The sequence below is a fragment of the Narcine bancroftii genome, chromosome 5, assembly GCF_036971445.1.
Source record: "Narcine bancroftii isolate sNarBan1 chromosome 5, sNarBan1.hap1, whole genome shotgun sequence".
Classification (NCBI taxonomy): domain Eukaryota; kingdom Metazoa; phylum Chordata; class Chondrichthyes; order Torpediniformes; family Narcinidae; genus Narcine; species Narcine bancroftii.
In genome coordinates, this window is record NC_091473.1 from 198,874,235 (window position 1) to 199,018,413 (window position 144,179).

At 44.7% G+C, this 144,179-nt stretch overlaps 5 protein-coding genes and 1 long non-coding RNA gene across 8 annotated transcripts; 3 read left to right on the forward strand and 3 right to left on the reverse strand.

The window, feature by feature from the left end:
• Nucleotides 1-7,133: 7,133 nt before the first annotated feature.
• On the forward strand, nucleotides 7,134-7,742 carry LOC138765448 (zinc finger protein 623-like). The gene has a single exon (XM_069942488.1). It carries the CDS (start codon nucleotides 7,134-7,136, stop codon nucleotides 7,740-7,742), a length of 609 nt encoding a protein of 202 aa, XP_069798589.1.
• A 5,471-nt stretch (nucleotides 7,743-13,213) lies between these two features.
• On the reverse strand, nucleotides 13,214-17,367 carry LOC138764543 (uncharacterized). The gene is made up of 2 exons (XR_011358181.1): nucleotides 17,228-17,367; nucleotides 13,214-15,578 (listed from the first exon to the last, which is right to left on the reverse strand). It is a non-coding gene; the product is annotated as an uncharacterized lncRNA (long non-coding RNA).
• Nucleotides 17,368-18,150: 783 nt separating this feature from the next.
• LOC138764538 (zinc finger protein 585A-like) lies at nucleotides 18,151-21,231 on the forward strand. Its single transcript, XM_069940626.1, has one exon. It carries the CDS (start codon nucleotides 18,493-18,495, stop codon nucleotides 20,302-20,304), a length of 1,812 nt encoding a protein of 603 aa, XP_069796727.1. The 5' UTR covers nucleotides 18,151-18,492; the 3' UTR covers nucleotides 20,305-21,231.
• A 6,914-nt stretch (nucleotides 21,232-28,145) lies between these two features.
• Nucleotides 28,146-104,241, reverse strand: LOC138764540 (zinc finger protein 420-like). Of its 3 annotated transcripts, XM_069940630.1 has the most exons (5): nucleotides 103,998-104,241; nucleotides 102,017-102,149; nucleotides 67,809-67,885; nucleotides 61,019-62,499; nucleotides 28,146-31,938 (listed from the first exon to the last, which is right to left on the reverse strand). In XM_069940630.1, the coding sequence occupies exons 4-5, from the start codon at nucleotides 61,940-61,942 to the stop codon at nucleotides 30,562-30,564; spliced, it is 2,301 nt and encodes a 766-aa protein (XP_069796731.1). In that variant the 5' UTR covers nucleotides 61,943-62,499; nucleotides 67,809-67,885; nucleotides 102,017-102,149; nucleotides 103,998-104,241; the 3' UTR covers nucleotides 28,146-30,561. The 3 variants fall into 3 exon arrangements, with proteins under 3 accessions (XP_069796731.1, XP_069796729.1, XP_069796730.1); XM_069940628.1 differs by lacking the exons at nucleotides 61,019-62,499; nucleotides 67,809-67,885; nucleotides 102,017-102,149; nucleotides 103,998-104,241 and adding an exon at nucleotides 34,873-34,950 and having other exon boundaries at nucleotides 28,146-32,659; XM_069940629.1 differs by lacking the exons at nucleotides 61,019-62,499; nucleotides 67,809-67,885; nucleotides 102,017-102,149; nucleotides 103,998-104,241 and adding an exon at nucleotides 34,416-34,522 and having other exon boundaries at nucleotides 28,146-32,659.
• A 1,337-nt stretch (nucleotides 104,242-105,578) lies between these two features.
• Nucleotides 105,579-108,560, forward strand: LOC138764541 (zinc finger protein 271-like). The gene has a single exon (XM_069940631.1). The coding sequence runs from the start codon at nucleotides 106,085-106,087 to the stop codon at nucleotides 107,390-107,392; it is 1,308 nt and encodes a 435-aa protein (XP_069796732.1). The 5' UTR covers nucleotides 105,579-106,084; the 3' UTR covers nucleotides 107,393-108,560.
• Nucleotides 108,561-127,632: 19,072 nt separating this feature from the next.
• On the reverse strand, nucleotides 127,633-128,226 carry LOC138765449 (gastrula zinc finger protein XlCGF8.2DB-like). Its single transcript, XM_069942489.1, has 3 exons — nucleotides 128,206-128,226; nucleotides 127,946-128,086; nucleotides 127,633-127,887 (listed from the first exon to the last, which is right to left on the reverse strand). Exons 1-3 carry the CDS (start codon nucleotides 128,224-128,226, stop codon nucleotides 127,633-127,635), a joined length of 417 nt encoding a protein of 138 aa, XP_069798590.1.
• Between the last annotated feature and the right edge of the window lie 15,953 nt (nucleotides 128,227-144,179).

A 144,179-nucleotide genomic window follows, 5' to 3' on the forward strand; every position in this document is an offset into this window, starting at 1 on the left:
GATAGGAAAAAGAGTGGAAAATATGGAAGAACGAGAAATAATTGTAGAAATGGAAGTAGAGGACTTAAAAGAGAAATTAGAAGAATCTAATAAAAATGTTAAAGAGGCACATGAGCTGTTAGCTCAGAAGATAGATATAATTGAAAACTATAATAGAAGAAATAATATAAAGATAGTGGGCCTTAAGGAAGATGAAGAAGGCAAGAATATGAATTTATAAAAGATTGGATCCCCAGGGTCCTAGGAAGACCAGAATTACAGGAAGAAATGGAATAGAGAGGGCACATAGAACATTAGCCCCGAAACCACAACCGCAGCAAAAACCAAGATCCATTTTAGTAAAATTCTTAAGATATACAACAAGAGAAAATATATTGGAGAAAGCAATGAAGAAAATAAGAGAAGACAAAAAGCCACTGGAATATAAAGGTCAAAAAATTTTTTTCTATCCAGAAATAAGTTTTGAACTCCTGAAGAAGAGGAAGGAGTTCAATACAGCAAAAAACGATCTTATGGAAAAAAAAGGATATAAATTTATGTTAAATTACCCAGCGGTACTTAAAATAGTTATTCCAGGGCAGCACAACAGACTATTCTCGGATCCAGAGGAAGCAAGAAAATTTGCAGAACAACTACAAAACAAGCAGAGAGATGAAGACATGTAATAAGAGTAAAATTGACCACGAACTATATGTATGTGTGTAAAGGGGTATATGTGTATATATATATATATATATATATATATATATATAGTGTGTATTTAGAGGAAAATATATAGAGTATAGATAAGAATTAATAAGGGAGGGAAAGGGAATAGAGGGAATAAGGAGGGAATTAAAAGAGTGACCTTTGTTACATATGAAAATTGAAATCTTTTCCGGGGGGGGCTGGGTGGGGAGGAGTTACTGTCACTGCAAAATCAGTTTGCGAGTGAATTCGCTAATCCAAATGGAGAGGGGAGATGTGGTTGCCCGACAAGGGATAAAGGGCAACTCAGGATGGGGAGGGGAGAATGGGGTTAAAGAAGTTTTAAATAGGAGAATAAGGAAAATGTTTGATGTTTCAGAAATGTTGTCTTATAAAGTGTTCAAAACAAGAAAGCAGAAATGGATAAGAAGGAAAGGTGATGATGGAGAAACTGAAAGGGAAGATAAACAAAGTATGAAATGGCTACGCTGAACTATACGATTTTAAATATTAACGGAATACATAACCAAATCAAAAGGAAGAAACTGCTAAATTTACTGAAAAAATAAAAAATTGATATAGCATTTGTGCAAGAAACACATTTAACTGAATTGGAGCACAAGAAATTAAAGAGAGATTGGGTAGGACATGTAACAGCAGCGTCATATAATTCAAAAGCAAGAGGAGTAGCTATATTAATTAGTAAAAATGTGCCATTTAAAATAGAAGAGGAAATAATAGATCCAGCAGGGAGATATGTAATGATAAAATGTCAGATATATTCAGAGTTTTGGAATCTACTCAATGTATATTCACCTAACGAAGAAGATCAAAAGTTTATGCAAGATATTTTTTTGAAGATAGCAGATATGCAAGGGAACAAATTAATAGGAGGGGATTTCAACCTTCATTTGGATTCAAATATGGACAAAACTTGGAAAAAAATTAACAGAAAGAACAAAGTAACCAAATTTATAATTAAATCGATGGAAGAAATGCAACTTTACACAAAGCTTCATGTAAAACAGCAATAATTACAGTAATACTAAAACAAGGGAAAGATCCACTCGCACCAGTGTCATATAGACCAATATCATTACTTAACACAGATTATAAGATAATAGCTAAACTATTAGCAAACAAATTAGCAGAGTATGTACCTAAAATGGTAAATCTAGACCAAACTGGATTTATTAAAAAAAGACGCACAACAGACAATATTTGTAAATTTATTAACTTAATTCATGCAGTAGAAGGGAGTAAAGCGCCAACAGTAGCAGTTGCTTTAGATGCAGAGAAGGCCTTTGACAGAGTAGAATGGAATTATTTATTCAAAGTATTGCAAAAATTCAGTTTACCAGAGAAATATATTAATTGGATTAAAGCATTATATAAGGGGCCATTGGCGAAAGTGACAGTAAATCGAAGCAATTTAACTTAAGCAGATCAACAAGGCAGGGATGCCCACTATCACCCTTATTGTTCACATTAGCTATAGAACCACTAGCAGAATTGATAAGAACAGAAAATAATATAAAAGGGATAAAAATAAAAGACAAGGAATATAAAATCAGTTTATTTGCGGATGATGTTATAGTGTACTTAACAGAACCAAAACTATCAATAAAAGAATTATATAAGAAATTGAAGGAATATGGAGAAGTGTCGCGTTACAAGTTTAACGTAAATAAAAGTGAAGCAATGCCAATGAATAATGCGGATTTCTCAAAATTTAAGAAGGAATCACCATTCAGATGGCAAATGCAAGCAATAAGATATCTAGGTATACAAATAAATAAAAATCTCGGCCATCTATATAAACTCAATTATTATCCACTAATGAAAAAATTACAGGGCGATTTAGAGCACTGGAAAGATTTACCATTAACACTAATAGGAAGGATAAACTGTATTAAAATGAACATTTTCCCAAGGATATTATACCTATTTCAGGCATTGCCAATACACTTGACAGAGAAATTCTTCAAGGAGTTAAAGAAAATAATAAGGAAATTTTTATGGAAAGGGGGGAAACCGAGGATAGCACTAGATAAATTAACAGAATGGTATAAACAAGGAGGCTTACAACTGCCAAACTTTAAAAATTATTATAGAGCCGCACAATTAAGATACCTATCAGATTTTAACCAAACAAGGGAAAAGCCAGATTGGACTAGATTAGAACTAGATAAAATAGGGGAAAAGATACCTGAACAAATATTATATAAATGGGATGAAAAATTAGTACAACGTAGAAATTCTCCAGTATTACATCATCTGCTCAATATTTGGAAGAAGATTCATGTAGAAAGGAATAAAACAAATTACCAATTACCAAAACTAATATTGACGCAAAATCAGTTATTCCCTTTTACAATAGATAACCTTTCCTTTAGAGAATGGGAGAAAAAAGGGATCAAAAGAATAGAAAATTGTTTTTCAGGAAATAGATTATTATCCTTTGAACAAATGAAAGATAAATACAATATAACTCAAGATACAGTGCTGGCATATTACCAATTGAGATCCTACTTGAAGGACAAATTAGGAAGCAGTCTGAGGTTACCAGAGGGAAGTATCTTTGAATATGTGATTACAGATACAATGATAATCAAAAGATTTATAACAAATATGTATATTAAACTGCAAGAAAAGGAGAATGAGGAAACAAATGGTAAAACTAAACAAAAATGGGAACAATATTTAAATATAAAGATAAAAAAGGAAACATGGGAGAAATTATGTTCTGGAACGATGAGAAATACAATAAATACGAGGTTACGTATGATACAATATAACTGGATACACAGGCTATACATTACACCTCAAAAGTTAAATAAATGGGACCCAACACATATCTGACAATGTTTTCATTGTAAAAAAGAAATGGAAACAACAATTCATGCAATCTGGACATGTGAGAAAGTAGAAAAATTTTGGGAAGATCTAAACCAGATATTAAATAAAATTACAGAAAACAATATACCAAAAATCCCAGAGATCTTCCTCCTAAGTAACATAAAAAACAAATAATTTGGAATTGATTTGGATGGTGCACAAAAAAGATTTAAGATAGCTCTAGCCGTAGCAAAAAAATGTATTATGTCAACCTGGAAATTGGAAGATAATTTGAAAATACAACAATGGTATATAGAAATGAATAAATGTAATCCATTAGAAAAAATAACATATAGTTTAAGAAATAAAATTGAAATATTTGAACAAATATGGGAGCCTTACATGAAACACAATAGAGAAAACCTACCGGGGACATTCACTACCTAAATTAACGAAAGGAGAAGGAAATGAAAAGAATTGACTCAGTGGAATTTCTTGTTTATTTTTATTGAATGACAACATTGTTTGACTGGTTTAATGTATCTTAGATTTTGTACTTTAAATGGATGGGGGGGGAAGGTAGGGAGGGTGGGATGGGAGGAGGGAGAGAAAATGACACTGTATTTATTTGAAAAGTTAAATGTATGCATCATGGTCAATGTGGTTTATGGTGTGAAAAATAAAAAATTTAAAAAAAACAATTCTCCATCAAAGTCTGAAACCTTCTTCATCGTAACTAGTGAGACACAGGACTGGTGACGGTGGCTGCTGGGGTACATAATGGGGGTGGTCTTGCCCACAAGGAATCTTTTGATTCCTCATCGTTCTGCTAGAATAGGATGGCCGTGCCTGACATCAGGTCCCGGGGTTTTCTTCTCTCACCTTCTGTTTGTTCACCATTTGGTGCCCGACTTCTTTACTCCCACATTCAGCCTGCAGGACCCATTGGGCTCTTCTCTCTCTCTCAGGAGGGAGTGTGGGTGGGAGATTATAAACTGTCCCCACCTGTTTTTTCCCCACATTATAAATTGTGCACTACCATTTTAATAGTAAACATCATTTCTTTAAACATCACATTTAATTGTTATTTCAATATTGATCACAATTGATGAGCACCTTCTACTGCTCATCCAAATAACTTTGTTGGGCTCGTTTCTGTAAGTCCTGGAGAAAAGTTTCATTTCAGTCTTCAAAAAATATCCTGCACAGACAGGGCAGGAGCCATGATCATTATTAACTTTACTCTGATGACTAAGCAAGGTCAGGGTCGATGTGCCAGACGTGATTGGGATCCCCAAGGTTTCCTCCCCTGTGACTCCCATTTTCTCTCCAGCTCTTACTCAATTTTACTCCCACTTCCTGTGGGCCTCCTCTTTCCACTCTCGAATTGTTATTCCATTTATTTGATGCACCTTTTCCCCCCACAGTAGTTGTTCTGCCTCGGCTCTGTTACTATTTTCTAAGTTTTTCCTCCTGCTGGCCCCGCTTCATTTGTTCAAGTCACACTTAACATTTTTCAATTCTTTCCATCTCCCGAGTACAAATCACACATTCCCTTCCCCAGAGATCCTTTTCACCTCTGTCCCACACTCTCCATAAATTTCCCCGACCAGCCCTTTTTTGGCCTCCCGCTCAATTCCTACCTTTTTCTGAGTTGCACAACTCACTGTCCATTTTAGTTCCTACTCTTCATGTTTACCTCACTTCAGATACAACATTTGCTGTCCCAGGGTCCCCATGTCCGTCATTTCTGATATTTTACCCAAAGGAGTGTTTACTCCTGAATTATCACACACTTGTTCCATGTTGTCCTTTTGTTCCTCTGCGCTCACTTCAGGGTCCTGACCTTTGTGTGGGGCATTTCCCCTCTATCAACCAGTCTAAGGCAGAGCATTGGAACTAGGACAACATTTTTATCCCTTCCCTGAGAAGATCTTCAAGCCCTTCTTTTCCCCGAGCAAATCCTCAATCCCTTCCTTCTGCGTGTCTGGGATGTAGCACTCTTGGTTCATCTGGAGCCCGTCAGAGTCATGCTATCGGAGGAGGGGATCAGCTGGACTGATGCCTTGAAAAGAAAACCAGGAAAGTGTCCTGTGGACACATTCTCTCGCCTTTGGGTGCCAGCTCAGTCAGTCACTTACACCATCCAGTGAGCACTTCTCATTTGGGCTCCTGACTGGCTCGCCAAATGTGGTTCTGGTTTCCGTTGCTCCTGATGCAATCAAGCTCACAGAAATCTCTTAGTTAACTCTTTATTAGGTAGCAGCTATCTGGGAGAGACCTCTCCTGCTGTCACACCTGAAGCAGTTGAGTCTCCATCCAACAAAGGGATGTATCATTGATACATTCAAGCAAGTTAGAAAAAGGTTATATCAGTCACCAACTCACATGATCTCAAAATAAAGCATTACGCGTAGGGACGCAGGCACTACCCTCTCCTACCACCCCCCACCCCAGCCTGTGGCCTCGTAACACAAGGTTAAAAAAAAAACGTTTTCAGAACAAAAGTTTATAATGCTTCAAGCTCTGTGAAAATACATCTTTCTTATCTCTCTTTCCATTCCTGTATCATCTGCTTTGGCTCCATCCCCAGGTCACTCAAGCTTGTTCCAGTCAGCACCCATCTGTGAGAGGCACTAACACACAGTCCTGCTTTTAACATTTCACCTCTCCCCAAAACACTGAATTCCAAGAAGCTCCGAAAGGTTTTAATATTCTCAGAGCTTTAATATTTATTTTCATACATTATTATTTCATCTAGATGAACTAAATGACCTTTTTTCTGAGCTGTTCAACAGCAAAAAGACCAACTAAACTCCTCGCTGTTCAACAGACAACACGTCAGATTTTCAAGGTCCAGGTCATTTATTTGACATGTGCCAAGTACATTATTGTAGCTGCAGAAGAGTTACAGGGGCTGTTACGATCAGCTGAACGGAACGGGACAGTGGACATGGTCCAACCCTGGTTAGAATGCCAGGGGTGTGGGGTCAGATCAGCAACAGAATCCGGCTCTCTTGCGGACCCGCAGGTGCTTCTGCAGGTGGGAGGATTGGGTGAAGCCTTTGCCACGCTCAGGGCAGATAATGACCATGAGTGTGGTCATTCCTTTCCTGTTCCTCAGCTCCACTCCCCCTGGTCTGTTCTGCCTGAGCCCTGCTGTGATATTTTCCCTGACGAGCAATACCACTCCTCCCCCTTTCATTCCCCCCCTATAGACTGAGCTCCTACACCACCCCCCCCCAACCCGGACAGAGTCCCCACACTCCCCCCTCCACTGACAGAGCACCCCCTACCCCGGACAGAATACCCGTTCCCCCCCCCGACAGAGCACCCACCCCCCACACACCCTGGACATAGCCCCACCCCCCAACACCTCACGAGCAGAGTCCCAAACCTCCTCCAGACAGAGCCTCAATACACTTCACTAGAGGGTGCCCCCATACCCCTCCTCATCAGAGCCCCCACCCCTCCCAGACAGCACCCGCCTCATGACACCTTTTTCATGTGCTCTCCTGGAACCCCCATCGGGCTGAACACGTGCTGTGTGCCCCATGACAGAACTGCATTGATTTATCCCCTGGTCACACACTCTCATCCCCAAAGCGATGAACCGGTTTCTGTGGTCCATCTGCAGGAAGAACTTTAAAAGGTCGAGTGAGTTAATGAAACACCAGTGGATCCACACCAGGAAGAGGGCCTTCACCTGCCCTGAGTGTGGTAAGTACTTCATCCAAACCTCCAGCCTGCTGAGATACCAGCAGGTCCACACAGGGGAGAGGCCTGTCATTTTCTCTGAGTGCAGCAAGGACTTTACCCATATCTCCATCTTACTGAGACACCTGCAGGTTCACACCAGGGAGAGGTCTTTTGTCTGCTCTGATTGTGGAAAGGCCTTCACCCAGACTTCCGACCTGCTGAACCACCAGCAGGTCCACACCGGGGACAGGCTGTTCATCTGCTCTGAGTGCGGCGAGGGCTTCACCCGGACTTGCCACCTCCTGAAGCACCAGCAAGTCCACACCAGTGAGAGGCCCTTCACCTGCTCAGAGTGCAGGAAGGGCTTCACCCATGCATCCAGCCTGCTGATACACCAGCGGGTTCACACCGAGGAGAAGCCTGTCATTTTCTCTGAGTGCAGACAGGACAGGAGACAGAAGTATGTGAAAGGGAAAATTTTGGGTCCAGTGATCATAATGTCATTAATTTCAATTTAATTATGGAGAATAAGTCTGGGCCTCAGGATGAGAATCTAAATTGGGGAAAGGTCCATTTTAAAGAAATGAAAAAGGATTTAGATTGGATTGGGATGTTGCTTTTAGGCAAAGATGTGTGAGGGAAGTGGAAGTGCTTTAAAGGTGACATTTTGAGAGCAGAGTTTGTATGTTCCTGTCAGGATTAAACACAGGGTTAGCAGGCACAGGGAACCTTGGATTTCGAGGGATATTGTGGATCTGGTTCGGACGTAGAGAGCAGTGTATAGCAGTGTAGTCAACGTGGAGCAAATGGGGTACTTGAGGAGTATAAAAAATGCAAGAGAAGCTTCAAGAAAAAAAATCAAGGTTAAAAGAAGATATGAGGTGACTTTAACAGAAAATGTGAAGGAAAATCCTAAGTGTTTCTGCAGTTATATTAAGAGCAAAAGGATAGTACAGGACAAAATTGTTCCTCTTGATGATCAGAGTGGTCAGCTTTGTATGGAGACAAAAGAGACGAGTGATTATCATAAATGTTTTTTTTTAAACCATCAGTATTCACTCAGGAAACGGGCTCAGAGTCATGGGAAGTTAGGAAAATAAGCAGTGTGGTCATGAAACCCCTAATTATACCGAGAAAATTTCCAATGGCCCGAGGATTTAGGGGAGCCCCTGGCAACCATTTTGTCCCAACTATGCAAGGACCTTGGCACCCTGGCCCCTGCTAAACCAGACCCCACGGCCAACCCTGCCCTTGTGTCCCAAAAAACTTTACTGACTGTAAATAAGTTTGTTCGGTGCGGGGCTCACCAGCCACCTCTACAGCACCCTTTTGAGGGGCAATACATCACACAACAGCTCCACCTGTGTTTTGAACATTGGTGGCAGGGGAGAGACTTTCAAACTTGATTGGTTGAAACCAGCCTACTTGGACTTTTACCAGACCATCACTTACCCAACCCCATGGCGCAGGGGTTGGCCTCCTCAAAACAGTGCCCAAATCGCCGATTCTGGGAGGGGGGGTAGTGTAGCGGCCCGCACATCAGTCCGACACAGGAATGGCCATTGAATGCGGCACCAGCAAAGCACTGTGCAGGCTGAAACGCCTGCTTCCATAGGCTGCCAGCAGAGTGGTGAAACTGACCAATCACCACCGGATGATCACAGGGACCCCAATGAGGGCCCAGACATCTCAAGTAACTAATCAGCAGCCGACTCGCTCAAGATGCGGCCTAGCTGACTATAAAAGGCAGAGCTGCTACTGAATAAACTCTACTGGTGTGTGTGTGTGTGTGTGTGTGTGTGTGTGTGTGTGTGTGTGTGTGTGTGTGTGTGTGTGTGTGTGTGTGTGTGTGTGTGGAAACCAATGGATGATTGCTTCTCAGACTAGTATGTGTCTCAGGGACCATTGTTGTTTGTCATCTATATTAATGATCTGGATGATAAAGTGGTAAATTGGACCAGCAAGTTTTCAGATAACACAAAGATTAGAGGTACTGTGGACAGCGAAGAAGGTTTTCAAAGCTTGCGAAGGGATCTGGACCAGCTGGAAAAATGGCCGATTGAATTTAATGCAGAGAATGAGATGATGCATTTTAGAAGGACAAACCAAGAAAGGACATAGACAGTAAATGATAGGGCACTGAGGAGTACGGGGACACAGAGGGCTCTGGGAATACAGATGCATAATTCCCTGAAAGTGACATCTCAGTGGTTAGGTTTGTAAAGAGAGCTTTTGGCATATAGGCCTTCATAATTCAAAGTATTGAGTTTAGGAGTTGGGATGTTATGGTAAATTTGGTGAGGCCTAATTTGGAGAATTGTGTGCTGTTTTGGTCACCTAACTGCAGGAAAGATATCAATAAGGGAGAAAGAGAAACCCTCCACTGAGGGTTGGTGAGATCCAACTAGAGAATATATGTGAAAAATGAAAGGGGGAAAGTTTAGGGTGAACACGAGGGTGAACATCACACCCAAGGTGGAAGGGTTTGGAACGAGCTGCCAGCTGAAGTGGTAAATATGGGCTCAATTTTAACATTTAAGAAGAATTTGGACAGGAACATGGATGGGAGAGTTCTGGAGGGCTATGGACTAGGTGCAGGTCAGTGGGACTAGGCACAAAAAAATGATTTGGTACAGTCTAGAAGGGCCGAAGCGGCCTGTTTTCTGTGCTGTAATGTTCTCTGGCTCCCCCTGTCCAGATGCCTCTGAAATTTTGCCATTTTTCCTGCCTCCACCACCTCCTATGGCAGCTCATTCCAGACACCAGCTCCTGTGTGTATTAAACATTTACACCTCAGATCCCCTTTAAACTTCCTTCTCACCTTCAACCTTTCCCTCCAGTTTTACACACTCCTACCGTGGGACACAGACCCTGTCCATCAACCCTATCTGTGTTTGATTTAATGTTCTGACCCCCTCTCATATTACCCCTCAGCCTCCTTCACTCGAGGGAAACCAGGAAACAGCCGATCCAATCTCTCCTTGTAAGTACTGACAGGAGTGAGATCGATCATTGGTGGAGTGGAGTCACATCAACAACCTTGCACTCAATATTTGTAGAACTAAGGAATTGATTACGGACTTCAGGAAGGGGAAGGTAGGAGAACACAAACCAGTCCTTATCGAGGGGTCAGCAGTAAAAGAACTTCAAATTCCTGGCTGTCAACATCTCTGAAGACCTATCCTGGGGCCATCATGTGGATACAATCATGTAGATGGCTTGTCGATGTCTATACATCGTGAGGTGTTTAAGAAGGTTTGGTCTGTCACCAAAGACTCCAGACAATTTCTTCAGGAGTTCTGTGGAGAGCATTCTGACAGGTTGCATCACTGTCTGACAAGGACAAGGCTGCAAAGGGTTGTGAACTCGACCGACGACATCATGAGCATTAGTCTTCACTCCATTAAGGGCATCTTAAAGAGGTGGTGTCTCAGGAGTCACCTTGATCATCATTGACCCTCACTACCCAGGCCATGCCCTTTTCTCACTGTTACAATCAGGAACGACGCACACCCAACAGGACAAAAACAGCTTCTTCCCCTCCGCCATCAGATTTCTGAACAGACAATGAAGACAGTACCTCACTTTTCCTCTCTTTTGTACTGATTATTTATTTTTAATGAGTCCATAGGTTGAGATTATAAATTGGAGAAAAGATCATTTTGAGGAAATGAGAAAGGATCTAGAAATTGGGTTAAGTTGCTTTCTTGTAAAGATGTGTTCGGTCAGTGGAAGGCCTACAAAGGCAACATTTTGAGAGTACAAAGGCAAAGTTAACAGATATAGGGAACCTTGGTTTTCGAGGGATATTGGGGACGAATAAGACGAGAGGCATATCGCAGGAATAGGCAATAAGGAGCAAATGAGGTACTTGTAGAGTATAAACCAGGCAAAACAAGGGAAAATCAGGAGTGAGAAAAGACACGAGGTTGCTTTGGCAGATACTGAAGGAAACTTCTCAGGGTTTCTCCAGATGTATTAAGAGCAAACACACAAGTAAAATTGGTCCCTTTGAAGATCAGCGTGATCAGCAATACATGAAGCCAGAAGAGTTGGGGAGATCTTGACTGTTCTTTATTGCATCAGTATTTACTCAGGAACCTGGCACAGAGACTTGGGATGTAAGGAAAACAAGCAGTGAGGTTCTGGAACTAATACAGATAAAAGAGGAGGAGATGCTTACGTTCTTCAAAGCAAATGAGGGCGGATAAATTATACCTTCTTGTCAAGACCTGACAAGAAGATATTCCTTCACACCTGAAGGACGTTACTGTAGAAATTGTAGGGGTCCTGTCCTTCGCCACAGGTGAGGTGCCAGAGGATTGGGGGGGGGGGGGGGGTAGCTCATGTTGTTCCATTGTTTTAAAAAGACTCCAATAGTAACCAAGGAAATTATAGGCTGGTGAGCCTGACATCAGTAGAAGGTAAATTATTGGAAGGTGTTCTAAGAGATCAGATATACAAGTAAGTGGATGGTCAGGGATCAGGATAGACTTTGTACATAGTAGGTCTGTTTAACCAAGAGTTTTTTGAAGTTAACAAGAATTTTTAAGGAATGGCTATGGATGTTGTCTAGTTGAATTTTGACAAAATTCCTAGATGCAAGGTTATTCAGGAGGGTTCAGATGCTTGGTATTCATGGTGAGGGAGTAAACTGCATTCGACATTGGCAAGAAGGGAGAAGCCAGAGAGTGGGAGTGGATGATTGCTTCTCAGACTGGAGGCCTGTAACTGGTGGGGTGTCTCAGGGATCAGTGCTGGGACCATTGTTGTTGGTCAACTCTATCAGTGATCTGGATGGTAATGTGGTAAATTGCACAAGGATTGGAAGCATTGGAGAGTGACTAAGATTTTCAAAGTTTTCAAGGGGAACTGGGCCAGCTGGAAAAATGGACTGAAAAGTGGCAGATGGATTTCATGCAGACAAGTGTGAGGTATTGCATTTGAAATGACCAACCAAGTTAGGACATACATAGTAAATGGTAGGGCACTGAGGAATGTGGTAGAACACAGGGATCTTGGATTATCAATGTTCCTAGGACCTCAGAAACTAAATTACAGGATAAGGGTAAACAGGTTGGGACTATTCCTTGGAGTGTAGAAGAATGAGGGGAGATTTGAAAGAGGTATAAAAAATTATGAAAGGTATAGACAAGAGTAAATGCAAGGATGCTTTTTCCACTGAGGTGGGATGAGATACAAACCAGAGGACATGGGTGCAAAGGGAAAAATTGAGGGGGAACATTAAAGCAAATGTCAATCAAAGAGTAGTGGGAGTTCAGAGCAAGCTGCCACCTAGTCCCACTGACCCACATTTGGCCCATAATCCTCCACTCCTCTCCCATCCATAACCTTTCCTTGAATATTAACATCAATCTCACTTCTACCACCACTGCCGGAAGTTCATTCCACTCCCCCATCACCCTCTGCGTGAAGAAAATCCCCCTCATGTTTTCCCTAAACCTTTCCCCTTTTACTTTCAATCCATGCTCTCTTCTTTGAATCTCCCCCACTCTCAGTGGAAAAAGCCTATCCATATCGACTCTATCCATCCCCCTTATAATTTTGAATACCTCCATCAAATCACCCCTCAATCATCTACACTCTAGGTAATAAACTCCTAGCCTGTTCAACCTTTCCCTGTAACTCAAACCCTGAAACCCCGGCAACATTCTCATAACATCCTCTGCATTCTCTCTATACTGTTTGTCTCCTTCCTGTAATTCAGCACACAATATTCCAGATTTGGCCTCACCAATGCCTTATACAATTTCAACATAACATCCCAACTCCTGTGTTCTACACTCTGATTTATGAAACCCAACATACTAAACACCTTCTTCTCGTGATTCACCTTTCAGAGAATTGTATACTGTGTTCCACTGCACTCCTCAATTGTCTTCCATTTAATATGTCCTTGTGACAGAGAAATGTTGAGCCCAAAGGGCCCCAAAACCCACCAGCAATAGATATTCATCACAACAAATAATTACTTAAACAAAAGTTGTTTTTAATTATCTTTAAACATGAAAACAGAATCAAATTTTAGCTTATCACTATTAACTTAACTAACCCAACTTAACCCCCTTCTAATTCTAAGCGCATGTGTGTGTAAATTTAAGAAAAGTTCTTTGGTTCACAGTTCAATCTCACTTCTCATTCTTCCAACTTCACTGGTTGCAGGCACAAAATTTAACGTACAAAGTTCATCAGGCTTTGGTGCTCGATAGGTAAATGGTAACCACTCAGGAAAGTTCTCGTAGGTTTGCAGAGATGTGTGGTTCCAGGATTTCCACAACTGAGGTACCACCATTAATCACTTCAATGTCTTGCTGATGAAACTGACCCATCAGGGTTCTCCAGATAACCTCTTTCTTTCAGGCTATCACAGAGTTCCTTTCTGTTCCTCTTATTCCAAGAGAAACATCAGACAGACAGCACTTCCACCCATCTGCCACTCTGGAGCTTCTCAGTTCCAACAAGCTTCTCTTGGCTTTGTTACAGCTTTCTGTGTCACACACAGTCCAAGACTCCCTTCTGTCTGTCTCTCTCTCTCTCTCTGAGACTTAAACTGCCAGAAAGCCTGTCTGACTCTCTCGCAAAAAACACCTGACCTTCTCCAGCCAGTGCAGTCTGTCCCTTCTGTACAGGTCAGACTTTCCCCAGAAGAGATCCCAATGATCCAGAAATCTAAACCCTTGCCCCCTGCACCAGCTCCTGAGCCATACATTCATCCTCCACAATTTCCTAATTCTACCCTCAATAGCACATGGCACAAGCAGCAATCCTGAGATTGCCATCCTTGAGGTCCTATTTTTCTATTTCTTCCCTAACTCTATGAAATCCCTTTTCAGGACCTCATCCCCACTTCTGACCATGTGGACCAAGACTTCTGGCTGCTCGCTCTCCCCCTTCAGAATGCTGTGGACTCGATCAGACATCCCTGACACTGGCACCTGGGAGGTAACATACTAAACAGGATCCCCGATCTTGTCCAGCAAACTCCAGTCTGCTCCCCTAACCAGCGAGTCCCCAACTACAAGAGCCCTATTCTTTCCCCCCTTCCCTTCTGTGCCAAGGGACCAGTCCCTGTGCCAGAGACCCAACCTCCATGACTTGTCCCCTGTTGATCGCCACCCCTAACAGCATCCAAAGCAGTATACTTGTTGTTGAGGGAGAACTGACAGAGGTACTCTGCACTGCCTGTCTCCCCCCTTTCCTCACAGTTACCCAGTTCCCTGACTCCTGACTGTTGGGGGTTACTGCCTCTCCATAACTCCCATCTATCACCACCTCTGCCTCCCTTATGATCTGCAGTTCAACCAGCTGCAACTCCAGTTCCCTAACCTGGTCTTCCAGGAGTTGCAAATGGATGGACCTTTTGCAGGTGTTGTCATCAGGAACATCTGTGCTGTCCCAGACTTCCCACTTCCTGCAATCTGAGCACTCAACTGCTCTAACTTCCTCCATCACCCACTCTTCAATTTAGAGTAATTTAGATTAATTTAAAAAAATAATGACCAAACCTTACCCAACTGAGAGCTCTTCCTCAGTCTCGAGCCAAAGCCTTGAAGTCCCACTCCTTCATTTGGCCATTCACTCACTAGACCAGTCCTTTAGCAAAGCCTCCTTTTTATTGATTCCTGCTAATTTTCTTAATTACCCAATTAATCCCTCCCACCAGCAAGTACCAGCAGTCACCAGACTCCTGATTGATGGCTCCTCACCAAATGAACAGCAAGGTAAGCTGTCCTTCCCTTTTAAAGTTCTACCACATGATCAACATCACGCACCTGTGTGGATGGGAGTGGAAATGAGGGATATGGACTGGGTACAGGTCGGTGAAATTGGGCTGATTATAGTTTGGTACAGATTAGATGGGCCAAACACCCTATTTTCTGTGCTCTATGTTCTACGGTTTGTTGGTTCCAATATTATATTTACATAACCCAAATTTATAGGAATTTTACACCTGGAATGCATAATATTGCTCCACAATACAACAAATTTTGTGACACATGCTCAATAAACCTGATTCTGACAGACATTCACTGATCACTGCCCACCAGGTGGGAAGAGAAGACACCAAGGTCCACAGTGGACAAACAGTCAGACCCACAAATCAGGTCACAGACCAACAGAACCAGCTCATTTGATGTAATCACTGCCTTCTCCATCTGCACATCCACCTGAAAACCACAAGAGAAGCCGATCAGATCACCTCCCATCCTTCTCATCTCCAGCAAGTACAGACCGACCCCACTTCAGTTCAGGCCTTGACCTTATGCTCCAATTTTCAGAAATCCCAAATAAAGACAGAAACTGCTGGAAATCTTCAGTCGCTCAGGCAATGTCTGTGGAGAGAGAAGCAGAAGATTAAGAAATAGGAGCAAGAGTAGGCCATGCAGCCTGTCGCGACTCTTCCACCATTCAACAAGATCATGGCTGATCAGCTCATCTGCACTGACCTGCCTTTTTCCCATGTCCCTTAATTCCACTAGTCCAGTCAAGTTCCAAAAATCTGGATAAAATCCAGACCATTCCAAAATCCGGACCTCAAAAACACTCAGCTTTTGCGTGCATGCTTAAGTGCCAGAGCCCAGTGGCAACAAGTCTCCATGCAGAAGTCACGGAAATGCAAGACAAAAATATTGATATTTTTTGTACTTTGTATTTTATACAAAAACTGTTTTTTAATAAACTATTAAAATTTACTTGTTTCTTCTCCTTAAATTTGAGTTTTACAAGTACTGCCCGAGAAGACAGACCCAATCCCTGAGCAGTCTTGTATGTAAACATTGATCCAACCTTCTCTTAACTATATTTACTGAGGTCACCTCCACTGTTTCAATAGGCAGAAAATTCAATAGATTAACCACCCTCTGGGAAAACCAGTTCCTCATCTCCATCCACAATCTACTACCCTGAATATTGAGGCTCTATCCCCTAGTTCTAGTTTCCCCACCAATGAAAATAATTTTCATGATGGTTTTCATAATTTTATGTTTCTTGAAGATCCCCCCTCATTCTTCTAAATCCTAGCAATCTCTCCTCAGACGAACCCCCTTATCTCTAGAATCAACTGATAAACCTTCAGTGCAGCATCTCCAAACCCAGTAAATCCTTCAAGTCAGGAGACAAGAACTGCACACAGTACCTTGCAATTGGGGCAGATACACCTGTATCTGTTCAGTTGCGGCATAACATCCTTGCTCTTAAATTCAATTCCTCTAGCAATGAAGGGCAACATTTATCTTCTTGATAGCACCTGCAAACCCACCTTTTGCAATTCATGCACAAGCACCTCTGACATTCTGTATGGCAGCTTGCTGCAATCACTTGCCATCTAAATAATAACCTGATCTTCTATTTTCCTTCCAAAGTGGATCACCTCACATTTACCAACATTGTACTCCATCTACCAGGCCCTTGCCAATCTATATCTCTCTGCAGCCTCTCCGATTCCTCTGTACAACTTGCTTTACTACTCCATTTAGTATAAATCACACTTGTCCCCTCTTCCAGTTGCAGGCCCAGCACCGACCCCTACCTTGCCTCTGCCTTTCCTGTCCATTCACTCTGCGTCCTTTAATCTGTTTATCAGCCACAGTTTTCCCATCTGCAAGACGACTGTTTTGGGTCGAACCCCTAGCCAGACCAGCCCCAGCACATCTCCCTGACGTGATCTGGGGGCTCCTCCATTTCAGGCCCATCTGTCCCCACCCTGCACCAGATCCTCAGCCACAGAATCAACTTCATTGTTTTTCAATTCCTTGCTGCTCCGAGGCACGTAGAGTAAACCTCAGATCGGAAAACTCAAGGGCTTTCAACTTGCTACCCAAGGCTCGGATTTTTCATCGTTGGTTCGAAGGACCTCAATGACCTGCCCCTATCCCGCCTACTGTGGAAGAGAGCCCCTGGTCCATATATCTGACTGCAGGTGCACCAGCTCCTTCCCTTCGCAAACCGGCCCCGACAGGACCTTGATGCCGTTAGCCCTCACCCCTCGACAGCACCGCTTCCAACAAAGGCCTGCCACACCCCTCTCACTCCGCTCCCCCGGGCCCAGGCCGAGGCTTCATCCGTGGACACGCCCGTTGCTGCGGAAACGACGCTCAGGGACACTCGCGGGCCCGGTAACGTCAGCGCGCATACGCCTGGGACGCCCGCAGCCTGGGAGGTTGAGGGAGCTGTCAATCAGGTGGAATATGCCCCCCGGGGAAGTTTTCATTGAAAGCGGAAACAAAGGGGAATAAAGCAGCGACGGGTGAGGGGAATAAATAAAGAAGGGAAACGGAAGTGTGGGATAAAACTGGCCCGAAATGGGGAGAATAGACGGACAGAGTTCATGTTGAGGCTTTTCACAGGAAAACGGTGCCGAAAGTGAGCGGTGAAGCTGCGCTCAGTGAGTGTCGGGCGGGCGGGCTCTGGGCTCAGTGATGGACAATAAGGAGAGAGCAGATTGAGAAAGAGGGTTTAGCATCATCCTGCTCAAACGTTGGTTCGGACACAGCTGGAGATGTTGGCGATGGAATCCGATTTCCGCGCTCCCTCCCTTCCTCCCTCCATGTTCCCGCGGCTTCAGTGGACCGGCTCCCTTTCAAACGGACCCGCGTCTCCTCTCCCCGACCCGGGGAGCCCCACCTTCCGCCCAGGCCAGAGGGGAGCATTAATCTCCAGTGTGGAAGCAATAAATGGGAACCTTTCCAACAGCCCTAACTCCACATTGGATGAGAACTCAGATCAATGACGGATCTTCACTCACATGGTTCCAATTCTGTTCAATGAGAAAGCTCATGTTCACCAAGTCCAGGCAGATGACGGAGCTCCGCCCCTTTAAATAAGGCGGGACAAGGATATCCCACTGGGTGACGTCATCTCGCTCGCCAGCCCGATGACGGATCTCCGCCCATTTAAGGAAGCCAGGACAGGGTCGTCCCACGGGATGACGCAAACTGATGGCCATAAACTCCTTCACAGACATGCGCAGTGCGCGTCTTCCCGACAGGCGGCGGGTGTTCCTGGGACGGGCGTTTGTCGGGGACCGAAGGCGATTCAGCGCCGGGAGCAGAGCGCATCACTGGGTCTCGGAACGGGGGGGGCTCCAGTGGTTCCGGGGCTTGCAACGCCCGGCGAGAAGTCGCTTCTCCCCGGATTCCGACCTTAGTCCCAGCCGCGGCCCAGCTCTCCGGTATCCTCCATCGGGCTGAGCCCGGGGCAGGACTGCATTTATTTATCCCCTGGTCACATCCTCTGGACCCCACAGCGATGAACCCGTTTCAGTGCCCCGACTGTGGGAAGAACTTTAAAAGTCTGCGTGACTTAAATAATCATCAGCGGGTCCACACTGGGGAGAGGCCCTTCACCTGCCCAGATTGTGGGAAGGGGTTTGCCCAGATCTCAAACCTGCGGACCCACCAGCGGGTCCACACCGGGGAAAAACCGTTCGCCTGCCTTGAATGCGCGAAGCCCTTCGCCACTTTGTTCAATCTTGAGAGACACCGGCGGGTCCACACCAGGGAGAGACCCTTCACCTGCCCTGAATGCGGGAAGGAGTTTGCTCAGAACACTGAACTGCAGACCCACCAGCAGGTCCACACTGGGGAAAAGCCGTTCGCCTGCCCCAATTGCAAGAAAGCCTTTAACAGGTTGTCTAACCTTGAGAGACACTTGCGGGTCCACACCGGGGAGAGGCCCTTCACCTGCCTGGATTGTGGGAAGAGGTTTGCCCAGAGCAACGACCTGCGGACCCACCAGCGGGTCCACACCAGAGAAAAGCCATTCGCCTGCCACAATTGCAAGAAAGCCTTCAGCAATAGATCCAACCTTGAGGCTCACCATCGGGTTCACACCGGGGAGAGGCCATTCACCTGCCACGATTGCGAGAAGGCCTTCACCAAGAGATCCAACCTTGAGGCACACCAGCGGGTCCACACTGGGGAGAGGCCATTCTCCTGCCCCGATTGCAAGAAGGCCTTCATCAGATTGTCCAGCCTTGAAATACATCGGAGGGTCCACACTGGGGAGAAGCCCTTCACCTGCCCTGATTGCGGGAAGGGCTTCAGCTGGCGATCAAACATGACTACCCACCAAAAGATTCACAACAATGTCAGGCAATTTGTTTGCTCCAAGTGCGGGAAGGGCTTCACCCAGACCTGCGACCTGCGGAGACACCAGCGGGCCCACACTGGGGAGAAGCCCTTCACTTGCCCTAATTGTGGGAAGGGATTTGCCCAGATGTGCAACCTGCGGACCCACCAGCGGGTCCACACAGGGGAAAAGCCGTTCTCCTGCCCCAAGTGCGAGAAGACTTTCACCAAGAGATGCGGCCTTGAGGTACACCAATGGGTACACACTGCGGAGAGGCCCTTCACCTGCCCTGAGTGCAAGAAGGGCTACACTACTTTATCCAACCTTGAGAAACACCAGCGGGTTCACACTGGTGAGAGGCCCTTCACCTGCCCCAATTGTGGGAAGGGGTTTGCCCAGATCACTGCTCTGCGGACCCACCAGCGGATCCTCACCGGAGAAAAGCCGTTCGCTTGCCCTGAGTGCGAGAAGGCTTTCACCAATAGATCCAACCTTAAGGCACACCTGCGGGTCCACACTGGGGAGAGGCCTTTCACCTGCCCCGATTGTGGGAAGGCATTTGCCCAGAGCACCAACCTGCGGACCCATCAGTGGATCCACACCGGGGAAAAGCCATTCACCTGCCCCGAGTGCATGAAGACCTTCATCAATAGATCCAACCTTGAGGCACACCGGCGGGTCCACACCGGCGAGAAGCCCTTTACCTGCTTCGAGTGTGGCAAAGGCTTCACCTACACCTCCGGCCTGAAGAGCCACCAGCGGGTCCACACCAGGGAAAAGCTGTTCACCTGCCCCAAGTGCGGCAAGGGATTTGCCCGGTCCGGCAGCCTCCGGTCACATCAGCGGGTCCATACGGGAGAAAAGCTGTTCTTCTGTCTCGAGTGTGCTAAGAGCTTCACTCAGATTTCCAACCTGCGGACCCACCAGAAGATTCACAGGAGCGACAGGCTGAGTGCAGAAAGGACTTCATCCACTCATCCCATTTGCTGACCCACCAATGTGTCCATATCAAGGTGAGGCTGTTTGTCTTTCCCCAGTGTGGAAATGAGTTTGCCTGGTCCTCCCACCTGCTGGACCACCAGTGGGTCCACTCTGGGGACAGTCCATTCACCTGCTCCGAGTGTGCGAAGGACTTCACACCAAAACAGCCTGGTGAAACATCACTGCATTCACACATAAAGTTTGCAAAGTGGAATATTTAAACATCACTCACTCAAACACCAGGGAGGACTGGAGTCTTGTGGTTATTGAGGCAACAAATCAAAACAGGTCTTGGTTTTGTTGTCAATTTGAAATATGTTTTCAGGTTCAAGTTTATTGTCACGTGTATAAAGGTGCAGTGAGAAAGTTTGTTTTGGAGTAGTCCCACCGGACATCCCGTACATAATCCAGCAAGTAAGTCACGGTACAGGAGAGCAACTTCCAGGTTGGTACAAGGCAAAAGTAGCATTATTTTACAAGTATGAGGATCATTCGAAAGTCTGATAATATGGGGAAGGAACTGTCATTGAATCTGGTGGGGTGTGATCTCACACTGGGGAATCTTCTCCATGGGGAGGAGGGGAGAGGGAGTGTGTCTGGGGAGGGGTGAGTCTTTTAATATGTTGGTTGCTTTTCCAAGGCAGTGGGAAGTGGAGATGGAATGGATTCTCTCCATCAATATTAGTGAATCCGATTTAATATTTTAAAAAATTAACAATGCAGCATGGTTGAAGGCTCTCCGGCCCATGAAACCAGTGCTGCCCAATTAACTTACCAATCACGGGGGGGATTGTACAGAGTCCTTACAGACAAAACTGGATTTGAACCTGGGTCGTTGGTGCTGTAATGATGTTTCGTTATCATGTCACCCAATTATTGGAATTGAGTTTTATTTTCTGGATCTAAACTAAATAAAGCAGCTGTGTTTGAAAACTGTGTCTCGTCTACTTGTATCTCTGTAATACACTCAATGTAGAGAACAAAGACAAGTCCTTTCATTCCATCTGGTCCCACACTGGGAGCATCCTGGTATCTCCCCTCCTGTGCTCCACGCCAGACCCCACCCTCCTCACCCTGCTGGGATTCTCTTCTGTTCCCTTCTCTCTGTGTTCACTGAGCTTCCACTTCTAGACAACTGCGCTGTTCACCTCAAGGTAAGAAACAGGACCAGCAGTCAGCCATCTGGCCTCTTGAGCCTGCTCTGCCAGTCAATAAGATCATGGCTGATCTGGCCGTGGACTGAACTCCACTTACCCACCTGTTCCGTAAAACCTTAATTCCCCAATCCATTAAAAATCCACCCATCTGTACCTTAAGCACTTTCAACAAGGCTCCACTTCAGGAGGAAGTCAGGAGAACACAATCCAATCCTTGTCGAGGGCTAAGTCGTGGAGAGGGTCAGGAACTTCAAATTCCTGGGTGTCACCATCTCTGAAGATCTGTCCTGGAGCCTCCATGTTGATGCCATCATGAAGAAGACTTGCCAGTGGCGAAACGTTGTGAGGTGTTTAAGGAGATTCAGTTTGTCACTGAAGTCTTGAACACTTCTACAGGTGAAGTGTGGAGAGCTTTCCGGTTGGTTCATCAGTGTCTGATACAGAGATGCCAATGCTCAGGACAAGAAAAAAATTCCAGAGGGTTGTTGTTTTCTTTTTAAAATATTTATATTTATATTGATTTTAATTGAGTTTATAACAATAATGAGATACAATGAGATGATATGAATAGTTCCATAAAATTAATAAAAATATCAAAACCAAATTGTAAAACATTCATAATTCACAATCCAGATCATATTTTTAAAAAGAAAAACTAATAAAAAGGGATAAAAGAAAAGATAGGAAAAATTATGAAAAGAAATCAAACCAAAACACACAAGTCAGACAATTCAATGATATTGGAGTGAAATTAGAAAGTCAGAAAGTGAGTCGTCGTAAATGGAGATTCTGTACAATGCAAGAGAGTCATCGAGTTCAGGTGGCCAGATGCTGGAATAAAATATTTGGGTATTTGTGTGGAACCAGAGTTTAAAAACGCATTTCAATTATATAACTCACTATTACTAAAGAAAATAAGAGAAGATTTGGAAAGATAGAACACACCATCTGTCACTTTAATAGGTGGAATAAATTGGGTTAAGATTAATGTTTTTCCTTGAATACTTTATCTTTTTCAATTGATTCCAATTGCAAATCCTCAAAAATTTGTTCAGGAATTAAATGCTTGTGTGATGAAATGTTTTATTGAAAGGAAAACTGGCCCCGGTGCAGCGTTCACACTACGCGAACATGGAGAAGAACAACACACACAACAAATCCTTGGATTTGGCCATCACACTTTTATGTGTCCCAGGTGCTGATGTCAGGGCCCCACGTCATAGGAACACTGGCCTGGGATTGGCCAGCATACCAGCCACAGTTCCCCGTCTTCCTGTCATGCAGGAGGTCAACTGAGACAATGGCTGGAGACATCCCCAGCCACATTCATCACCCATTTTGTAGGCTGATCCACGTCTCTGTGTGTGGGTTGCTACACGACCACCATCCCCCCCCCCCAGAACAAGCGATTGGGCCATTGTCCGCCGACTTGGGCAGTCTGCTCTTGTGTCACGGGGAGGAGTGGAGACCAGGTGGTCAAAGTCCAAATATGCTGGTTTCAGTCAATGTTGAGGACAAAAGTGGAGCCATTGACCCTGATGATCCTGTAGGGCCCCTTGTGAGGACATTGTAGCGGTGGCCAGTGTGCGCCCCTTCTCACAAATAAATACTGATGATATGCCTTGGACTGGCTGTGTGGTGGGAGTTGCCGTAGGTTCAGGGACCCCAGTTTTCATTGCACGTTTTTGAGGGTAACTGATGGATATTCCAGGTGTTTATCGGGTCCAGGAACTCCCCAGAATGATTATGGGTGGGTCGTAGTCCATCTCCGGTGCCAAGGTGTTGAAGTCTTCCTTTAGTGCAGTGCAAATCTCCAGCAGGACCCAAGGCAGTTCGTCCACTCAGTTTGGACCCTTGAGCCAGGCCATAAAGGCTGCCTTGAGTTATCTGTGAATCTGCTCCACCAACCCATTGGCCTGTGGGTGATATGCCATGGTGTAGTGGGGCTGTGTCCCCAGGAAATTTGCCAGCGCTGCCCAGAGCTCAGGGGTAAATTGTGCCCCTCTGTCCAAGGTTAGGTGGCCTGGGACTCCAAATCTGGACATCCATGTGTCGATGAGTACCCTAGCTCAGGTTTATGTGGTGGTATCAGCCAGCGGGACCACCTCAGGCCACCTCGTGGAACAGTCAACCATGGTCAAGAGGTTTGAAGAACCGGCAGCTTATGCAGGTTTTGGCCCACTGGCTGACCTGCTTACAGAGGCCGTGCCAGACAAACCTGCCAGTCGCCATCTTGATCGTGGCTTGGATTGTGGGATGCACCAGGTTGTGGATGATATCAAACACCCTCCATATGGCCAGATTGATGGGATGAGGCTGCTGGTAGAGACGTCACACAGCAGTGTCAGGTTACCTGGGTCGATGGGGACATCTTTCACCCTGAGACCAGAGATGACTGACTTACACACAGGGATTTCAGGGTCTTTCTGCCGGGCTTTGGTGAGGGCCACGTAGTCAACTCCATAGGACAAGACATGTACCAACTTGATCATGGAGCCTGACAGAACGTAGGTTGCAATGTTGCTTTTCCCCACTATCTGCTACATGTCTGTGGTAAATTCAGACAAATAGGACAAATGTCTCTGTTGTTGGGCCGACCACAGGTCCGATACCTTATGGAAGGAGAAGGTCAGTGGTTTGTGATCAGTGAAGACCTTGAATTGTCGACCTTCCAAAAGTAACAGAAATGTCTTATCGCCAGGTCCAGCGCCAATTGCTCTTGGTCAAAAGTGCTGTAATTGAACTCGGGGGTTGGAGGTGCTCACTGATAAGGGCCAGGGGTTGCCACTGGCCTTCAATGAGCTGTTCCAGTACATGTCCTACCACTGTGCTGGAGGTGCCTCCGGGCGGGGGTGTACAGGAGGGTGGTGTTGACCAGCATGTCTTTGGCTTTCTGTAAAACCATTGTCCCAGGTAATGTCCTTTGACTTTCCCACGGGTGCTGCTGATATGAACCTGTGGTAAAGGTTCATCATACCAGCAAATTCCTGTAGCCCTTTTACTGAACGTGGTTTGGTGAAATGCCGACCACCTTGACCTTCTTGGGGAGGGGTGTTGCCCCTTGTCCGTTTATCCTGTGCCCCAGGAAGTCAATAGTGTCCAGACTTGACAATTTGTGGGGTTAATTGTCAGCTCGAACTCCCTCAACCGAGTGCACAGTTGTGTCATGAGGGGGCCGTGGTCCTTGCAGCTGTGGCAGGAGAATATCGTCCATATAGATGAACACAAGTGGGAGGCTCCAGCCCACTCTGTTCATCAGCCGCTGGAAAGTTTGTGCCGCATTTTCACATCAAAACCTTGAAGTCGAGACTCGTTTATTACACTGGCCATCACATTTATATGGACTCCAGGTGCTGATGTCAGAGCCCCACATCATTCGAGTGCTGGCCTGGGATTGGCTGGCATTCCCACCATAGTTCCCATTTTCTTGCCTTTCAGGAGGTCACCTGGGATGATGGCCAGTGCCATCCCTAGGTCTATGAATTTGCCGCATACATTTGCCATTTTGTGGGCTGGTCCTCATCCCCATGTGTGGGCCACTACACTCTTATATTAAATTTGAGATCAGTTCCCAAACATGGGAATCAGAATTTCAACTAACATTATCTCCCGAAACATGGGAAATAATCACTCAACTAGATCCTACTTCTTCACTATGTGCACGTCATTCGTTAATACAGTTTAAAATAGTTCATAAAGCATCTACGTCTAAAGATAAACTAGCACACATCTTGCCTCATACGAGCTTTACTTGTGACAGATGCAGTCCTGAGGTATCTTCATTAACTCATGTGTTTTGGTCCTGTCCCTTGTTAGAAAAATGTTGGAAAGATATTTTTTAAATTCTATCAATGATGCTGGTTATTGAATGACAACCTTACCCCTTAACTTGTCTTTTTGGAATTACAGATGTAGGTTGTTGACCTACTTCTGCAAATCGAGTTATAGCTGTTTCTACATATAACCACTTACAACACAGAACAGGCCAGTTCAGCCCTACTAGCCCATGCCATAACAAATTCCCACCCTCCTAGTCCCACTGACCAGCACCCAGTCCATACCCCTCCAGTCCTCTCCTCTCCATGTAACTATCTAATCTATCCTTAAATGTAACCAATGATCCCGCCTCAACCACGTCTGCCGGAAGGTTAATTGGGCGGCACTTGTTGCATGGGCCGGAAAACCTTCAACCGTGTTGTATTGCTAATTTGTAAAAATATTTAATCGGAGTCACTAACATTGACGGAGAGAATCCATTCCACCTCCACTTCCCGCTGCCTTGGAAAAACAACCAACTCACCCCTCTCCAGACACACTCCCTCTCCCCTCCTCCCATGGAGAAGAAGATTCCCCAGTGTGAGATCACACCCCACCACATTCAAGGACAGTTCCTTCCCCGTGTTATCAGACTCTTGAATGATCCTCATACTTGTAAAATAATTATGCTTTTGCCTTGTACCCACTGATCGGTCCCTGGAACTTGCACTCCTGCACTGTGACTTATTTGCTGAACTATGTACAGGATGTCCAGCTGGACTGCTCCAAAACAAACTTCCACCTTGCACCTTTGTACACGTGACAATAAACTACAACCTGAAAACAAATTGCAAATTGACAACCTGTTTTGATTTGTTTCCACAATAACCACAAGACTCCAGTCCCTCCTGGTGTTTGAGTGAGTGATGTTCTTTCTTTTTAAATTTTTTTATTGATTTTAATAAAGAAATTATACAAACAAAAATGGCACAATTCAATATGAACAATTACATAAACTAAATAAAATATTCCATACATCACTAACAGACATAAATTATAAATCAGATCCATAATTCACATCATAAATAGTATAAACCTTATTTTCTTTTTTAAAATATCTTGTTATGTTTCCATTCTTCACAATTGAACAGGACAATTATATATTGTATTGTCAAATTCAAGAAAAGTGAAAAACAGAAACCCTTCCAATACAGAACCCGTTCCACTGAGCAAGGTTCAAATCTGATAATGTAGGAGTCATGTGACAACAACCTGGAGATGAACAGCACAGTGTTATATTTTATATTGTATATAGATATGTTTTTGGAAGATAAATTGTAGGGATTCTGGTTAGGTCACACACAGATACAAACACTTTCCAAATTGTGCTGATATTCTGAAACAATGTCTGATTATCAGATTATCAGTTAGTTTATAGGAAGAGGATAAAAAAGACCTGAGAATTGCCAACAAAGAAATATCTTTAGTAAACTTCAATTCCATTTCTACCCATTAAAGGTGGTCAATTAGATTATCAAAATGGAACAAAAGAATCAAATTCTCTATATTGACGCCCAATAATAAAATCTAAAATTAGGACTCGCCAGTCCACCATTCCTTTTAGCTTTCTGAAGATGAGATTTATTTCAGTGAGGGCATTTTCCTTGCCATATGTAGGAAGAGATGAGTGAATCAAGTGAGTAAAAAAAAGGATTTAGGAATGAAAATTGGTAAAGATTGGAAAAGATACAAAAACTTAGGTAAAATGCTCATTTTAATAGAATTGATGCAACCAATGATGGAAATAGATAAAGGCGACCATCTTGTTAGCAGTCATTTGATCTAATTAAATAAAGTAGAAATATATTCCTTAAAAATGTTTATAACTCCTAGTAATTGTAATGCCGATAGTTAAATTGATCCCCCTTCACAATCTTAAAAGGAAAATTAGAGTAACTTGGTATAGAATCATTTAAAGGTAAATGTTCACTTTTATGCAGATTCAACTTGTACCCAGGAAACAGACTAATTTGAGAAAACAAAGCTAATTCGCTTGGTAAAGAAACATCTGGATTAGATACAAAAATCAAACGATCATCTGCATATAAAGAAACCTTGTGTTCAATACCGTTCCTATGAATCCCTATAAAATCTCCTCTTTCACAAAGAGCAATTGCTAAAGGTTCTAATACCAAGTCAAAAAGTAATGGACTTAAAGGACAACCTTAACCAGTACCCTGTTGAAGATTAAAAGTTTTAGACTGCTATAAATGAGTAAGAATTGAGTTAGAAGGCCATAAATGTAATAATTTAATCCATTTAATAAAACATGGTCCAAAATTACATTTTTCTGGAATAGAAAATAGATAATCTACTCCCCCCCCCCAATCAAAAGCCTTTTCTGCATCAAAAGAGAGAACACGTTCAGACACAGGAGTGGGAGGTAAATATAAAATATTCAATAAACAATGTAGATTAAATTAAGTATAATGATTTTTAATAAAAATGATTTGATCCTCAGAACCGATTAATGGTAAAATATTCTCCAATCTCTGAGCCAATATTCTAGACAAAAATCTATGTTAAGTAAAGAAATACACCTATAAGAAGCACATTCAAGTGGATCCTTCCCCTTTTCAGAATGAGAAATATAAGCTTCATTAAAAGATGATGGAAGATTCTCTTTTTTAAATGCATCATTAAGCACACAATTTAATTTGGGTAGAAGCAATTTGGGAAAGGATTTATAACATTACACAGGGTGCCCATCAGATCCTGGAGATTATAAAGAGGAAAGTGCAAAAAGTATTTTCTCTTGAAAAATAGGCACTTCCAGACTCATGATTATTCTGAGAAACCGTAAGCAAATTAAGGCGATCCAGAAAATCCAACATTGAAGTACTATCATTATTAGATTCAGAAGTATACAATCTGGAATAAAATTCTCAAAAAGTATCATTTATTTCAGAATGGTCTGTAGTGACTGTACCATCTTCCATCTGAATCTTACTAATTTGTCTCACAGCTTTCAATTGCTTTCAATTGGTTGGACAAAAGTTTACCAGATTTCTCAGCATGGATGTAGAACTGACTCTTACTCTTCAAAAGTTGCTGTTCAATGGGATAAGTAGAAAGAAGATCAAATTTAGTTTTAAGTTCAATCCTGATTTATGTAAATCAGGGTTTTTTAACTTGTGCACATTGTAAATCAATTTGTTTAATCTGATTGATTAAATCTAATCTTTCCTTATTAGTCGTCTTCTTTATATTAACTATAAAAGAAATAATTTGCCCTCTTAGATATGTTTTCATAGTGTCCCAGACAATCAGGTTAGAAATTGTTGGAGAAGAATTTGTAGTAAAGAAAAACTGGATTTACTCTTCCATAAAATAAAAACTATCCTTTTCTGAGCATCAGGTAGAATTAAAACACCAACATCTCTTTGTGAAAGGAATGTCGGGAAAATTCCAAGACAAGATAACAGGAGATAATCAGATATCACTATTCCTTGATATTCACATGATTTAGTCAGTGAAATCGGTTGATTATTTATTAAAAAATAATAAATCTGAGTATAGGGATGATGTACATTTGGAAAAGAATATTCTCTGTTGTTAGGATATAAAAAAACCAAACATCTGAAATACCAAATTTGTTAAAAAAGCCTTAAACCAAAATAATATCAAATCAGTAGTAATTAAAAAGGAGGCCCCTTAAACTATAAAAATCTATATTTAACTTTCCAAACTCAGTAACATGAACACTAGAACTTGTATTTGCTTATTATAAAATGTTTCCCCACCTAATCTAGATGAAGCGCATAACCATTATTTCAATGCTGACCGTAGTTTTCCTCAGCCATAGAATAAACAAACCGCATAAATCTACTTTCCCACCGTTGAATAATAAACTGCATACATTATATCACTTGCGGTGTTAACAAATGAATAAGCAATATAGGCAAATACTGTCAACATTAATAAATTTAGATTAATACAATCTATTAAATCTTTAAGATCAAAGAAAAACAAAATAAACAAACAAAATTAAAATAAAAACCACATCAATTAACCCTTCAATTGGTCAGACTTCCCCCACTTAAAAAAGACCCTCCTTCAAGATAGAAACTTCAGACATAAACTATTAGTTCATATTAAACTTGCAGTTGGAACAGAATCAACCAAAACTTTTCAAGCTTCATCCACCGAATTTAAAAATTTCTTGTGGCCTTTTTCCAAGGTGATTCACAGATGAACTGGATACAACAAAGCAGGTCTAAATCCTTTCTTCTACAGCTTAGTCATAACCTCTCTGTATTCTTTCCGTATTTCCACAACCTCATGGCAAAAATCTTCCACAAATCTAATTTTTTGACCCTGATCATTCAAATTTCTGATCGGACAAGCTTCACAAATAAGACAATCCTTTTCTTGGCAATAATGAAAATGAAGAATTACCAAACATGAACGATGTTCCAAGGTTGCCTTGGGAACCAGAGACCAACATGCTCTGTCGAGCTCGGGCTTAGTAGCAAAAATCTCTCTTCCAAACCCTTCCATTAGTAGATTTGAGAAGTCAGTTAAATGACCTTTTTCAGTCTCTTCCTTTCAGCCAAGGATCTGAATTTTTTTGGCGTCTGCTCCTGCTCTCCAAATCAACCACCTTCCAAGCTACCTTGTTTATCTATTCCAGGGCTCCCTAAACCTTCTAGACCCTCCATCCCTTCAAGGATTACGTGGTCCCTCATTGACCCCCAGGCATGGAATCCTGGTTTTGGACTGGGGAAGGGGAGGGGACAGGGGTGATGGATGGAATGGGAGGCTGGATGGGCGAAGGGAGCTGGGTAGGGTGGCCAGACGTCCAGTTTTAGGTCACCTCAAGCAGATATTAATTTGTCTGAAATAAAGGACACTTACTTGTTAAAGGCAACATCCCAGGGTCCAGCTGGTACATGCATAATGAGGGGGAAATGTGATGGCGATGCTCGAAATGTATGTGGGACGAGGGAGAAACGCAATGGCAGTGCACAAGAAGAAGGTCAGCCTCTTCCTTTCCCCCACTGCAAATCAAGGGGGGGGGGGGGGGAAGGAAGGAGGCATGTGGGGGTGCTATTTTAAATTGTTCCTCCCGCATTTTCAACCCTGTGGCATTTATCGACCATCTGGATGGTCCCATTGCCACCTCTCTCCACAGACTTGAAAGCATCCTACACAGTTTCCAAACACTCTTTAATTGCTGAAATCACTTGGAAAAACTTCTCAAGTCTAGAATTAATCTCTCATTGACCTTCTTTCACTGTTGTGGTTATTTCCCGTGATTGTTTTTTCAACATGTCTAAGACAGAGTCTTCAGTCAAAGGGGCTGTATCTTCTTTACCATTTTTGGCTGCTTTAGCTTCTCTGGACCCGCTGGTGGGCCAGAGCTGAGAGGACTAGATGAAGACCTTTCCACACTCAGGGTAGACGAACAGCCTCTCCTGCAGTGGACCCGCTGGTGGGCCAACAGCTCGTATGACTGGATAAAGTCCTTCTCGCACTTGGGGCAGGTGAAGGGCCTTTTGCCAGTGTGGACACGCTGGTGTCTCCTCAACTTGCTGGAGTCACTGAACTTCTCACCGCATTCAAAGCAGGCAAAGGGCATCTCCCCCTTGTGCATCCGTCGGTGTGTCTCAAGGGTGGATAACCTGGTGAAGGCATTCTCACATTCAGGGCAGGCGAAGGGCTTTTCCCCAGTGTGGCTCCGCTCATGTCTCTGCAGGCTGGAGATCTGGGTGAAGCCCTTGCCACACTCGGGACAGGTGAAGGGCCTCTCCCCGGTGTGGACCCGCCGGTGAATCCGCAGGTTGGAGGACCTGGCAAACCCCTTGCTGCACTCGGGGCAGGTGAACGGCTTTTCCCCGGTGTGAACCCGCTGGTGGTTCTGCAGGGTGGAAGAGAAGGTGAAGCCTTTGCCACACTCGGGACAGGTGAAGGGCCTCTCCCCGGTGTGGACCTGCTGGTGTACCGCAAGGTTGGAACTGTTGGTGAAGGTCTTCTCACACTCAGGGCAAGAGAATGGCTTTTCCCCAGTGTGGACGCGCTGGTGCATCCGCAGGCTGGATATCTGGATGAATCCCTTGCCACACTCAGGGCAGGTGAAGGGCCTCTCCCCGGTGTGGACCCGTCGGTGTATCTCAAGGCTAGACAACGTGGTGAAGGCCTTCTTGCACTCAGGGCAGGTAAATGGCTTTTCCCCGGTGTGGATCCGCTGATGGGTCAGCAGGTTGGTGATCTGGGTGAACCCCTTGCCGCACTCAGAGCAGGAGAACGGCCTCTCCCCAGTGTGGACCCTTCGGTGTGTTTCAAGGCTTGACAACCTGTTGAAGGCCTTCTCACATTCAGGGCAGGAGAAGGGCCTCTCCCCGGTGTGGAATCGCTGGTGGGTCAGAAGGTTTGTGATCTGTGCAAACCCCTTGCCACACTCGGGGCAGGTGAAGGGCTTCTCCCCGGTGTGGACCCGCTGGTGGGTCACCAAGGTGGAGGACTGGGCGAATCCCTTCCCACACTTGGGGCAAGTGAAGGGTCTCTCCCCAGTGTGGACCCGTCGGTGTATCTCAAGGCTGGACAACTTTGTGAAGCCCTTTTTGCACTCAGGGCAGATGAAGGGCCTCTCCCCAGTGTGGACCTGCTGGTGTCTTGTTAACTGACTCACCCTTTTAAAGTTTTTCCCACAGACAGGGCACAGAAATGGGTTCATCGCTGTGGGGACGAGAGGATGTGACCAGGGTATAAATCAATGCAATCCTACCCCAGGGCACACATGCATGCTCAGCCTGGTAGACGATCCCAGAGTTGAACACCGAGGCTGGGACGAGGGAGAGGACCGGGGAGAAGTGTCCTCAAGCTGGGCGTTGCAAGCCCCAAATCCACGGAGCCCTCGATCCAGAATTAGGTGCTGCTCTTGAAGAGAGGGGAGGGGATGAAGGGGACAAGGGGGGAAGAGGACAAAGGGGGGAACCCTAACTTATAATTCCCTAATTTATATGAATTCTAGACCTGGAATGCACACAACTGCTCCATATAACAACAAATTTCTTGACACATGCTCATGACAATAAACTTGATTCTGACACTCACTGTTCCCTGCCCACTAGGCAGGAAGAGAAGACACAATGGATGAAAAGTCAGGCCCACAATTCAGGTCACAGACCCACATGGGAATTGCAGAGAGCAAGGACCAGCTCGTTTAATTCAGTCACCTTCTCCATCTCCACATCAAACTGCAAAGCACAAGAGAAGCCGATCAGATCACCTCCCATCCTTCTCAACTCCAGCAAGTACAGGCTGACCCCACTTCAGTTCAGGCCTTGACCTCAGGCTCCAATTTTCAGATGCAAAGAAAACAATGCAGATGGTGGAAACCCCAAATAAAGACAGAAACTGCTGGAAATCTTCAGTCGCTCAGGCAGTGTCTGTGGAGAGAGAAGCAGGAGAAGAAATAGGAGCAAGAGTAGACCCATCGAGCCTCCTCCACCATTCAACAAGATCATGGCTGATCTGATGATTGGCTCATCTGCACCAACCTGCCTTTTCCCCCCATGTCCCTTAATTCCACTAGTCCATTCAAGGTCCTAAAGTCCAGACTTCTTGGCAACTCTTGGCTGAAATCTGGACCATTCAAGAATCTGGATCTCGAAAATACCCTCTTTTGCGTGCATCCATGCATAAGTGGCACAGAGGCCCAGCGGCAACAAGTGACCATGCAGAAATCGCGGAAATGCAAGACAAAATATTTATTCTTTTTGTACTTCCTATTTTATATGCAAATGGTTTCCTTAATAAACTATTAAAATTTAACTGTTTATTCTCCTTAAATTTGAGTTTTACAAGAAATGCCCGAGAATCGGGAAAATCTGAAAATCCAGCTTGACCTAATCCCTGAGCAGTCTGGATTTTCGGACTTTTACTGCATGTAAACATCGATTCAACCTTGTCTTAAATATATTTATGAGTTCACCTCTACTTCTTCAATGGGCATAGAATTCCATAGATTAACCACCCTCTGGGAAAACCAGTTCCTCATCTCTATCTGGAATCTACTACCCTGAAAGTCCCTTAGTTCTAGTTTCCCCACCAATGGAAATAACTTACCCACCTCAATCTTATCTATGCCTTTCACAATTATATACGTTTCTAGAAGATCCCCTCGCATTATTCTAATTCCCAGCAATCTCTCCTCATAGGCTAACCCCTTCATCTCTAGAATCAACTGGTGAACAATCTCTGCAAAATCAGCAAAGCTCGTCAGATCAGTACCTTGTTCAGTGGCAGCATAATCTCCCTGTTCTTAAATTCAATCCCTCTACCAATCAAGGCCAACTTTTGTCTCTTGATCGCCTGCTGCATCTGCAAACCAACCTTTTGCATTCGTGCATGAGCACTCCCAAGTCCCTCTGCTCGGCAGCTTGCTGCAATCATTTTCCATTTAAATAATAATCTGATCTATTTTTCCTTCAAAAGTGGATGACCTCACATTTACCAACATTGTACCCCATCTGCCAGACCCTTACCCACTCACTAAACCAATCTATATCTCTCTGCAGCCTATCCAGTTCCTCTGCACAATTGGCTTTTCCACTCAATTTAGCATAATCAGCGAACTTCAATACACTACGCACTGTCCCCTCTTCCAGATCATTTATGAATACTGTGAACAGTTGCAGGCCCAGCACTGACCCCTAACTTGCCTCCTCCCATCTGCAAGATTATTGTGTTGTGTCAACACCCTTCCAGATCAGCCCCAGCACATTTCTCTGACATGATAAGGACACTCGTCCACTTCAGGCCCACCTGCCCCAGTTCCTCAGCTACAGAATCAACTTCACCATCTTTCAATTACTTGCCGCTCCGTAGCACGTGGAGTAAACCTCAGAGGGCTTTTAACTTGCTACGGAATTCTCCACTTTTTCTTTGAAGAAACTCATCTTGTTTATGTTGCTGATGTCGTGGGTACAAAGGACCACACTGATCTGCTCATATTGTACCCATCCCACCAACTGTGGAAGAGAGCACCTGGTCCATGTATGTGAAGCCATCACATCAGCACCAGCTCCTTAGTCACATGTTTGACTGGAAGGTTTTCCAATTTCTCTCCTCACTACATCACTGGTTCAGGGCATCTTGAGATGACAACAATGCATTTCTAATTTTGGATGCTGCAAACTCTACCTGCAAGATCTCATCTCTCTTCCTCCCAATGTCATCAGTACCACCAACTCCGGCTGCTCCTTCTCCCTGTCCAGGATACTGGACCCTGAACCTGTTGGGGAACAACCGTGACCCTGGCACCAAGGATCCCCCCGCCCCCCTCACACGTACGTTTCTGTGCCCCGGACCCCAGTCCCTGGGCACCGGGACTGAGCGCCACCCGGCTTCACAGCAGCCCCAGTGGTGGGGCCACGGATCCGGCTGGTGCTGCTGTTTCCCCGGAGAAGGGATCTCCCCCCAACAGGATGCCCCGGGTGTCCGTGTGTGAGACGGGGACGGTGACAGGGGCATCCTGCCCCTCCCCCAGTGAGCCGGCCCGCCCTGTGGTGGGGATCCCGTCCCTGCCCTCCTGTGTAGGCGCCCGGCCCGCCCAACCCATCCCCAGCGGCTCCATCCATCCACACGGGGCAGGTCTCACCTCACCCCCAGGCTGCGGCCTCCTCCAAGGACCGGCCCGTTGCTGAGGGAACGGCACTCATGGTTTGGACGTCAATGCGCACACGCCGGGAAACGACGTGATGGAGCGTGTTGCAGCGCAAGAGGAGGAGCGAAAGCGCCCAGGCCATCCTTGCGCATGCGCACAGGTTCTTCCCGGTCCCTTTCCAGGTGGAATTTGCATCCGGAAAGAGAAGTTTTCATTGGAAGGGGAAACAAGGGGGAATAAAGCAGTGAAGGGGGATAAATAAAGAAGGGAAACGGGAGTGTGGGATGAAACTGGCCCGAAATGGGGAAATAGACGGTCAGAGTTCATGTTGAGGGTTTTCACAGGCAAACGGTGCCGAAAGTGAGCGGTGAAGCTGCGCTCAGTGAGTGTCGGGCGGGCGGGCTCTGGGCTCAGTGATGGACAATAAGGAGAGAGCAGATTGAGAAAGAGGGTTTAGCATCATCCTGCTCAAACGTTGGTTCGGACACAGCTGGAGATGTTGGCGATGGAATCCGATTTCCGCGCTCCCTCCCTCCCTCCCTCCATCATGTTCCCGCGGCTTCAGTGGACGAGGCTCCCTTTCAAACGGACCCGCGTATCCTCTCCCGATCCGGTTGAGCTCCCTGTCGCCCCACTTTCCGCGCAGCTTCTCCATTTCCCGCGTTTCTTTAACAATGTTGTTGGTCCTTTCCCACCCCGTCCAAATTCCCCGGGTTTGCTGCCAAAATGTTTCTGTTAAAGTCATAGAATTTGACGTTTTCATTTTAATGCAAAAGTGGTCAGAAAAAAAGTGCTGCTTCGGCAGCATCAAAATTGTTGCATCTCAGTTCTGAACAGCGAACGGGGGGGGCTCCCGTGGTTCCGGGACTTGCAACGCTCGGCTAGAGGTCGCTTCTTCCCCCGGTCCCGGCCCTAGTCCCAGCCTCGGTGTTGATTTAACTCGTGGCCCAGTTCTCCGGGACCTCCATCGGGCTGAGCCCGCGCTGTGGCGCTGGGACAGGCCTGCAATTATTTATTTCCTGGTCACATCCTCACAGCGATGAACCCGGACTGCGGGAAAAACGGCAGGTCCACACTGGGGAGAGGCCCCTTCACCTGCCCGGGCTTGACCTGTGGATGCACCAGTGGGGCCATACAAGCGAGAAGCCGTTCATTTGCCCTGTGCGGGAACAGCTTCACCCAGTCCTCCCACCAGCGGATCCACCATGGAGAGAGGCCTTTCAATGTTTATAGTGTGAAAAATTAAAAAAAATTATAAAGAGAGAGAGGCCTTTCACCTGCTTCCACAGCGATGATGGAAGGTTGTTTTGAAGAAGGACAGTTTCTTTTAATCGACAGAGAAAAATTTGGAATATTAGTTAATTCTTTATTTGTACATTATCAGATTCAAGCTTTGGTAAGGGATAATTATGGAAGAGAAATGAAATTACCTGAATTAGCAAAGTTCGAGTTTCTGATTTCACATACGTCAAAAAAAGTTTTTATTTCTGATATGTATGCTTTGTTGCAGGACGGTATGGGTAAACCAAATTTAAATAAATCTAGAAATAAATGGAAAGGTGATTTATCTTATGATAGACATCAAGAGGACTGGGAAGTGATGTGCCAAGACGGGGTGACTAAATTACTTAATGTAAGATATAGTTTGGTTAATTATAATTTTTTACATCAGTTGTATTTTACCCCTGAGAAATTGAAAAAATATGGATTCAGTAATTCGGATTTATGTTTTAGATGTGGTCTACATACTGGAACATTTTTACATGCAGTTTGGCATTGTGATAAAGTCCAAACATTTTGAGGAAAAAATTAAGAGAATTTTTGAAAAGTTATTTAGTTATTTTAGTTAAAGTTATTTATTGCCATTAGATCCAGAATTTTTTTTGCTGGGTTATATTGTTTCGCTGACTAGTTTGGGGTTGGACAAGTTTCCGATAGCTTTTGTTCTCCTAGCATTCATTAGCAGTCGCACGGAAATGTATTGCAATTACTTGGAAAGATGATGTAGAAGTAAATATGAACCGTTGGCACAATGAATTGAGATCTTGTATTTACATGGGGAAAAAAAACATAATTTGCATGATAATTATTTTTTGTTCAAATGTGGTCACCTTATTTGGAATATATGGGTTTAGAAATATCTTAAGACATTATCTAGTTTATGTTTGTAGTTGATTGATATATGGGTTTTATTTTGCTCCCCTTGTGGGGTAGGCTGAGGGTGGGAAGGAGGTTGGGGTGGGTTTAAATTGTTTTAATTTAGTTTATTTTGTTATTATTTATGTATTGTTTTTATGTAATTTAAAAATCTTAAATAAAGTTTTTTTTTAAAAAAGTCATGGGACTCTTTACAGACACGTGGGATTCGAACCCTGGTTCTGATCACAGGTGCAGTAAAGGAGTTGCACCAACCATGCCAGTGAATGGTGGCGAGGTTGTTCAGCCACCAGGTGCTATTTGAGAGTGTAATGTGTGCACTTTCGAACGAGATGAAATTTGGGAGGGAACTATCCAGGGATTTGCTGGATTGAGTATGACAGGCCGAGATGGGACCAAGACTATTCCACACCTCCCTGCAACCTGTACCCTCCAGTGCCAGAATCCCCTCTGCGCTTTCATCTTATTGACGTCCTTCCACTCGCTCGCAACCAAAACTTTGCACAACATCCTAAGTGAATTCATGCCAGAAGCTGTATCGGGGTTTCCAATCTTTTTGCTTAACACCCTGTCCAACAAAGGTCCATATTTCCAAATGCCTGCTTCACCGCCCTGTCGACCAGAGTGGCCACTTTCAAGGAACTATTCCCCTGGCCGCCTGGGTCTCTGTGTTCTGCATCACTCTCCAGGACTGTGCCATTCACCGTGTCAATCAGGCCCCGGATCGATTACCAAAAAGCAACACTTCAAACTTAACATCACAGGCCCTTCAGCCCACGCTGTTGTGCTGACCTATAGAAACCTACTGAACAAACTAAACCTTCCCTACCTCACACCTATAACCTTGTAGCGGCTACTACAGTAGAGCTAACTAAAGAAATACAAACACACATCAAGGTAATCAACAAGACTGGTTTATTGAAGCTTCACAGCCAGCTTTTATTCCCTGCTTGTCCCGGGCTCCACGGGACAAGGTGGGACCTTGTTAAAGGACAGCTGCTGGTCCATGAGACCAGCAGGTTTAAATTGAGACTTGTTAACTCCCGTGCTTTTGAGCAGGGGACGTTAAAGTCCCATCCCTCGGCACTAGGTTCCGCTAGCATGCCAGCCCTTAGTGCACTGCACTGACGGTGGCGATTCGCATTACCGCGCTGAGCACCCGCTCGGCCCGCTACACAGCTGCTACAACCTGAGATTTTCTTTGCATCCACATGTCTGTCTGAAAGTCTTTTAAATGTCCCTATTGTACCAATCCTGGAAATGCATTCCAGACCCACAACACTCTGTTTAAAAAAACTTACCTCTGACGTCTCCGCTGAACGTCTCCCCCTCACCTTGTACAGGCGTCCTCTGGAGTTTGCTAGTCTCACCCCATGAAAAAGGCGTTGGCTGTTCACCCGAGCTATGCCTCATAATCTTGAGGGCCTTGATCATCCCCCTCTGCTCCAAAAACAGAGGAGGGATTTTTTTTTTTGGCTCTGACAACCTTGCCTCAAAAGACATGTCCTCCAATCTGTGCAACATCCTGGAAATTCCACTCTGCACCCTCTCCACAGCTTCCTTGTAATGAGATGACGAGAAGTGAACACAATATTCCAAGTGTGGTCTAACCAGGATTTTACAGATACTTGAAATCCTGGACTCCATGCTATCTTGAGTGATGTATAGGTTTGGACCCTAAGGTCCCTCTGTTCTTCCACACTTTTAGGAATCCTGCCATTAACCATGTTCTCTCCCTTTAAGTTTCACCTTTCCAAATGCATCTGGATTAAACTCCATCAGTCACTTTTCCACCCAACTCTCCCCACTGTCCATATACCGTTGGAAATCATGACAACGTTGTACACTATCCACAACACCCCCAGACTTGTGTCAAGAGTGAAATTCAATTTGCTAGTTTTGGCCTATCTTCCCCACTTACCTGCGTGCATCCTGCTGTAAACTGAGATACCCTCTTCTGTGACGGCTTTGACTCTTCATTCTTAGGCTCTTCCATGTGGCCAAAATCCCCCGATGTAAAGCCGCACAATATGCCCATATGTGGCTGTTGGGAGGCCACTTGAAAGCGCAGGAGAAGGTGCATGTGACGCGAACTTTGTAACCCTCCTCCGGGAGGGATAATCCCCGGAGCACTGAGGTCAGCAGGTCCCGTCCCGTCCCCCATTCCCCCCGACACAGACAATGGTGGGTCTTTAGGCTAGAGGAGTGAATGAAGCCATTGCCACACTCGGGGCAAGTGAAGGGCCTCTCGCTAGTGTGGATACGCTGGGTTAGCAAGTCTGACAACTGACTGAAGCGCTTGGCTCACCCAAGGCAGGTGAAGGGCTTCTTGCTGGTGTGTTCCTGCCGGTGGTTCAGCAAGTCCAATGACTGAATGAACCCCTTACCACACTAAGGGCAGGTGTAGGGCTTTTCACCAGTGTGGACCCGATAGTGTGTCAACAGGTGGGAGGACTGAATGAAGCCCTTCCCGCACTCTTGAGCAGGTGAACGGCCGCTCTCTGGTGTGGGCTCACTGGTAGGCACTCATTTCAGAAGGCAGAGTGGACGCCTTCGCTCACAGCAGCTGAGTGACCAGGCTTCGATTAGGATGCACCAAATCATGGGTGAAAAGAACACGGCGTTTGCTGCAGGTTCACTCAACTATTTCCAGGTAAAGTCATCTCTTCTCAGAAATAAAACACGCAAACATCTCTTCGCTGACGTGACTGGCATTAATCATGCCATTGGTCCCCATACACAACTCCTCTGCTTTTATCACCCTGCAAAACAAGTGCATCCATATCATTATTCAGAGAAAGGTGGACATGTAGAACAGGTCACTTTGATCTCTGTGGTCAGCTCTGGTCCCCCTAATCCCCTCAACACTGCTCTCCCCCTCAGTACCACCCACTCCCCTTTCAATGCTGGTCTAATCACAGCTGGCCCCTTCGCCCCAATTACCCTCCCCCACAGACGCTGTCCGACCCGGTCCCTCTCTCCACAGACGCTGTCCGACCCGGTCCCTCTCTCCACAGACGCTGTCCGACCCGGTCCCTCTCTCCACAGACGCTGTCCGACCCGGTCCCTCTCTCCACAGACGCTGTCCGACCCGGTCCCTCTCTCCACAGACGCTGTCCGACCCGGTCCCTCTCACCACAGACGCTGTCTGACCCGGACGCTCTCCTGGGGTACAAGACGTTGCAGAACGGCCACCACGTGCGGAATGTAAAGATTGTTTTGAATAAAATATCGCTGTTGTCAGTCTGCAATCGCTAAAATCGATCGGCCAACAAATAACTCCCAGGATAAAGGAAAACTGGATTTAATCCATGCAGACAACAATCCCGTAAAGAGTTCTGTTATGTGTTAACGGTCACATGACTTAATTTGTTGTAGGACGCAGAATATTGCAGAACAACTGTGGTGGGTGCGCTCCAGTGCGACAAACACTTCCCCAGTGGGCTCCCTAGTCTCGCCCATGCACGGGTGCACCATTTAACACAGTGTCCCAAGGTAAGCCTCTACTGTCTCACCAGGCTACTGTAGCCTGATGAGAAGCAGGTATCTGGAGTAAAGTGCATTCGCTGGGGGCTGGTAGATGCTTTCCAGAATGGCCATTGCCGGTTCGTACTCGGTGCAGTCATGGGTCGCCTGGAACACGAACGGGCCCATGAGTTTCTTCTGGTCTGAGCTCATGACCTCAGCCCGATTGTGGATGATTGTCCCGATCGCATGCTTCCAAATCTCAAAGTGTGCTGGAGTTTCCGGGCGTTGAGGGGGTGGTCGATATCCAGCTTTTCTACGCTGAAAAACTTCTCCATGGTTCTTTAAGCTAATTAAATTGTGATGCACTGCAGGGCAAACAAACAGGTACAACTAAGACTGTACTACAAGCTTTAATTAGGTTAAAACTTGCACACAAGATTCTATATCCTTTTTGGCTCCGGGAGCTCTGCTCCTGCCCAAGGGCCAGTGTGAGCTTTTATGTGGGGCTGGTGATTGGCAATGAGTAGGAGGAGCCAATCTCCCAGGTGACCTCCCTGCAGATACAAGGGGTTGCCGCCTGCAGTCGGAGAGGAGCAGGCAGTCATCACAATCCAGTGTTGTATCACCACATTTATTCCCTTCTCAAAATAAGTGAGGTGTTTTCGTCCATGCCATGCATCATGTCATTGGCAATATCCTTTCTGATGCAGGCAAAGGCAACTTGCGGGGAGAGGGAAGGTGGTGGCGTGGGCGGACCTTATCTGAGAACAGGGAACCCACTGGGAATATTAATAAAATTCCCCATGGCACCTGCGCAGGGCCTTGAGCGTATGGGGGAGTGGAAGTTCCATCAGGGGACGCATGCTTAAAGCGATGAGTCCTGAAATGCTGGAGACGTTGGGATTCAGGTACAAGAGACGGCAAATTCTACAATCTAAAGCAAAACCCAATCTGTAGGAGGAAGTTAACGCCTCGAGGGGCTTCAGAGAGAGGAAATAAATTGTCAACATATGGAATCCAAGACCTTACACCAGTGGTTCTCAACCTTTTTTCCCCCACTCACAAACCACTTGAAGCACAGAGCACCTGTAGCATCCTGCGTAAGGGATTAGGAAGGGACGACTTAAAATGGTATGTGATGGAAAGAACAAGGTTGAGAACCATTGCCTTAGATGCTGCCTGAATGTTCCAGTGTTTTCTGCTTTTATTATATATTTCAGGGAATACTTCAGGGAAGGCAGCGCCGGCCCCGGTCCAGGCAGAGGGTAGGCGGCAGAGGCCCCGATCCGGGCAAAAGCGAGGGGGAGGCGGCGGGTCCGGCAGAGTGAAGCAGGAGGAGGCCCCAGTCAGGGCAGAAGCGAGGGGGAGGCAGTGGCCCCGGCCTCGGCAGAGGCCCCGAGAAGCAGGCGGAAGCCAACAGGTTGGATTGCGACCAGGTATGGTCCGACCTAGGAGGGGAGGCAGGCCCCTCCAGCCCGGGAGAGAAACCTGCATAGAGAAGGCCACTCCGATATAAAACCTATGACCCAAGGACCTCGCTGCCATGTCCCAGCTTGCTTGGCCACGGCACACGAACCATGGGTGTAAGGGTGGGGCCAGTACTGCGCACACTGCACTCCACCTAAAAGCTCCTTTGCGCAGGCCCGAGGACATGTCCACGTACACCCCCTCCATGTCCTCCCCCTCCACATCCTCCCCCTCCACGTCCTCCCCCTCAAAAGATGCTCACAAACTCAAGCTAGCATGCTGGAACATCAGAACCATGCTAGACAAGGCTGACAGCCGACCTGAACGTCGGTCTACCCTCATCACACATGAACTCCTCAGACTTGACATCGACATAGCCACTCTCAGTGAAGTCCGCCTTGCAGATGTAGGCAGCCTCCAAGAACGCGGCGCGGGCTACACACTCTACTGGTCTGGCAAGCCTATGGATGAACGAGCCTATCTGGTGTAGGCTTCATGGTCAAGAACTCCATTGCCTCCAAACTCAAAAATCTCCCGACAGGCCACTCGGACCGGATCATGTCCATGTGACTCCCCCTTCGAAACAAGCGTTGCATCACCCTCATCAGTGTCTATGCTCCAACCCTCCAGGTGGAACCAGCAGAAAAGGACAAGTTCTACACTGATCTGTGCAACCTCATTCAACTCACCCCTACAGCCAACAAGGTTGTCATCCTTGGCGACTTCAACGCTCGCGTCAGCAAAGACTCAGAAACCTGGCCAGGAATCCTTGTCAAGCATGGTGTCGGCAAGTGCAACGACAACAGGCACCTCCTGTTAGAGCTCTGCGCAGAACAGCGGCTTGGCATTACAAACACCCTTATTCAGCAGAGGGACAGCCTGAAGACTACCTGGATGCATCCCCGATCCAAATGAGAAAGAGACAAACGAGATGTGCTCCACACCAGGGTCATGCCCAGCGCAGAATGCCACACTGACCACCGACTTGTTCGCTGCAAGCTCAAACTTCACTTCAAGCCAAAGTCTAGGAACAGTAAAGCCCCCAGAAAGAGGTTCAATGTTGGAAACTTACAGTCAGATGAAGTGAGAGGAAACTTCCAGGCAAACCTCAAAGCAAAGCTCGAGGATCCAATCCGCCTCACGGACTCGTCCCCTGAAACCCTCTGGGATCAGCTGAAGATTGCCATACTGGAATCCACTGAAGAGGTACTGGGCTTCTCCTCCAGGAAAAACAAGAACTGGTTCGACGAAAACAACCAGGAAATCCAGGGGCTGCTGGCAAAGAAGCAAGCTGCCCACCAGGCTCACCTTGCAAAGGCGTCCTGGCCAGTGAAGAAACGAGCCTTCCGTCGTGCATGCAGCCATCTTCAGTGCAAACTCCAGGAGATCCAAAATGAGTGGTGGACTAGCCTCGCCAAATGAACCCAGCTCAGCGCAGACATTGGCGACTTCAGGAGTTTATACAAGGCTCTAAAGGCTGTGTACGGCCCCTCATCCCAAGTCCAAAGCCCGCTGCACAGCTCAGATGGCAAAGTCCTCCTCAGCGAAAAGATCTCCATCCTCAACCGATGGTCAGAACACTTCCAATCTCTTTTCAGTGCCAACCGCTCAGTCCAAGAATCCGCCCTGCTCCAGCTCACTCAACAGCCCTTAAGGCTAGAGCTGGATGAGGTCCTCACCCGGGAAGAGACATATAAGGCAATCGAACAACTGAAAAGTGGCAAAGCAGCAGGTATGGATGGAATCCCCCCCAGAGGTCTGGAAGGCTGGCGGCAAAACTCTGCATGCCAAACTGCATGAGTTTTTCAAGCTCTGCTGGGACCAAGGAAAGCTGCCTCAGGACCTTCATGATGCCATCATTATCACTCTGTACAAAAACAAAGGCGAGAAATCAGACTGCTCAAACTACAGGGGAATCACGCTGCTCTCCATTGCAGGCAAAACCTTCGCTAGGATTCTCCTAAATAGAATAATACCTAGTGTCGCCGAAAATGTTCTCCCAGAATCACAGTGTGGCTTTCGCGCAGAGGAACTACTGACATGGTCTTTGCCCTCAGACAGCTCCAAGAAAACTGCAATGAACAAAACAAAGGACTCTACATCACCTTTGTTGACCTCAACAAAGCCTCCGACACTGTGAGTAGGAAAGGGCTTTGGCAAATGCTAGAGCACCTCGGATGCCCCCCAAAATTCCTCAACATGGTTATTCAACTGCACGAAAACCAACAAGGTCGGGTCAGATACAGCAATGAGCTCTCTGAACCCTTCTCCATTAACAATGGTGTGAAGGGGGAGTCACGTGATGGAGTAGTGGCCGGACGGTGAACTCCAGCCCTCTCCAGAAAAGTCCGAAAAAACAAAGGAAAACACAAAGGCACAAAAATAAAAATTAAAGAAAAGTGAGTATAAAGGTGGAAAGAAGATGGCGACGAAAAATGAAAAATCGAAATCAACGGTAAGAAGAGAGGAAGAGAAGACAACGGAAGAAGAAGAAGGCCTTACTTGTTCGAAGACGCCCGCGTGGAGAGAGAAACCCGCTCCCTCAGGTCGGTAGAAAGTGGACTACAAAAATGGCTCGCTGAGCCGAGTAAAAGTGCGCAACCGCGCATGCGCATGCAAAATAACACACCGACGGGAGGGGTGACCAGCTGGGGAGTCGATCTCCACAGCCGGCAATGACAGCTGCAGAACACCTGCAGCAAGAGGAGAACATAGAAGACAACGAAAACAAGAAAGAAGAGAAGAAAAGGGCAACAAAGAAACAACAGATGGCCAACCCAGAGGAAGAAGAAGAGGAAGAGTACAGTGAAATAGAAGAAGAAGGGAAAGGCAAGATAAAGGATATACTTTCTCTTATTAAAGAATACATGGAGTCATTTAAAGAATGGCAAGCGCAAGAATTTAATGATTTAAGAAGAAAAATAAACAATGCAGAAGAGAAAATGAATAAAATAGATATGACCTTAACAAAAATGGGAAAGAGAATGGACAAGATGGAAGAGTGGGAAGCAGCAGTAGAAATGGAGGTAGAGGACTTAAAAAAGAAATTAGAGGAATCTAATAAAAAAGTTATAGAGACACAAGATCTGTTAGCTCAGAAAATAGATATAATGGAAAATTATAACAGAAGAAATAACATAAAGATAGTGGGCCTTAAGGAAGATGAAGAAGGCAAGAATATGAGAGAGTTTATAAAAGACTGGATCCCCAGGATCCTCGGATGTCCAGAACTACAGCAAGAAATGGAAATAGAAAGGGCACATAGAGCAGTGGCCTTTAAACCACAACCACAACAAAAGCCAAGATCTATTTTAGTAAAATTCCTAAGATATACTACAAGAGAAAAGGTACTGGAGAAGACAATGGAAAAAGTAAGAGAGGGCAACAAGCCACTGGAGAACAAAGGGCAAAAAATCTTCATTTATCCAGATATAAGCTTTGAACTCCTGAAGAAGAGAAAGGAGTTCAATACAGCAAAGGCGATTTTATGGAAGAAAGGGTATAAATTTATACTAAAGCATCCAGCAGTATTGAAAATATTTATTCCAGGACAACAAAACAGACTATTCTCGGATCCAGAGGAAGCACGAAAATTTGCAGAACAATTACAAAATAGACTGAGGGATGAAGACGTGTAACGAGAGTACAAAAGACTGCGAACTAAAAAGACACATAAGTTTTGAACTCCTGAAGAAGAGAAAGGAGTTCAATACATCGAAAACGATCTTATGGAAAAAAAACTATTCTCGGATCCAGAGGAAGCAAGGAAATTTGCAGAACAACTACAAAACAACCAGAGAGATGAAGATATGTAATAAGAGTAAAAATGACCACGATTTATATGTATGTGGGTAAAGAGGTATATGTGTGTATATGTATAATGTGCATACATGAATGTATCCGTATTTAGAGGAAAATATAGATAGTATAGACAAGAATTAATAAGGGAAGGAAATGGAATAGAGGGAATAAGGAGGGAACTAAAAGAGTGACCTTTGTTACATATGAAAAGTGAAATCTTTTCTGGGGGGGCTGGGTGGGGAGGAGTTGCGGTCACTGCAAAATCAGCTGACACTTGCGAGTGAATTCGCAAATCCAAATGGAGAGGGGAGATGTGGTTGTCCGACAAGGGATAAAGGACAACTCAGGAGGGGAAGGGGAGATTGGGGCTAAAGAAGTTTTAAATAGGAGAATAAGGAAAATGTTTGATGTTTTAGGAATGTTGTCTTATAAAGGGTTTAAAACAAGAAAACAGAAATGGATAAGGAGGAAAGGTAATGATGGAGAAACGGAAAGGGAAGATAAACAAAGTATAAAATGGCTACGTTGAACTATATGACTTTAAATATTAATGGAATACATAACCAAATTAAAAGGAAGAAACTGCTAAATTTACTGAAAAAAGAAAAAATTGATATAGCATTTGTGCAAGAAACACACTTCACTGAATTGGAGCACAAGAAATTAAAGAGAGATTGGGTAGGACACGTAACAGCAGCATCGTATAATTCAAAAGCAAGAGGAGTAGCTATATAAATTAGTAAAAATGTGCCATTTAAAATAGAAGAGGAAATAATAGATCCAGCAGGGAGATATGTAATGATAAAATGTCAGATATACTCGGAGTTTTGGAATCTACTCAATGTATATTCACCTAACGAAGAAGATCAAAAGTTTATGCAAGATATCTTTTTGAAGGTAGCAGATACGCAAGGGAACATATTAATAGGAGGGGATTTCAACCTGAATTTGGATTCAAATATGGATAAAACTGGGAAAAAAATTAACAGAAAGAACAAAGTAACCAAATTTATAATTAAATCAATGCAAGAAATGCAACTTTTGGATATATGGAGGAAACAACACCCAAAAGAAAAGGAATATTCATATTACTCGGTAGAAATAAAACATACTCAAGAATAGACCTATTTTTGTTATCAGCTCGTATGCAAGATAGAGTAAGAAAAACAGAATATAAAGCTAGAATACTATCGGACCATTCACCCTTAATATTGACAGTAAAGTTCGAGGACATCCCTCCAAGAATGTATAGATGGAGATTAAACCCTATGTTACTTAAAAGGCAGGATTTTAGAGAATTTATTGAAAAACAAATAAAAATGTATTTTGAAATAAATACGGAATCAGTGGAAGATAAGTTTATACTATGGGATGCAATGAAAGCATTCATTAGAGGGCAAATAATAAGTTATGTAACCAAGATGAAGAAGGATTATAATCAGGAAACAGCAGTTGGAAAGGGAAATAGTAAATGTAGAAAAAGAATTAGCAATGAAGGAAGATACAACTGAAAGAAGAGAATTGGTGGATAAAAAAATAAAATATGAAACACTACAAACATATAAGGTGGAGAAGAATATAATGAAGACAAAACAGAAATATTATGAACTAGGTGAAAAAACGCACAAAATCCTAGCATGGCAGCTTAAGACAGAACAAGCTAAGAAAATGGTATTGGCATCTAGGAAAAAAGACAAACAAATTACATATAATCCAAAAGAAATTAAGGAAAACTTTAGAGAATTCTATGAACAATTATACCAAACTGAAAATGAAGGGAAAATAGATGAATTTCTGACTAAAATTGAACTACCAAAACTACAAATAGAGGTACAAAATAAATTAACAGAGCTATTTGGAATAGTAGAAATACAAGAGATAATAAAAAAATTACCAAATAATAAGACACCAGGAGAGGATGGATTCCCAATAGAATTCTACAAAACATTTCAAGACTTATTAATTCTGCCCCTCCTGGAAGTAATCAACCAGATTGATAAAACACAAAGCTTACCAGATTCATGTACAACAGCAATAATTACAGTAATACTAAAGCAAGGGAAAGATCCACTCACACCAGCGTCATATAGACCAATATCTTTACTTAACACAGATTATAAGATAATAGCTAAACTATTAGCAAACAGATTAGCAGAGTATGTACCGAAAATGGTAAATTTAGACCAAACTGGATTTATCAAAAAAAGACGCACAACAGACAATATTTGTAAATTTATTAACTTAATTCATGCAGTAGAAGGGAATAAAGCACCTACAGTAGCAGTTGCTTTAGACGCAGAGAAGGCCTTTGACAGAGTAGAATGGAATTATTTGTTCAAAGTATTGCAAAAATTCAGTTTACCGGAGAAGTATATTAATTGGTTTAAAGCATTATATAAGGGACCATTAGCGAAAGTGACAGTAAATGGACATGTATCAAAGCAATTTAACTTAAGCAGATCAACACGGCAGGGATGCCCACTATCACCTTTATTGTTTGCGTTAGCTATAGAACCACTAGCAGAATTGATAAGAACAGAAAATAATATAAAAGGAATAAAAATAAAAGACAAGGAATATAAAATCAGTTTATTTGCGGATGATGTTATTGTGTACTTAACAGAACCAGAACTATCAATAAAAGAATTATATAAGAAATTGAAGGAATATGGAGAAGTGTCGGGTTACAAGATAAACGTAAATAAAAGTGAAGCAATGCCTATGAATAATGCAGATTTCTCAAAATTTAAGAAGGAATCACCATTTAGATGGCAAATGCAAGCAATAAGATACCTAGGTGTACAAATAAACTAAAATCTCGGCCAACAATATAAACTCAATTATTATCCACTAATGAAAAAATTACAAGTCGATTTAGAGCATTGGAAAGATTTACCACTAACACTAATAGGAACGATAAACTGTATTAAAATTAACATTTTTCCAAGGATATTATACTTATTTCAGGCATTGCCAATACAACTGACAGAGAAATTCTTCAAGGAGTTAAAGAAAATAATAAGGAAATTTTTATGAAGAGGGGAGAAACCGAGGATAGCACTAGATAAATTAACAGAATGGTATAAACAAGGAGGCTTTCAACTACCAAACTTTAAAGATTATATAGAGCCGCACAATTAAGATACCTATCAGATTTTTATCAAACAAGGGAAAAGCCAGATTGGACGAGATTAGAATTAGATAAAATAGGGGAAAAGATACCTGAACACATATTATATAAATGGGATGAAAAATTGGTACAACATAGAAGTTCTCCAGTATTACATCATATCCTCAATATTTGGAAGAAGATTCATGTAGAAAGAAATAAAACAAATTATCAATTACCAAAACTAATATTGACGCAAAACAAGTTACTCCCTTTTACAATAGATAACCTTTCCTTTAGAGAATGGGAAAAAAAGGGATTAAAAGAATAGAAAATTGTTTTTCAGGAAATAGATTCTTATCCTTTGAACAAATCAAAGATAAATACAATATAACTCAAGATACAGCCCTGGCATATTACCAATTGAGATCCTACTTGAAGGATAAATTAGGAAGCAGTTTGAGTTTGCCAGAGGCAAGTAACCTTGAATATGTGATTACAGATACAATGATAATCAAAAGATTTATAACAAATATGTATATTAAACTGCAAGAAAAGGAGAATGAGGAAACAAATGGTAAAACTAAACAAAAATGGGAACAATATTTAAATATAAAGATAAAAAAGGAAACATGGGAGAAGTTATGCTCCGGAACGATGAGAAATACAATAAATACGAGGTTACGTATGATACAATATAACTGGATACACAGGCTATACATTACACCTCAAAAGTTAAATAAATGGGACCCAACAGTATCTGATAGATGTTTTCGATGTAAAAAAGAAATGGGAACAACAATTCATGCAATCTGGACATGTGAGAAAATAGAAAAATTTTGGGAAGATCTAAATCAGATATTAAATAAAATAACAGAAAACAATATACTAAAGAATCCAGAGATCTTCCTCCTAAGTAACATAAAAAACAAAGAATTTGGAATTGATTTGGAGGATGCACAAAAAAGATTTGTTAAGATAGCTCTAGCCGTTGCAAAAAGATAATTTGAAAATACAACAATGGTATATAGAAATGAATAAATGTATTCCATTAGAAAAAATAACATATAGTTTAAGAAATAATATTGAAATATTCGAACAAATATGGGAGCCTTACATTAAATACAATAGCGAAAACCTACCGGGGACAATCATTACCTAAGTTAACGGAAGGAAAAGGAAATGAAAAGAATGGACTCAGTAGAATTTCTGGTGTATTTTTATTGAATGACAACATTGTCTGACTGGTTTAATGTATCCTAGATTTTATACCTTAAATGGACGGGAGGAGGGAGGTAGGGAGGGTGGGATGGGAGGAGGGAGGGGGGGGGAGAAAATGGCACTGTATATGTGTGAAAAGGAAAAAGTGTGTACCATGGTTAATGTGATTTATGGTGTGAAAAATAAAAAATAAAAATAAAAAAACAATGGTGTGAAGCAAGGCTGCGTTCTCGCACCAACCCTCTTTGCAATCTTCTTCAGCATGATGCTGAAACAAGCCATGAAAGACCTCAACAATGAAGACGCTGTTTACATCCGGTACCACACGGGTGGCTGTCTCTTCAATCTGAGGCGCCTGCAAGCTCACACCAAGACACAAGAGCAACTTGTCCGTGAACTACTCTTTGCAGACGATGCCGCTTTAGTTGCCCATTTAGAGCCAGCTCTTCAGCACTTGACGTCCTGTTTTGCAGAAACTGCCAAAATGTTTGGTCTGGAAGTCAGCCTGAAGAAAACTGAGGTCCTCCATCAGCCAGCTCCCCGCCATGACTACCAGCCCCCAAATCTCCATCGGGCACACAAAACTCAAAATGGTCAACCAGTTTACCTATCTCGGCTCCACCATTTCATCGGATGCAAGGATTGACAACAAGATAGACAACAGACTCGCCAAGGCAAATAGCGGATCCACACCGGTTAGAGGCCCTTCGCTTGCCCCAAGTGCGGAAAGGTTTTCATCCATTTTTCCAGACTGAGGACCCACCAGCAGGTCCACACTGGTGAGAGGCTATTCACCTGCTTCCCCTGTGGCAAGAGCTTCACCAAGTCATCCAGTCTGTTGAAGCATCAGCAGGTCCATAAGTGAGCCAATTCTTTTTCTGAACTGACCCTACACCCCTGTCATTTTAACCAGGGTTGGACCGTTTCCACCATCCTATCCCCGTCCAGCTGATCTTAACAGTCCCTGTAACTGTCCTGCAGTGTAATGTACTTGGTACATGCCAAATAAATGACCTGGACTCTGAACATCTGGTGTGTTGTCTGTTGAATAATGAGGGCTAGACTTGGACTTTAGTTCAGATTATTTGAATGTTCTTTCTGCTGTTGAACTACAGAACAGAAACAGGTCATTTGGCCCATCTATTCTGTCCAGTCCCATTGACCGAAAGGCAACTGATAGCTTCTCCCTCCTCTCCAAATTCTGGTGATGGAGGGGCTGGGGTGAGTTGGGATTAGGGAGCCTGGCTATTTGGGGAGCAGTACCTGAGGTTGGGTTGGGGTAAGAGTCTGTAAGCCAGTGGTTCGCAACCTTTTTGCCCTAGGCACCACTTTAATTTAAAAAAAAGAACAGATGCTCCACCATTGGTGGAAAAATGTTATATATTCAAAAGAATTTTAATTAAATCATTTACTGAAAGTGTATTTCAATGCAATTAAGGTTGAGAATACACTGGAGCACATATTTCATATTCAACTACTATTTCAATATGTCAACCATCTCAAACACACATTCAACAACTTCGTCACTTCAGTGGAACCTTGCACCTGAAGCTGGCTGCAGATTTTTTTTTGATTCGAGGGACTAATTTTGTTAGTTTCAACCTTAAAACTCCACATTTTGTAATTTCCAGTTGGTTTCACTTAGCTTGTAGCAAATCACTAACAGTTTCTTCTTTGGCTTGGCTTCACGGACGAAGATTTATGGAGGAGTATGTCCACGTCTGCTGTAGGCTCGTTGGTAACTGACAAGTCCGATGTGGGACAGGCAGGCACGGTTGCAGCGGTTGCAAGGGAAAATTGGTTGGTTGGGGTTGGGTGTTGGGTTTTTCCTCCTTTGTCTAACAGCACTGAAGCCACATTCTACTAAATAAGATGATGGAAAATGTATCAATAGTTCCCTTGCTAATATAATTGAGTTTTGGTATTTCTTTTTGATCTTGTTAGAGAGCGACATCATGGGTCCTTTCATTTAGAACAGTTTTCACACATTCATCATGTTGCATCATTCATCAGATAATTCCTCTTGGTATTGCACTGGAACTTCAGATAAGTCCACCAGCAATGGCTGAGTCAACCAAGAGGGAAAATCCATTGCTTTTAAATCACAAAATCTATCATTGAAGTCGGTAACCAATGTTTTCAAATGGTCAACAATGGCATTTGTGGCCTGGAAGTCAACCTAAAGAAAACTGAGGTCCTCCATCAGCCAGCTCCCCACCATGACTACCAGCCCCCCTACATCTCCATCGGGCACACAAAACTCAAAACGGTCAATTAGTTTACCTATCTCGGCTGCACCATTTCATCAGATGCAAGGATCAACAACGAGATAGACAACAGACTCACCAAGGCAAATAGCACCTTTGGAAGACTACACAAAAGAGTCTGGAAAAACAACCAACTGAAAAACCTCACAAAGATTAGCATATACAGAGCCGTTGTCATACCCACACTCCTGTTTGGCTCTGAATCATGGGTCCTTTACCAGCATCACCTACGGCTCCTAGAATGCTTCCACCAGTGTTGTCTCCACTCCATCCTCAACATTCATTGGAGCGACTTCATCTCCAACATCGAAGTACTCGAGATGGCAGAGGCCGACAGCATCGAATCCATGCTGCTGAAGATCCAACTGCGCTGGGTTGGTCACGTCTCCAGAATGGAGGACCATCGCCTTCCCAAGATCGTGTTATATGGCGAGCTCTCCACTGGCCACCGAGACAGAGTTGCACCAAAGAAGAGGTACAAGGACTTCCTAAAGAAAGCTCTTGGTGCCTGCCACATTTGACCATCACCAGTGGGCTGATATCGCCTCAAACCGTGCATCTTGGCGCCTCACAGTTCGGCGGGCAGCAACCTCCTTCGAAGAAGACCGCAGAGCCCACCTCACTGTCAAAAGACAAAGGAGGAAAAACCCAACACCCAACCCCAACCAACCAATTTTCCCTTGCAACTGCTGCAACCGTGTCTGCCTGTCAGATCGGACTTGTCAGCCACAAACGAGCCTGCAGCTGACGTGGACGTTACCCCTCCATAAATCTTCGTCCGCGAAGCCAAGCCAAAGAAAAAAGAAAAGTTGCCTCACACTTATTCAACCAACAGAATTGGCTGAAATTTCTTGTAGAAATATTCCTTTGACATAATTCTAGAAGTGTCATTAATCTAACTATCTTTGTTTTTGCATCAATGAGCATCATATTTGCTACTTGGAGTTGCTTGTTCAATGAACTTAGTTTCTCAAAAATGTCTGTCAATTATTTCACATAAGCTTTGCCATCTGTTGTTAGCAAGAGCTTCATTTATGGTTTGTCCTTCAAAAACTCGCTGAGGAGATCAAACAGTTCCATAAACCTTTTGAAACAGTTTCCCTTTGACAATCACCTTACCTCAGTGCGAAGCAACAATCTCACATGTTCTGCATTTTTATCGACACAAAACTGCTTAAAAGGACATTCACATTTGGCATTAGCTTTGATGGCATTGATACACTTGATCACAGAATGCAGTATCTCATGTAGAACAGGGGAAACCTTGTTTGCAGTACTGGTTGTTTCTAATGATTCACAAAACAAACATCCCTTCTTGCAATTCTTCAAGATCAAAGTATCTCACGTATGCCAATAACAGAGCCTCACTCACCCGTGTGGTAGATTCATCCAGTTACATTGAGAATTTTCGTGATTTCAACTTCTCAATAAGCTGTTTTTCAACATCTTGACCCATGTCATCTATTCTGTTGCAGACAGTATTCTTTAGCATTGCTTTGTCATCCTTTCGCAGAAAAGTTTTGAGAAGCAATGATATTGCCGGTTTAATCAGTTCCCATTCATATGATTCGTCCCATGTTTTACTATCAGCAGATAAGTTTCATAGCTAGCTTCAAGGGAACGATTCAGGGCTGTAGTTTGCGTAGAGAATAATGAAGGGATTTTTGATGTATTTTCAAACTTCAGTAATTTAAATATTCCATTTTCAAATTGTCATGGTTAGGATGTTTTACCCTCAATTAAACTTGCAAAATGACGCAGAGGTGGCTCCATGGGATGGTCGCTGACCGGGGCTGTCTCCAGCAGTCCCAGAAGATACTTCAGAGGCCAGCTTCGCATTTTTGTTTTGGTGTAATCTTAAGGTATATTTATTTTGCACAGTGGCATTGTTCTCTTGTCAACAGTAACTTTAGATGATCTTTAAAATAGTTCTGATGACTTAAACTTTACTAAATTAGCACTTTTTTTTGATGATACCTCCAGGAGATGGGAGGTTGTGCTGCGTCCTCTATGCCATCACGTAACCTCCACCCCCACCCGAGGTGCCAGGTTTTCGATGCCATCCATAATGGCACATCATGGTCAAGAAGGTGGCAAACTCCATAATCAGATCATCCAGTGGGCCAAAACCTGCATGAACTGCTAGTCCTCCTAAGTGCAGATTTACATGAGGGCGAGCTACACAGGTTCAGCCACATACATATTGACATAGTGGGACCACTACCAGTTTCCCGTGGGGTGAGATACCTCTTGACCATGATTGACCACTCCATGAGGTGGGCTGAGGTTGTCCCACCATAGAAACCTGAGCTAGGGCACTGACCAACACACGGGTGTCTGGATTCGGAGTCCCAGAGCACCTTACCTCGAACGGGGAGGGGGGGGGGGCACAATTCACTTCTGGGCTCTAGGCAGAACTGGTTAACTTCCTGAGGACACAGCTCCACCACACCATGGCATATCACCTCAGGGCAATGGGTTGATGGAGCAGATTCACAGGTAACACAAAGCAGCCTTGATGGCCTGGCTCAAGGGTCCCGAGTAGTCGAACTACCTTGGTTCCTGCTAGGGATTCGCACTGAAGGAAGACTTCATTGCCTCGGCAGCGGAGCCCACCTTTAATCATTCTGGGGAGTTCCTAGCCCCCAATAAATACCCAGAAGACCCCATGGCAACCCTCAAGAACTTGCGGTGAAAACTGGGATCCCTGGTCTTGCAGCAACTCCCACCAAATGGCCAGCTCAAGCATAACATCTCCAGGAACTTAAAGTCTTGACAGTATGAAGGGACACTCACCGGCTGCCCCTCCAACAACCCTACAAGGTGCTTGTAACCCTACAGGGTTATCATGGACAATGGTTCAATTTTTGTCCTCAACATCAGTAATAAGGAGGAGACTTTTACCATCAACCACCTGAAACCGGCATATCTGAACTGCAACCAGTGGATCTCAACTCCTCCCCAGTGTTGCAGGGACAGACTGCCCAAGTTTGCAGTCTGGGGGTATCCTGTAGCGGCCCACACATGCAGACACAGACCGGCTTACGAATGTGACAGCCGCGCAAACATGGGGGTGACACTGGCCATCGTCTCAGGTGACCTCCCATATGGCAGGAAGACAGGGAACTGTGACAGGAATGCTGGCCAAATCCCAGGCCGGCGCTCCAATGATGCAGGGCCCTGACGTCAGTGCCTGGGATCCATAAAAGCGTGACGGCCTGAGCAATAGACCAGTCTCGATTCCAAGGATTTGTTGTGTGTGTCATTCTTCTCCTCGCTCGCATAGTGTGAACGCTTCACCGGGGCCAGTTTTCCTTTCCATAAAAAATTTTCTCACACAAGCATTTAATTCCTGAACAAATTTTTGAAGAATTGCAATTGGAATCGATTGAAAAATATGAAGTATTCTAGGAAAAACAGTCATCTTAACACAATTTACTCCACCTATTAAAGTGATAGGTAACGTATTCTATCTTTCCAAATCTTCTCTTGTTTTCTTTAATAAGAGTGAGTAATTGAATTTAAATAGGTTTTTAAACTCTGGTTCCACACGAATACCCAAATATTTTATTCCAGCATCTGTCCACCTGAACTCAATGACTCTCTTGCATTGTGCAGAATCTCCATTTATGACAACTCACTTTCTGACATTATAATTTCACTCCAATGTCACTGACCTGTGTCTTTCCATGTGTTTTTATATATTTTTCCCTTTTTTTTATTTTAACGCTAATCATATGTAGCACATGGCAACATGATTAGGGAGGGGATGGAGTTTTCTTTCTTTTCATACTTTTTTCATTCTTTTTTTCCCCTTTTTTATTAGTTTTTCTATTTTTAAAAACATATGATCTGGATTGTGAATTATGAATGTTCTGTGGCGGCTCATCACAAGGCAGGTGAACCGGTAGTCAAGTTTGGTCGTTCGCTGAAGCCCTTGTCGCACCAAGGGCAGGTGAAGGGCCTCTCCCTAGTGTGGACCTACTGGTGCCTCCTCAACTTGTGAGACTTGCGGAATCTCTCACTACATTCAAAGCAGGCGAAGGGCATCTCCTACTTGTGCATCTGCTGGGGTCCCTGAAGGCCTTCTCACACACAGGGCAGGCGAATGGCTTTTCCCCAGTGTGGACCCACGTTGGAGGTCTGGGTGAAGGGCATCCCCTGGTATGGACCCACCAGTGTTTAGTTAACTCATTGACCTTTTAAAATAGTGGTTCTCAACCTATTTTCACTCACATACCACTTTAAGTATTCCCTATGCCATCGGTGCTCTGTGAGTAGTAAGGGATTGCTTAAGGTGGATGGAAAGAAAAAGGTTGAGTAACATTGCTTTAAAACCTGTCCTGCAGTTGAAGCACTGAAACAGGTTCACCACTGTGGGGCTGAGAGGATGTGACCAAGGGATAAATCAATGCAGCCCTGCCCCGGGGCACGCAGCGAATGGTCAGCTTCATTGAAACTCCCAGAGAGCTGGGCAATGGATTAAATCAACACGGATGTGGGATGAAGAGTCCTCTAGCCAGAAGTTGAAAGCCCCAGAACCACAGGACTGCGTGATGCACTCTGGTCCTGGCACCCAGCATCCAGTGCTGAATCACCTTTGGTCCCCAACAAGCACCTTGCCTGGGATACATTGCCAGCTTCCCCGGAAGATGCATACATGGTGCTCAGAATGGTGGCTGCCAAGCATTGTGGTCAGAGAAGCCGCCTTTGATTGCACACTTAGTGGGTGGTAAGCAAACCTCCACTTGGAAATGCAATTGGGGAGAGTGATGGCCAGGTGATAGGAACTGGGGTTGCCTCTGACATAAGGGCAGATTTAATGTCCACATTTCCCAATGCTGCAAAGTTCATGGATGTTGCTAACTGTAATACCATAAGATCATAAGTGGGTTAGGCCATTCATCCCATCAAATTTGTCCTGCCATTCCATCATGGCTGATTTATTATCCTTTTCAACCCCATTCTCCTGCATCCTTCCGCCAATCCTTGATTCCCTTCCTAGCACCACCTTAAATATCCACAGCTGTTCCTGGCCACAAATTCCAGAAATTGACCATAAAGAAATCCCTGCTTTCTGTTCTAAAGGGACGTTTTGTATTCCAAGGCTGTGCTTCAGGTCACAAATTCCCCCACTACAGGGAACATCGTCTCCTCATCCACAAAATCCAGGCCTTTCAGTATTCCATGGGTTTCAACCCATGGGTTTGAACCCAGCCTTCATTCTTGCAACCCCAGAGTCTTTGAATTCTATGTAAATCCGTCATTCCAGGGGTCATCTTTGTAAACCTCCTCTGGGCCCTCTCCAATGCCAACACACCCTTCCTTTGATATGGAGCCCAAAGCAGTGCTCTCACCAATGCTTCATAAAGCCTCGTTACATCCCTGCTTTGAGTTAGACATACAGCCCACGAGTCTGTGCTGCCCAATTACACCCAATGAACCTGAAACCCCTGGTACACTATGAATGATGGAAGGAAACTGGAATATCTAGGGGAAATCCATGCAGCCACGGGGAGAAAGTACAAACTCCTTATAGACAATGCAGGATTTGAACACCATTCCCGTTCGCTGGTGCTGTAAGTGTTGCATTCACTGCTACACTTACTGTGCCACCCAATATTCTACAGATTATATAGGATTATATTCTATTGAGGGATATTCTCTCCCTCTTGAAAATACAAGCATTCCATTTGCCTTGATTGGAGGAGGAAACTGCTTGGACCAAGAGAGGTCAGGTGACCCGAGGAGCAGCAGCAGTTAGAATTTAAAAAGGGCTGAGGCAGCAGCAAGAAGTTGTTTGGAGGAAGAGCTGAGTATCCCTATAAAAGTGAGGGACAGTGTAGGTCATCATCAGAGTGGAAAGGCTTTTGTTCAACAGGCTTCAGTCCAAAGCAAGGGATAGTAGGAGTTGAAGTAAGAAAAGGCAACCCTATTCAAGGAACAAAGAGTATTCATTCACCAGGTAGGCACAGGTAAGGGCAGGTTTCAGAAATCACCTATTTTCTTCCTCCAGCATAAACAGTGGGAATGACAGCCGAGGCAAGGGAATGCTCTCTTGCAGAATGTGGGTCATCAGGGAAGCCAGCAGTATCCATGACAACTTCATCAGTGAGAAGTGCATCCAGCTGCAGCTCCTGCCAAACCAAGTTAAGGAGTTGGATGAACTCCAGATCATTTGGGAGGCAAAGGGGGTGATCAGGATAATACAAGGCCTGTCTTTCCAGGTCAATATTCAGATCTTCTATCTTCAATTTTCTTCCATGAGTAGTCAGAATGTGGTCTCCCTTTTGAAAGCCACTTTATTAGGAGTAATACATATTCCAATTACTGCAATTCAACCCTGTCACAAAGGCCCAAGACCTGTGCGTGTCTCCCAGGGTCTTTACTTCTGAACTGATTCAAAATGAATTAATTTGCCAAGATATTTCTCAAAATCATGTGACGTTATATCATCAATGAGACAATCTTAATTCTTGGAAACCATGTATTGGAATCTTTAACAGTTTAGTTTCATTTCTGCCAAACATCTTGCCTCCTCCAAAACCATAATAACCTCTGACCGCACCTGTTTCAAGAGGCTTAAGTGGTTTGGTTTGTTGAAAACAGATGGTCTCCTTCAGCAGTTCTTATTGAGTACTAAGATACTTCAGTTTTTACTAGAGCAAACACCTCATTGTTCTTGAATCAATTAAAATCCACCTCAGTTCCATCAGCTGTCTTTCTAGATGCTGCGACTCCAAAGATCACCTCACTTCTGATTGTATGGGTGTGTGCAGCCCTGTACCAGCCCTCAATTTCCTCTAGAAACACATTTAATTTACATTACAGACTTTTATGAAATATAGTTTAACATTAACCTAAATATTAATAGATCCATGACATCATGCACTCCATCTGCAATTTCCTTGCCCAATCTTCCAACTGATCTAAACCCTTTTGCAGACTTCCTCAACATTACCACCCCTACCCCACCCCCCGCCCCCCCCCCCCCCCAACATCAACACTTCAGGTTGGGCATTTCTCGAAGAGGTTCCACAGTGAAGCAGCTGAATGGAGTTAAACAAGAAAGTCTGCAGATACTGGTTGAGAGCAGAGGATTACAGAGGGTGATCAGTGAGGGGGGGCTCTCACAGAACTCCCTTCAAAGGGAGAGTTGTTAGTTCTTGCGTATGTATCTTGACCGCCAGTTTCCCCCTCTTATCCACTGACGTGAACAGTGATGGGAAAGAACTGGTTGTGGAGTTTGTTAAGATCAGCCAAAACCGACGAGTCTGGAGGGACTACATTGTGAAGAGAGTATTGCATTCAGTTCTGGTTGCCTCGTTACTGGAGAGATGTAGATGCTTTGGAGTGGGTGAAACAGCGCAAGTGGTTTGAACAAGGGTTCAAATCCCACTGTAAGAAGTTTGTGTGTTTCTCCCCATGTCTGTGTGGGTTTTCACCAAGGGGCTCCTGTTTCCTCCCACCTTTCAAAACATAGGTCAATTAGATGTAATTGGTCGGCATGGGCTGAGAGATTTACCAATATATTGCCTGGATTGGAGGACATGTCTTATGAAGCAAGGTTGACAGGGCTTTTCTCCTTGGAGCAACAGGGTGGAGTCAGCACCCTTTTTCCCTAGGGTGACTTCAGCAGAGGACATACAGTATATCTCAGGCCAGTGCAGAAGCATTTAGAGAAGACAGGGGAGGTAAGATTTTTACTCAGGGTGGTGGGAGACTGGAATACATTGATGGTAATGGTGGTGAAGCCGGACACTTAGATCAATGTGACAAAATAGTGGGATGAGAGGAGAGGTGGGGAAATTAGATTGTTATGGGGTAGGTTTACATAAGTCAGCACAACATCGTGGGTTGAAGGACGTGGACTATGCTCCAATGTACTCGGTTTAATAAATCACAAGTGATAGTGAACTTGACCCCTCCCAGGCTCCTGCCACTGCTGCCTCGAGTGGACACAAGACTCATCTGGGTCTCCACCCCCTCCCCATCTATTCACAGCTCTGTTTTGCTGGCAGCGTTTGGGAATAAAATGTTAATATTCCATTCAGACTCATAGTCCTGGCCCCAGAGACACAGAATGTTTGGGAGCAAGACCCTAGCATCCCTCCACTTCTCCCACAGGCCACAAAGACTAGTGTAGGGAATTCAGGGGGAAAATGCAGAGTGGGGACAAGGTGGAATCCCTCCCCTCAGGGGAGGAAGTGGAACTGAACAACATGGGGAACCTTGCATAGAGAGAGATCCAAGGTCAGTTCCACAAGGTGAGAGGAGGCTGGCATGAAGCAGAAAAACTAGAAGAGACCCACTGGGCTGAATGGCCTCTCTCCTTTGCATTGTGAATATTGCAGACACAAGTATATGAGATATGGGAGGTTTATTTGTCCCAGGCCTAGAATCTCAGACTCCAGCCCAGTCACAGGAGTTGCCAACACTGGCAATCACATTGTGAACCTGCTGGTATTTCAGTGGATAAATTGTCAATGTAAAACACACTGAAGGTTTCTCCCCACTGTGAATCTCCCCATCTCAGTGACTGCCAGTTTATTATACATCACTGTTAAACCTTCAATGCGAATGTGCCAGTGTCTCAGGGTTCCAGCAGCAACATTTAACCATTTAACATGCCGTTCAGTTAAACCATCATCCTGGTGTGGACCTGCTGGTGTCTCAGCAGGTTGGAGGAGCGAGTGAACTCCTTCCCGCACTGAGAGCAGGGGAATGGCCTCTCCCCGGTGTGAGTTTGTTGGTGTGTGTGCAGGTGGGATGAATTGGTGAACCTCTTCCCGCACTCGACGCAGGTGAAGGGCCGCTCCCCGGAGTGGGCCCGCTGGTGGATCAGCAGGTCGGAAGAATATATGAAGCCCTTGCCACACTCCGAGCAGATGAAGGGCCTCTCCCCGGTGTGGACTCGCTGGTGTTTCACCAGGCTGGACAACAAAGTGAAACCTTTGCCACACTCTGAGCAGGTGAATGGCCTCTCTCCGGTGTGGACCCGCTGGTGGCCCATCAAGTCAGTTGACTGAGAAAATCCCTTCCCACACTTGGAGCAGGGGAATGGCATCTCCCCGGTGTGAATTCGTCGGTGCCTGAGCAGGTGGGACGAGTAGTTGAACCCCTTCCCGCACTCGACGCAGGTGAAGGGCCGCTCCCCGGAGTGGGCCCGCTGGTGGGCCAGCAGGTTGGAAGACCACGTGAAGCCCTTGCCGCACTCTGAGCACGTGAAGGGCCTCTCGCCGGTGTGGACTCGCCGGTGGGTCAGCAGGTCACATGAATGAGCAAATCCCTTCCCACACTCTGAGCAGGGGAATGGCATCTCCCTGGAGTGGACCCGCTGGTGCCTCTTCAGGCTACTGGACTGACTGAAGCCCTTGTTGCAGTGGGGACACATGAAGGGCTTTTCGCCGGTGTGGACCAGCTGATGACTCAGCAGGTGGCAGGACCGGACGAACCCCTTCCCACATTCGGAGCAGGTGAAGGGTCTCTCCCCGGTGTGGATCTGCTGGTGTCTCGTTAACTTACTCAAACTTTTAAAGTTCTTCCCACAGATGGAGCACTGGAGGGGATTCATTGCTGTGGGGATGAGAGTGTGTGACCAGGTGATAAATCAATGCAATCCTGCCCTGGGGCGCAGAGCACGTGCTCAGCCCGATGGAGAATCCTGGAGAGTTGGGCCGTGGGTTAAATCAACACCGAGGCAATGACTAGGGCCGTGACCTGGTGAGAAGTGTCGTCTACTGGGCGATCCAAGCCCCAGAACCACGGGAGACCTCTGTTTCAGGACCTGGTGCTGCGCTCTGCTCCCAGCACTTGGTGCTGAATCGCCTTCGGTCCCTGATAAACACCTTACCCAGGATGGATTCCTAACTCCCCTGAAAGGTGCATGCACAGTGCTCAGAACGGTGGCTGTGGAACCCTTTGCTGAGCACAGGGTATTGTGGTCAGAGAATCCTCCATTGATCAGGTGCTTCGTGGGTGGTGAGCAAACCGCTTTCTTGGAAATGTAGAGAGAGTGATGGCCGGGCACTAGAAGCTGGGGTTGCCTCTGACACAGGCGCTGATTTTAAATCCAGGTGAGGAAACCTCTTCTGATGTTGCGAAGTTCATGGACGTGATGTCTGTTGCTGACTGTAATATAATAAGATCATCTGCAGGTTAGGTCATTCGGCCCATCTAACTCACCCCACTATTGCTGATTTTCTATCCTTTCCACCCCATTCTACTGCTTTCTCCTCAAATCCTTGATTCCCCTCCTACCATCACCTTAAATGTCTACAGCCATTTGTTGTTCACAACAACAAATTCCCCAAATTCACGACCGTCTGTGAAAAGAAATTCCTCCCCTCTGTTCTAAAGGGACTTTTTGTATCACAAGGCTGTCCCCTCTGGTCACAGATTTCCTCCACTAGAGGAAACATCCTTTCCATGTCCACAAAGTCCAAGCCTTTCAGTATTCCATGGGTTTCCCTCATTCTTCTCAACCCCAACCCTGGCAAGTACAATCCCAGAACCTTCAAATTCTCCTTGCATGAAAATCTGAAGCTTCAGGGGTCATATAACCATATAACCACTTACAGCACAGAACAGGCTAGTTCGGCCCTACTAGTCCATGCCATAACAAATTCCCACCCTCCAGTCCTCTCCTCTCCATGTAGCTATCCAGTCTATCCTTAAATGTAACCAATGATCCCGCCTCAACCACGTCTGCCAGAAGCTCATTCCACATCCCTACCACCCTTTGTGTAAAGAAATTTCCCCTCATGTTCCCCTTATAATTTTCCCTCTTCAATCTTAAACCATGCCCTCTAGTTTGAATCTCCCCCACTCTTAATTGAAAAAGCCTATCCACATTTACTCAGTCCCTTTTAAAATCTTAAACACCTCTATCAAGTCCCCCCCAATCTTCTAGGCTCCAGAGAAAAAAGCCCTAGTCTGCACAACCTTTCCCTGTAACTCAAACCTTGAAATCCTGTCAACATTCTCGTGAACCTTCTCTGCACTCTCTCTATTTTGTTTATATCTTTCCTATAATTTGATGACCAAAACTGTACACAGTACTCCAAATTTAGCTTCACCAATGCCTTGTACAATTTCATCATAACCTCCCTACTCTTGAATTCAATACTTCTATTTATGAAGGCCAACATTTCAAATGCCTTCTTCACCACACTATCTACCTGAGTATCAGCCTTGAGGGTACTATTTACCATCACTCCTAAATCCCTTTGTTGCTCTGCACATCTCAATAGCCAACCATTTAATGCATATGATCTATTTAGATTTGCCTTTCCAAAATGTAACACCTCACACTTATCTGTATTAAATTCCATCAGCCCACACCTCCAGGCCTTCCTAAATCACCTTTTAATCTATGGTAATCTTCCTCACTGTCCACAACACCACCAATCTTTGTATCATCCGCAAACTTGCTTATCCAATTCTCCACCCCTACTTCCAGATCGTTAATATATATAACAAAAATTAGTGGATCCAGGACCGATCCCTGAGGAACCCCACTAGTCACTGGCCTCCAATTTGACAAACAATTTTCTACCAGTACTCTCTGACACCTCCCATCCAACCATTGCTGAATCCATTTCACTACCTCCTTATTTATACCTAATGCCTCCACCTTTTTTTCCTAACCTCCTGTGGGGAACTTTGTCAAAAGCTTTACTAAAGTCTAAATAGACAACATCCACAGCTTTCCCTTTTTTGTAACCCCCTCGAAAAACTCAATCAGGTTTGTCAAACATGATCTACCCCTAACAAAACCATGCTGATTACTCCCTAGCAATCCCTGTACCTCCAAATATTTGTAAATACCATCCCTCTGAACACTTTCCATCAACTTACCCACCACAGACATCAGACTCATGGGCCTATAATTCCCAGGTTTACATTTGGACCCTTTCTTAAACACCGGAACCACACGCGCCACCCTCCAATCCCTTGGCACTTCCCCCATGACCAGTGACATCCTAAATATCTCTGTTAATGGCACCACTATCTGTCCACAAGCCTCTCTGAGTATCCTTGGGAATATTTTGTCCGGTCCCGGAGATTTATCCACCTTTATCTTTTTCAACACAGCCATCACTATCTCCTCAGTTATCCTTATATGCTTCATGACCTCCCCACTATTTTTCTTTACTTCAACTGGTTCAATATTTTTTTTTCTAGTGAATACCGAGGCAAAGAAATCATTCAAAATTTTCCCCATTTCCTCTGACTTCTCACTCAGCCTACCTTCGCTATCTACAAGGGGTCCAATTTTATCCCTCACTAATCTTTTACTTTTAATGTACCCATAGATACCCTTTGGATTTATTCTTACTCTGTCTGCCAAAGCCTCTTCATGCCTTTTTTTGGCCTTTCTAATTTCTTTCTTAAGATTCCTTCTACACTCCCTGCAGTCCTCCTTCAAACTCTCAGCTCCCTGCTCGTTATATCTCTTGTACACCTCCCTTTTTCTCCTAACCAAATTTCCAATATTCCTCGAAAACCAAGCCTCCCTATGACTTCCAGCCTTTCCTTTGATCCTCACTGGGACATATCTACTCTGTACCCTCAAAATTTCTTTTTTGAATATCCTCCATTTTTCATTTACATCCTTACCTGAAAATATCCTGTCCCACTCAATACTCCCCAAATCCCTTCTTATTCCTTCAAAATTTGCTCTTCTCCAGTCCAGAACCTCAACTTTAGGCCCCTCCTTGCTCTTCCCTAAAACTACCCGAAAACTAACAAAGTTAGTTTGTAAACCCCCTCTGGGCTCCACTCTAATGTGAACACACCCTTCTTTTGATATGGAGTCCAAAACTGTGCTCTCCCCAATGCATCATAGAGTTTCCTGCCTTCACATTCTATCCCTCTGGAACTGAATTCCAACATTCCATTTGCCTTCTTCACCACTGACCCAACGTGCAAGTTCACCTTTAAGGAGTCTTGCACAAAAACTCCCAAATCCCTCCATGCCTGATTTCTGAACGTCCACGTCTTTATTCCTTCCAGCAAAGTGCATGATCATACTCTTCTCTTCACTCCATCTGCCATTTCCTTGCCCAATCCACCAGCCTAAGTCCTTCTGCAGACTTCCTCGACCCTACCTTCCCCTCATGATCCCACCACTAGGCACTCCTCCCCTCACCACATTCCACAGGGACCACTCCCTCTATGACTCCCTTGTCCATTCACCCACCCACAAATCTTCTGCTTGGGACTTATCCTTATGACTGTAGGAGATGCTCCACTTGTGCCCACACCTTCTCCCTCACCACCATTCAGGGCCCCAAACCGTCCTTCCATGTGAAGCAACATTTCACTTGTGAATCTGCCAGGGTTATTTACTGCATCCGGTGCTCCTGCTGTAGTCTCCTCTACATCATAGCGTGGCCATCCATTTCAATTCCCCATCCCATTCCCTTGCTGGCATGTCTGTCCATGGTCTTGTGCACTGCCAGCCTGAGACCACCCGCAAATTGAAGAAACAGCACTTCATTTTCCCTCTGGACACCCTCCAACTGGATGGCATTAATATCAAGTTCTCTGGTTTTCATTAAACCCCCTTGCCTCGTGGCCTTTCCTTATTCCCGTCTCTACATTCCCTGTCTCCTTTCACACAAATATGATCAATTATCTCCCTGACCTTTTTCATATCCAATTAACACCTTTAGTCGGTCTGGATTCCTCCCCTTTTGTTTGAATTTGGAGACTTTCTGAGACTTCCTTGAAGAAAGGCTCTGGTAATTATCTTTGTCTTCTATGGACACTGAAAAGACCGGCCTTGTTTCTTTGGCATTTCGGTGTGTTTTTATCTACCTGCCCATCCTCCCATCTTTGTATCATCTGTAAAGGAAAACCGCTCCAGGGTGGCCATTCCTCGGAGAGGTTCCGCAGTGGAGCAGCTCAATGGAGTTAAACAAGGAAATCTGTAGATGCTGGTTGAGAGCAGAGGATTACAGAGGGGGAACAGTAAGAGAGACTCTCACAGAACTCCCTTCAAAGGAAGACTTGTATATTAGTTCTTGTGCATGTATCTCGATCGACAAGTTTCCCCTCAGCCACTGATGGAAAAGTAAAAATATAAAATGCTGGAGAAACTCAGCAGGTCAAACAGTGCCAAGATCGTGCCATTTATGTACCAAAGGTATAATTGACTTTTCAGGCTTGAGCCCTTCATCATGGTATGAGAAAATGCTGGGAGGCTGCAGCAAATGTAAAGATACACGACCAATGTTTCGGGCTTGAGAAATGGTCATGGAGTTGGTTAAGATCGCCCAATACTGAAGAGTCTGGAGGGGTGAAGAGAGTATTTCATTCAGTCCTGGTTGCCTTATTACAGGAGAGATGTAGATGCTTTGGAGTGGGTGAAGAGACTGGGGTGGCTTGGATAGCAAAACATTGTTTTGGGGCCAGCGATTTGGACCAGGGTTCAAACCCGCGCTGTCTGTAAGGAGTTTGACATTTTCCCTGTGTCTGCGTGGGTTTTCTCTGGGGGCTCTGGATTCTACCCACCATTCAAAATGTACTGGGAGTTATAGGTCAGCACAGGCTTTTGGGCCAAAAGGACCTGTTCCTGTGCTGTATATCTAAAAAAAATTTAACCCCTACAAACCCTGCACATTTTTGAGACAGGAGGAAACTGGAGCACCAAGAGGAAACACAAGCAGACATGGGGAGAACATAGAAACTCCTTCCAGTCAGCACCGAATTGTACCAGTGTTGTTGGTACAATAATAGCCACGAACTGTGCCATCATTGGGAGTGGGATCTTTCACAGGAATTGTTCAGCATATCTTTGGATATTTTGGAGATGAATTGGGGATTTATCCCAGAATAATTCATGGGATGAGGTCTTTCCATTACCTGGTTTGACTGAGGAAAAGCTGGTCACCTCAGAATAGAGGAAGTTGTGATGAGTTTTCTAAATAGAGAGAAAGGCAGAAGAGAAACTTGTTTCCACAGTTATTCAGAATCTTGAATTAAAGAATCTTAATTGTTCTTTCAGGCTTAAATTCAACTTCTTATTTCTGGAAAGTAAAATTCTGCAGATGATGGAAATCTAATTAGGACAAAAGCAGGAAAGAGTTTACGTTTTAGTTCCCGGGTTCAAGAGATGGCAAATTCTAGAATCTGAAGCAAAACCCAATCTGCAGGAGGAAGTCAACGGCTCGAGGAGCTTCATTGAGAGGAAAAGAAATGTCAACATACGGAGTCCGACCCCTTAGACCAGAGGTTCTCAACAACTGAGCACAGAGCACCTGTGGCATTCAGCGTAAGGGATTAGAAAGGGATGACTTCAAGTGGATTGTGAGTGGAAATAAAAAGGTTGAGAACCACTGCCTTAGACGCTGCCTGAAGGTTCAAGTGTTTTCTGCTTTTATTATATTTCTTATTTGTGCTTTGTTTCAGTTCCAACGGTCGCCATTACCTACCAGGGTTTGGATCTTGGCAAGGTTTTGCAGAACTGAACAGCCACAGTTCGCCTGTCCCACTTCCCAGACTCCGTCTACTAGCAAAAGAAAAAGAAAGTGATGGGCACAGCTGGATCAATGGCCATCTTCATTTCCCATAATCTCCCAGGCATCTAGAACAGCTCTGCCAGTGACAGCACCAGAATAATGCGCATGCCTGTTGCCCGCAATGCATCACGGCAAGGTTGACAATACAAAGCAGAAGAAATCTCCGGGGGGCGCGGGGGTCGGGTAAGGAGCATAGGGTGGGAATAGTTCATGCAGCAGCCCGTGACATCACATCCACCCTGCGGTACCGAGAGCCAGTCAACCTGGCCTGTTTCTGCGCTGCCTTCCTCCCTGCCATCAGTTGGGCAGGTACACACTACACATGGCTATGAACTCCCTTCCAGCATCAATATCTGGTCTCAGAGCATGTGCCCTAATCTCCTTCAGGACCTCTTAGGCATCCACAGAGTCCCAGCGCTGTCTGAGATGTACACTCCACAGAGCATGTCCAAGGGTTTCTATGAATCCCATTAGTGGTAGACGGTGATAAACAGTCCCAGGATCTAGACTTTCTTCTTTCTCTACACTGCAATTCCAGTTCAGTTCATTATCATCTGTCTGTACATATCCAACCAGACATTACAGAGTTCCTCCAGACCACGGGGGATGCGCGCATGCACGCACGCACGCACACACACACACACACACACACACAATACACAGTTCACAATAATCACAGATACAAAAAATATATGAAGTAAAAATACAGAGATATTCTGCAATAATGGTACATTATGTACTGTTTTTTTCCATTACTGATAAGTGGTAATTCTGCCTGGCCAACAAGAAAAAGGATCTCAGGGTTGTATGTAACGTCACGTATATACTCTTACAAAAAATCTGAATCTAAAATTTAATTCTCTCCTTTTATTTATGAGACCCCAAAGGTTAGAGGACACTGTTCACTAATCTCACAGTGTGTGGGAAGCAGCTTTTTCCCCATTATGGATGTTCTGATTTTGAGAAAGGTAAAAACTGACTGAAACACTGGAGGAACTCAGCCTGTCTTTTCAGTGTCTATAAATTTTGATGCCCCAGTACCTCCTGTAAAAATGCTCATGCCCTGGAGAGATTCGTATAACAGAGAGACTTGGGAACAGAGTACCCTGAAAAGTGGTGACTCAGGTGGACAGGGTGGTAAAGAAGGGACTTAGCACTGGGCAGGGCACCAAGTTCCTTGGAGTTCACTTAACTAGTGACCTATCATGGGCTCTCAACATCTCCTCACTTGCAAGGAAGGAGCAACAGCATTTCCTGAGAAGTGGGCAAGGCTAACAGCCACCATTATATCAACTTTCTACAAGAAAGAACACCCTGGCCCAGCTGCATCACTGTGTGGTACTGTTGTTGCAGAGAAATGGACTGGAGGTCAATCTACAGGACCATAAGAGTGACAAAGGGGATCACTGAAGTCTCCCTTCTCTCTATCTCCCCCCACCCCCACAATCGACATGATCTAGCAGGATCGCTGTCTGAAGAGGGTGCGCAAAATCATTTAGGACCCCTAAACCCCTGCACACAGCATCTTCCAGCTGTTCCTGTTGGGGAAAAGATACAGGAATCCTGAACGACCAAAGGAACAGCTCACACTAACCATCCAAGATACTTATTTGTACAAAACCGTATGTATTTATTTGTGTGGAAGCATATCCTCACCTGTCCTGCATATGTACTATTTGTCTGTATGTGTGTGTGTATGTGTGTGTTATGTCTGGTTGTGTGTCTCTATGTTTTGCACCAAGAACCGGAGAACATTGTTTCATCAGGTTGTCCTTGTACAATCAGATGACAATAAACTTGGCTCGGGGGAGGAAAAAAAGCAAAGACACGAGAGAGTGATGGAGTGTGGAGCTAAACACCATCTACTGAATGGTCAACATTTTGAGCCAAACCACTTCACTGAGTCTCGATGAGCGGTTCTGGCCTGAAACGCTCAGAAATATTTTTCTCCCACTGATAATGCCTGAACTACTGAGTTTCTCCAGCTCCCGGCATCCTTGACCCACTTCCATCAGGAAGATGATATCAGAGCATCAAAATCAGGGCTGTCAGGCTGGGAAATAGCGTCTTCCTGCAGGCTCTGAGATTAATGAGCAGTTACTGAACAAATCATTCAAAAATATCTATATGTAAATATTCATATATGGACAGCACAGTTAGCGAAGCGGTTAGTGCAATGTTACAGCACCAGCAATCGGGACCGGGTTCGAATCCCATGGTGTCTGTCAGGAGTTTGTTCGCTTTTCCCTGGGGCTCTGGTTTACTCCCACCCTCCGAAATATACTGGGGGTTGTAGGTTAATTGGTCGGCAAGGGCTCATGGGCCGAAAGGGCCTCTTACCGTGCTGTAGATCTAAATTTAAATAAATAATTTGATCCAGAGAAACCCTGTTTGTTCTGGTTGTATCGGTCAGATGATAATAAACTTGAACCTGTGGAACGAGAGGGTTAATGACGAATTTTTGTTTAAAATGAAGTTGTCCACTCACAGTCCTCAAAATGAGCAACCTGTTAACTGGGAAGATCAGCAAGTGAAGGTCCTGATTTATGGGGTCCATTAGGCCTTGAAACCTGCTTTGTGAGAAGTTGAACTAGATGAACAAAGTAAGGTCTGTCCTTCACTATTGGTTTTGAGAGTTATGGCCAAGTAGAGGGTGTAAATGAGGAACGAACCACAGACTCTCCAATTATATCAGGGTGAGTGGTGCGCAAGTTCTTTCAACTTCTCACCAGAATCACAATTGATGTCAGTTCCTGAGACTCTCCAAGCCAGCCATCCCAAACAGAGTCCATGACAAGAAGGGCATTTGATTTCATGTAACTTACTGCACTTTACCTTACTTTTACACCCTGGAAATGTTATTTCCCCCTCATTAATCTGAATCCATGAAAATCTGCTGATTTTACTACATTACAACTTGAAATGTAAGATTTGGTCAAGGTCCTGAGCTGCTACTTTACAATCCTTCAGATTTTTTTTCGACATACGTTTTGGCAGATGCCCCCAATCATACCCAATGGATCTACAAACCCCGATGCTTAATGATCTGGCGAGTTTCTCCTGCACTTTTGTGTTCCGCCATCTGGGTGGAATTGGAAATTGGCTTCTCAGAGTGGTGGATCTGTGCAATTCCCTGCCCAATTAAGCAGTGGAGATTGCCTTGTTGAAAGCCCTGTCCTCCCCATCCCTCCATCTGCTGCCCCCACCCATCCGTGCGGCTGGGGTGGTGGGGTCAGGAGCAGCAGCCCACGGCGTTGTCAGGGACCCTTCTCCCTAATGTATTGATAGATTTTTAATGGATTGGGGAATTAAGGGTGGTAGGGAATGAGCAGGTAAGGGGATCTGAGTCCACAGCCAGATCAGCTACACTCTTATTAAAATAGAAGAGTAAGCTCGATGGGCCAGGAGGCTGACTCCTGCTCCTGTTTCTTACCTTGAGGTGAACAGTGCAGCTGTCCAGAAGTGGAATCTTAGTGAGGAGAAAAAAACTGAAGAGAATTGCAGCAGGGTGAGGAGGTGGGGGCTGAATATAGAGCAAAAATACTGACAGGAGGGGAGATACCCAGACACTCTCAGTGTGACCCCAGTTGGATTGAATAGCCTGTCTTTCTTCTCTGCATTGAGCATATTACAGAGATACAATGGGATGAGACATAGTTTTCAAACACAGCTGCTTTATTTTGTCTCGAAATTAAATTTATGTAATTGTGTGGAATGGTAACGAAACACTATTACAGCAGCAATGACCCAGGTTCAAATCCAATCCAGTCTGTCCAATCCCCCCCGATTGGTAGGTTAATTGGGCGCCATGGGTTTCATGGACCAGAGAGCCTTCAACCGTGCTGCATTGTTAATTTTTTAAAATATTTGGTCGCAGTTACTAAAATTGACAGAGAGAATCCATTCCACCTCCACTTCCCGCCTTGGAAAAGCGACCAACATATTAAAACACTCACCCCTTCCCAGACACACTCCCTCTACCCTCCTCCACACCCCACCAGATTCTTCCTTCCCCATGTCATCAGACTTTTGAATGATCCCCACCCTTGTAAAATAATGCTGCTTTTGCCTTGTACCCACTGATCTGACCCTGGAACTTGCACTCCTGCACTGTGACTTATTTGCTGGACAATCTACAGGATGTCCAGCTGGACTGCTCCAAAACAAACTTCCCCACTGCACCTTTGTACAATAAACTTGAACCTGAAAAAAAATTACAGTTGACAACAAAACCAGGACCTGTTTTGATTTGTTTCCTCAATAACCACAAGACTCCAGTCCCTCTTGGTGTTTGAGGGAGTGATGTTTAAATATTCTACACCCTGCAAACTTTCTGTATGAAATCCTTCCAGCACCAGGTGAACGGCCTCTCCCCGGTGGGACCCCGTCCCTGCCCCTCCTGTGTGGGACCCTGTCTGCCCCCTGTCCCTCTCCCCCCCTCAGTCCGACTGCTGGCCCCACCAATCCGTGAGGCCATTGGGACAGGGGCTGCAGCCGGACACACTCGCCGCCCACGGCATCGTCACGGACCCATCCCCGCTCCTTCCCTTCCCTCCCCTCCCCGGCCCGACTGTGGGAGGACGAGGCCCCGGCCGGACCTTGGTGCCGCTCGCCCTCACCCGCCAGCAGCACCGGCTCCAACAAGGTCCGGGCCCCGAACACTCCTCCACACCCCAGCCGCTCCCCGGGGCAAGTATCACCTCCGCGGCCTCCTCCGTGCACCGACCCGTTCCTGAGGAGAGCGCTGTACGATTGCACGCGAGCACCTGGCCCGGAACACGCCGTCACGTGACGGGCGAAGGGAGCTGTCAATCAGAGGAGCGGTGAAGCTGCGCTCAGTGAGTGTCGGGCGGGCGGGCTCTGGGCTCAGTGATGGACAATAAGGAGAGAGCAGATTGAGAAAGAGGGTTTAGCATCATCCTGCTCAAACGTTGGTTCGGACACAGCTGGAGATGTCGGCGATGGAATCCGATTTCCGCGCTCCCTCCCTCCCTCCCTCCCTCCCTCATGTTCCCGCGGCTTCAGTGGACGAGGCTCCCTTTCAAACGGACCCGCGTCTCCTCTCCCGATCCGGTTGAGCTCCCTGTCGCCCCACTTTCCGCGCAGCTTCTCCATTTCCCGCGTTTCTTTAACAATGCTGTTGGTCTTTTCCCACCCCGTCCAAATTCCCCAGGTTTGCTGCCAAAATGTTCCTGTTAACGTTACAAAATTTGACGTTCTAATTTTAATGCAAAAGTGGTCAGAAAAAAACTGCTGATTCGGCAGCATCAAGATTGTTGCATCTCAGTTCTGAACAGCGAATGGTTCATTACTCAGTCAATCAGCGGAGAAATTGTGTCTGCATCAGTGTTCACTGTTTACTCTCAACAGCCGGCGAGAGCGAAGGATAACCGCTTTCGGCAGGTGGTCGCTCACTTCTTGCGGGGAAACCATCTCGATATATTGATTTGGACCCAAATTATTTTCGTTGTGTCTCGGGTTCCAGGAGTCCAACATTAACCTTTCCTAATGACTTGATTTCTCCCTCCCCTCCCTCTATTTTCCAACCTCTGTTTGCATGCATTTCCACACATCTTTTCCCTTTGTTCCCCTGGAACTTGCATCGTGGTATCTCATGGCCCTGCATTGCTGAATCCTCCCATCATTGTAAATTCGGCCCATTGGCCTGAGATACACGAAGTCCCACTCTCCTCCCTCCCCAACCACTCCAGACTCTTCGCTTTCTTTCTTTCTTTTCATATCCTCCCTCCATCCCTCTACTCTTCGCTGCCCAACTCACCCGCCTCCCTCCGCTTCCCCTCCTACCTACAACCCCTTTCCCTCCGCCCCTTACCAACCCTTCTCACCTTTCCCACCCTCCTCTCTCATCTCCCCATTTTCTCCCTCTGCCAACTCATTCCCTCCACCCCTACCCCTTATCCGTCTATCATCCCACTGTTTCTTCCCCATCTCCCACTGTCTGGACCACTTCGGCTCGGAACTTGGTGTTGGTCAAGAGGAGGGTTCGGAGTCGGGACTCCGAGTCGGAAATTCTGTCAGGGAAATATATACCTGAGCTCCAGCACCTGTCATCCATTTACAGCTAATGCATTTCTGATCGACTGGGTTAGATTCAGCTGACAGAATCGGGCAGCAGTGAAATGACCCTCCAGAGGGGGCATGTCCATTTGGATGAAATGCGGGGCAAAATTACAACTTTGACCGAGTGGGTCGGCACTGAGGTGGCCCATTTCACTCCGTCTGCCCCACCTCCTCCTCATTGGCCGAGGAGGGTGCCCAGAGGACAGTTTCCAATGCCCCCACGTGTTACACCATAAGCGATTCATCAGCACGAGGTGGTAACAAGACTCTGGCTGGTTAAAGCCAAACGAAACTCTGGCGATGGCTAATTATGCAAAATCTGTGGCAGTTCCACACTTATAAACATTTGGTCTCTTTTTAAAACACACATTCATGCACATTTTAAAGCATCGCGTGATTGAAGAAATACCCCGGCCAGTAACTTTTGGCGGGAGGGGTCGTTTCGGATCTGGGAGGGAAATCTCCCGCCCGGTTTCCGAGCAAGACCTTGCAAAAAGGAAAATACATCGCATGAACAACACAGGCAACATGCTGCAGATGCCCAACCCGTGAGAGAGCTCTTCCCTTACCTGTTACTGGAGAAAGTTAACAGCTCAAGGGGCTTCAGTGAGAGGAAAAGAATTGTCAACATGTGGAGTCCAAGCCCTTACACCAGTGGTTCTCAACCTTCATTTCCCCCAACTCACAAACCACTTGAAGTCATCCCTTACTAAGCACAGAGCACCTGTGGCATCCTGCGTAAGGGATGACTTAAAATGGTATGTGAGTAGAAAGAAAAAGGTTGTGAACAACTGCCTTAGAGACTGCCTGACACTACCTATTTTCTGCGTTTATTATATATTTGTGCTTTGTGCCAGTTTTAACTGTTGGCATTACAAACCAGGGTTTGGATCCCGGCAAGGTCTGCAGAACCAAATGGCCACAGTTTCCCCCCAGACAGCTAGAACTGCTCTGGCAGTGCCAGCACCAGGGAAACGCGCATGCCTGTCACCCATAATGCATCACGGCAAGGTTGACGACACAGGAGAAATCCCTCTGCCTGCTAATCTTGCCTTTGATTCTGACAGAAACATCCAAACTCTGTACTCTCAAAAATTCACCTTTGAAGAACCTCCACTTACCTCGCACATCCTTGCCTGAAAACAATTTATCCCAGTCCATGCATTCTGCATCTTTTCTAATTTCTTCAAAATTGTCCTTTCTCCAATTTGGAATCTCACTGCGAATCAAGTCAAGTCTGTCCACCCAGACCAGCTCTGCACAGCTCTGGGCATGAAGATCTCTGACAACCTCATGTTGCTCAGGGTTAACATTGCCCACAGTGTGCAGATGGGGGGTGGTGTGTGGATCCTTCTCTATCATTAACTGGAAACTTACGGCATTATGATCACTGGACCCAAAATGTTCCCCTACTTCTGTCCCCTGTCCTGTCTTGTTCCCTGCTAGAGATTCAGTATTGATCTCTCTCTAGTTGAACAAATTTGACAAACTCCAAGCCATCCAGCCCTTTTATAGTCAATATGTGGAAAGTTAAAATCTCCCACTATCACAAACTGATGTTTCCTGAAGTTGTCTGCTATCTCCCTACAGATTTGCCCCTCCAATTCTCGCTAACTATTGGGCGGTCTATAATACCTTTCCTGTTCCTCCGCTCCACCCATAAGGCCTCAGTAGACGAGCCCTCTAGTCATTCCTGCCTGAGCACAGCTGTGATATTTTCCGCGATGAGCAATGCCATTCCACCCCAACATCCCCCCACTTTCTATCGCGTCCAAAGCAACAGAAGCCAGAACACTGAGCTCCCAGTCCTGCCCCTCCTGCAACCAAGTTTCACTAATGGACACAATGTCATAATTCCATGTGCCAATTCACGCTCTAAGCTTGTCTCCCTTTCCTACAACACTCAGCACATTTCAAGAGATGACCGGAGAACATTTCCACCACATTCAACCCATTGACTTCAAACAGTGCATGAAACTTTCATATCGTCTTTTCCCTCCTCCACCCTTCTATCTGCTCTACTAGCATCTGGTTCCCCTCCCCCTGCAAATCTAGTTTACCCGCCAGAGCAGCACTAGCAAACCTTCCTGCAAGGATATGTCCATTTCCAGTTCAGATGCAAACAGTCCTGTCGCAATAGGCCCCACCTTCAGTGGAAGAGAGTCCAATGATCCAGGAACCTGAAGCACGCCCCCCCCCCACCCCCTACCGCACCATTCATTAGCCACATGTTGAGCTGCTTTATTCTCCTATTTCTAACCTCACCAGCACATGGCTGAGTAGCAATCCTGAGATCACTACTACCATGGAGATCCTGTCCTTCATCCCAGCGCCCAACTTTCCTTGCAGGACCTCTCTACCTTTCCTATCCACATCGTTGGTCCCTAATGGACCATGACATCTGGCTGCTCACCCTCCCTCCTGAGAATACCGTGAACTCGATTTGATACATCTCGGACCCTGGCACCAGGGAGACAACATACCATCCGGGATACTCGATCTCCTCCACAGAACCTCTTATCTGTCCCCCTAACTATGGAATCCCATATCTCTACAGCTCATCTCTTCTACTCCCTTCCCTTCTTAGCTACAGGACCAGATTCCTTGCCAGAGATCTGATCTCTGTGGCTTGTCCCTGGAAGGTCGTCCCCCACAACAGTATCCAAAATGGTATACTTGTTAATGAGGGGGGACAGCCACAGGGGTGCCCTGCACTGCCTGCCTGGTCCCTTTCCCTCTCCCATCTACCCTTCTCTTGACCTCTAGATGTGATAGTGTCCCTATAGCTCTTGTCTATCACCCCTTCTGCCTCCCGAATGATCCCGAGTTCAACTAATTACAAATCCAATTCCTTAACTTACCGAAGCCTGTTGAGCTTCTCACAGCCTCAATGTGGAAAGGCCTGCTTGCATTTCTCTGAAATTCCAGGTGCTCGTCCTAACCAATTTAATCTTTCTCTGTAGCTCAGTTCCTCAAGTCTTGGAAACACCCTTGTAAATCTTTTCTGCACTCCTTCAATTTAACTGATACCTTTCCTGTAGTTGGGCGACCAAACTGCACACAATAATCCACACTTGGCCTCACCAACTTCAGCAAAACATCCCAATTCCTATTACTCAATACTTTGATTTCTGAAGACTAATGTGCCAAAAACTTTCTTGACAACCCTATCCCTTTCAGGGAATTATGTACCTGTATCCCGATGTTCGTCCGCACACCTCAGTGCCCTACCATTTAGTGTACATCCTACTAAAGTTAATCCTTCCAAAGGTGAACACCTCACACTTGTCTGCATTAAGTTCTATCAGTCATTTTGCAGCCCACTTTTGCGGCTGGTCCAGATCCCACTGCAAGCTTTCAGAACCTTCCTCACTGCCCACTGTACTCTTAATTTGTGCGTCATCTGCACACAGGAGGACAGAGATGGCAGAACTAGGAAACCTGTCGCTTCGTTCTTGGTGACGAGGGGGAGGGACAGTAATGACAAGGTTTTGGAGCAGAAGTAGGCCCATTGGCCCATCGATTCTGCTCTGCCGTTCAAATCATCGGCTGATCCATCCTCCCACTCATCCCCACTCCCTGGCCTCCCCATAACCCTTGAGGCCATGACTAATCAAATACCTGTCAATCTCTTCCTTAAATGCAGTCAAAGAACTGGCTTCCACAGCCGCCTGTGGCAACAAGTTCTAAAGACGCACAACCCTTTGACTAAAGATATTTTTCCACATCTGTTTTAAACTGTCACCCTCTTATCCTGAAGTTATGCCCTCTGGTCCTCGACTCCCCAACCATGGAAAACATCCTAGCCACATCTACTCTGTCCAGGTCTTTCCACATTCATAATGTCTCTATGAGTTCCCCACTCGTCTTTCTGTACACTAACGAGTACAGTCCGAAAACCGACAAACATTCCTCATATTCCTGGTACCATTCTGGTAAATCTTCTGTGAACCCTGTCCAACTCCAGTACATCTTTTCTCAAATAAGGTTCTCCAAGTGAGGCGTGACAGAATATATCGAGGTGTTTGGGAGATAAATTTGGAAAAGTTTGTTAGAGCAGGTCACACATAAATACTTTAAAACAGAATTTTTGCAGGAGCTTTTGCAAAAGGCAACAAATGTAACAACAGGCAGCAGCAGCTGTCTGGAAAAGAGCATTTACTGTCTGGAAGGTCATGTGATCTTTGCAGGCAGAGAGCAGAAAAAAAAGAGGCTTTGATCTCAGAGATGGAGGGAGTGAGAAGCTGCTTTTAGGTGCACGGACGCAGATAATGCACCGGCAGACGTGGCTGGGGGAGTGCAGCTGTGATGTTCAGGTGGCCATGGAGAAGATACCTTCCTGTCACCTGAATGTGCTGGCAGAAAGAGAGCCATGCCAGAGCGAACGCCGGCTCCTGTGGACTGTGGCCTAATCCCACCCACGCTGCCTTGGCGTCATTTGCAGCGCGTTGAGGCTGAAGCTGCAAGGAACACAGGATCAGGAACATGGAGGAGAGAAGAGAAAGGTTTATGGGGATGTTGGCAGCCAGTAATAATTTACTCAACATTTATATGCAATGTTGCTCTGAAGGTCCTGAGTACGATAGTTGTAAGGTTGAGACAAGTATCCAATTTAATTGTTGCGCTACCAGTTGAAGCATAGAAAGAAATCTTTCCTGTTTTAATCTTAATGAGATATTTCACATCCAATCTTTCCAGGTGGCATTCTAACAATTTTCCATTCTAACAATTTGACATTCTTCATGTAAAAAGATAAAAGAGAGGGGGTGGCTGGAGATGCTGAAGCCCCTCCGAGTCCCGAACGTGTCGTTTGCCTATAAACTGTGATCAGCCACACCAGGAATGGAGATCGGAGAATTCAAAGTGTGGGATATTTGAAACTTTGCTATCGCAATATCCTCCCCCCTCCATCTGTACTGGGAGTAAGGAGGTGTGTGTGTGTGTGTGTGTGTGTATGAAAAACTGTTCATAATTGGTGGAATTTTCACCTTCAAGTTTGTATAATGGGGGGGAGTCAAGTGATGGAGTAGTGGCCGGTCAGGGAATTCCAGCCCTCTCCCGAAAAGTTAAAAAAAAGATTTTAACCTATTTTAGTTAACCTGTTTTTTCTTAATTTCCAGTTCTTGGTTCTGTAGAGCTGAGAAACCTTTTTTTAAAAACTTGCAGCTTTGGATTCTGCAAGGCTGATAACCTAATTGTTTTTAGACTCAGCAGACATAAGCAAAATTCCACTGAGGGGCCAGAGATGCTGTTATCTGTGTACCGAGAACATTTAATCTTCCTGCTTGTTTTGGTCACAGACTGTCAGAGCCTAGCCTTGATGTAGAATAAACCATTGTATTAAAAGTGATAAGCTGAAAATTATGTAACTAGTTAGAAACCTAGTATGCTAGCTTGCTTGCTTATCTTTCTTGCTGTGCTGGGAATAGGTGCTTGGGTAAGCAGTTTTTGGGTAATATAAGGCAAGGTCCCGCTGCTGAAGAGAGAGACTCTCCGAGAGGTGGCAACATCTCTCAGCAAGAAGAAGAACTTCTAGGGTCCAGCCAACGTCCCGGTCAGGGTAGGTGGAGAAACTGCTACCGGCACCCTGACAACCTACTACAAGTGTGCAGTCGTTGCCTCGCTTTGGCAGTTGGGACCAGTCCAAGCGTTGATAAGTATAGTTGGGAAGGGCTTGCATATTGTAGTGTGAAATCAACTTTTGAATTTGTAATAAACATTTGTATAATCTGAACTGCTCTCGGTGTGTGTGTCTATTTTATTTCGGTAGCTCAAACACTGTGACCAATCTAAAACGAACAAAGTGAGAGGTACAAGTTTACCCAAGACACTCCCGAAAAGTTTAAAAAAAAAACACAAACCACAAAGGTACAAGATTAAAATTTATAATAAAGTAAAAATAAAGGTGAGAAGAAAATGGCAGCGAAGAGAGAAAAGTCGAAAACAACGGGAAGAAAAGAGGAAGAAAGAATGTTGGAAGAAGAAGGTGAAGGCCTTACCTGTCCGAAGAGGCCCGCCGCGGAGAGAGAAGCCCGCTCCCTCAGGTCAGTTACATATGAAAATTGAAATCTTTTCTGGGGGGGGCTGGGTGGGGAGGAGTTACAGTCACTACAAAATCAGTTGACTTTTGCGAGTGAATTCGCAAATCCAAATGGAGAGGGGAGATGTGGTTGCCCGACAAGGGATAAAGGGCAACTCAGGAGGGGGAGGGGAGAATGGGGTTAAAGAAGTTTTAAATAGGAGAATAAGGAAAATGTTTGATGTTTTAGAAATGTTGTCTTATAAAGTGTTCAAAACAAGAAAGCAGAAATGGATAAGAAGGAAAGGTGATGATGGAGAAATGGAAAGGGAAGATAAACAAAGTATGAAATGGCTACGCTGAACTATATGACTTTAAATATTAACGGAATATATAACCAAATTAAAAGTAAGAAACTGCTAAATTTACTGAAAAAATAAAAAATTGATATAGCATTTGTGCAAGAAACACATTAAACTGAATTGGAGCACAAGAAATTAAAGAGAGATTGGGTAGGACACGTAACAGCAGCGTCGTATAATTCAAAAGCAAGAGGAGTAGCTATATTAATTAGTAAAAATGTGCCAATTAAACTAGAAGAGGAAATAATAGATCCAACAGGGAGATATGTAATGATAAAATGTCAGATATATTCGGAGTTTTGGAATCTACTCAATGTATATTCACCTAACGAAGAAGATCAAAAGTTTATGCAAGATATTTTTTTTTGAACATATTAATAGGAGGGGATTTCAACCTGAATTTGGATTCAAATATGGACAAAACTGAGAAAAATAATTAACAGAAAGAACAAAGTAACCAAATTTATAATTAGATCGATGGAAGAAATGCAACTTTTGGATATATGGAGGAAGCAACACCCAAATGAAAAGGAATATTCATATTACTCGGGTAGACATAAAACATACTCAAGAATAGACCTATTTTTGTTATCAGCTCGTATGCAAGATAGAGTAAGAAAAACAGAATATAAAGCTAGAATATTATCGGACCATTCACCCTTGATATTGACAATAGAGTTACAGGACATCCCTCCAAGAATGTTTCGATGGAGATTAAACTCCATGCTACTTAAAAGGCAGGATTTTAGAGAATTAATTGAAAGACAAATTAAAATGTACCTTGAAATAAATACGGAATCAGTATAGTTTATACTATGGGATGCAATGAAAGCGTTCATTAGAGGGCAAATAATAAGTTATGTAACCAAGATGAAGAAGGACTATAATCAGGAAACAGAGCAGTTGGAAAGGGAAATAGGAAATATAGAAAAAGAATTAGCAATGAAGGAAGATACAACTAAAAGAAGAGAATTGGCAGATAAAAAAATAAAATATGAAACACTACAAACATATAAGGTGGAGAAGAACATGATGAAGACAAAACAGAAATATTATGAATTAGGGGAAAAAACGCACAAAATTCTAGCATGGCAGCTTAAGACAGAACAAGCTAAGAAAATGGTATTGGCATCAAGGAAAAAAGACAAACAAATCACATATTGAAAACTTTAGAGAATTCTATGAACAATTATACCAAACTGAAAACGAAGGGAAAGAAGGGAAAATAGATGAATTTTTAACTAAAATTGAACTACCAAAATTACAAATAGAGGAACAAAATAAATTAACAAAACCATTTGAAATAATAGAAATACAAGAGATAATTTTAAAAAATTACCAAATAATAAAACACCAGGAGAGGATGGATTCCCAATAGAATTCTACAAAACATTTAAAGATTTATTAATTCCTCCCCTCCTGGAAGTAATCAACCAGACTGATAAAACACAAAGCTTACCAGATTCAAGTAAAACAGCAATATTTGCAGTAATACTAAAGCAATCCACTCGCACCAGCGTCATATAGACCAATATCATTACTTAATAAAGATTATAAGATAATAGCTAAACTATTAGCAAACAGATTAGCAGAGTATGTACCTAAAATGGTAAATCTAGACCAAACTGGATTTATTAAAAAAAGATGCACAACAGACAATATTTGTAAATGTATTAACTTAATTCATGCAGTAGAAAGGAGTAAAGCGCCAACAGTAGCAGTTGCTTTAGACGCAGAGAAGGCCTTTGACAGAGTAGAATGGAATTATTTATTCAAAGTATTGCAAAAATTCAGTTTACCAGAGAAGTATATTAATTGGATTAAAGCATTATATAAGGGGCCATTGGCGAAAGTGACAGTAAATGGATATATATCAAAGCAATTTAACTTAAGTAGGTCAACACGGCAGGGATGCACACGATCACCCTTTTGTTTGCGTTAGCTATAGAACCACTAGCAGAATTGATAAGAACAGAAAACAATATAAAAGGGATAAAAATAAAAGACAAGGAATATAAAATCAGTTTATTTGCGGATGATGTTATAGTATACTTAACAGAACCAGAACTATCAATAAAAGAATTATTTAAGAAATTGAAGGAATATGGAGAAGTGTCGGGTTACAAGATTAACGTAAATAAAAGTGAAGCAATGCCAATGAATAATGCGGATTTCTCAAAATTTAAGAAGGAATCACCATTCAGATGGCAAATGCAAGCAATAAGATTCCTAGGTATACAAATAAATAAAAATCTCGGCCATCTATATAAACTCAATTATTATCCACTAATGAAAAAATTACAGGACGATTTAGAGCATTGGAAAGATTTACCATTAACACTAATAGGAAGGATAAACTGTATTAAAATGGACATTTTCCCAAGGATACAATACCTATTTCAGGCATTGCCAATACACTTGACAGAGAAATTCTTCAAGGAGTTAAAGAAAATAATAAGGAAATTTTTATGGAAAGGGGGGAAACCAAGGATAGCACTAGATAAATTAACAGAATGGTATAAACAAGGAGGCTTACAACTGCCAAACTTTAAAAATTATTATAGAGCCGCACAATTAAGATACCTATCAGATTTTTATCAAACAAGGGAAAAGCTAGATTGGACTAGATTAGAATTAGATAAAATAGGGGAAAAGATACCTGAACACATATTATATAAATGGGATGAAAAATTGGTACAACGTAGGAGTTCTCCAGTATTACATCATCTACTCAATATTTGGAAAAAGATTCATGTAGAAAGGAATAAAACAAATTACCAATTACCAAAACTAATATTGACGCAAAATCAGTTATTCCCTTTTACAATAGATAACCTTTCCTTTAGAGAATGGGAGAAAAAAAGGATCAAAAGAATAGAAAATTGTTTTTCAGGAAATAGATTATTATCCTTTGAACAAATGAAAGATAAATACAATATAACTCAAGATACAGTGCTGGCATATTACCAATTGAGATCCTACTTGAAGGACAAATTAGGAAGCAGTCTGAGGTTACCAGAGGGAAGTGGTCATGTGGTCATGAATGAATATGTGATTACAGATACAATGATAATCAAAAGATTTATAACAAATATGTATATTAAACTGCAAGAAAAGGAGAATGAGGAAACAAATGGTAAAACTAAACAAAAATGGGAAATATATAAATATAAAGATAAAATATAAAGATAAAATATAAAGATAAAAAAGGAAACATGGGAGAAATTATGTTCTGGAACGATGAGAAATACAATAAATACGAGGTTACGTATGATACAATATAACTGGATACACATTACACCTCAAAAGTTAAATAAATGGGACCCAACAGTATCTGATAGATGTTTTCGATGTAAAAAAGAAATGGGAACAACAATTCATGCAATCTGGACATGTGAGAAAGTAGAAAAATTTTGGGAAGATCTACATCAGATATTAAATAAAATTACAGAAAACAATATACCAAAAAATCCAGAGATCTTCCTCCTAAGTAACATAAAAAACAAAGAATTTGGAATTGATTTTGATGGTGCACAAAAAAGATTTGTTAAGATAGCTCTAGCCGTAGCAAAAAAATGTATTATGTCAACCTGGAAATTGGAAGATAATTTGAAAATACAACAATGGTATATGGAAATGAATACATGTATTCCATTAGAAAAAATAACATATAGTTTAAGAAATAATATTGAAATATTTGAACAAATATGGGAGCCTTACATGAAACACAATAGAGAAAACCTACCGGGGACATTCACTACCTAAATTAACGAAAGGAGAAGGAAATGAAAAGAATTGACTCAGTGGAATTTCTTGTTTATTTTTATTGAATGACAACATTGTTTGACTGGTTTAATGTATCTTAGATTTTGAACTTTAAATGGATGGGGGGGGGAGGTAAGGAGGGTGAGATGGGAGGAGGGAGGGGGGAGAAAATGACACTGTATATATTTGAAAAGGAAAATGTATTTATCATGGTCAATGTGGTTTATGGTGTGAAAAATAAAAAATTTTTAGAAAAAGTTTGTATAATCAAAGAAACATTCAAACATCAGACAATAAATGACCAAAAATCTAATTCCCACAATATAATTCTAAATAATTGAAATAATAACCAGGCGTTTAATTACGTCACGGTGGTGCGTTTAAGGCGAGGGGGCAGTTAAAGGATGGTGTGCGGGAAAAATATTTCATGCAGGGAGTGATTAGTGCCTGGAACGGGCTGCCAGAAGTAATGTTAGAAGCAGATACAATAGTGGGGTTCAAGAGACTGATAGATAGATATATTCAAAATGAAGTGGGTGGAGGGATATCTACCAAGAGCAAGCAGCAGAATTTTAGACTGATTTGCAGTACATAAAAGGGCAGCCAACAATTCAGATGTGAACACTTCGTCGGGCGGACCATCATATTCGGCACAGACACGTGGGTCAAAGAGCCTGTTCTGATGTAAACATAACAATCCTTACATTTTAAAAAACGCAGACACAGTTCTAAAAGTTCGGAAACTCCCATGGGAAAGTGGGTGAAATTTGGAATGTTTTAATAGGGCGAACTGGTAAACGGAGCACATGCCGTGAATCCCCGCAATTTGTATGTGGTCATGAATGAAATTATTGTTTTCACGGCTCGACAAGAGTTCAGTGGGAGAGCTGAGAGCAAATGTTGGACAACTTTAGTGGCACAATCAAAGGCTTTGGATCCCGCCCCAATCTCATGGATCTCTCGGGTTCACTGTTGTATAATACAGGCCATAGTCAATGGCTAACGATGTCACCGCGATGTCATCAGCCCACCCCCTGCAGGTGCTACAGGGGATTCTTGGAGTCGGAGGATATACCTACAGGAGCAGGGTTGGGTAAGTGCTCCTCCTGCCCAGGTTCTCCACTTTCAGGTGGCCACCTGACAGCCGCATTGGAGTCTTTATAGTTGGGTATTGTGGCCACCTGAAAGTGGGGGGGGGGGAAAGAGAGAGAGAGAGAGAGAGAGAGAGAGAGAGAGAGAGAGAGAGAGAGAGAGAGAGAGAGAGAGAGAGAGAGAGAGAGAGAGAGAGAGAGAGAGAGAGAGCTATTGGTTCCAGAGGGACAAGCTGGCAAGCTTTGAAAGATGGCTTGGTGAAATAGAATAGGGAAAACAGAAAGAAACTCTGTGGTGACCTGAAAGAAAGAGGTTATTGTCATGATAATGAATATGTATGAGATGTACCTGAAGTCACGTGGTAGGAGAGAGAGAGATAAGAACACAAGCAGGAGAACAAAGGAAACCGGAGAATAAAAAGACACTAAGAAGTTTACCTGATAAACTTGTGTTTAATGTTTTATTAACTTCACATTTCGGGCCACAAATGTGACATTGGCGACGAGGATGAAAGAAGCTTGAAGAAAATTTTAAACAAGATTACAGAGGTTTACAGACAACTTCAAGGTGATAAAGAATTTTCTCTTTCACTCAGTACTTTTGGGGCTTGAATATTTCCTCATGGCTGGTGCAAACGGTGACTTTCTAACACATAGTGGAATTGCTCATTTTGACCCAACGGGTGATGCAAGTACTGTACGTGTGAAGTGGAAGGCATGGCTGGAAGAATTTGAATCCTACGCCGACAGTCGTGGCCTATTTCTACATACCGGTACAGTTGAACAAAAAGCACAAAGAAGGGCGTTACTTCTTTTCATTGCTGGACCCTCAGTTCGGGAAACATTTAAGACACTTTTAAATATTGGAAGAAAGGATGAGTACCGGAAAGCGGTAGATGCATTAAATGCACACTATGTAGTGACACCGAATGCTACATTTCAACGCCATTTGTTTCGGAGAACGAGACAAGAAGATGGCCAGACAATTGCTCAGTACGTGACGAGACTACGCCAGCTAGCTGTTGGATGCAATTACATGCCAGCTGATTTGGACAACCAATTATTGGATCAAGTCGTACAGCACTGCAGATCAGATAAACTCAGAAGACGTCTACTGGAAGGAGGGAGTGAGTTGGAACTCACTGATGCTTTAACCATTGCTGCTGCATTAGAGGCTGTTGAAGGGCAATTTCATACCATGACCCTGAAAGACAACTCAAGCCAGCAAATTAAGAGGCTCTCACATCGCCATAATCAGCCAAGATATACGTTGACACAGGACGTGGAGTGTTATCGATGTGGAAACCGAGGTCACTTTGGAAAAGACCCATATTGCCCGGTCAAAGGCAAAGTTTGCAGAAAGTGTGGAGGTAAGGACCACTTTGCAAAGAAGTGCAAAAGCAAGTCCAATGCAGACCAGAAGAGGAAGAGTACAACTTCCAAAGGCAAAGCCTGACAGATGAAAAAACTCTTGGATATTACGATCCGGCGGCATCAACCAAAGTCATAGCGGATGCCAGCCCAGTTGGTTTAGGAGCCGTGTTGGTCCAGATGCATGATGGAGGACCACGAATCATTGCCTATGCCAGCAGATCATTATCAGATGTGGAAAGAAGATACTCTCAGACAGAGAAAGAAGCACTCGGACTTGTATGGGCCTATGAGAGGTTCCATGCATATTTATACGGCATTGAATTTGAACTCATCACAGATCATAAGCCATTAGAGGTGATCTATGCACCTAGATCCAAACCATGTGCCAGAATAGAGAGATGGGTACTCAGACTACAACCCTACAAATATAAAGTAATCCACATTGCAGGGAAAGCAAACATTGCTGATCCGCTGTCCAGATTGGTGAAGGATGGATGTCCACAATCCAAGTCAGAATTGGGAACAGAAACAGAGAGCTTTGTACGCTTCGTAGCTATTCAGGCGACACCGAAAGCTGTGACTACGAAGGAAGTCGAGAGAGAATCCGAACGTGATCCAGAACTCAGGGAAGTAAGAGAATGCATACAGAGTGGACAATGGGACAAGTGTACTCACAAGGCTTACATTCCCATTAGAGACGAACTTTGTTGCATCGGACAGTGTGTATTGAGAGGTTGCAGATTGGTGATACCACAAAGATTGAGACCGAAGATCGTATCCTTAGCGCATGAAGGACACCTAGGCATTATTGGTACCAAGCAAAACCTCAGGACCAAGGTATGGTGGCCAGGTTGTGATAAAGGCGCCGAGAAATTTGTTAAAACTTGTCACGGATGTCAAATCACAAGTAGGAGTAATCCGCCAGAACCGATCCGGAGTACGCAACTTCCGATAGGACCATGGATCGACGTAGCTGTTGATTTTCTTGGACCTTTACCGACCTTTATCAATTATGGTAGTGATAGATTACTACAGCAGATACTATGAGTATGTGGTGTTGAAGTCCACAACCACTGAAAAAACAATACAAGCGTTAGCAGAGATATTTGCAAGATATGGATTACCTGTTACATTATACTCTGACAATGGTCCACAATTCATTTCAGAGACATTTGCGGAATACATGAGGACCACAGGTATCCACCATCATAAAGTAACTCCGAAATGGCCGCAAGCCAATGGAGAAGTAGAGAGACAAAATCAATCCATTGAAAAACGATTGAGGATTGCACACGCAGAAGGACAAAATTGGCGAGAAGCATTGCTATCTTATGTGGCTGTCTATCGAGCAACGCCTCATGCAACCACTGGAAAAAGTCCTGCAGAAGCATTTTTTGGGAGAAAAATCTGCACAAAAATGCCAGAAATAAAGGAAATCCGAGACGACCAGGAGATGAGGGACCACGATGCTGAAAAGAAAGGTGCAGCAAAGCTGTACACAGATTCGAAACGTGGAGCCAAGTACTCAGACATCATGCCAGGAGATAATGTTCTAGTGAGGCATGAAACTGGTGGTAAGCTAGACACACCTTATTACCATCAACCCTATACTGTCGTATCCAGAAGTGGCAGTATGGTGACAGTCAAGTCTCCGACTGGAGTCCTGTATAAGAGAAATGTATCAGGTGTAAAAAGGTACCAGTCCAGAGATACATCGAGCGAAGAGGTTGAAAGGCCAATACGAGATGCTGAAACTGAGAGACCTGATGATGTTCCAGAGGCAGTTACCAGCACTCCTGATGAAGTGACTAGAGCGCCAGAAACACCCGAAGCCGAGGCGAGCAGTATTTCCGACACTGAGAGTGAACAACCGAGAAGCGACGACAATATCGCAGGCAGGCCGAAACGAAACCGGAAAGTGCCCAAACGATACGAAGACTTTGTGCCATAGTTTTAATAAGAACTTTGGGACAGTATTTTAATTTTATATCATAAAGTGCATGTATGAGTGCTGTAGGAAGTAAACTTTATGTAGTTGAGTTATAGTATTACCATTAGTTACGATGTTTGTATGTTTCCGAGACATATTGGTAAGTGAAGGTAAAGTTTATTTCTGATTAAAGGAGGGATGTCATGATAATGAATATGTATGAGATGTACCGGAAGTCACGTGGTAGGAGAGAGAGAGATAAGAACACAAGCAGGAGAACAAAGGAAACCGGAGAATAAAAAGACACTAAGAAGTTTACCTGATAAACTTGTGTTTAATGTTTTATTAACTTCACATTTCGGGCCACAAATGTGACAGTTATCATCTGGAGAACCCTGAAGGGGGCAAGTTTCATCAACAAGACACTGAAGTGGTTGATTAAAAAGGAATCAGTTGTGGATGTCCTAGAACAAGAGAAACTCTCTCTCTGAAAACCAACAAGAACCTTTCTGAGTGGTAACCATTTACCTATTAAACACCAAAGTCTGGTGAACTTTAATCATATTAACTTCTGTGCACAGTTCAAGAATTGCCTGGAACCAGTAAGATTGGACTGTGAATCAAAGAACTTTGCTGAACTTACACACACATTACACACACATGCACTTAGAATTAGAAGTAGGATAAGTGAGTCAATAGAGTTAAGTTAAAGTTTGATTCTATTTTCACGTTCAAAGATAATTAAAATAAACTTTTGTTTAAGTCGCCCTTTGTTGTGGTGCATATCTATTGCTGCTGGGTTTGGGGTCCTCTGGGCTCGTAACAACTGTGCTAGAAATGAATGCCAGCACTGCATTCACCTTCTTCACTTCCATCTCAACCTGGAGGTTAACCTTTCGGGTATCCTGCACGAGGAACCCTTTTGCACCTTGGAACTTTTTGACCAACTATTTCTTCTCCCAAGGTGCATGACCGTACACGTTCCAATATTATATTTCATCTGCCACCTCTTTGCCCATTCTCCTCATCTATCCGTCTCTCAGCAGCCTTTCCATATCCTCAGCACCACTCGCTCTACCACCTATTTTGGTATCATCTGCAAAATTAGTCAAAAAGCCATCTATTCCAGAATCCAAATCACAGATATACAAGGTAAATAAAAGTGGTCCCAATGCCGACCCCTGCAGAACCCCACTGGTAACCAGTGGCCAACCTGAATGGGATCCCTTTCTTCCTACTCTCCGTTTCCTGCCGACGAGCCATTGCTCTACCCATGCCACTTCCTTCCTGTAATTCCATGGGCTCCCATCTTGTTTCACAAGCTCGTGTGCGGCACCTTGTTAAAAGCCTTTTCAAAGACCAAATAAATAATAACCACTTAATCTCCCTTGTCGACCCTACTTGTGATCTCTTTGTAACGATTTACCACAAATAAAGAATACACTCACTTCAGCCTCGAGCCATGCAAGGAGGCGACTGATCCTCTGACCCTGGCTCCGATGCAAAACATGGACAAACTGACGATGGAAACCGTGTCAACTGAGTGATACCTGTATTGTAAGGGAAAAGGAGAATGTTGTAATGTATTGGGATTCTGATTGGAAGAAGGTAAGTGATGTTGAACGCAGGACTGGACAAAGGAGTGATGATTCTAAACGACCGATGTTTCTCCAGACCAGAGACACCTGATTCTGCAGACTCGAAATAAAGCTGAAACTGTTCTCCAAGAATTTGTCTCCAGAGTAGTGATTGTGAACACTTCATATTTCACATCAGGAAGGTTCAGAAGTTAGGAATTCATGGTGAAGTAGTAAAGTGGATTTGACTATGGCTGGATGGGAGAAGCCAGAGAGTAGTGATGGATGATGTTTCTCAGACTGGAGGCCTGAGACTAGTGATGTGTCTCATGGACTATTGTTGTTTGTCATCTACATTAATGATCTGGATGATAATGTGATAAATTGGATCAGCAGGTTTGCAGATGACACTAAGATTATGGACAGTGAAGGTTTTCAAAACTTAGAGGGATCTGGATCAGCTAGAAAAATGGTCTAAAAAATGACAGATGAAATTTAATGTAGACAAGTGTGAGATTTTGGATTTTGGAAGGACAAAGCAAGAGAGGACATACACGGTAAATGATAGGGGACTGAGGAGTGCGGGAACAGAGAGGGTTCTGGGAATACAGATACACAATTCCCTGAAAGTGACATCTCAGCTGGACGGGGTTGGAATGAAAGCTTTAAGCATATAGGCCTTCATCAATCAAAGTTTTGAGTATAAGAGTTAAGATGTTATGCTAAAGTTGTACAAGACATGGTAAATTTGGAGTATTGTGTGTAGTTTTGATCACCGAAGTACAGGAAAGATATCAATAAGGTAGAAATAGTGAACGTAAATAGGCTTTTTCCACTGAGGGTTGGTGAGATCCAAATGCGTGAAAAGTGAAAGGGAAAAGATTAGGGGGAAGACAGTGAGTGGAGGGGTGCGGAATGAGCTACCAACTGAAGTGGGGTATGTGGGCTCAATTTTAACATTTAAGAATTTGGACAGGTACATGGATGGGAGAGGTCTGGAGGGCTATGGACAAGATACAGGTCAGTGGGATGGAGCAAAAAAAAATCTGGCACAAACTAGAAGGGATGAAGGGGCCTGTTTCTGTGCTGTAACGTTCTCTGATTTTGTGGCTCCACCCATCCAGGTGCCTCTGAAATTTTGTGACTGTTCCTGCCTCCACCACCTCCTCTGACAGCTCATTCCAGACACCTGCTCTTGAGTGTGTGAAACATTTACACCTCAGATCCCCTTTAAACCTCTTCCCTCTCACCTTCCCTCCAGTTTTACGCACTCCTACTGTGGGACACAGACCCTGTCCATCAACCCTATCTGTGTCTGATCTAATGTTCTGTCACCTTCTCATGTTTCCCCTCAGCCTCCTTCACTCGAGGGAAACCAGGAAACAGCCGATCCAATCTCTCCTTGTAACTCAGACCCTTCAATCCTGGCACCATCTTGTGAATCTTTCCTACACGTGGCCCAGTTTAATCACATCCTTCCTGTAGTGTGACGACCAGAACCGCACATCACATTCTGGGTTTGAACCAACCAGCACCATGTCCAAGTGGATCATCACTTCCCAACTTCTGCACTCAATGCCTCGGCTGATGAAGGCAAGCAAGTATCCACCTTCTTCCCCACCCCGTCTACCCGTCAGACAGTCTACCACTGTCAGAGAACTATGTACTTGTACCCCAGGTCTCTCTGCTCCACAAAACTCCTGCCCTGGTTTCACTTCCCAAAATGCATCACATCACATTTGTCCGAGTTAAATGGGATCTGTCGTTCCTTTGTCCACCTTCCCAGTTGATCTCTCTCCTGTTGTAACCTGACACAAACTTCTTCACCATTCACTCGACCACATGTTGTGACGTCCTCCTCAAACTTACTGATCCTGCCAACTAAATTCTTATGGAAATCATTAATATATCTGACAAGCAACAGAGGATCCAGCACCCATCCCTGCAGCACCCAACTGGTCACAGGCTTCATTCTGAAAAGATGCAGGGATGCAAAACAGGGTCATAGATGGGGGAGGAGAGATTTTAGAGGATGACAGAACTGGGGGAGGTCACAGAGAGAATGAGGAGGCGAGGGCTAAGGATGGGACTGAACATGGGAATGCTAAATCTGAGGCAGGGGCTGGGGGAGTGAAGCACTGACAGGAAAACTTAAGAGGGAAATTGGGAGTGATAAAAGGTTCATTTGGCAGACAATGCGGAGGAAATTCCTCAGAGTTTCTACAGGTATATTAAGAGTAAAAGTATAGTTAGGGACCGTTTTGAGTTTTGTGTGCCCGATGGAGATGTGGGGGGGCTGGTAGTCATGGTGGGGAGCTGGCTGATGGAGGACCTCAGTTTTCTTCAGGCTGACTTCCAGGCCAAACATTTTGGCAGTTTCCGCAAAACAGAAGATCAAGCGCTGAAGAGCTGGCTCTGAATGGGCAACTAAAGCAGCATTGTCTGCAAAGAGTAGTTCACGGACAAGCTGCACCACTTCATCGGATGCAAGGATCAACAACGAGATAGACAACAGACTCACCAAGGAAGACTACTCAAAAGAGTCTGGAAAAACAACCAACTGAAAAACCTCACAAAGATTAGCGTATACAGAGCCATTGTCATACCCACACTCCTATTCGGCTCCGAATCATGGGTCCTCTACCGGCATCACCTACGGCTCCTAGAACGCTTCCACCAGCGTTGTCTCCGCTCCATCCTCAACATTCATTGGAGCGACTTAATCTCCAACATCGAAGTACTCGAGATGGCAGAGGCCGACAGCATCGAATCCACGCTGCTGAAGATCAAACTGCGCTGGGTAGGTCATGTCTCCAGAATGAAGGACCATCGCCTTCCCAAGATCGTGTTATATGGCGACCTCTCCACTGGCCACCAAGACAGAGGTGCACCAAAGAAGAGGTACAAGGACTGCCTAAAGAAATCTCTTGGTGCCTGCCACATTGACCACCGCCAGTGGGCTGATATCGCCTCAAACCACGCTTCTTGGCACCTCACAGTTCGGCGGGCAGCAACCTCCTTTGAAGAAGGAGCCCACCTCAGTGACAAAAGACAAAGGAGGAAAAACCCAACACCCAACCCCAACCAACCAATTTTCCCTTGCAACCGCTGCAACCGTGTCTGCCTGTCCCGAATCGGACTTGTCAGCCACAAACGAGCCTGCAGCTGACGTGGAGATTACCTCTCCATAAATCTTCGTCCACGAAGACAAGCCAAAGATAGTTAGGGACAAAAATGGTCCCTTTGAAGATTGTTTCGAGCCCAGAGGACCCATAAACCCATCAGCAATAGATATTCACCAAGGAAAATGGTTATTTAAACAAATGTTACTTTCAATTATCTTTAAACATGAAAACAGAATTAAACTTTAACTTATCTCTATTGAATTACTTAACCTAGCTTAACCCCCTTCTAATTCCAAGCGCCCGTGTGTGTTAGTTCACTAAAGTTCTTTGGTTCACAGTCCAATCTCACTTCTCATTCCTCAAAGTTTACTGGTTGTAGGCAATTCTTATTCTGTGCACAGAATTTAACGTTTATAAAGTTCGGCAGGCTTTGGTGCTTGAAAGGTAAATGGATACCGCTCAGGAAGGTTCTTGTCGGTTTTCAGAGAGAGATTTGTTGCTCCAGGACATCCACACTGATGTACTTCCATCAGCCACTCCAGTGTCTTGCTGACGAAACTTGCCCTTTCAGGGTTCTCCAGATGATAACCTCTTTCTTTCAGGTCACACAGAGTTCCTTTTTGTTTCACTTATTCCAAGTGAAACATTAGTCAGCCAGTCCTCTCCTCTTGCATGAATCACAAGGGCTTTGACCAGGCCGTCTTCCAAATGAGCTTGCCAGCTTGTCCTGTTCTAGTCACAGCTACTTCTGCTGGGTGTAACACTGTACAAGTGATCTCTCTCAAGTCTGTTTGACTCTCTCTCTGCTTTCAAAACCACAGGAAAACATCCTCTTTCATCTGTTGCCTTTTGTAAACAACAATCCATTAGTGAAGTCTCTTGAGTACTCTTCAGAGCTCTTGCAAAAGCTCTGGAGCTGATACATCTACCATGGAGCAGAGCAGAGCTCCAGTATTTTAAATAAGATCTGTTTTAAAGTGTTTGTATGTGATCTACTCTAACAAACCTTTCCCAATTTATCTCTCAAAAACATACTGATATATCTCTATATACTTTGTCACAAGATGAAAGTGGTCAGAGATGCATGAAGCTAGAAGAGATGGAGGAGATCTTAAATGGTTTTAATTGCATCAGTATTTACTCAGGAACCTACCCTAGAGACTTGGGATGTACGAAAATAAGCAGTGAAGTCATGGAACTAATACAGATTAAAAACGAGGAGGTGCTTGTGTTTTTAAAAGCAAATGAAGGTGGATAAATCCCCAAGGCTTGACAAGAAGATATTCCCTCGCACCTTCAGGGTCGTTAGTGTAGAAATTGCATGGCCCTGTCCTTTGCCACAGGTGAGGTGCCAGAGGATTGGGGGGTACCTCATCTTGTTCTGTTTTTTAAAAAAGGCTCCAATACTAACCCAGGAAATTGTGGGCCAGTGAGTTTGACGTCAGTAGAAGGTAAATTATTGGAAGATGTTCTAAGAGATCAGATATGCAAGTATGTGGATTGCCAGGGAATGATCATGGATAGTCCACATGGCTTTGTGCATACAATTTGTCCAATCAATTTTATAGATTTTTTCAAGGAGGTTACCAAGAATGTTGAAGGAAAGGCTGTGGATGTTGTCTATATGAACTTTAGTAAGGACTTTGACAATGAACTACATGGGACGTTTGTCAGGATATTTCAGGTATTCATGCTGAGGAAGTAAACTGCATTCGACATTGGCAATATAGAAGTCAAAGAGTGGGAGTGATGATTACTCCTCAGACTGGAGGCCTGTGACTAGTGCTGTGCCTTAGGGATCAGTGCTGGGACCATTGCTGTTTGTCGTCTCTATCAGTGATCTGGATGGTAATGTGGTAAATTGCACAAGGATTGGAGGTGTTGGGGGACTGATCACGTGATGGAGTAGTGGCCGGTCGGGGAACTCCTGCCCTCTCCGGAAAATTTTTAAAAAAACAGAAAACACAAAGGCACAAACACAAAAATTAAAATAAAGTGAAAATAAAGGTGGGAAGAAAATGGCAGCGAAGAAAGAAAAGTCGAAAGCAACGGGAAGAAGAGAAGAAGAAAAGACATCGGAAGAAGAAGGTGAAGGCCTTACCTGTCCGAGGAGGCCCGCCATGGAGAGAGAAGCCCGCTCCCTCAGGTCAGTCGAAGTCCCGAGCTCGGGACTACAAAAATGGCTCGCGGAGCCAAGTAAAAGTGCGCAACCGCGCATGCGTGAGGAGTCGCGCATGCGCGATGCGCAAGACAAAAAAAACACTGACGGGAGGGGGGACCAGCTGAGGAGTCGATCTCCACAGCTGAGAATGACAGCCACAGAACAGCAGCAAGAAGAGAACATAGAAAACAACGAGAATAAGAAAGAAGAGAGTAAAAAGAAATCAAGGAAACAACAGATGACCAACCCATAGGAAGAAGAAGAAGAAGAAGAAGTAGAAGAACACAGAGAAATAGAAGAAGAAGGGAAAGGCAAGACAATGGATATTTTTTTTTAAAGAATATATGGAATCAGTAAAAGAATGGCAATCACAAGAATTTAGTGAAATAAAAAGAAGAGTAAAAGATACAGAAGAAAAAATGAATAGATTAGAGATGGTCATGTCAGATATAGGAAAAAGAGTGGACAAGGTGGAAGAATGAGAAACAGCCGTAGAAATGGAAGTAGACGACTTAAAAGAGAAATTAGAAGAATCTAATAAAAAAGTTAAAGAGACACAAGAGCTGTTAGCTCAGAAGATAGACATAATGGAAAACTATAATAGAAGAAATAATATAAAGATAGTGGGACTTAAGGAAGATGAAGAAGGCAAGAATATGAGAGAATTTATAAAAGATTGGATCCCCAGGGTCCTAGGAAGACCAGAATTACAGGAAGAAATGGAAATAGAAAGGGCACATAGAACATTAGCCCCTAAACCACAGCCATAACAAAAACCAAGATCCATTTTAGTAAAATTCCTAAGATAGACAACAAGAGAAAATATATTGGAGAAAGCAATGAAGAAAATAAGAGAAGACAAAAGCCACTGGAATACAAAGGTCAAAAAAATTTTTTCTATACAGACATAAGTTTTGAACTCCTGAAGAAGGGAAAGGAGTTTAATACAGCAAAAGCAATCCTATGGAAAAAAGGATATAAATTTATGCTAAAGTACCCAGCGGTACTTAAAATAGTTATTCCAGGGCAGCAAAACAGACTATTCTCAGATCCGGAGGAAGCACGAAAATTTGCAGAACAACTACAAAACAGGCAGAGAGATGAAGACATGTAACGAGAGCAAAAATGACCACGAACTATATATATGGGTATATATATATATATATATATACACACACACATATATATATATATACACACATATATATATATACACACACATATATATATATACACATATATATATATATACACATATATATATATACACACATATATATATACACACATATATATATACACACATATATATATACACACATATATATATACACACATATATATATACACATATATATACACATATATACATATATACATATATATATACACATATATACATATGTATACATATATACATATATATATACATATATATATACATATACATATTAATATACATATATATATACATATATATATATTAATATACATATATATATGTGTGTGTGTGTGTGTGTGTGTCTGTGTGTGTATGTATATATGTGTGTACATGAGTGTATCCGTATTTAAAGGAAAATATATAGAGTATAGATAAGAATTAATAAGGGAAAGAAAGGGAAGAGAGGAAGTAAGGAGGGAATTAAGAGAGTGACCTTTGTTATATATGAAAATTAAAATCTTTTCTAGGGGGGCTGGGTGGGGAGGAGTTACGGTCACTGCGAAATCAGTTGACGCTTGCGAGTGAATTCGCAAATCCAAATGGAGAGGGGAGATGTGGTTGCCCGACAAGGGATAAAGGGCAACTCAGGAAGGGGAGGGGATAGTGGGGTTAAAGAAATTTTAGATAGGGGAATAAGGGAAATGTTTGATGTTTTAGAAATGTTGTCTTATAAAGTGTTCAAAACAAGAAAGCTGAAATGGATAAGAAGGAAGGGTGATGATGAGGAAACGGAAAGGAAAGATAAACAAAGTATGAAATGGCTATGTTGAACTATATGACTTTAAATATTAACGGAATACCTAACCAAATCAAAAGGAAGAAACTGCTAAATTTACTGAAAAAAGAAAAAATTGAGATAGCATTCGTGCAAGAAACTCACTTAACTGAAATGGAGCACAAGAAATTAAAGAAAGATTGGATAGGACATGTAACAGCAGCGTCATATAACTCAAAAGCTAGAGGAGTAGCTATATTAATTAGTAAAAATGTACCAATTAAAATAGAAGAGGAAATAATAGATCCAGCAGGGAGATATGTAATGATAAAATGTCAGATATATTCGGAGTTTTGGAATTTACTCAATGTATATTCACCTAACGAAGAAGATCAAAAATTTATGCAAGATTTTTTTAGAAGATAGCAGACACGCAAGGGAACATACTAATAGGAGGGGATTTCAACCTTAATTTGGATTCAAACATGGATAAAACTGGGAAAAAAAATTAACAGAAAGAACAAAGTAACCAAATTTATAATTAAATCAATGCAAGAAATGCAACTTTTGGATATATGGAGGAAACAACACCCAAAGGAAAAGGAATATTCATATTATTCGGGTAGACATAAAACATACTCAAGAATAGACCTATTCCTGTTATCAGCTCGCATGCAAGACAGAGTAAGAAAAACAGAATATAAAGCTAGAATATTATGGGACCATTCACCCTTGATATTGACAATAGAGTTACAGGACATCCCTCCAAGAATGTATAGATGGAGATTAAACTCCATGCTACTTAAAAGGCAGGATTTTAGAGAATTCATTGAAAGACAAATTAAAATGTATTTTGAAATAAATACGGAATCAGTGAAAGATAAGTTTATACTGTGGGTTGCAATGAAAGCGTTCATTAGAGGGCAAATAATAAGTTATGTAACCAAGATGAAGAAGGACTATAATCAGGAAACAGAGCAGTTGGAAAGGGAAATAGTAAATATAGAAAAAGAATTAGCAATGAAGGAAGATACAACTAAAAGAGAATTGGCAGATAAAAAAATAAAATATGAAACACTACAAACATATAAGGTGGAGAAGAACATGATGAAGACAGAACAGAAATATTATGAACTAGGAAAAAAAACACACAAAATTCTAGCATGGCAGCTTAAGACAGAACAAACTAAGAGAATGGTATTGGCATCAAGGAAAAAAGACAAACAAATCACATATAATCCAACAGAGATTAATGAAAACTTCAGAGAATTCTACGAACAATTATACCAAACTGAAAATAGATGAAAATAGAAGTCAAAATAGATGAATTTTTAACTAAAATTGAACTACCGAAATTACAAATAGAGGAATAAAATAAATTAACAGAACCATTTGAAATAGTAGAAATACAAGAGATAATAAAAAAAACTACCGAATAATAAAACACCAGGAGAGGATGGATTCCCAATAGAATTCTATTAAACATTTAAAGATTTATTAATTCCTCCCCTCCTGGAAGTAATCAACCAGATTGATAAAACACAAAGCTTACCAGATTCATGCAAAACAGCAATAATTACAGTAATATCAAAGACAAGGAAAGATCCACTCACACCAGCTTCATATAGACCAATATCTTTACTTAACACAGATTATAAGATAATAGCTAAACTATTAGCAAACAGATTAGCCGACTATGTACCAAAAAGAGTAAATCTAGACCAAATTGGATTTATTAAAAAAAAGACGAACAACAGACAATATTTGTAAATTTATTAACTTAATTCATGCAGTAGAAGGAAATAAAGCTCCAACAGTAGCGGTGGCTTTAGACGCAGAGAAGGCCTTTGACAGAGTAGAATGGAATTATTTATTCAAAGTACTACAAAAATTCAGTTTACCAGAGAAATATATTAATTGGATTAAAGCATTATATAAGGGGCCATTGGCGAAAGTGACAGTAAATGGATATATATCAAAACAATTTAAATTAAGCAGATCAACAAGGCAGGGATGCTCACTATCACCCTTATTGTTCGCGTTAGCCATAGAACCACTAGCAGAACTGATAAGAACAGAAAATAAAATAAAAGGGATAAAAATAAAAGACAAGGAATATAAAATCAGTTTATTTGCAGATGACGTTATAGTATACTTAACAGAACCAGAAATATCAATAAAAGAATTACATAAGAAATTGAAGGAATATGGAGAAGTGTCGGGATACAAGATTAACGCAAATAAAAGTGAAGCAATGCCAATGAATAATGCGGATTTCTCAAAATTTAAGAAAGAATCACCATTCAGATGGCAAATGCAAGCAATATGATACCTAGGTATACAAATAAATAAAAACCTCGGCCATCTATATAAACTCAATTATTATCTACTAATGAAAAAATTACAGGACGACTTAGAGCATTGGAAAGACTTACCACTAACACTAATAGGAAGGATAAACTGTATTAAAATGAACATTTTCCCAAGGATACAATACCTATTTCAGGCATTGCCTATTGGCACTTGACGGAGAAATTCTTCAAGGAGTTAAAGAAAATAATAAGGAAATTTTTATGGAAAGGGGGGAAACCGAGGATAGCACTAGATAAATTAACAGAATGGTATAAACAAGGAGGCTTACAACTGCCAAACTTTAAAAATTATTATAGAGCCGCACAATTAAGATACCTATCAGATTTTTATCAAACAAGGGAAAAGCCAGATTGGACTAGATTAGAACTAGATAAAATAGGGGAGAAGATACCCGAACATATATTATATAAATGGGATGAAAAATTGGTACAACGTAGGAATTCTCCAGTATTACATCATCTGCTCAATATTTGGAAGAAGATTCATGTAGAAAGGAATAAAACAAACTACCAACTACCAAAAGTAATACTGACGCAAAATCAGCTAATCACTTTTACAATAGATAACCTTTCCTTTAGAGAATGGGAGAAAAAAGGGATCAAAAGAATAGAAAATTGCTTTTCAGGAAATAAATTATTATCCTTTGAACAAATGAAGGATAAATATAATATAACTCACGATACAGTGTTGGCATACTACCAACTGAAATCCTACTTGAAGGACAAATTGGGAAGCAGTCTGAGGTTACCAGAGGGAAGTAATTTTGAATATGTGATTACAGACACAATGATAATCAAAAAATTTATAACAAACATGTATATTAAACTACAAGAAAAGGAGAACGAGGAAACAAATGGTAAAACTAAACAAAAATGGGAACAAGATCTAAACATAAAGATAAAGAAGGAAACATGGGAGAAGTTATGCTCGGGAACTATGAGAAATACAATAAATATGAGGTTATGTATGATACAATATAACTAGATACACAGGCTATATATTACACCTCAAAAGTTAAATAAATGGGACCCAACAGTATCTGACAGATGTTTTCGCTGTAAAAAGGAAATGGGAACAACAATTTATGCAATCTGGACATGTGAGAAAGTGTAAAAATTTTGGGAAGATCTAAACCAGATATTAAATAAAATTACAAAAAGTAATATACCAAAAAACCCAGAGATCTTCCTCCTAGGTAACATAAAAAACAACGAATTTGGACTTGATTTGGATGGTGCACAAAAAAGATTTGTTAGGATAGCCCTAGCTGTAGCAAAAAAATGTATTATGTCAGCCTGGAAATTCGAAGATAACTTGAGAATACAACAATGGTATATAGAAATGTATTCCATTAGAAAAATATAACATATCATTTAAGAAATAATATTACAATATTTGAACAAATATGGGAGCCATACATGAAACACAATAGAGAAAACCTACCGGGGACATCTACCACCTAAAATGACAGAAGGAGAAGGGAATGAAAAGAATTGACTCAGTGGAAATTCTTGTTTGTTTTTATTGAGTGACAACATTGTTTGACAGGTTTAATGTATCTTAGATTCTGAACTTTAAATGAATGGGAGGGGAGGAAGGGAGGGTGGGATGGGAAGAGGGAGGGGGGGGAGAAAACGACACTGTATATATTTGAAAAGGAAAATGTATGTATCTTGATCAATGTATCTTGATCAGTGTGAAAAATAAAAAATTTAAAAAAAGGATTGGAGGTGTTGTGGAGAGTGACTAAGGTTTTCAATGTTACTGGGACCTCAGAAACTTGAGTTACAGGGGAAAGAAAGTTAAACAGGTTGGGACTATTCCCTGGAGTATAGAAGAATGAGGGGAGATTTGATAGAGGTATTGAAAATTATGAAAGGTATAGACAGAATAAATGCAAGTATGCTTTTTACACTGAGGTGGGGTGAAAACAAACCAGAGGACATGGGTTAAGGGTGAAAAGGGAAAACTTTTGAGGGAAACCTGTCCACACGTAGGAGTTTAGAACGAGGTACCAGCTGAAGTGACGAATGTGGGCTTATTGAAATTAATAAGAAAAATTTGGACATGTTTGGGAAAGGAATGGAGGGATATGGACTGGGTGCAGATCAGTGAAACTGGGCTGATTATAGTTTGGCAAAGACTAGATGGGCCAAACACCCTATCTTATGTGCTGTATGTTCTATGGTTCTAACAGTATATTTAATGAACCCCAATTTAAAGGAATTTTGCACCTGGAATGTGCAATGCTGCTCCGCATAACAACAAATTACATAACACTTGCTCATGACAATAAACGTGATTCTGATACTGACAAGACACTCACTGTTCACTGCCCACCAGGAAGGAAGAGAAGACACCGAGGTCCACAATGGATGAACAGTCAGGCCCACAATGGCAGAGAGCAAAGACCAGCTTGTTTGATGCAATTATTGCCTTCTCCATCTCTCCACTTCAATCTGCAAACCACAAGAGAAGGCAATCAGATCATCTCTCATTCATCTCAACTCCAGCAAGTACAAATCGACCCCACTTCAATTCAGGCCTTGACCTCAGGCTCCAATTTTCAGATGGAAAGAAAAAACTGTAGATGCTGGAAATCCCAAATAAAGACAGAAACTGTCTTCAGTAGTTCAGACAGTGTCTGTGGAGAGAAAAGCAGGAGAAGGTAAGAAATAGTCGGCTATGTGGCTCATCGAGCCTACTCCACCATTCAACAAAATCATGGCTCATCTGCACCAATCTGTCTTTTTCCCACGTCCCTTAATCCCACTAGCTCAGTCAAAGTCCAAAGATCCGGACTTCTTGGAATCTCTTGGCTGAAATCCAGACCATTTGAGATTCTGGTCTTTTTGAAAACACTCAGTGATTGTGTGCGTGAATGTGTAAGCGTCACAGAGGCCCAGCGGCAACAAGTAACCACGAAGAAGTTGCAGAAAAGCAAGACAAAATATCAAATTTTTTGTACTTTGAATTTGATATAAAAACTGCTTCGTTAATAAACTTTTTAAGTTCACCCATTTATTCTCCTTAAATTTGAGTTTAACAAGTCCTGCCCAAGAATCAAGAAAATCCAGACTGATCCAATCCTGAGCAGTCCAGATTTTAGGACTTTTACTATATGTGAACATCGATCCAAGCTTGTATTTACTGAGGTAAATACCTTGTGTATATATATATATATATAAATATATATTTACTGAGGTCACCTCTACTGCTTCAATGGGCAGAGAATTCCATAGCTTAATCACCCTCTGGGAAAACCAGTTCCTCCTCATCTCTATCCAAATTCGACTACCCTGAATATTGAGGTGATGTCTCCTCGTTCTAGTCTCCCCCACCTCAATCATATTTAATTTTAAATTACTTTCATAATTTTTTACACATTTCTATTAGATCCCCTCTCATTCTTCTAAATTCCAGCAATATCTCCTGAGACTAACCCCCTCATCTCTAGAATCTCTAGAACCTCGTCTGCAACACCTCCAAAGCCAGTACATCTTCCTCAAGTCAGGAGACCAGAACTGCACACAGTATTGCAGATGCGTCCTCACCAGTGCCTTGTTCAGTTGCAGCATAACCTCCCAGTTTCTAAAGTCCGGCAACATTTGTTTTCTTTATAGCCTGCTACACCTGCAAACCAGCCTTTTGGAATTCATTTACAAACACTCCCAAGTCCTTCTCAAGGCAGCATGCTGCAATCACTTTCCATTTAAATAATCCAATCTTCCAATTTTGCTTCCAAAGTGGATTATACTCTATCTACCAGATGTTTGCCCATTCACTTAACCGATCTATATCTCTCTGCAGCTTCTCCAATTCCTCTGCACAATTTGCTTTCCCATTCAATTTAGCATAATCAGCAAACTTCAATACACGACGCTCTGTCCCCTCTTCCAGATCATTTATGTGAACAATTACAGGCCCAACACTGACCCCTAACTTTCCTCCTAATTCCTTTAATCTGTTTATCAGCCATAGCTTTCCCATCTGAACAATTGCTGTTTCCACTCAATTTCCCACTTGCTACTGAAGTCTCGAATTTCTCTTTGAAGAACTTCATCTTGTTTATGTTGCCAACATCGATGTTACAAAGGACCACACTGATCTGCCCATATTGAACACATCCCACCTACTGTGGAAGAGAGCCCCGTGGTCAATATATTGAAACCATCACACCTGCACCAGCTCATTAGTCACATGTTTGACTGGAAGGTTTTTCAATTTCTCCCCTCACTACATCATTGGTTCAGGACATCCTGAGATGACAACATTGCATTTCTAATTTTGGATGCTGTAAACTTTACCTGCAAGATCTCATCTTTCTTCCTGCCAATGTCATCAGTACCACGATGAACCACCAACTCTGGCTGCTCCTTTTCCACGTCCAGGAGACTGGACCCTGAACCTGCTGTGACCCTGGCACCAAGGAGGCAACTCCCCGTCCTGGATCACCCCCCACACAAGTACATGTCTGTGCCCCGGACCCCAGAGTCCCCAGTCACTGCGCACCGGGACAGGCCCAACACTGACCACAGTGGTGGGGCCACGGACCCGGCTGATGAAGTTTCCCCTGAGAAGGGATTCCCCCCCTCCCCCCCCCCCCAACAGGATGCCCTGGGTGTTCATGTGTGAGATGAGGATGATGACAGGGGCCTCCTGCCCCTCCCTCAGTGAGCCGGCCCGCCCTATAGTGGGGGACCCCGTCCCTGCCCCTCCTGTGTGGGAGCACTCAGGAACCACCCTCCCGGCGCGTCTCACCTCCACACACGGGGCCCGGCACGTGGCTGAGGGAATGGCGCTTAGGGACGCTCGCAGACTCTGATGTCATCGCGCACAGGCCTGGGCCAGGACGTGATGGCCGAGGGAGTTATCCATCAGAGCGGCAGCACCCGGGCCATCCTTGCTCATGCGCACAGGAGCTGCCCTCTCCAGGTGGAATATTCCCCAGCAGAACCAAAGTTTTCATTGGAACCGGGAACAAAGGGGAAAAAAGCAGTGAAGGGTGAGGGGGATAAATAAAGAAGGGAAATGGGAGTATGAGATAAAATTGGGCAGAAATGGGGAAAATAGACGGACAGAGTTCATGTTGAGTCTCCAGGTGGTCGGAAATGCGCATTGGAGCAGAAACAGCTTCCATCCCAGTAGCTTTCATATTATTTATTAAATTGTACTGACAATAACCACACCAGCAATTCGAGTATAAGACAGCTTTAATGAACTAATATGTACACTAAAAAGTCTTGTCTCTCTGCAAGACCAAGCTGGAAGGCAAGACTGTAGCTCTGGACTGCTTTATAAATAAGGTCATCGGGATGACCCCTGGTGACCTAGTGGTGTAATTACATATCACCATAAAAGAAAACGGTGCCGAAAGTGAGCGGTGAAGCTGCGCTCAGTGAATGTCGGGCGGGCGGGCTCTGGGCTCAGTGAGTGTCGGGCGGGCGGGCTCTGGGCTCAGTGAGTGTCGGGCGGGCGGGCTCTGGGCTCAGTGAGTGTCGGGCGGGCGGGCTCTGGGCTCAGTGAGTGTCGGGCGGGCGGGCTCTGGGCTCAGTGATGGACAATAAGGAGAGAGCAGATTGAGAAAGAGGGTTTAGCATCATCCTGCTCAAACGTTGGTTCGGACACAGCTGGAGATGTTGGCGATGGAATCCGATTTCCGCGCTCCCTCCCTCCCTCCCTCCCTCATGTTCCCGCGGCTTCAGTGGACGAGGCTCCCTTTCAAACGGACCCGCGTCTCCTCTCCCCGATCCGGTTGAGCTCCCCGTCGCCCCACCTTCCGCACAGCGACAGCAGCGCCCGGGCCAGAGGGGAGCATTAATCTCCAGTGTGGAAGCAATAAATGGGAACCTTTCCAACAGCCCTAACTCCACATTGGATGAGAACTCAGATCAATGACGGATCTTCACTCACATGGTTCCAATTCTGTTCAATGAGGAAGCTCATGTTCACCAAGTCCAGGCAGATGACGGAGACGTCCTCACGTTCGCCAGCCCGATGACGGTGCTCCGCCCCTTTAAGGAAGGCATGACAGGGACGTCCCGCGGGTGACGTCATCACGTTGTACAGCAGGAGGACGCGGGGTTTCAGCGCAATGAAGTCCTTCACAGGCATGCGCAGTCCGTGTCTCCCCGACAGGCGCTTGTCGGGTACCGAATGGGATTTAACGCCGGGAGCAGAGCGCCGCACCGGGTTCCCGGAACGGGTTCCGAAGCTTGCAGCGCCCGGTTAGAGGACGCTTCTCCCCGGGTCCCGGCCCTATTCCCAGCCTCCGTGTTGATTTAACCCGCGGCCCAGCTCTCCTGGTCCCTCCATCGTGCAGAGCCCGCCCTATGGCCCCAGGGCAGGACTGCATTGATTTATCCCCCGCTCACATCCTCTGGTCCCCACAGCGATGAACCCGTTTCAGTGCTTCGATTGTGGGAAGAACTTTAAATGGTCGAGTCAGTTAAGGATCCACCAGCAGGTTCACACGGGGGAGAAGCCCTTCATCTGCCCCCAGTGTAAGAAGGCCTTCACCAGGTTGTCCAGCCTTGAGATACACCAGCGGGTCCACACTGGGGAGAGACCCTTCACTTGCCCCGAGTGCAGCAAGGGGTTCACCCACATCTCCAACCTGCGGACCCACCAGCGGGTCCACACCGGGGAAAAGCCATTCACCTGCCCTGAGTGCAAGAAGGCCTTCAGCAATAGATCGAAGCTGGAGATACACCGGCGGGTCCACACTGGAGAGAGGCCCTTCACCTGCTCTGATTGTGCAAAGGGGTTTGCCCGTAACACCGACCTGCGGATCCACCAGTGGGTCCACACTGGGGAAAAGCCGTTCGCCTGCCCCGAGTGTAAGAAGGCCTTCACCAACAGTTCCAACCTTAAAGCACATCAACGGGTCCACACTGGGGAGAGGCCCTTCATCTGCCCTGATTGCGGGAAGGGGTTTGCCCGTAACACCGACCTGCGAATCCACCAGCGGTTCCACACCGGGGAAAAGCCCTTCACCTGCCCCGAGTGTAAGAAGGCCTTCACCCAGAGATCCACCCTTGAGGTGCACCAGCGGGTCCACACTGGGGAGAGGCCGTTCACCTGCCCTGAATGCAAGAAGGCCTACATCACTTTGTCCAGCCTTGAGAGACACCTGCGCGTCCACACCAGGGAGAGGCCCTTCACCTGCCCTGATTGCGGGAAGGGGTTTGCCCAGATCACCAGCTTGCGGACCCACCAGCGGATCCACACTGGGGAAAAGCCGTTCGCCTGCCCCGAGTGTAAGAAGGCCTTTACTGACAGTTCCAACCTTAAGGCACACCGACGGGTCCACACTGGGGAGAGACCCTTCACTTGCCCTGATTGTGGGAAGGGGTTTGCCCAGAACACCAACCTGTTGACCCACCAGCGGATCCACACTGGGGAAAAGCCGTTCGCCTGCCCCGAGTGTAAGAAGGCCTTTACTGACAGTTCCAACCTTAAGGCACACCGACGGGTCCACACTGGGGAGAGACCCTTCACTTGCCCTGATTGTGGTAATGGGTTTTCTCAGACCCCCAACCTGCAGGCCCACCAACAGGTCCAGACTGGGGAAAAGCCATTTCACTGCCCCGAGTGCAGCAAGAACTTTGCCCAGATGTCCAGCCTATGGACCAACCAGAGAATTCACAGCAGCAACAGGCCAAGTGCAGAAAGGGCTTCATCCGCTCCTCCCAATTGCTGACCCTCCAGCACATCCATACCAGGAGGAGGCTGTTCATCTGCCCCCAGTGCAGTAAGGGGTTTGCCTGGTCCACCCACCTGCTGGACCACCAGTTGAGCACGGAAAGGAATTCACCCAGTCCTCCAACGTGCTGATCCACTAGCTGCTCCACACTGGGGAGAGGCCATTCATCTGCTCCATCTGCGGGAAAGGTTTCACCCATTCCTCCCAGGTGCTAACCCACCAGCGGGTATGCTCCATGGAGTGGCCATTCATTCGGCCCAAGTGTGGAAATGGGTTCACCAAGTCCTCTAACCTGCTGACCCACCAGCATGCCCACACCTGGGAGAGGTTGTTCAACTGCTTTGGGTGGCGGGAGAACTTCATAGAGATCTCCCAGCAGCTGAGACACCATCAGGTCCACGCCAGGGATAGGCCGTTCATCTGCTCGAAATGCAGGAAGAAGTTCACCCAGTTGAACAGCCTGGTGGAACACCAGCAAGATCACACAGAATGTTCACTCACTCGAACACCAGGAGGGACTGGAGTCTTGTGCTTATTGAGGCAACAAATTAAATTAGGTCTTTGTTTTGTCAATTTACAATTTGTTTTCAGATTCAGGTTTATTGTCACACGTACAAAGGTGCAGTGAGGAAGTTTGGTTTGGAGCAGTCCAGCTGGACAATCCCGTACATCGTCCAGCAAATAAGTCACAGTGCAGGAGTGCAAGATCCAGGGCCAAATCAGTGGTTACAAGGCAAAAGCAGAATTATTTTACATGGGTGAGGATCATTCAAGGGTCTGATAACACGGGGAAGGAACTGTCCTTGAATCTGTTGGGGTGTGATCTCACACTGGGGAATCTTCTCCATGGGGAGGAGGGGAGAGGGAGTGTGTCTGGGGAGAGGTGAGTCTTTTAATATGTTGGGATTCCAAGGCAGTGGGAAGTGGAGGTGGAATGGATTCTCTCCGTTAATGTTAGTGGCTCCGAATTAATATCTTTAAAAACTCACAATGCAGCACAGTTGAAAGCTCTCCGGCCCATGAAACCCGTGCCGCCCAATTAACCTACCACTCATGGGGGGAATATACAGACTCTTTACAGGCAGGTCTGGATTCATTGGTACTGTAATAATGTTTCGTTACCATGTCATTCAATTAAAGCAAATAAAGCAGCTGTGTTTGAAAACTGTGTCTCATCCCCTTGTATCTCTGTCATACAGTCAATGTAGAGAACAAGACAAGGTCATTCAGTCCATCTGGTCCCACACTGGGAGCATCCTGTTATCTATGCCCCCCCACTGTCACTGTTTCTGCTCCTGCTGGGATACTCTTCTGTTCCCTTCTTCTCTCTGTGTTCACTGAGCTTCCATTTCGAGATAGCTGCGCTGTTCACCTTGAGGTCAGAAACAGGAGCAGGAGTTGGCACCCGGCCCCTTGAGCTTGCTCTGCCAGTCAATAAGATCATGGCTGATCTGGCCATGGACTGAATTCCACTTACCCACCTGTTCCATACAAGTCTTAATTCCCCAATCTGTTAAAAATCTATCCATCTGTGTCTTAAACACTTTCAACAAGACAATCTCCACTGTTCAACTTCCGGAGTAAGTCAGGAGAACACAATCCAGTCCTCATCGAGGGCTAAGTCGTGGAGAAGGTCAGGAACTTCAAATTCCTGGGTGTCAACATCTCTGAGGATCTGTCCTGGAGCTCCATATTGATGCCATCATGAAGAAGACTCGCCAGCGGTGATACTTTGTGAGGTGTTTGAGGAGATTCAGTTTGTCACTGAAGAGTCTCAAACACTTCTACAGGTGAACTGTGGAGAGTGTTCTGGCTGGTTCATCACTGTCTGGTCCAGAGATACCAACACTCAGGACAAGAAAAAACTCCAGAGGGTTGTTGTTGTCTTTTAAAATATTTGTATTGATTTTAATCAAGAGTTTATAATAATAGAGATACAATGAGATGGTGAATAGTTCCACATAATTAATAAAACAATCATTACATCAAAACCAAATTTCAATTGTAAAACATTCAAAATTCACAATCCAGATCATATTTTAAAAAAGAGAAACTTAAAAGAAAGAAAAGATAGAAGGAAAAAAGTATGTAAAGAAACCAAACCAAAAAGAGAAAACTCTGTCCTCACCCTAATCGCATTTTCCTAGAATACTTTATCATTTTCAATTGATTCTAAATGCAATTCCTCAAAAATTTGTTCAGGTATTAAATGCTTGTGTGAGGAAATTTTTTATGGAAAGGAAAACTGGCCTCGGTGCAGCGTTCACACTACATGAGCGCGGAGAAGAACAACACACACAACAAATCCTTGGAATCGAGACTGGTTTATTGCTCTGGCCATCACACTTTTATTGGTCCCAGGTGCTGACGTCAGGGCCCCACATCAGTGTGCTGGCCTGGGATTGTCTGGCTTATCCGCCACAGTTCTCCATCTTCCTGCCATGTGGGAGCCCACCTGAGATAATGGCTGGAGTCCGTTTCCCACCCCCCCCCCCACCCACCCCAGGTCTGTGCTGTCACTGCTTTCCTTGGCAATTTTGTTGGCTGGTCCACAATCAAGAAGGTGGGTAGCGGGTTTGTCTGGTATGGCATCTGTAAGCAGGTCAGCCAGTGGGCCAAAACCTGCATGAACTGCCAGTCCTCCAAAGTGCAGACTCAAACAAGGGGGCCCACACAGACCTTTGAACCAGCGCAGTGCAGGTTCAGCCACGTGCATATTGACATAGTGGGACTGCTACCAGTTTCCCAAAGGGCGTGAGGTATCTCTTCATGGTTGACCGCTCCATGAGGGGGTCTGAGTGTAGAGCGCATCGAAAGAACCAAAGACTTGTTGATCCAAACCAAGGCTTTTATTAACCAAAAGACTGGAGCATATCGCATGTAGGTCGACAAGTCCAGAATGACCTGGTCTGGCTAGGAGCAATCCTTTAAGACCTGCCAGTAGGTGTGGCTATGCTCTCAGCCAATCACAGTCATCTTACACTACAATCTGTACTATACACATTGGTGATAGAATCTGTACTATCACACTGAGGCAGTCCTGCTGGCTGATACCACCCAGAAACCTGAGCCATTGACACATGGGTGTCCACATTCGGGTCCCAGAACACCTGACCGTCGACAGTGGGGCTCAATTTACCTCTGGGCTCTGGGGAGCGCTGGCTAACCTCCTGGGGACACATCTCCACGTACCATGGCGTATCACCCTCCGGCCAATGGGTTGGTGGAGCAGTTTCACAGGCAACTCAAGGCAGCCTTGATGTCCCGGCTCAAGGGTCCCAACTGTGTGGATGAACTGCCTTGGGTTCCACTGCGCTGAAAGAAGACTTCAACATCTCGGTGGTGGAGCTGGTCTACAGCCCAGCTGTAATCATTCTAGGGGAGTTCCTGGCCCCCGATAAACACCCGAGACCTAATGGCAACCCTCAAGAACTTGCTGCGAAAACTGTGGTCCCTGGTCCTGTGGCGACTCTAACCGCATGGTCAGCTCAAGCATAACATCCCCAGGGACTTAAAAGACTTGTCAGAATGTGTTTGTGTGAAGGGGAGTGAGCAGCGACCCCCAACACTTACCGTTAGCTGACTGACACCCCCAGCAGACTGCAGGCAGCTGCACCAACTCCTCGATGCTGTCTCTTCAAGCCCAACTGTTTGCGTGATGTCATCACGCACACATTGCATGACATCATCACGCAGGACTCCACTGTCCCTATTACAAGTCTCTGTATCTGTAACCCTCGACCAGGACTTCCCCCATCCGCTCACAAATCCAATGGAACTGATTAAAGTGCATGGACACTATACCAATTGCTTATTTGACTCGGGGTCAACTGACAGCTTTATCCGCCCAGACCTAGCCCACCGTTGCAGACTGGATATTCTCCCCACTGCACACAGGATTTCAATGGCGATCAGATCACACTCAACTGGGGTAAAGGGGTATTGCGTGGTGACCCTGAAAGTCCAGGGCATCACGTTCACAGACTTCAAACTATTAGTCTTTACCCAATTGTGCCCCTGCACTGCTGGAACTGGATTTTCAGTGCCAGTTTCAAACCATTTCCCTGCACTTTGGGGGGCCTCACGCTCCATTCCCTGTCTATAGCCACTCCACTCCAGAAGCCTCCTGCCAGCGGCAGCCTGAGCCTCCTGCCCCCGCACCCCGAGGCCTTACCTGTAGCCTCTCCACCCTCCGAGTTGCTCTGCCAGCACTCTTCACAAACCTCACCCCTGGCTGGAAGCCTGTGGCCACCAAAAGCCAGCAATATAGTTATGAATACAGGAAATTTATTACAAGCGACGTGCGCAGACTGCTGGACAAGGGCATTATCGAACTTAGCTCGAGTCCCTGGAGGGCCCAGGTGGTGGTTTTTAAAAACGTGGATAAGCCGCGGATGGTGGTTGACTACAGCCAATCAACCGCTTCACGCTTCCACGGATCTCAGATGTGGTGAATCAGATCATCCAATACCATGTATTTTCCACCATTGACTTACGCTCGGCCTATAATCAGCTCCCGATCCGCCGAATGGGTGGCTGTATCAATTCCTCAGGGTACCCTTTGGTGTCACAAATGGTGTTGCAGTCTTCCAGCAGGAAATGGACTGGATGGTGGACCAGAATGGGCTGACTGCTACTTTCCCGTATCTAGACAATGTCATCATCTGTGGCCATGACATGGAGGATCATGATGCCAAACTTGAAAATTTTTCAGACTGCAATTCGGCTGAACTTGACCTACAATTTCAACAAGTGTGTCTTCCAGACCACTTGGCTCGCAATTCTAGGTTGTGTGGTGGAGAACAGGAACTTGACCGCATGCGTCCCCTCATGGACTCCCCCCCCACCCCCACACTCAGAAGGCACTCAGACACTGCCTGGGCTTTTTCTCCTACTCTGCCCAATTGGTTCCACACTATGCCGACAAGGCAAGGCCACTCATCAAGACCACCTCCTTCCCCCTCTCAACCGAAGCCAGAGCGGCCTTTGACTGCATCAAATCGGACATCGCTGCTGCAGTGCTTCATGCCATCGACGAGTCCATCCCGTTCCAAGTCGAGAGCGATGCGTCTGACTTTGCACTGGCAGCCACTTTGAACCAGGCCAGCCAACCGGTAGCCTTCTTCTCCAGAACCCTCCAGGGTCCTGAGAGCCAACACTCCTCTGTCGAGAAGGAGGCCCAGGCCTTTGTCGAAGCAGTACGTTGTTGGAGACACTACCTCACTGGCAGGCGCTTTACACTGCTGACTGACCAACGCGCAGTCTCCTTCATGTTTAGCAATACCCAGTGAGGTAAGATCAAGAATGACAAAATCGCCAGGTGGAGAATCAAGCTCTCCAACTTTAATTATGACTGTATTGACCAGGTAAACTCAACGACCTGCTAGATGCGCTCTGCAGGGGGACTTGCGCCAACATACAACTGGACAGGCTGCAGAGACTCAATGAGGAGCTCTGTCATCCAGGGGTCACTAGGTTTACGCACTTTGTCAAAGCTTGCAACCTGCCCTACATGGCCGAGGAGATTCGCTCCATGACACAAGCCTACCTGGTGTGCGCTGAGTGCAAGCCCCAATTCTTCCGTCCAGAGAACACCCATGTCATCAAAGCCACCCACCCCTTTGAACGTCTCAGCGTAGACTTCAAGGGGCCCCTATTGACGACCAACCATAACACCTACATCCTTACAGCCATCGACGAGTACTCCCGCTTTCCGTTCGCTGTGCCCTGCTCAGACACGATTGCCTCCTCAGTTATAGAGGCCCTGCACAGCATCTTCGCCATCTTCGGGTACCCCAGTTACATCCACAGTGACAGGGGTCCTCGGTTATGAGCGCAGAGCTGCAGCAGTACCTTCTGGAGCATGGTATTGCCTCAAGCAGGACCATCAGCTATAACCCACGTGGTAATGGCCAAATCAAAAGAGAGAATGCCACCGTCTGGAAAGCTTGCCCTCCGGTCCAAAGGTCTCCCCACCTCTCACTGGCAGGACGTGCTCACATCCACTCCCTCCTATGCACCGCGACCAATGCCACCCCCCATGAAAAGATGTTCTTTTTCCTGAGAAAATCTGAATCAGGAACAACCATACCAGTGTGGCTCACATTTCCCGGGCAGGTCCTCCTATGACGCCATGTCCGGTACTCATAGAATGACCCCTTGGTTGACCGAGTGACTCTGCTCCATGCGAACCCGCATTATGCCTACATTGAGTAACTGGACGGGTGGGAGGACACAGTCTCAGTAAGGGACCTAGCCCAAGCCGGATCAGGCGCAGCAGTGTCTTTAACCCAACCTCTCCCTATTCCTTCTCCCTCAGGTCATGTGCTTGAACAGAGGGACCAGCACCACCCTACTAGCTCAGGCCAAACTGTTGAATACGCCATTGGGGAATTGAGCGAAGCAGTGGCCGCACCCTACGAGCCTGCCGGCGACACGACTCCAGCGACCCCAATCCCAGCACCATGGGTGGTCACGCTGGACAGTCAGGCTCCCTGACCGGTACAGCCCCTAACCTCCATCCACCCTGGGGTCAGTTCTCAAAGAAGGGTTGAATGTGATTGTACAGTTTCTATCACCAATGTGCAAATGAACAGATTGGCTGAGAGTGTAGCAACACCAACAGGCAGGTCTTAAAGGATTGCTCCTAGCCAGACAAGGTCATTCTGGACTGGTTGACCTACTTGTGATATGTTCCAGTCTTTTAGTTAATAAAAGCCTTGGTTTGGATCAACAAGTCTTTGGTTCTTTCGACACGCTTTATACTCAGGCCACCTCGTGGACCATGGTCAAGACATACCTCATGCCCTATGGGAAACTGGTAGCAGTCCCACTATGTCAGTAAGTACGTGGCTGAACCTGCACTGCGCTGGTTCAAAGGTCTATGTGGGCCCCCTTGTTTGAGTCTGCACTTTGGAGGACTGGCAGTTCATACAGGTTTTGGCCCATTGGCTGACCTGTTTACAGATGCCATACCAGACAAACCCACTACCCACCATCTTGATTGTGGCTTGGATTGTGAGATGTGCCAGGTTGTGGATGGTGTCGAAAAGCTGGTGCCTCCATGCGGCCAGATCGATGGGGTGAGGGCAGCTGGTAGAGACGTCGCACAACAGTGTCAGGTTACATGGGCCGACTGGGACATCTTCCACCCTGAGACTGGAGACATACTCAGACTCCTGCTCCTGCACTTTGGCGAGGGCAAAGTAGTCAATGCCCTGAGACAGGACGTGTACCAACTCAGTCATGGGGCATGACAGAGTGTCAGCTACCATATTGCTTTTCCTCGGGATGTGCTGTATGTCCGTGGTAAATTCAGACACTTAGGACAAATGTCTCTGTTGTTGGGCTGACCACGGGTCCAGTACCTTCTGGAAGGTGAATGTCAGCAGCTTGTGATCGGTGAAGAGCTTGAATTGACGATCTTCCAAAAAGTAACGGAAATGTCTTACCGCCAGGTCCAGCGCCAAATGCTCTTGGTCAAAAGTGCTGTAATTGAGCTCAGGTGGAGAGGGGAGTGGAGGTGCCTACTGATTGCCACTGGCCTTCAATGAGCTGTTCCAGTACATGTCCTACCACTGTGCTGGAGGTGTCAACTGTCAGAGCGGAAGGTGCCTCCGGTTGGGGGTGTACAGGAGGGTGGTGTTAGCCAACATGTCTTTGGCATTCTGGAAAACTCTCAAAGACTCATCGTCCCAGGTAATGTCCTTTGACATGTCCACTATCAGCATGAAGAGGGGGTATATGATGCGGGCGCTGCTGGCATGAACCTATGGTAAAAGTTTTTTGACCTGGAGATTTCCTGTAGCCCTTTTACTGTACGTGGTTTGGTGAAGTGCCGACCGCCTTGACCTTCTTGGAGGGGTGTTGCCCTGTATCTGTTAATCTGTTTATCCTGTGCCCCAGGAAATCAGTAGTGTCTAGGATAAATTGGCACTTTGTGGGGTTAATGTGAACTCCCTCAACCGGGTGCACATTTGTCTCAGGTGGGGGTCGTGGTCCTTGTGGCTGCAGCAGGAGGATATCGTCCAAATAGATGAACACAAATGGGAGGTCCTAGCCCACTGTGTCCATCAGCCACTGGAAAGTTTGTGCCACGTTTTTGAGCCCGAAGGGCATGCGGAGGAATTTGAATAAACCAAAGGGGGTTATGATCTTGGTCTTGGGGACATCCTGGGATTGGGTGGTACCCCCAGATGAGATCAACCTTGGAAAACACTCCTGCCCCCTACAAGTTGGCACCGAAGTCTTGGATGTGGGGCGTGGGATATCTGTCGTGCCTGGTGGCCTCGTTGAGGGGGGCGGTGGTTGCCACATGGTCTCCACCCCACTGCTGTTTTGGGACCATGTGGACTGAGGAGGCCCAGGGACTGTCAGATGCCACAGAATCCCCAGCTCCTCCATTTCCTTAAATTCCTCCTTCACTCGGCTGAGCTTTTCAGGAGGGAGCCGATGTGCCCTGACCTGGAGCAGGGGGCCCTCGGTCAGAATGTGGTGCCTTACCCTGAGCTTTGGCTCAGACGTGGAGAAGTGTGGCACCACTATTGAGGGGAACTCTGCCAGGATGTGAGCAAATTCATTATCTGAAAGCATTATAGATCGGGGGTGGGGGGGAGGGGTAGTTTTGGTGCCCCCAGAGGCAGAGTCTGGAAAGTTCTGGAATTCACCAAGCACTGTCCCTTGCAGTCAACAAGCAGGCAGTGGTTAAGTAAGTAGGTTAAGTGTTAAATTAAAGTTTAATTCTGTTTTCTTGTTCAATTATAATTAAAAACTACTTTTGTTTAAGTAACCCTATGTTGTTGCTGCTGCTTTTCGGGGTCCTCTGGACTCCATAACATTTTATGGGGACTCGTCCTTTAGGATTTGAACATTAATTTATTAGTTAATTGGGTTTTTTTTGCAAGCTAACTTAAAGCTGGTGCCTGGAAAAACAGCAGCAATGGAAGTTGATACATTTTTGTTACAACCACCATCTCATGCAGGGCTGCAGAGCATGAGAAAAAAGGAACTGATGGTTATTTCTAAGGCATTGAAAATTGCTGGAGTTAAACATTGGATGAGAAAAGTACAAATACAGAGGATTATAGTGAAATATATGTGAAGGAAAATTTGTTGAGGAAGATCTATTCCAGAGAATAGATCTTTTTAATTGCAATTGGAATTGGAGAAATTGAGGGTGGAAGAAGAAAGGGAGAAACATAATTTTGAGTTGCAGAAGAAGGCAGAAGAAGCTGAAAAGAACAGATAGTTTCAAGTAGAGAAGTTAAAAATTGAGGTGGAGAGAAGTAAGAGGATTGAGTCTGAGCCTGGGGAGAGGTTTTTGGCTAAATCTAGTTCTTCCTTTTGATGAGGGAGATACGTTTTCTGCTTTTTGAAAAGGTTGCTGAGAGCTCAAGATGGTGTCTTGGGTAAACTTATACCTCTCATTTTGTTCGTTTTAGATTGGTCACAGTGTTTGAGCTACCGAAAGAAAATAGAGACACACACACTGAGAGCAGTTCAGTTTATACAAGTCTTTATTACTAAATCTAAAGCTGAATTCACCCAACAATATGCAAGCCCTTCCCAATTATACTTATCTACGCCTGGACTGGTCCCAACTGCCGAAGCGAGGCAACGACTGCACACTTGTAGTTGGTTGTCGGGGCGCCGGTAGCAGCTTCTCCACCTCCCTTGACTGGGATGTTAGCTGGACTCTTGAAGTTCTTGCTGAGAGATGTTGCCACCTCTTGGAGAGTCTCAAACTTCAACAGTGGGACCATGGCTTATATTACCCAAAAGACCTTATCTCTTTGAACAAATAATTTAATTTAATTGTCTTCAAGTCTCCTGACAGTTTGCGACCAACAAAAGAAAACTGCATCTCTGGGCCTCATGGTGGAAGTTGGATAATGTCTACTGATTCATATGCATCCCTGGGCCCCATAGTGTAAATTAGATAATGTCTTCTGATTCAACTGCATCCTGGGCTCCATGTTAGGTGTGTACTAATTCATTATCCTGGGCCTCATGGTATAAATTAGATTATGTCTGTTGATTCTAAAAACAAGCAGTTCTCAACCTTGCAGAAGCAAAGGCTGCAAAAGTAAAACACACGGTTTAAATGTAGTGTATCATAATAGTTTATAATAAGTATTTGTTTAAGGATTGTGTACAGTATGCCGCTGGTGTTTATAATAACGTGGGAAGGGTCGAAGTAGATTGCAGGGTGGCAAAATCCTACCGGGGAGAGACCCAGTGAAGTACAAAGTCTAAAGGGTTAAAAATCGGAACATAAGATGGAAGGAGTAATTAGGGATGTAGGGCAAAAGTTCGGGTAAGACAGATGGGTTCCCCCATCTGTAAACCGACAGTGGGAAAAAACAAGGAATCAATTACTGGGAGGATTACCGAAGGGAGAGGAGGTACAGGCTATGGCACAGTACGAACAGATATGGAAAGAGCTGCAGAGTCAGGGGAAGGTACCGCGAGGGTTTGAAAAAATCCGGCTGGTAATGTACTTAGGAGAAGCCGAGAGGGAAGCGGCAAAGGAGGTACGGGAACATGAGGCAAAGGGACAAGGATCTATATGGAATAGAAGAAGGCTTAAACAGCAGAAAGAAGTGAAGGAACAGAGAAGGGCAGATTTACACAATATGACATTGGCTTGCATGGCTGTGGAAGAGAACCTTCAACATGATATTAAAAAGGGATCCCCTATCACAAAGGAGAAAACGGGGGAGGTTAAGCCGTCAGCCCCACTATATCCAAAGTTACCAGAGACATTGCCACCACCTTATCCTATTCCCCAGATGCCAACGATGCAGATAAGTGAGGGAATAGTGAATGTCACTGAGTTAACAGGTCCAGAACTACATGAGGCGAAGGAGAGACTTAAGAGAGTTGCGCAGGAGAGAGTGGAGGAAACAAAGGAATGGGTGCACGAAATACAGAACGATATATGTGCAGTAAGGGAAAATAATAGGTGCTTGGGATAAACAGATGAGAGAGAGCTGGGACAAGAAGAGAAGAATAGGAAGGGAAATGACCCAGCGAGTGTCAGATGGGAGCAGGAGAGAGAGCAGAACGAGGAAAATGAAATAGCTAGTGTGAGTGTTGAGAGTGAAGAGGAGGAACAGCCAGTCACGATCAGGGGAAGCATGATCACACACAGAAGACAGGGTCAGGAGAATCCTCGCTCCCCTTTGGGATATGCGTTGCGGGACAGGGAGGAAGTACGGCTTCCAGAAAGGTATAGACAGATGCCGCTAATTTATAAGGGTCCGCAAATTGGGGAAAGATATCAACCCTTCTCATTCACCGACATGAATTGTATTTTGGACAAAATGCCACCTCCGACTGAGGGAGGTGGAGCGTGGATGGGAAAGTTCTGCCAATATACGATGGGACATAAGATAGCCATAGGGGATTGGAGACCACTATTGGAGAAACAGCTTGGGCTGTGGGAGATACAGCAGGTAGAAATGATCGCAGGAATCACTAGGTGCCTCGATGCCGAGCCATTTGCCAAACATGCTACGGCAGTAGGAGGGGCAATGCGGGATAAGTTTCCTGTTCCCCCTGGTGTCAAGCAGTCCCTGACCTTTTCCATAAAGGAGGAGGAGGAGATCTCGACTTTTTTGAGTCAGTGTAAGGAGAGTTGGAGGGATAAAGCAGGAGTACACCCAGCCACAGATCCCTTGCAGACTACACTCTTTAGGGCTGCAGTAACGAGCGGACTGCCAGCTGTAGTCAGGGAGGCGTTAGAGAATAACCCTGATATTCCTGGTTGCTCGACTGAGCAATGGGAAAAACATTTGACCCATCACATGAAGCGTTTTCGGGCTAAGCAAAAGGAGGACAAACAAATTATGGAGTCTGCACAAGTGCAACTCCTTAAGCTTCAATTGGAAGAGGCTAGGAAAAAGGCAAATGAGGCAAAAAAGAATCCCTCAAAGGGTGCGAACCAGATGATTCAGCAGCCACCGCAGCCACCACAAGGGAATAATATGAATTGGCACCCAGCCCCAAATTGGGCACCGGGTCCCACCTATGGGGGCAGGACTGGAGGTCCAATGGAGGGATTCTGAGTAAGAAGGAGAGGTTGGGGTGTTCCACGTGTGCAGCCAGCCGAATGTTTTGGATGTGGTCAACCAGGACACTGGAAGAGAGAGAGTGCCCCCTAGCATGGGGTCCTCAGGACACTGGGGGAAGGGGATATGGACCACCACAATAGGAGCCTTGGGTCCAACCCCAGAGATCGTCAGTGCCACCCCCGGTACATCAGGCACCCCATGCGGCTCTAGCTCCGACGAGACAATTCCCATTGCTGACAGAGGAGGAGCAATGTTACCCACAGTGACGGGGCCCGAGCACCTAAGAGCAGGCTAGGTTGGCAGACCCCTTCCTGCAAATTAAAGTGATGGACATGGAAGTATCCTTTTTAGTGGATACGAGTGCCAGATTTTCAAGACTTACTGGCGCTGAGTTTCAATCTAAAAAGTCATCCTCTAGCGTCCAGTTGATAGGGTTCTCGGGTACACCAGAAAATCTGCCGTTTTCTACACCACTAGTCACTTCTGTGGCGGGACAGACTTTTACACATCAATACATTTTGTCAGCCAGGTGCCCTACTAATCTTTTGGGCAGAGACCTGCTGGTCAGGTGCGGGGCATCGATCCTTTGTGGACCCAGCGGAATAGAGGTCACCTTTCCAAATGGATATTCTATGAACTGTTCATTAACTACACTTCATTCCGGTTCTCAGATGTTGTTGGCGGCAGCTGGAGGATACGCGTCTGAGGGACAATGGGCTGACATTTACTGGGGGCTGTTGGAACCAGACGACCCACAGAAGGGAGGGCTGCTAAAGCTTTATAATCAATGGAAGCCGTGGATCCAGATGTTACACCCGTATACCCCTCCCTCGGACCCCCCCATATGACCCTCTTTTACGATAGGGATGGGGATGAAATGTATCAGCATGCCTTTTATGAAGAGGTAGAGGGCATGCAATGTGAGATTAATTCAGATTACATAGTGGTAGGAAAGGAGGGAGTGGCCGCTACGGTAGCATTGACATCTGAACAGCTGGAATGGTATGTGATGGCAGGTGAGGCCATTCCTCATGTCACCCTTGCAATTGGCACTACTCACCAGGCAAAAGATTTGGGACAGATGTGTCGGAACTTGATGTCCCTAAGTGACTGGTCCAATACACAAATACCGACAGTGCAGTTCTCCTCATCTGGTCAGGCATACAGAATTTTGTCCCCGACATATGATCGAGTCCTCCTTGAGCATAGACAGATTGAACGCTTTCATGGTAGAGAGTAGATGGATCACCCCGACTTGGCCCCTATGCTAGATTCTCTCCCTGAGAACCTGTGGTCATTAGGATCAGCAGATGTGGGTTTTTGTCAGCAGGTTGATCCCATAACCTTCGAACTGTCAGATTACACCCCAATTTGGCAGATGCAGTATCCCCACAAACCTGAAGCTGAGGAAGGTTTGGCAGATACCATTGATGGCCTTATGTATTCAGGGGTGTTGGAACATTCGTGTTCTAGTTCACCCATCTTACCTGTTCCGAAACAGGACACGGGCAAATATCGGATGGCCCATGACTTAAGGCGCATCAATGGTATTGTGCGAACACCCACAGTTTCAGTACCAAACCCATATACTGCCATGACTGCTTTAACCCCTAACCACAAGTGGTTCTCTTGCATAGATTTAGCGAATGCTTTCTTTTGCTTGCCGCTGGCAGAACCATTAAGAGATGTGTTTTCGTTCACGTATAAAGGTAGAAAGTTACGGTATACTAGGCTTCCGCAGGGCTTTATCTTATCTCCAGGAATTTTCAATCAGGTGTTGAAAGAACAGCTGGGGGGGCTAGCACTGCCAGGTGGGGTTGTTCTAATCCAGTATGTAGATGACATCCTATTAGCAGCATCTGATCATACTTCCTGTTTGGAGGCCACCTTTAAAGGCAGGCTTTAAAGTCTCTCGCTCAAAGCTGCAATGCTGCAGACAGGTGGTCACCTTTTTAGGTAGAATGGTCTCAGTGAAAGGCACAGGGATTTCCCCTGCACATCGAACAGCGATACTACATCATCCAAAACCAAAGACAGTGAAGGAAATGCTTTCGTTTTTGGGTTTGTCAGGTTATAGTAGGCAGTTTATCCCATCGTATGGGGAGTTGACACATCCACTGCGAACTTTGGTGAATGAGCAGGGGATGAGGAATCTGGGAGCTACACTTGATTGGACTGCACAGGCTGAGATGAGTTTTATTCTTTTGAAGCAAGCTCTTACAACAGCTATAGATTTGGCAATTCCAAATTATAAACTACCTTTCTTTTTGGATATTTCTGAAAAAGCACACACAATTGATGGTGTTCTTTTTCAGAAAAAAGGGGGTGGAAGATGTGTGCTCATGTTGGGCTTGCACTAGACCCGACGGAAGACAGACACCCACCATGTACAAGACATGCAGCAGGAGTAGCAAAGATTCTACAAAAGGTGGCACACATAGTAATGGGACATGGCCTGACGGTATTAACAACACATAGTATTGTAGCATTTGTGAGCTCGACAGCATTTACAATGACTTCGCTAAGGCAGACGAGACTAGAAAAGATCCTGAATGCTCCAAATGTTACGTTTACCCGTGAAGGCATTAACATGGCAGACAATATGGGAGAGGGAGAACCACACTGTTGTGAGAAGAGGGTAGTAAAGGATATTAAAATAAGACCTGACTTACAGGCTACACCCTTAAGAGAACCAGATGAAACCTTGTTTACAGATGGGTGTTGTTACAGACACCCCACAGATGGATTGAAAGCTGCCTATGCGGTGGTACGAAGAACTACAGGAGGATTTGAAGAAATCATTACAGGGACAGTGAGAGGAAAGGAGTCAGCACAACTCAGAACTACAGGGAATGATAGCAGCATTAGAATGGGCAGAAGGAAAGGAGGTCAATATATATACAGACTCGGCATATGTGGTAGGGACAATACAGGTTGAGCTTAGTCAATGGATTAGAAGTGGGTTTTTAACAGCAGCAATGACCCCAATTAAACACAAGAAGGACTTTAGGAAACTGGCTGAGGCTCTCCTGAAACTAAGGGCATTAGCAGTTCTTAAAGGTAAAGGACATGATAGAACAGATACGATGGTGGCTCGGGGAAATCAGGAAGCGGACATGGCCGCTAAAAGGGCAGCAGGATACGGCCCTCAGTTTATTATGATACAGGCTGACAGAACAGCACATGACTTATTACCACCGTGTAGGGTAGAAGTAATAATACAGGAACAAGCAAAGGCATCACCTCAGGAAAGGATGGTATGGGAGGAAAGGGGGGCAACCGAGGATCAAGGACTATGGAGATCGACAGACGGGAGGCCAGTTTTACCATCTGGACTCATGAAACCCCTCCTCGAGGAGGCGCATGGGCTAACACACTGTGGAAAGAAGCAGATGATAAGATATTTGATACATTGGTGGCACCCCTTCCTGCCGGTGATGGTGGAGAACCATATTAGAGAGTGTGAGGTATGTATAACTTTCAATGTCAAGGCGACTGTAAAGCCACATGAAGGACAGTTCCCGTTACCTAAGTTACCAGGGCAGGAAATTGTACTTGATTATACGGACATGATTGAGAGGGTAAGTGGCTATTGATACCTCTTAGTAGCGGTAGATGTGTTCACAGGGTGGCCGGAGGCAATCCCAGCCAAAAGAGAAGATGCAAGGACGGTATGTAAATTCCTGATCAACCAGTATATTCCGAGACACGGATTTCCTAGAAAAATTAGGTCCGATAATGGAAGTAATTTTAAGAATAACAATCTACAGGAGGTAGAAGCAATGTTGGGATTGAAACATGCCTTTGGAATGGTGTACCATCCACAATCCCAAGGGAAAGTGGAGAGGATGAACCAAACAATAAAAAGTAAGATCAGGAAAGTACAGGCACGGACCAAACTAAATTGGGTGGATGCGTTGCCCTTGGCATTAATGTCAATAAGGAGTTCGGTAAGTTCTGTGACAGGATTTACTCCATATGAACTACAAACGGGGCACCAGTTTCCGGGACCGGGAGCCGGAATTCAGGCTACGAAGAATGAGGTAAGTTCAATGGGATGCAAGCTTTATTATGATAAACTAACGGCTCTGGTGTCAGATTTTTCACAACAGGTCACAAGTCCCAACAGAAAAGGGGAAACACCGATACCATGAGTCGCGGAGTGGGTTCTGCTAAAGGTCATCAAGAGAAAGTGGTCAGAGCCCAGGTGGATAGGGCCCTACAGAGTGGTGGAGAGGACGTCCCACGCGGTTCGACTACTGGGAAAAGGCGAGACGTGGTATCATTGGAGTCAGTGTGCAGCAACGGACCCACCGACACGGACACTGGGACAGATTCGAACGGAGGTGACTGAGAACCTGTGAAGCAACTACGGACTAAGAACTTTTTGAATGGGTCCCTTTAAAGAGCTTTTGGATTATGGTGACTGTATTTCAGTATTTGAAGTGATATTTCTATATTGAAGTCAACAGAATTTAGGGGGCTGTGATGGACACTATGTGGGGACTATGGGTGATGTTGTTTCTAGCCCTTGAAGCATCTGGAGAAGGAAACAACTGTACAAAGTGTTTGTGGTCAGCCTGGGAGGCCCATAACGAACCGAAACAGTACTTTGCGGATTGGACTGACGTTCCTGAACACTGTGTTGGGGCCCCCCACTGGACTGAAGTGTGTTCATAATGGCCAAGTTTGTGAGGTTAAGTTTAACAAGGGATTGGAGATGCCGGTTCTTGCAAAAACTCCTGAGGTCTTGGTCCCATAAGTTAACTGGTGGTTGGTCTCATTTTCATGAGACCAAAAGGGGGACTGTTGGAATTTAGGGGTTAAAACATTATGAAAGAAATGATTAATTAATATTATATTTACTGCATGGTTCAGGGAAAAAGGGGAATGTGATTAAGTGGCAATCACAGCATGGAGCAAAGTTGGCTGAGCAAAATGGTCTGCTCCCAAAATACAGGGAGAGGAAATGCATAAAACGATTTAGGAGGAATGCTCAAACTGAAGGAGATGTTGAGTGGCACAGGAGACACAGGCCATACCAGAACAAAGAATGTCCTGCAAGAAACAAAGGGAATGGAAAACCAGTCTAGGAGGAAGATTAAGGCATGAGGAGGTGTTAAAGAGAACAGCAGAAATTGGCCAGACAGGAACAGAATGGTGATTAGAAATATCTGGGGATGAATTAATTTCTGATCAAAACAACAGGATAGTCTGGCCTGGAGGATTAAGATGGGAGCACTACACCCCAGATATCTGCAAAACAGGAGATGACTTGTGATAACCCTTATGCAAAAAGATCTAGCAAAGGAAGCCAACTTTTGTTCTGTATGATAAGGTTGATCTATATAAATTGAGCCAACTGGACAATAGGGGTCAGTCTTGGGGAATAGCTCACTGTGCAGGTGACCTATGAACTAACGACTGACCCAGAGCTCTGTTAAGTTTTATTCTTGTGCTGTATAATAAACTGAGTGTTGAACCGAATACCTTCTCCTATCACTTCATTCAACGGGCACGCTGGACTCAGATGACACATAAACTAAATTGAGGGTAAGGTAAAGCCAGAGTCCGACAGTCCCTAAGGAGATTAAATTATACCTAGATGAGAGAGACGTGTGGACGTGGCAATAGGTGGCTAGATTAGCAGACAAAAACGAGGAGCTTGGGCAGTAAAGCGGGAAGTCTGTCTTTGTGAGATGCTGGACGAAACTAACGTGGACCATAGCCCAATTCACCCGCTGCAGGCACAAGGGACGCGAGAAGCTCAGAGCGAGTGAGTCACCGTATCTTGTGCGCCCCTTCTCTCCCCTGGGAAGCCGATAAAGTTCGGCACTTTAGTTATTAATTTATTCAACCTCATTGAGCTGTTCCACCAGTAACAAAAAGTAAACAAACGTGATGTGCATAAACGAAGCGCCTTGGCCCATTGGTCGCACTGCAGATGCTGCTGAATGTGGGACCCTGATACACTGATCCCCTAGTGGAGGTGCGCAGATCTGTTTCCGTCTCAGAAACAACAGCCTTGGATTCATGAAGACAAGTTGTTGGGGTGTTGGGAGGGCAGGAGGGCTGGGGGAGATCACCTGATAGATTCTCCTGGCGCCAGCCCTACCAGGAGGCGAACTCGGCAGCTACTACATTTCGCAGTTTCAAGTTTTGTGCTTTTCATTTTTTCAACAAAACATCTGTTTTTGCAAATAGAAGTTGCCAATTTTTTTGTTTGGTTGGCCTTGCTGAAGGCCAGCACTGGCCTCGCTCCACAGTCCCCACCCTTCGTCCGACACGGTGACTGTGGGTAAACACAGAAATGCTGAGGAACTCAGCCAGCCTTGTCACGTCCACAGGAGGTGAAGATCCCATGAAGAAAGACTCTGGCCCGAAACATCGCTACTAAATCTTTACCTTCTTCGGACGCTGCGAGACCAGCTGAGTTCCTTTGCATTGTCATTTTACAACAATTTACTAACGTGAGTTCGGATTCTCCTCTAGCACATTTCTCTTCTTCTTAATATTAGCAGTGTAAGAAATAATTTGGCCTTGTGGCGGCACACATCCTCATGGTTAACCGGCCCCGCATGTATCGCCACGTGGCGGGCCAGCCATGCGGAAATGGGATCGTCAGAGGTTTCTCTCTGACTCCAGGATCCCTTCCAGAGCCCACCCTGGGCAGTGAACATGATGTCACAATTTACCAGGTGACTGAGCTCCTGCTGCCCTTATAGGGTCGCGCTGAATTTGAATAAAACTGTTGTTAACGAGCATTGCTCCCACTACTCACACCGCCACAGCCTCTTAAATATGCCTTCATTGTATCCCAAAGTATCTGATTAGATATCATGGGAGAAGAATTAGTAGGAAAAAAATGGAATTTGCCTCTCCATAAAACTTAAAAATTCTTTATCTTCAAGTAATGAAGTGTTAAATCTCCACTGTCTGTTGATAAACGATTAATCCAGAAAGTCTTGTGTTCGAGTAATTGGAGCATAATCTGATAAAACTATTCCTTGATGTTCACGTTTCTTAGTCACAGAAATCAGTTGGTTATCACTTAAATAATAGTCAATTCTCGAATACAAATGGTGCACATCTGGACACTTTCCAACCAAATGGGGTTAACATTGACTTCTCTAGTGTCCATTAAACCCCTCCCCAAGTCCCCCTCTCTTTCCCTATTCCCCATACCCTTTCCTCCAGTTCACCTCTCCTCTATACCACCTCAGCTCTTGTCACTTCTTCCCACCCACCTGTATCCACCTATGGCCTCTCTCCTGTTAGCATGACCTCCTTCCCATTTCCTCCCTCCTCTTTATTCAGATGACTGCCTGCTTTTTGCTCAAACCTCAATGAAGGGCCCAGGCCCAAAACGTGGTTAACCTATAGATGTTGAGTGACCTTTTGAGTTTCTCCAATATTGCACTGCAGACCCAGCGTCTGCAGACTCCCCTATTTAACTTTACCCAGAGGGTGTTGGGCACGTGGAATGAGCTGCCAGAGGAAGTCGTGGAGGTGGGTGAACTTAGAAGACATATATTCAGGAATATGGATCAGAACGGGATGTGGGCCAAATGGGGCCAGGACAAACAAGCTAGGCCAAAATGCCTGTTTTCTGTGCTACACAACATTATGACCCATCGGGGCTGATCCAAATGCCCACCCTCACCCAATACCCCTTGGTTTGGAAAACATTCATTCACCTTGAATTTCCAAATGAGAATTTATGAACCAGCCATTCCCACTGTTTCAAGGCTTCCAGACTCTTACTCACCCCTCACCACCCCACCCCAGGCTCCCTAATGCCGACTCCCATTACCAGAATAGGGAGAGGGGGGAGAAGCTATCAATTGCCTTACAGTCAATGGGACTGGGCAGAATAATAGTTCAGCACAGGATAGATGGGGCAAATGATCTGTTTCTGTGCTTTTCTGTGGTTCAACAGCAGAAAGACCATTCCAATAATCCTAACCAAAGTACGTCCAGCCCTCGCTGTTCAACAGACAAGTCAGATGTTCACGGTCCAGGTCATTTATTTGGCATGTGCCAAGTACATTAAGCTGCTGGACCATTACTGGGGCTGTTAAGATCAGCTGGATGGGGACGGGACAGTAGACACGGTTCGACCCTGGTTAGAATGTGTGGGGTCAGATCAGTAAAAGAATCGGATCATTTGTGGACCCCCTGGTGCTTCAACAGAGCGGCTGACTGGGTGAAGCTCTTGTTGCAGCTCAAGCAGGTGAAGGGCCTCTCACCTGTGTGGACCCGCTGGTGGGTTCTCAGGTGGGAGGTTTGGGTGAAGTCCTTCCCGCATTTGGAACAAGTGAATGGCCTCTCCCCAGTGTGAGTCAGCAGGTCAGAGGTTGGAGTGAAGTTCTTGCCACACTCGGAGCAGGTGAATGGCTTCTCTCCAGTGTGGACATGCTTTTTGGATCAGCAGGTGGGAGGTTAGGGCGAAGCCCTTCCTACACTGGGGGCAGACGAACAGTGTGTCACTGCTGTGAATCTTCAGGTGTCTCAGCAGGTTGGAGATCTGGGTGAAGCCATTGCTGCACTCAGGGAAGATGAACGGCTTTTCTCTGTGGGCCAGCAGGTTGGATGTATGGGTGAAGCCCTTGCCGTACTCAAGAGCAAGTAAAGGGCCTCTTCCCAGTGTGGACCAGCGAGGGTTGCGTTAACTTCCTTGATCTTTTAAAATTCTTCTGCAGTCGGAGCACTGAATATTGTGTTACAAGATCAAACCAGCAACCACAAAGAAGGCATCTCACACAGGCGTAAAGATGAACAATTACTTTATTAACAAAAATTCACCTTCAAACTTTAATTCAAAAGCCCCCCTTTTATAACACTGCCCACTGGTTACTATGCAAATTTCTATAACAGTGTAAAACTAATAAATTCCCCAGCCTAAATATAACATATGTAATTAAAGTTTAATTGAAGGGTAGGCGGCGGCGGCCCCGATCCGGGCAGGAGCAAGGGGGAGACGGCAGCCCCGGCCTCGGTCGAATGAGGCAAGCGGAGGCCCCGATCCGGGCAGAGAGTGGGAGGCGGTGGCCCCAGTCCGGGCACAGAGAGAGCAGCAGCGGCCCCGGCCCCGGTCCGGGCGAAGGGTAGGCAGCAGCGGCCCCGATCGGGCAGGAGCAAGGGGGAGACGGCGGCCCCGGCCTCGGTCGAGTGAGGCAGGCGGAGGCCCTGATCCGGGCAGAGAGTGGGAGGCGGCGGCCCCAGTCCGGGCACAGAGAGAGAAGCAGCGGCCCCGGCCCCGGTCCGGGCGAAGGGTAGGCGGTGGTGGCCCCGATCCGGGCAGGAGCAAGGGGGAGACGGCGGCCCCGGCCTCGGTCGAGTGAGGCAGGCGGAGGCCCCGATCCGGGCAGAGTGTGGGAGGAAGCGGCCCCAGTCCGGGCACAGAGAGAGCAGCAGCGGCCCCAGCCCCAGTCCGGGCGAAGGGTAGGCGGCGGCGGCCCTGATCCGGGCAGGAGCAAGGGGGAGACTGCGGCCTCGGCCTCGGTCGAGTGAGGCAGGCGGAGGCCCCGATCCGGGCAAAGAGTTGGAGGCGGCGGCCCCAGTCCGGGCACAGGGAGAGCTGCGGCGGCCTCGGCCCCAGTCCAGGCAGTATGGACCGACCTAAGAGGGGAGGCAGACCCCTCCAGCCCGGGTAAGAAACCGGGTAAAGGCCACTCCGATATAAAACCTACGACCCAAGGACCTCGCTGCCACGTCCCAGCTTGCTCGGCCACGGCACACGAACCATGGGTGTAAAGGGAGGGGCCAGTACTGCGCGCACTGCACTCCACCTAAAAGCTCCTTTGCGCAGGCCCGAGGACAGGTCCACGTCCACCCCCTCCACGTCCTCCCCCTCCACGTCCTCCCCCTCAAAAGATGCTCACAAACTCAAGCTAGCATGCTGGAACATCAGAACCATGCTAGACAAGGCTGACAGCCACCGACCTGAACGTCGGTCTGCCCTCATTGCACATGAACTCCTCAGACTTGACATCGACATAGCCACTCTCGGTGAAGTCCGCCTGGCAGATGTAGGCAGCCTCCAAGAATGTGGCGCGGGCTACACACTCTACTGGTCTGGCAAGCCTTCGGATGAACGACGCCTATCTGGTGTAGGCTTCATGGTCAAGAACATCATTGCCTCCAAACTCGAAAACCTTCCGACAGGCCTCTCGGACCGAATCATGTCCATGCGACTCCCCCTTCAAAACAAGCGTCGCATCACCCTCATCAGTGTCTATGCTCCAACCCTCCAGGCGGAACCAGCAGAAAAGGACAAGTTCTACACCGACCTGCGCAACCTCATCCAACACACCCCTACAGCTGACAAGGTTGTCATCCTTGGCGACTTCAACGCTCGTGTCGGCAAAGTCTCAGAAACCTGGCCAGGAATCCTGGGCAAGCATGGCGTCGGCAAGTGCAACCACAATGGGCGCCTCCTGTTGGAGCTCTGCGCAGAACAGCGGCTTGTCATTACAAACACCATTTTTCAGCAGAGGGACAGCCTTAAGACTACCTGGATGCATCCCCGATCCAAACACTGGCACCTCCTGGACTACATCCTGGTGCGAGAAAGTGACAAACGAGATGTGCTCCACACCAGGGTCATGCCCAGCGCGGAATGCCACACTGACCACCGGCTGGTTCGCTGCAAGCTCAACCTTCACTTCAATCCAAAGCCCAGGAACAGTAAAGCCCCCAGAAAGAGGTTCAATGTTGGAAACCTGCAGTCAGACGAAGCGAGAGGAAACTTCCAGGCAAACCTCAAAGCAAAGCTCGAGGATGCAACCCGCCTCACGGACACGTCCCCTGAAACCCTCTGGGATCAGTTGAAGACTAGCATACTGCAATCCACTGAAGAGGTACTGGGCTTCTCCTCCAGGAAAAACAAGGACTGGTTTGAAGAAAACAGCCAGGAAATCCAGGAGCTGCTGGCAAAGAAGCGAGCTGCCCACCAGGCTCACCTTACAAAGCCGTCCTGTCCAGAGAAGAAACAAGCCTTCCGTCGCGCATGCAGCCATCTTCAGCGCAAACTCCGGGAGATCCAAAATGAGTGGTGGACTAGCTTCGCCAAACGAACCCAGCTCAGCGCGGACATTGGCGACTTCAGGGGTTTCTACGAGGCTCTAAAGGCTGTGTATGGCCCCTCACGCCAAGTCCAAAGCCCGCTGCGCAGCTCATTCGGCAAAGTCCTCGTCAGTGACAAGATCTCCATCCTCAACCGATGGTCAGAACACTTCCAATCTCTTTTCAGTGCCAACCGCTCAGTCCAAGATTCTGCCCTGCTCCAGCTCCCTCAACAGCCCCTAAGGCTAGAGCTGGATGAGGTCCTCACCCTGGATGAGACATATAAGGCAATCGAACAACTGAAAAGTGGCAAAGCAGCAGGTATGGATGGAATCCCCCCAGAGGTCTGGAATGTTGGCAGCAAAACTCTGCATGCCAAACTGCATGAGTTTTTCAAGCTTTGTTGGGACCAAGGAAAACTGCCTCAGGACCTTCGTGATGCCACCATCATCACCCTGTACAAAAACAAAGGCGAGAAATCAGACTGCTCAAACGACAGGGGAATCACGCTGCTCTCCATTGCAGGCAAAATCTTCACTAGGATTCTACTAAATAGAATAATACCTAGTGTCGCCGAGAATATTCTCCCAGAATCACAGTGCGGCTTTCGCACAAACAGAGGAACTACTGACATGGTCTTTGCCCTCAGACAGCTCCAAGAAAAGTGCAGAGAACAAAACAAAGGACTCTACATCACCTTTGTTGACCTCACCAAAGCCTTCGACACCGTGAGCAGGAAAGGGCTTTGGCAAATACTAGAGCGCATCGGATGTCCCCCAAAGTTCCTCAACATGATTATCCAACTGCACGAAAACCAACAAGATCGGGTCAGATACAGCAATGAGCTCTCTGAACCCTTCTCCATTAACAATGGCGTGAAGCAAGGCTGTGTTCTGGCACCAACCCTCTTTTCAATCTTCTTCAGCATGATGCTGAACCAAGCCATGAAAGACCCCAACAATGAAGACGCTGTTTACATCCGGTACCGCACGGATGGCAGTCTCTTCAATCTGAGGCGCCTGCAAGCTCACACCAAGACACAAGAGAAACTTGTCCGTGAACTACTCTTTGCAGATGATGCCGCTTTAGTTGCCCATTCAGAGCCAGCTCTTCAGCGCTTGACGTCCTGCTTTGCGGAAACTGCCAAAATGTTTGGCCTGGAAGTCAGCCTGAAGAAAACTGAGGTCCTCCATCAGCCAGCTCCCCACCATGACTACCAGCCCCCCCACATCTCCATCGGGCACACAAAACTCAAAACGGTCAACCAGTTTACCTATCTCGGCTGCACCATTTCATCAGATGCAAGGATCGACAATGAGATAGACACCAGTCTCGCCAAGGCAAATAGCGCCTTTGGAAGACTACACAAAAGAGTCTGGAAAAACAACCAACTGAAAAACCTCACAAAGATAAGCATATACAGAGCCGTTGTCATACCCACACTCCTGTTCGGCTCCGAATCATGGGTCCTCTACCGGCATCACCTACGGCTCCTAGAACGCTTCCACCAGTGTTGTCTCCGCTGCATCCTCAACATCCATTGGAGCGCTTTCATCCCTAACGTTGAAGTACTCGAGATGGCAGAGGTCGACAGCATCGAGTCCACGCTGCTGAAGATCCAGCTGCGCTGGGTGGGTCACGTCTCCAGAATGGAGATCGTGTTATATGGCGAGCTCTCCACTGGCCACCGTGACAGAGGTGCACCAAAGAAAAGGTACAAGGACTGCCTAAAGAAATCTCTTGGTGCCTGCCACATTGATCACCGCCAGTGGGCTGATATCGCCTCAAACCGTGCATCTTGGCGCCTCACAGTTAGGCGGGCAGCAACCTCCTTTGAAGAAGACCGCAGAGCCCACCTCACTGACAAAAGGCAAAGGAGGAAAAACCCAACACCCAACCCCAACCAACCAATTTTCCCCTGCAGCCGCTGCAACCGTGTCTGCCTGTCCCGCATCGGACTTGTCAGCCACAAACGAGCCTGCAGCTGACGTGGACTTTTACCCCCTCCATAAATCTTCGTCCGCGAAGCCAAGCCAAAGAAAAGATATTTCCAACCAGCCCACAGAAAAACTTAGACACAAAACAAACACAAACACATAAGACTCACAAAACTTCGATCTCAACTGAAGCAAAGATCATAAACAAAATTCAGTTTGTTTGGTAAACTGAAGCCAAAAAATCTTTGAGAGAGAGAGAGAGCACAAAATTCAAAGTTGCCTTGTGTTGCTGCAGAGAGAGGAGCCACTGGCTTGGTCTGGATCCTTCTGACTGCCTTTGGAATGTTCATCCCTTTATTCAGATGACTGCCTGCTTTTTGCTCACAAAATAATGCCCAACATTCGAAACTGTCCTCCAGACCATGACTCCTGCTCTGGGTTTCCTTCCACTCCACAGCACCCCCAATGGTGGTTTATCATCCAAGTCCAGAAATTTTAGATCATTTTCTGCACATGCTCAGCCGTCTCCCACTCTCTCAGCAGTTCACCTTCACCTTGGCTCTCTCAGGCAAACTGTCACTTTATAACATTAAACCAAACACATAGGTCAATACACAACACAAAATTCTGGACCAATTGATTTAGAAAACTTTCCTGAACAAATATAACAAACTGTGTCATCCAGCCCTTTTATAGTATGGGAGTCCCAGTCAATAATGGAAAATTAAAATGCACTATCACAACCTGATGTTTCCTGAAGCTGTCTGCTATCTCCCTACAAATTTGCCCCTCCAAGTTTTGCTGACTGTTGGATGGTCTCAATGCCATGAGTGCTCCACCCATCTAACCTCAGTGGACAAGTCCTCTGGTCTGTTCTGCCTGAGCACAGCTGTGATATTTACCCTGATGAGCAATGCCACTCCTCCCACTTTCATTAAGCCTGGAACATAGAGCTGCCAGTCCTGCCCGACCTGCAACCAAGTTTCACTAATGGCCACAATGTCATAATTGCATTTGCTAATCCATGATCTAAGCTTCTCTGCCTTTCCTCCAGTTCTTGCGTTGAAATGGATGCACCTGAGAATATTTCTACCACGTACATCCTGTTGACTTCTAGCAGTGCAGGCAATTTTCACGTCATCTGTTCCCTCCTCTACCTTCTCCAGCCTCTGGTTTTCACTCCCCTGTAAATCTAGTTTAAACCCAGCGGAGCTGCTCTAGCAAAACTTCCCACAAGGATATGAGTTCCCTCCAGTTCAGATGCAAACCATCCCATTGGAACAGGTCCCACCTTCCCTGGAAGAGACTCCAATGATCCAGGAACCTGAAGCCCTCCCTCCTGCAACATGTCTTTAGCCACATGTTAAGCTGCTTTATCCTCCTATTTCTGACCTCACCGAGATAAAGATAAAGGTGGACAAATCTCCGGGTCCGGACATTGTATTCCAAGGACTCTCAGGGAGACTAGTGTACAGATAGTGGGGCCATTAACAGAGATATTTAGGATGTCACTGGTCACGGGGGTAGTGCCAAAGGATTGGAGGGTGGCTCATGTTGTTCCGCTGTTTAAGAAAGGGTCCAAATGTAAGCCAGGAAATTATAGACCCGTGAGTCTGACATCTGTGGTGGGTAAGTTGATGGAAAGTGTTCTGAGGGATGGCATTTAGAAATACTTGGAAGAACAGGCATTGATAGGAAGTAGTCTGCATGGTTTTGTCAGGGGTAGATCATGCTTAACAAACCTTATAGAGTTTTTCGAGGGGGTTACAAAAAAGATCGATGAAGGGAAGGCTGTGGATGTTGTCTATTTAGACTTTAGTAAACCTTTTGACAAAGTTCCCCACAGGAGGTTAGGAAAAAAGGTGGAGGCATTAGGTATAAATAAGGAGGTAGTGAAATGGATTCAGCAATGGTTGGATGGGAGGTGTCAGAGAGTACTGGTAGAAAATTGTTTGTCAAATTGGAGGCTGGTGACTAGTGGGGTTCCTCAGGGATCAGTCCTGTGTCCACTATTGTTTGTTTTATATATATTAACGATCTGGAAGAAGGGGTGGTGAAATGGATAAGTAAATTTGCAGATGATACAAATATTGGTGGTATTGTGGACAGTGAGGAAGATTACCATAGCTTAAAAAGATATAGGAAAGCTAGAGGAGTGGGCTGAGAAATGGCTGATGGAATTTAATATGGATAAGTGTGAAGTGTTGCATTTTGGAAAGGCAAATCTAAATAGGTCATATACATTGAATGGTAGACAATTGAGGAGTGCAGAGCAACAAAGGGATTTAGGAGTTATGGTAAATAGTACCCTCAAAGTTGATAATGAGGTAGAGTGGTGAAGAAGGCATTTGAATGTTGGCCTTCATAAATCGGAGTATTGAATTCAAGAGTTGGGATGTTATGATGAAATTATACAAAGCATTGGTGAGGCCAAGTTTGGAATACTGTGTGCCGTTTTGGTCACCGAATTATAGGAAGGATATAAACAAAATAGAGAGAGTGCAGAGAAGGTTCACGAGAATGTTGACAGGATGTCAGGGTTTGAGTTACAGAAAAAGGTTGAGCAGTCTGGGGCTTTTTTCTCTGGAGCGTAGATTGAGGGGGGATTTGATGGAGGTGTTCAAGATTTTAAAAGGGACAGAGAGAGTCAACGTGGATAGGCTTTTTCACTTAAGAGTGGGGGATATTCAAACCAGAGGCCATGGTTTGAGATTGCAGGGGGAAAATTATAAGGGGAACATGAGGGGAAATTTCTTCACGCAAAGGGTGGTTGGGATGTGGAATAAGCTTCCGGCAGAGGTGGTTGAAGCAAGGACATTATTTACATTTAAGGAAAGACTGGATAATTACATGGAGGGGAGAGGATTGGAGGGGTATGGACCAGGTGCTGGTCAGTGGGACTAGGAAGGTGGGGATTTGTTCCGGCATTGACTAGTAGGGCCAAACTGGCCTGTTCTGTGCTGTATATGGTTAAATGGTGGCCTCGGGTAGAAATCCTGAGACCACAACCCTGGAGGGTCTTGTCCTTCAACCTAGCACCTGACACCCTGAACTCTCTTTGCAAGACCTGCTTACCCATCCAACCCATGTCGTTGATCCCTATATGGATCATGACATCTGGCTGCTCTCCCACCCCCATAGACAGTGATCCCAACATCCCCCGCAGAGAGAACCCTCCCTGGGATAGAGCACCCTCACCCCCATCCCCAGATAAAGCCCCCTCACCCTGTCCCCAAAGGAGCTCCCTCACCCCTGTTCCCAACAGAGCTCCCTCACCCCTGTTCCCAACAGAGCTCCCTCACCCCTGTCCCTAACAGAGCTCCCTCACCCCTATCCCCAACAGAGCTCCCTCACCCCTGTCCCCAACAGAGCTCCCTCACCCCTGTCCCCAACAGAGCTCCCTCACCCCTGTCCCCAACAGAGCTCCCTCATCCCTGTCTCCAACAGAGCTCCCTCACCCCTGTCCCCAACAGAGCTCCCTCATTCCCCCAGTCAGAGGCTCCTCACCCCCTTCTTAAGAGCTCCCTCATTCCCTGGACCGAGCCCACTCACACCCCTCCCCATCAGAGCCCCCTCACCCCATCCCCAGGACAGTGCTCCCTCACCCCCCTGAGAGCACCACCCCACCCACCCTATTCAGAGCCCCTCAAACACCCAGACAGCACCCCCACCCCCCAACCGCCCTGGACAACACCCACCAGATAGCACTCCCATCCACTCTTGAACAGGACCCACACCACCCTCCCTGGACAGGGCCTTCTCCAGCATCAACCAGTCAGCGTCCACCCTACCTGGCACCTTTAACATGTGCTCTCAGGGAGCCTCCATTGGGATGCCCCAGTGCATTGATTTACTGCCTGGTCACACCCTCTCTTCCCCACAGTGAGGAACCCATTTCAGTGCTCTGACTGCAGGAAGAACTTTAAAAGTCTGGGTAACTTAAAGAGATACCGGCGGGTCCACACCATTCGTCTGCTCTGAGTGTGGCAAGGAGTTCACCCAGATCTCCCACCTGAGGAGCCACCAGTGTGTCCACACCGGCGAGAAGCCCATCAGCTGTGGCAAGACTTCACTCAGTCAACCACCCTGTTGAAGCATCAGCAGGTCCACAAGGGAGTTGGATTCTGTTGCTGACCTGACCCCACACCTGTCATTCTAACCAGGGTCAGCCCATGTCCACTGTCCAGCTGATCTGTAACTGTCCCTGTAACTGTCCCTGTAACTGTCCTTAGCATATGTACTGAGCATATGCCAAATAAATTACCTGAATCTTGAACATCTGGTGTGTTGTCTGTTGAACAGTGGGGGCTTTAGTTAGGTTTTTGAATGGTCTTTCTGCTGTTGAACCACAGAACAGCACAGAATCAGGTCATTTGGCCCATCTAGTTGAAGTGATAATGTATGAAAGAAATATTAAAACCCTTAGAATATTAAAACATTTTGGAGCTTCTTGGAATTCAGTGTGTGTTAGTGTCTCTCACAGACGGGTGCTGACTGGAACAACCTTGGGGAACAGCCTGGGGATGAGACCAAAGTACAGAAATGCAGAGATGAGAAAGATGTATTTTCACTGAGTTTGAAGAATTATAAAACTGTCTCGCTCAGTAAACATGTTTTTTAACCTTGTGTTATAATCTATGAGACTGCAGGTTTGGGAGTGGGGGATAGTGCCTACGTGCCTACATGTAATGAGATCATGTGCGTTTGTAAACTTGCAAGACACCTGAAGCATCCCTTTGTTGGATGGAGACCCAACGAGACTGCTTCAAATGTGACAGCAGGAGAGGGCTCTTCCAGGTAACTGCTACCTAATAAAGAGTTAACAAAGGGGGTGGGGTGGGGGGGACGTAATGACGTGCAATTAGACTTGGAATCCCTTCTCTCTCCAAAAGAGTCCAGAAAAGCTGAAGTGATGAAATAAAAATAGAAAGAAAAGCTGTGGGAAGGCCTACAGAACACAGAATGCCACAAAAGAAGAAACAACAACGACTATTTTTCAAGAAATCGAGCAAGGCAAGGAAAAGGATAAAGAGAGGCCGACCTTTTTTGTTATTTAAAATTTTTTATTTTTCACACTATAAACAACTTTGATCAAGATACATACATTTTCCTTTTCAAATATATACAGTGTCGTTTTCTCCACCCCTCCCTCTTCTCATCCCACCCTCCCTACCTCCCCTCCCATTCATTTAAAGTTCAGAATCTAAGATACATTAAACCCGTCAAACAATGTTGTCACTCAATAAATATAAATAAGAAATTCCACTGAGTCAATTCTTTTCATTCCCTTCTCCTTCTGTCATTTTAGGTGGTAGATGTCCCCGGTAGGTTTTCTCTATTGTGTTTCATGTATGGCTCCCATATTTGTTCAAATATTGTAATATTATTTCTTAAATTATATGTTATTTTTTCTAATGGAATACATTTATTCATTTCTATATACCATTGTTGTATTCTCAAGTTATCTTCTAATTTCCAGGCTGACATAATACAATTTTTTGCTACAGCTAGGGCTATCCTAACAAATCTTTTTTGTGCACCATCTAAATCAAGTCCAAATTCGTTGTTTTTTATGTTATTTAGGAGGAAGATCTCTGGTTTTTTTGTGATTTTATTTAATATCTGGTTTAGATCTTCCCAAAATTTTTTCACTTTCTCACATGTCCATATTGCATGAATTGTTGTTCCTATTTCCTTTTTACAGCGAAAACATCTGTCAGATACTGTTGGGTCCCATTTATTTAACTTTTGAGATGTAATATATAGCCTGTGTATCCAGTTATATTGTATCATACGTAACCTCGTATTTATTGTATTTCTCATAGTTCCCGAGCATAACTTCTCCCATGTTTCCTTCTTTATCTTTATGTTTACATCTTGTTCCCATTTTTGTTTAGTTTTACCATTTGTTTCCTCATTCTCCTTTTCTTGCAGTTTAATATAAATGTTTGTTATAAATTTTTTGATTATCATTGTGTCTGTAATCACATATTCAAAATTACTTCCCTCTGGTAACCTCAGACTGCTTCCCAATTTGTCCTTCAAGTAGGATTTCAGTTGGTAGTATGCCAACACTGTATCGTGAGTTATATTATATTTATCCTTCATTTGTTCAAAGGATAATAATTTATTTCCTGAAAAGCAATTTTCTATTCTTTTGATCCCTTTTTTCTCCCATTCTCTAAAGGAAAGGTTATCTATTATAAAAGGGTTTAGCTGATTTTGCGTCAGTATTAGTTTTGGTAGTTGGTAATTTGTTTTATTCCTTTCTACATGAATCTTCTTCCAAATATTGAGCAGATGATGTAATACTGGAGAATTCCTACGTTGTACCAATTTTTTATCCCATTTATATAATATATGTTCGGGTATCTTCTCCCCTATTTTATCTAGTTCTAATCTAGTCCAATCTGGTTTTTCCCTTGTTTGATAAAAATCTGATAGGTATCTTAATTGTGTGGCTCTATAATAATTTTTAAAGTTTGGCAGTTGTAAGCCTCCTTGTTTATACCATTCTGTTAATTTATCTAGTGCTATCCTCGGTTTCCCCCCTATCCATAAAAATTTCCTTATTATTTTCTTTAACTCCTTGAAGAATTTCTCTGTCAAGTGTATTAGCAATACCTGAAATAGGTATTGTATCCTTGGGAAAATGTTCATTTTAATACAGTTTATCCTTCCTATTAGTGTTAGTGGTAAGTCTTTCCAATGCTCTAAGTCGTCCTGTAATTTTTTCATTTATATAGATGGCCGAGGTTTTTATTTATTTGTATTCCTAGGTATCGTATTGCTTGCATTTGCCATCTGAATGGTGATTCTTTCTTAAATTTTGAGAAATCCGCATTATTCATTGGCATTGCTTCACTTTTATTTGCATTAATCTTGTATCCCGACACTTCTCCATATTCCTTCAATTTCTTATGTAATTCTTTTATTGATATTTCTGGTTCTGTTAAGTCAGGGGTGTCAAACTCAAATTCACGGAGGGCCAAAATTAAAAAATTGGACTAAGTCGAGGGCCGAACTAAATATTGATTGAAAATTTTCAACAACATCTGCATGTTTTCTCTTCTTTCAACATATGTAATGTTAAACTTTTTCTTATTAAAATAAATGTTTAATAATAGTTTTGGATAAACTCTTTCCAGAAGCATTAACAAATGAGAAATAAAATATTCAATAAATAATATTTCTCTATAGAGGATTTGTCAAATGTTGCTAGTGTGCTGTCGAATAGTAAAATCTGAGGGCTATTGAGAATGTGGGAGAATAACATGATTCCTGAAACAATCAAATGGGTGACTGATTGTGGGCATGAACTCTAGCAGGGTTATTTGCCATGCCCTTTTTCCATTGATACAGATATCCTTTGATTTATACACTTTTCAAGTTTTATGCCTAATGAGCTTGTATCCAGGTGCAGGACCATTTTTAACCAGGAATATATTTATCACTGTGACATGAAACTATTGGAAGATCGTTTTATCCTGAGATTAAAGTTCATAATACTTACTCAGGGCTATGTGCGGGAGGGCGGGGTTTGCGGCTGATCGGGTTGGACAACGACAGTGGGGGGGCATTGGCTCCCGCTGCAGGGCGGCATCTCGGCAGATCAGCGGCCCCGTCACCGTGACTCGCAGATTGGCCTGCGGCAGGCAGGGGGAGTGGGCAACGGTCTTGGCGATGTCAGGCCCGAGGCCTCCGGTTCCAGGTGCTGGGAAGTGGCCTTGGCTTCCCCTAACACCGGCCAGGCCCCAAAACCAGAGTCCACAGTGAGACCTTGCAACGTAAACAGAGTAGGTGGGGGTGATTAGCAGGCTGACGCCAATGCATTCTGGGATTTGTTGTATTACTTTGCATGCGCTGTACTGGCGCGGCAGCCAGCGGGCCACCTCTAATACATTTTTAAAATGATCTTGTGGCCAAATATAATTATATCATGGGCCAAATTTGGCCCGCGGGCCAGAGTTTGACATGTGTGTGTTAAGTGTACTATAACGTCATCTGCAAATAAACTGATTTTATATTCCTTGTCTTTTATTTTTATCCCTTTTATTTTATTTTCTGTTCTTATCAATTCTGCTAGTGGTTCTATGGCTAACGCGAACAATAAGGGCGGTAGGGAGCATCCCTGCCTTGTTGATCTGCTTAAGTTAAATTGCTTTGATATATATCCATTTACTGTCACTTTCGCCAATGGCCCCTTATATAATGCTTTAATCCAATTAATATATTTCTCTGGTAAACTGAATTTTTGTAGTACTTTGAATAAATAATTCCATTCTACTCTGTCAAAGGCCTTCTCTGCGTCTAAAGCCACCGCTACTGTTGGAGCTTTATTTCCTTCTACTGCATGAATTAAGTTAATAAATTTACAAATATTGTCTGTTGTTCGTCTTTTTTTAATAAATCCAGTTTGGTCTAGATTTACTATTTTTGGTACATAGTCGGCTAATCTGTTTGCTAATAGTTTAGCTATTATCTTATAATCTGTGTTAAGTAAAGATATTGGTCTATATGACGCTGGTGCGAGTGGATCTTTCCCTGTCTTTGATATTACTGTAATTATTGCTGTTTTGCATGAATCTGGTAAGCTTTGTGTTTTATCAGTCTGGTTGATTACTTCCAGGAGGGGAGGAATTAATAAATCTTTAAATGTTTTATAGAATTCTATTGGGAATCCATCCTCTCCTGGTGTTTTATTATTCAGTAGTTTTTTTTATTATCTCTTGTATTTCTACTATTTCAAATGGTTCTGTTAATTTATTTTATTCCTCTATTTGTAATTTCGGTAGTTCAATTTTAGTTAAAAATTCATCTATTTTGTCTTCTTTCCCTTCGTTTTCAGTTTGGTATAATTGTTCGTAGAATTCTCTGAAGTTTTCATTAATCTCCGTTGGATTATATGTGATTTGTTTGTCTTTTTTCCTTGATGCCAATACCATTCTCTTAGTTTGTTCTGTCTTAAGCTGCCATGCTAGAATTTTATGCGTTTTTTCTCCTAGTTCATAATATTTCTGTTTTGTCTTCATTATGTTCTTCTCCACCTTATATGTTTGTAGTGTTTCATATTTTATTTTTTTATCTGCCAATTCTCTTCTTTTAGTTGTGTCTTCCTTCATTGCTAATTATTTTTCTATATTTGCCATTTCCCTTTCCAACTGCTCTGTTTCCTGATTGTAGTCCTTCTTCATCTTGGTTACATAACTTATTATTTGCTCTCTGATGAACACTTTCATTGCGTCCCATAGTATAAACTTATCTATGGGGTGGTGAATTGGATTAGTAAATATGCAGACGATACTAAGATAGGTGGAACAGTGGATGATGAAGAAGGTTTTCAAGGATTGCAGAGGGATTTGGGCTGCTTAGAAAAGTGGGCTGAAAAATGGCAGATGGAATTTAATGCTGATAAGTGTGAGGTGCTTCATTTTGGTAAGAAGAATCAGAATAGGACATACGTGGTAAATGGGAGAGCATTGATGAAGACAAAAGAGCAGAAAGATTTAGGAGTAACGGTACATCGTTCCCTGAAGGTAGAAACTCACGTGAATAGGGTGGTGAAGAAGGCTTTTAGTATGCATGGAATATAGGAGTTGGGAGGTGATGTTGAGATTGTATAAGACATTGGTGCGGCCTAATTTGGAGTTCTGTGTGCAGTTCTGGTCGCCTAATTATAGGAAGGATATAAACAGAGTGGAGAGAGTGCAGAGAAGGTTTACCAGAATGTTACCTGGGTTTAAGCATCTAGAGTATAGGGAGAGATTGGACAGATTAGGTCTTTATTCTTTGGAGCGTAGAAGGTTGAGAGGGGATTTGATAGAAGTATTTAAGATTATGAAAGGGATAGACAGAGTGGATGTGGATAGACTATTTCCGTTAAGAGGAGGAAAGATTAAAACAAGAGGACATGAGTTAAGAATTAAGGGGCAGAGGTTTAGAGGTAACATGAGGGGGAACTTCTTTACTCAGAGAGTGGTAGCCGTGTGGAATGAGCTTCCGGGAGAAATAGTGGCGGTGGAGTCAATTGTAGTATTTAAGAAAAGGTTGGACAGGTATATGGATGAGAAGAAGATGGAGGGCTATGGGCATTGTGCAGGGAGGTGGGACTAGAAAGGGGTGTTTGGTTCGGTGCGGTCTAGAAGGGCCTAATGGCCTGAATCCGTGCTGTAATTGTTATGTTATGTTATGTTATCTTTCACTGATTCCGTATTTATTTCAAAGAACATTTTAATTTGTCTTTCAATGAATTCTCTCAAATCCTGCCTTTTAAGTAGCATGGAGTTTAATCTCCATCTATACATTCTTGGAGGGATGTCCCCTAACTCTATTGTCAATATCAGGGGTGAGTGGTCCGATAATACTCTAGCTTTATATTCTGTTTTTCTAACTCTGTCTTGCATGCGAGCTGATAACAGGAATCAGTCTATTCTTGAGTATGTTTTATGTCTACCCGAATAATATGAATATTCCTTTTCCTTTGGGTGTTGTTTCCTCCATATATCCAAAAGTTGCATTTCTTGCATTGATTTAATTATAAATTTGGTTACTTTGTTCTTTCTGTTAATTTTTTCCCAGTTTTATCCATGTTTGAATCCAAATTAAGGTTGAAATCCCCTCCTATTAGTATGTTCCCTTGAGTGTCTGCTATCTTCAAAAAAATATCTTGCATAAATTTTTGATCTTCTTCGTTAGGTGAATATACATTGAGTAAATTCCAAAACTCCGAATATATCTGACATTTTATCATTACATATCTCCCTGCTGGATCTATTATTTCCTCTTCTATTTTAATTGGTACATTTTTACTGATTAATATAGCTACTCCGCTAGCTTTTGAGTTATATGACGCTGCTGTTACATGTCCTATCCAATCTCTCTTTAATTTCTTGTGCTCCATTTCAGTTAAGTGTGTTTCTTGCACGAATGCTATATCAATTTTTTCTTTTTTCAGTAAATTTAGCAGTTTCTTCCTTTTGATTTGGTTAGGTATTCTGTTAATATTTAAAGTCATATAGTTCAACATAGCCATTTCATACTTTGTTTATCTTTCCTTTCCGATTCCTCATCATCACCTTTCCTTCTTATCCATTTCAGCTTTCTTGTTTTGAACACTTTATAAGACAACATTTCTAAAACATCAAACATTTCCCTTATTCTCCTATCTAAAATTTCTTTAACCCCACTATCCCCTCCCCTTCCTGAGTTGCCCTTTAACCCTTGTCGGGCAACTACATCTCCCCTCTCCATTTGGATTTGCGAATTCACTCGCAAGCGTCAACTGATTTCGCAGTGACCGTAACTCCTCCCCACCCAGCCCCCCCAGAAAAGATTTTAATATTCATATATAACAAAGGTCACTCTCTTAATTCCCTCCTTACTTCCTCTCTTCCCTTTCTTTCCCTTATTAATTCTTATCTATACTCTATATATTTTCCTTTAAATACGGATACACTCATGTACACACATGTACACACACACACACACACACACACACACACACACACACACACACACACACACACACACACACACACACACACACATATATATATATACCCATATACACACATACATATATAGTTCGTGGTCATTTTTGCTCTCGTTACATGTATTCATCTCTCTGTCTGTTTTGTAGTTGTTCTGCAAATTTTCGTGCTTCCTCCAGATCCGAGAGTAGTCTGTTTTGCTGCCCTGGAATAACTA

What these genes read in the sequence shown, in the direction of transcription:
- LOC138765448 (XM_069942488.1), top strand. Translation starts at nt 7,134, where the DNA reads ATGAACCGGTTTCTGTGGTCCATCTGCAGGAAGAACTTTAAAAGGTCG.
- LOC138764538 (XM_069940626.1), top strand. Translation starts at nt 18,493, where the DNA reads ATGAACCCGTTTCAGTGCCCCGACTGTGGGAAGAACTTTAAAAGTCTG.
- LOC138764540 (XM_069940630.1), bottom strand. Translation starts at nt 61,942, where the DNA reads ATGAATCCCCTCCAGTGCTCCATCTGTGGGAAGAACTTTAAAAGTTTG. An exon ending in ACCAGCAGGTCCACACCAGG is followed by an intron (nt 31,939 to 61,018) that starts ATGATGGTTTAA and finishes ACAGCGATGAAC; the next exon opens with CCATTTCTGTGCCCTGTCTG.
- LOC138764541 (XM_069940631.1), top strand. Translation starts at nt 106,085, where the DNA reads ATGAACCCGTTTCAGTGCTTCGATTGTGGGAAGAACTTTAAATGGTCG.
- LOC138765449 (XM_069942489.1), bottom strand. Translation starts at nt 128,226, where the DNA reads ATGCCTTCTTTGTGGTTGCTG. An exon ending in TGCCTTCTTTGTGGTTGCTG is followed by an intron (nt 128,087 to 128,205) that starts GTTTGATCTTGT and finishes CTTGCTCTTGAG; the next exon opens with TACGGCAAGGGCTTCACCCA. An exon ending in ACAGCAGTGACACACTGTTC is followed by an intron (nt 127,888 to 127,945) that starts GTCTGCCCCCAG and finishes TGATCCAAAAAG; the next exon opens with CATGTCCACACTGGAGAGAA.